Source organism: Megalobrama amblycephala, linkage group LG24 (assembly GCF_018812025.1).
Source record: "Megalobrama amblycephala isolate DHTTF-2021 linkage group LG24, ASM1881202v1, whole genome shotgun sequence".
NCBI classification, from domain to species: Eukaryota; Metazoa; Chordata; class Actinopteri; order Cypriniformes; family Xenocyprididae; genus Megalobrama; species Megalobrama amblycephala.
The window spans coordinates 33902545-34046723 of record NC_063067.1 but is presented as its reverse complement, the minus strand read 5'-3'; the positions used below and the strand labels follow the sequence as shown (position 1 = coordinate 34046723).

The following is a 144179-nucleotide window of genomic DNA, read 5'->3' as shown; positions in this document are numbered from 1 at the left end:
TTTGAAGGAATAATGTTTATGCGTGGTTACTGAAAAAACAAAAAACTTAAGTCACATGAAATAAAGCCAAAAAATATATATTAAATCTGTGTTCAATTCTGGGTATTGGAGGTTGTAGACTAGAGTTTTTGAAAAAACAAAAAACTTCAAAATTATGTAAAAATTATCATTCCTACTCCTTCATATAAAACAATAGAGAGATTTAAATTTTCTAAAACATCTTTGGTCAAGAAACACAGTATGCATGGAGGCGTGAATAATCTGAATAATGGATGATTCTCACCTGAGAAGACAAAAGAATCACTCCTTCATATAAAACAATAGATAAAGAGCTCTAATGACCTGCATAATAATGAGCTCTTTCAGTCAAGTAAGCTGTGAAAAAACCCTGTTGATCATGTCTCAAGCTCATCATAATGTAAATCAAACATACAGAAAAACAGCAATACTGTGAAATATTATTACAATTTAAAATAATGGTATTCTATTATTAAAATATAATGCATTTCTATGATACAAAGTGTCTGAACAGTTATGTTACCTCTATGGCATTTCATATAGGCTTTAGCTTAAAAGCATGCACATTTGGAACAGTATTGATGGATTCTCATGTTTATGTCAATTTTCTATACAGAGGAGTAATATTTATTGTTATCACTATGAACGCTGGATACTGTGTTTACAATTCATACATGCAGCCGGAGGGCGCTCTGTACACTTTTAGTCCACAAATGCCAATGCTAAAGAAGAAAAGGCAATCCAGGAAATAACAACTAACAGAGGCCAGAGATCGCTAACTATGGCTATTCAAAACACTTTTCAAGACAATAAATACACGATTGAGACGATGTATGCATGTATTGACTGAATTTGCGTCTGAATAGCGCTGGCTCCGTGGGCGTGGCCGCATTAGTGGATAATGAGCTGAATCACAGACTTCTGACATGGCTCTCTTTTCATACAGATTACATAAACACAGAAGGTTTGTTTTCGCTTTGACCTGACATTTCAACGTCTCTTTAGACACACGTATAATTTTTTTGTGATTAGTATTCACTAAGTTACAGTTCATTTTCTGAGAACTATCAGATTGGGGTTCGTTCAGAGGGAGACGAGAGATCACGCATCATGTTTGTTTTCTTTATTTTACAAAAAGCACAACATTTTGTTTTTACTCTGAGTGTACACAAATAAAAGAAAATATTCCACAGATTAAAATGGTGTATAACTCTTAATTGTATGTGCAACACTGACAGAGTATTTTGAGTCTCTTTCACACTGGTTAGAAAAAAAACGCGGTGATCACGCCGGTGTGACCGCCGACCCCAGAGTGTTAATCGTAGTTTTTGTCCTAACCAGCCACGACAGCGGCACGCAACGATTCTATTTTAGAATTTAGAGTTTATATTCTATTTTAATGTGCTGAGTAATGTCACTTTTCCCATCGTGTCCAATATTAAAATCAGTGCGACACAATCTGCAAAAGGCGTGGGCGTGATTGTCCATATGGCTTCGAGATTAAATTAAATTCTTCCATCCAGCTGTTTTACATGTATATTTTGTTTGTTTGTTTTTTCGCCGGAGCACCACCGACTCTTCTCCTCCCATTTCTACCAGTGATGCCAGAGATTGCTGAACAGTTGTGCTGCTTAATATTTTTTATTACCTGCTGTGATAATTTTTTTTTCAGGATTCTTTTAAAAAAAATTTAAAAAGTAAAAAAAAAAAACGTCTCGGGTTACTGATGTAACCCTTGTTCCCTGAGTAAGGGAACGAGACACTACGTCAATGACGTGATGGGAACCCTCTGCGTGATTGCGTCATGAAGCACTTCTGTATCCAACCAATGAGGAAATGAGACATCAGAGGCGGGTGATGTCACGGACCAGGAAACTATAAAGCATACCCAGAACAAAGAACGCTAGCTTCTGGAATATGTCTGAAGCAAGACGCTCACAGGTATGCCGGGGGTATGGCAACATGACGTAGCGTCTCATTCCCTTACTCAGGGAACAAGGGTTACATCAGTAACCCGAGATGTTCCCTTTCGTGGGAACTATCAATGCTACGTCAATGACGTGATGGGAACGCTATCCCAACTACACCGTATCACCAAGTACCTGTCTATTATCTTGTAGAACCGAGGAACCTGGAGTAGAAGTTATATCTAGGTTATAAAACCTAATGAATGTGTGCTGGGATGACAATCCAGCTGCATCACATATATCATTCAGTGACACTCCTGACATTAATGCTTTAGAAGCGGCCATACCCCTTGTAGAATGAGCACGGACAGCTAAAGGAAGTGAGATGGCCTCGACCACCCACTTGCTCATCCTCTGCTTAGATGCTGGGCCCCCCCTCTTGGGGGACCCATAACATACGAATAACTGGTCTGTTTTTTGCCACAGGGCAGCTCTGTGGACATAAGCATCCAAAGCCCTAACTGGGCAAAGCAGATTACGTTTCTCCTGATCCGGATTTTCAAAAGGAGGAGGACACGAAGGAAGCGTATGACTAGGGGGTCTCGACCCACCGAGGAACCACCCACAGGAACATTTTCTTGAAAACTGAAATTTTTTCTTGAAGGAACTGAAGCACAAAGCTGATAGGTGACTGGACAGGGTCCATATTATGTTGACTACACCATGTAGAGAACAGTTTCCATTTATACATATACAACTTCCTCATGGAGGGAGCTCTGGATTGAAGGATGGTCTCCACAACCTCGGTTGGGAGACCGGAATCTATGAGCCTTGCCCCCTCAGAGGCCAGGCCCACAGCTTCCATAGTTCTGAGCGGGGATGGAGAATCATGCCGTCCGCTTGCGACAGGAGGTCCTGTCTGAGAGGAAGCTCCATGGGAGAGCCGTGTAGTAACGATATTAGATCCGTAAACCATTTCCTGGTCGGCCAGTACGGGGCCACCAGTATCAGATTGACCCCTTCTTTCTCCAGAACTCCCGGGAGCAGTGAGAACGGGGGAAATACATACAGACGCAGCCTCGGCCATGTCTGCAGCATGACATCCAGCCCTAGAGGTGCTGGGTGCGTCAGAGAATACCACAGAGGGCACTGGGTTGACTCTTCTGTAGCAAACAGGTCGACTTGAGCTCAACCGAAATTTTTCCAAATAAGCTCCACCACCTCGGTGTGGAGTTTCCATTCCCCAGGCCTCAGACCCTGCCTCGACAGGGCGTCTGCCCCCACATTTATATGCCCTGGAATATAAGCTGCTTTTATTGAGAGGAGCTTTCCCTGGGCCCACAGGAGGATCTGACAGGCCAATTTGCAGAGTTGGTGAGACTGCAGACCCCCCTGATGGTTGATGTATGAGACCACTGTCATGTTGTCCATGCGGACCAACACGTGATGGCCCCTCAGGTCTGGGAGGAAGTGTTTCAGTGCAAGAAACACCGCCATCATCTCCAGACGATTTATGTGCCAGGAGAGCTCATGGTCCTCCCATAGATCCTGAGCCGAGCGACCACTCATGATCGCCCCCCAGCCCGTGGGGGAAGCATCTGTCGTAAACATTACGCGATGACGAGAAGTCCCCAACACAGGTCCCTGGGACAGGAACCAAGGCTTTTTCCACATGACCAGAGCACGAAGGCATTGCCGCGTGACTTTGATCATGCGAAAAGGATTTCCCCTCGGAGAAAACCCCTTGGTCCTGAGCCACCCCTGTAAGGGTCTCATGTGCAGAAGTCCAAAAAGTAATCACGTTGGACGCAGCTGCCATCAGACCCAACAGTTTCTGAAACTGTTTACAGTGAGTGACTGGCCTAACTTCACCCCATTCACGGCTCCCAGAATGGAACTCACACGAGCAGGAGACAGACGTGCCATAATCATAGTGGAATCCCAAACTACCCCTAGATAGTTGGCAATTTGACTCGGAACCAGCACACTCTTTTTGGCATTGAGCCTCAGCCCAAGCCTCTTCATGTGCGACAGAACAACATCTCAATGTTGAACTGCCAACTGTTCTGTTTGAGCTAGTATCAACCAGTCATCGATATAGTTCAGTACGCGGATTCCCTGGAGTCTCAGCGGAGCCAGAGCTGCATCCACGCACTTCGTGAACATGTGGGGTGATAGTGATAGGCCAAAAGGAAGAACCCTGTATTGGTAAGCTTCGCCCCCGAAAGCAAACCTGAGGAACTTCCTGTGAGAAGTTCCAAGATGTTGTTTTAAGAAGTTTGGTGGGCAATGTCGGGGTCTTGAGGGATGATGCAGACTCAGGCGAGAGATAGCTCGCAAGCGTCTCTTCGACCCGAGGCATCGCCCCATAGCCGTGGTGTTTCAGCCCCATTATGTTACTATATGTCGATGTTTGGGGGCTGAACACACGATATTGAACTAGTCTATTCCACACCGAGGTGTCGAGGTCGGGAAAGAACGGCAGACCCCGATGCTGGGGTAGTGACCGTGCGGGGAGGAAGTTCTCATCGAGTTTACTTTTAGCTTCATCTCACTCCTCTCCGTGGGCCAGTCTATTTTTAGCTTGTCGACTGCCCTAGTCACTACCTCCAGCAGCTCCTCATAGGCTGGGGACGAGGATGGCGGGTCCTCATCTCCAGTCTCAACACTCAGCATGTCAACCTCCTCGGAGGAAGATATGTTGAGCGCCGGTGTCTCTCTCCGGGGGGAAAAAACCACAGCGCGTGTTTCCGCCACCAGAGGAGAGACACTGGGTCTGGCAGGTAAGGAGAGAGATAAGGCTGGGCCCGTCTCTCCCCCCTCTGCCAGATCCATTTGTGATCCCCACGAATGCAGCTTCCGCTGTGCCTCGGCAGCAGCGGGACCCGATCCGCGGGGGAACACTCGCCACGGCGCCCTCCTCGAAGAGCGTGCGGCGCGACCTCAGCACTCTGAGAGTGAGCCGCTCACAGTGTGCACAGACAGCCCCCTCAAGAGTTGCCTGTGCATGCTCAACTCCCAGACACATCACACACATCTCGTGTGTGTCCCCACCCGAGATAAACTGAGTGCAAGGAGGCACACACTTTGTGAACTGGTGCTTAGTCTTATCCGCCAATATATATATTGTCTTTTAGTGCTTTGAAACTCTTGTCCTCAGATGAAGAGATCACTGTGTAATATATAACCAGGACAAATAACACCAAATAAGAAGAGATCATACAAGATGTGTAATATATAACAGGACAAATAACACCAAATAAGCTTGCTGAAGAGCGCTTGCTGAACAGAAGCTAGCGTTCTTTGTTCTGGGTATGCTTTATGCTTTAATTTCCTTGTCCGTGACGTCACCCGCCTCTGACGTCTCGTTTCCTCATTGGTTGGATACAGAAGTGCTTCATGAAGCAATCACGCAGAGGGTTCCCATCACGTCATTGACGTAGCGTCGATAGTTCCCACTAAAGGGAACAGCATTTATTCAAAATAGAAATCTTTTCTAACTATATAAATCTTTTTATTCATCAAAGGATCCTGAAAGAGTATCAGGGGTTATAAAAACTGTTTCCAACATTGATAATAAATCATCATATTAGGATCCTTTCTGAAGGATCATGTGACACAGAAGACTCTGAAAATTCAGCTTTGATCACAGAAATAAATTATACTTTGGAGTATATTCAAATAGAAAAGCATTATTTTAAATCGTAATAATATTTCACAATATTACGGTTTTTGTATTTTCTGTATGTTTGATCAAATAAATGCAGGCTTTATTTATTTATTTATTTATTTATTTATTTATTATTTATTTTTTACATTGCCCTTTTTACATTTGAGCCTCTGCCCCTGAGGAACTCTCTGCATCGTCCCTGGTGTGATTATTATTATAATGAGGTTTGGGCCATACATACAAAATACGGGAGTTTCCCCGGAGAAATGATTTCTGATGTGAAATACAGGGGACTGTGAGAAAAAACGGGTGGAGTAATGATGCAAAATTCAGCTTTGTTGTTTGTCACAGAAATAAATTATACTTTGGAGTATATTCAAATAGTCTGTTTAAAAGCATATATTTTAAATCGTAATAATATTTCACAATATTACGGTTTTTGTATTTTCTGTAAGACATTCATCCTTTGTTTGATCAAATAAATGCAAACTTACCACAATTAAAAAAAGGCTTAAAATCAAATGCCCTTTTTTACATTTGAGCCTCTGCCCCTGAGGAACTCTCTGCTCGTCCCTGGTGTGATTATTATTATAATGAGGTTTGGGCCATACATACAAAATACGGGAGTTTCCCCGGAGAAATGGGAGGGGGCAGGAGATAGATGTGAAATACAGGGGACTTTCAGAAAAAACGGGTGTTGACAGGTTGTTTGTCTCTGAAATCTTATCATATCTTGTCTGTTTAGGATACTATGTAAGGTTGAAAGGCATATGAAAAAATGACATTCATCCTTTGATGATGCAAACTTACCACAATTAAAAAAAAGTAATAAAATCAAATGTGAAAATAGCCCAAAAGAGTGGCCTTTTGCAACTAATTGCTTCAGGCTGATGTTTCATGCATGTTTGTTCCATTTACAAATCAAAGGAATGTCCCATTTCAACATCGAGCTCATACACGCACCCATATCTGTTGCCTTAAAAGCCTTGTCTCTGTCATTCTCTCTGAGTGGGTGTTCGGATCTCTCTCAAAATCCCACAGACATACTCACATTACCAGAGAGAGGAAGAACAGCGCTAATGCACAGTGACCGAGATGAAGCTCAACACTTTTGTGTTTATTTATGCATTTCATCTGTTTACTGCTGATATTTGTGAAACTATAACATCATGTTTTCATGAAATAAAAGCTATGGCACAGTATGTTGCAAAAATGCTCTGCACAGACCGCTTGTCTTTTATAAAAGTAAAAAAGCATTTAAGCTCACACAAAAGAGTCCAATTCTGCAGACTCTACAGATATAATCATGGGATTTCTAATATCAACAGACATGACCACGATCAGCACAACGAAGAACTTCAGTCACACGGAGCTGAATACAAACCTCTGTTCAATCCCCTGTGCTTCGGGCAGACAGACTGTGGCAGTACACAAAGCCATTAGACAAAAGATGAATCCAGTGAAGAAAATTAAAAGGCAGATTAAATGTCTGAGTCAGACCCCAGCGACCCTGTTAGACCCTAGTGAGTAAATAAACAAAAAGGAAAAGGAAAGAAGACTTTGCTTGGACATTTCTGAAGACCCATTTAGTTTAAATGTGAATGGTAAACAATTGAGCAAAGCTATTTAAATGGACTAGCCTCCAAAGATATTTGAACAGTGCTGCTATTAGAATATGAGTATGAATTGAAGCCTAGACTCTGGGGTCAAATACTGACTCCCAGCTCTCTGTATTATCATCTTATAATGAATGACTGAAGAGTGCTGAGCAGAACACTTCCATGCTGGAAGGAGATCAGGGTGTGAAATCCATATATAAATAATACAATTGAATAATAATAATAACAACAACAATAAAACAACTCCAAAATAAAATAGTTTTACAATGAGCGAGCTGACATTCAGTATGTCACTCACTTGTCCACGCATGTGAGGTACAGCAGAATGCCCTGAAAATTTAAGATATGGGGTAAAAATGCCCATCTTGTATTTGGGTCAAATAAAGTTCATGTGACTTTTTTGTCCAAAGGCCTTAATAATAATAATAATAATAATAATCAAAGATATAACATCCAAAGTTATGTAAGGTACAACTTGATCTCTTTTATTGAAAAAAGGTTTTAATTATATTTTGCTTCATATAAAGGTATTTTAAAGATTTTGAAGTGTCAAAAGGTCATTTGGTTTAACCGTTCAAAGGCCAGTACAGTCATTTCATTTGTGAAAAATATCATGATTAAATGATTAAAATATCTTAAAATGTAATAAATGTATATATTTTTTATTCTGGCATGATTTTATAACATCATCTATCAACACAGTGCAAAATGGTATTAAAATTATGTGTAGAAGTCAGTGCAGAAGAATGAATTTAATTGATGTCATTCAGAGCAACCAACATAAAGGGACCATTTTGGATCAAGTCATGTAGTCAGTATCATGTGACAGGATGTGGCATCATTCAGACACCTGCAAAGGACCACATGGTCAAAGAATATACACTAACAAGCAGGGTTGGGAAGGTTACTTTTAGAATGTATTTCACTACAGATTACAAAATACATGCTTTAAAAAGTAATCTGTAACGTATTTCGTTACATTACTCAAGTTTAGTAACTTAATCTAAATACTTTGGGATACTTTGAAATACTTAAAGGACCATATTAACTTGATGTTCTGTTTTAAGTTTACAACATGTAGATAAACCCACCAGGATTTGGTTTTCCACTAAATTGTATTTTTAACATCAGTTACAAAATATATATCTGCAGTTTATTAGACATAACCTATGTGTTGGTAAAGAATTTCAATATCTTGATAAACAAATTATGAAACTATTTGTTTGTTTTAACATCACATCCATATTACTAGTGATATATCATTCCTAAATTATATTTAAGATGTGCATCAGAGGGATAACAAAATATTAAATAACAACAATAAAATATTGTTAATAATATAGGTTGTTTTATAGGTGTATAGAGTCGAATTGACACAGTGGTTTAAATTGTTTTATTAACAAAGTTTGTTTGTTTATAAAGAAAATGTTGAAATGATCTACCCAATAATCTCGAGAGAAGGCTGATATTCAAAGCTGACTCACCTATGGTTTCTCAACAGTTTTTTGCATCTCTCCACCATCATTATTCTCTTTTTGTGTTTCACAAGAATGTAATACAGGTTTAGAAAAAATATGATCATTTTGTGTGAACTATCCCTAGTATGAATATGTTAATATTTAACCTTAGTGCACTGATAGCTGCATTAATATTAACCATATAAACAACAAACATTTATATATAGATTTTTTTAAATAATCCTATATTTTTATTATTATTATTATTAGTGATGCACCTATTTTGATTTTTCATGGTCAATAGAAGCAAACTGGCCGATTCTGATACTGGATACTGTTTTTTTTTTTTTTTAAAGCAAATTTATTTGTTTATTTGTTCAAAAAAATATGTGTAGCTCTTTGATATTAGAGGCAAACATTGCATTTTTATCACAATCCCAAAAAAAGATGTTATGAACATGAGCATGAGCAGTTGTTTTTCATTTAAATTATTGTATAATTTCAAGATTAACCGCAAAAACAGCATGGTCTGAATTTAGATTTGTGAAATTATGCTACATAAGACACCTGCACAAAACACAATCAGCAGACGGACTGAATAAAATGCAAATTCACTCTCTGACAGTAGGTGGCGCTTATGGAACAGCAGTGATATAGCGTTTCCATGGTTACCACTAAAACAGCACTGCGCTGGAGATAAGAGGAAAAGCCATCAAACGTTTTCTGAAGACAGTTCCCTTCAGAGATATATTCATATCAACCCCAATTTAATATTTATATCATTTTTCCTATATTTCGCGAACAGTGAGATTGTGCATGGTGCAGTATTTTCTCTGTGGAGTGTCTGTTTTCAGCGTATGCCTGTGTTAACGTCCTGCTGACAGGCTTAGTAAATATTTCCTGACATTTTGGGCAATTATTACAAGGCAGTTTGTTTGCAAGCCCGGAATAAAGATAGACCAAAATAAAACTAAAAAAACTTTGGATTTATGACCAGTGGACTAATGTATCTCTATTTTGATCAAGAACTCGCGCACGCGCCATATACCTAAACATTTGGAATTCATTATTAAAGATTTAAAGTTTGTCTGTAAAGTACTCCAAGAAATGACAGACTTTATAAAACATTATTTAACGTATGATTAAGTGTATGTTCATTCTATGAGGAATTTGTGTTATTTTTCAAAGACCTAATAAATTCTTATAAATATTAAACGTAGGCTAACGATAACCATACAAAGCTCAAAGTACGAGTAAATAGGAAAATAAGGAGTAAATAAGGAAAATAACATTTTCAAAGACCAAGAACAGCTTATAGATAGCCTGATGTGGTCATACTCAATTCTAGTTCGAATATGAGTCTGATACTGCTCCATTGGGCTTTGATTATGGGGGCGTATTTCAACCGATCAAGGAAATACCTCAATTGGATAGACCTACAACCAATCAGAGCTACAGAGTAAGTGATGTATGTTGAGCGACGCATAGTTGTCAACAGAACTCTTCTTAGCGACCATCGGGGCCAGCTGATAAATCAAACTTTTGCCGAATCCCGTAGGAAGGACGGCAAAGACATCTTTCCCATCGACAAATGCCTTGATCGCGGTCCTCTGTTCCTTTTTTAAAATTAATGCGCTGTCGATATCTTCTATAACGGACGCGATGGCGGAATCTACACATCTCAGTTCTTCAACAGCCATCATTGTTGTAAACTAATTGACCTTTCGCAAAGACCCGCCCCCCTTAGTTACTGTTGCTTTGTCCGACAAGCCGTGGCGCTTGAGTGGAAAATACATCGTGGAGCAAAGAGGGAACTGACAACACATCGACAGACGAGACAGAGCAGGTTACTTATGATATTAAACAAAGTCCCAGCTTTCAAACTGTGTAGTTATTAAAAAAATTCAAACAATAAAAACCGTTTTGTGGCTCTTTAATGGGTTGTGACCATGATCGTGACAGATTGCTGTAGCGCCTCAGCTCAAGAGGCTCGTGAACCGATCATCTCTTCCTACTAGTCCATTTATAGCATCAAATAAACATGAATGAACATGAGAATGAATGTTGTTTCAAACGCGGAAAGACGTCAATATGCAGAATTTTTCAAGTTTAACTCCACCGAGGTTAATCTTCTAACTCCTGACTGCTTTGTCGGACAAAATAGCGGATGCGGCGTTCTGATTGGTTAGATCGCTTGTCAATCAAACTCCCCAAGCGCTCTTTGATGACGTGGCTGATTACGTTTCTGGTGATAATCTGTCAATCATCGCCCTGACAATGTGATTGGTCTGAACAGTTTCTGTTCGGGCATAATTACTCCTCTATGGATCGAGTCCAGACCGAACTCCCCGACCTCAAAATGTTGTGGGCGGGGCTAAGTTCGGCTGGCATCCAGGCTAGCTTATAGGCCTACCTCAAGATGCTTTTTCAGAATAGATGTTGAATCCTTTGAAGCCGATAGACGTTTTGTTGCGTAGACATTGCGCTACTGTACGTCCTTTTTCATGTTTATAAGTAAAACTGTCTTTGAATTTCCACTATAGAAATGCGTTATGCCCTGTTTTCCCGTCCATTTTTTTTGCGTGTGATCTCATGTCTGCACTCTGCAGGTTGCTCATATCTGAACAGGCTGCGCGGGAGAATCATCAATTGGCTCGTTGGTTAAAAATCCTCAAACAGCTTACGTTAATAGCCTATTAAATGAAATAAATGACATTCAAATTCAGTAATCACTTTGGTAATCTAAAATACTTTTTGAATGTAACTGTATTTTGATTACCATCTATTTAAAATGTAACTGTAACGAAATACAGTTACTCAAATTTTGTATAGAGGGTATGCATCGACGTCACTTTCCCGCCGAAAACGCGCTCCCTCAGCTGGGCTGAGAGGCAAAAGAACCTGCTGCGTGACTGGATTTAACAGAGGAAACTGCGAAAACGCGAGTAAAACAAACGATTACACTAAAGGTTGGAATTGAATGTGTTCCTTACAACTTGTCAAATAAACCTAATCCATTGATATTGACATGCAGCCTGGAGTCGTGTTTCCTGACATTTATATGTGCCTGATTTCGACGGCGGGGAGACACATGAAGCAAATCTGCCTGTGAATATTTTATATAACTAAGATATAGGTAGGTTTAAATCCGCGTAATCACTTATATCAATGTTATATCGTCATATTGTCCAGCCCTAAAACATATATAGTTTTATAGTGTCGTTTTTGTCAGTGTTGTTTATTGAAAAACACCCAATTATGCAGAATATAAGATGGAAAATATTTAATTGATCAGTTAACTCACAATTGTCAAACTAATATATAACAATACAATATATACGGTATGATTTTACCTCAAAATACAACAATTTGACACCTGGAGTCCAGCTGTTTCTGTGAATTGCAGTGAGCCATTTGCTTTTTTCCCTGTTGCTTTCTGCATTTTTTTTAAATATATACCTCAGGGTTTGTGTCAAAGCTATTTGTACAGTCAATCACAAAGCTCTTTCCCGTTTTGGATGTGTTTTGTGTGTTTTTCACGACATTCACGCTGAAAACCAATGCTGCTGCTCAAGGGGCTCGCACACCGGACGCGAAGCGCAGCGCCGCGACACGTCTTTCAAATTCGAACGCATTGTTTATGGAGTCAAATTAATGCCTTAAAGTTTTGCACAAAAATAAAGTTTTGCAAAACAAAAAAAAGAATTGAGCAATAAAAAAATGTTTTGCAAACAAAAATAAAGAATTGAGCGGAAAAAAATAAGTTTTGCAAACAAAAATAATAAATTGCAAAATAAAATAAAGTAGTGCAAAAATAAAAATATAATCAATTACAAAAATCAATGACAGCTGTAATCCTATTTTATCTTTGCCACATATTTTTCATGCTCAAACCTACTAAATCATTTGCAACGCTCATTTTATTCTGCGTTTCAGTCAAGCGTGCGCTCACGATACCGGTTTTCTTTTGCGCTGCACTTTTCTGTGCGGTTCTCTTTATGGCACTGGTTTGACGTGGGGGTGGAGTCAAGAAACGGGGGCACGCCCCCGCGAAACACGTCATCGGCAGGAGATGCAGATCGGAACAGAACAGATCAAGCATAGAGACAGAGCGCATTTATTATAATCTGAAAACCACGCCCACCGGGGGAAAAACAATCCAACCGTCTCCAGGCTGACTTGTCTTTTCTGACTCATTACAAAAAAACAGAACAATGCCTAAAAGCTGCTGTGTGACAAGGTGTACAGCTGATCCGTGCAGAAAAGTGCAGCGCAAAGGAAAACCGGTATCGTGAGCGCACGCTTGACTGAAACGCAGAATAAAATGAGCGTTGCAAATGATTTAGTAGGTTTGAGCATGAAAAATATGTGGCAAAGATAAAATAGGATTACAGCTGTCATTGATTTTTGTAATTTGTAATTTTATTTTATTTTGCAATTTATTATTTTTGTTTGCAAAACTTATTTTTTTCCGCTCAATACTTTATTTTTCCGCTTTGCAATTCTTTATTTTTGTTTGCAAAACATTTTTTTATTGCTCAATTCTTTTTTGTGTTTTGCAAAACTTTATTTTTGTGCAAAACTTTAAGGCATTAATTTGACTCCATAATTGTTTTATATTTTTTCTGAGTCGTAGCTGGCCGCCGCTGACAGGCACCGAATGTCGCCGCCGGTGTGCGCAAGTCATAGAAAGCAATGCGTTCTAATTTTAAAGACGTGGCGAGGCATGAGCTTCGCGTCCGGTGTGCGAGCCCCTTCAGTCTTTTGCCACTCAGTGGCCGTGACCGCAGTTGTAACGGTCGACGGTGACTTCACGTGCATACCCTCTATTTTAAATACGTAACGTCGTTACATGTATTTCGTTACTCCCCAGCCCTGCTAACAAGAAGCGACAGTCAATAGAACGTTCTATTGAAACACCGGCGCCCAGCAGCTGCCCTGCGTTTCCGCCATTTTGCGGCAGCCCACTAGTAAAATAAAACATATGGTAAAATGAAACATATATAAGACAATACAACATTTACTGTAGGAGCCATGCAATTTACTGGTGACTTAATTTAAAAAACTGTTCTAATGCGCTTCTGATCTGCGATGGCACTGGACGCTCGGTGGACGGCCCGATCTTCGACCGCCTCCTGGCGGCCGGCGATGGCTCCTCCGACTGAGGGCAGCCGGCAGCGAGTCCCCCGTTCCCTGCTCCTCCTCTTCATGGTGGACGGCAGCAGGCTCCGGCCCACGGCGAACGGCGGCGACTCCTCCGCTCCCTCTTGGACGACAGCCACCCCACCTCGTCCCAGGGGCACGGCCTCGAGCTCTCCGTCCCACCAGTCACTAGGCTCCAGCACCACCGCCTCGGACAGCCTCTCGCGGTCTTCAAACTCCCGCGCTGCCCGAACTCCGCAGCACCGCGATCCCCCTCAGCAGCGAGGGCTCTCCGACAGCATGTCCCTCCTTCCTCCCGGGTTTCGGCACCAATGTAACGCAGTTTGTAAATAGGGGAAGAAGGAGGCGGTAACCGGCGAACATAACTTTGATTCCAAAATAAACAGATACAAAACGAAAGTAATGCCGGCAGATGTCTGCGAGGGTCTGCCGGCATTACTTTTGTTTTGTATCTGTTTATTTTGGAATCAAAGTTATGTTCGCCGGTTACCGCCACACAAACATAATAAAACATAAAATAATATCCAGGCCTGGTCCTCTCTCGGTCTTCACTGTCGTCGCTCCTCCTTTTATGCCTCCGGAGCTCCTCCGTGAGAGACTCAAGGCCGGATGCTCATCACTTGCGTCACCGGCCTCGCGCCGTTCCCTCACGGCTCTCGCCCGCCCTGCTCGTCACACCATTATTCCATTTTGTTTTTTTACACTTTTAAAACCTTTTTTGTCAATGACCCATTTATATCACATGATATAACTAATATCCCCACAAGAGTGCTGTTTTCCCGAATATCAGCACAATTGCATATTGCGATATTGATTTAACAGTTCAATGTATAAGAAGTTAAAATTGTGAGTAACATTTTAAACACAATAATGTTGGATATTGCTTTATTTCAACACCAAAAAGCCACCACTATCATTTTATCAATATCACACACCTCTATTAAAAACAACTAAAACAAAAGGAGAAACCGACATTGTATCTCTCCAGCACACAACAACCACAATGCTGTTGCAATGGCCAAAGTGAACAAATGAGTTTGATGTGGAGGATGTAATGGGTAATTAAAATGAGACAGAAAGGAGCAGTTGGTTCTGATCTGAGATGCCTGTGGCTGATGGAAGCCGACGACTTCAGAAAAATAACCAAGTGCCCTTCTGTGTAAACCTTTAAAACACATAACACTTTATATTGAATTCTGAATTGAACCGGTACCCAGAGAAGAGAGGTCGGGATAGGTGATATATGGACCCTGTTGGTATTTGTCACGAGCCTCGCAGCAGAATTCTGCATTAACAGAGACTTGGTTCAGAAACTATAGTTTTCTGGAAGCTGACCTGCATTTGGCTTACAGAAAAAAAAAATGCAAGGAATAACAAGCAGATTCTGGTGCCCCAAAGCACAGTATTTCTTCTGCAAATCATAGCGTTGAGTTGGTTTGGGCATGTAGCCCGGGCCCTGGAATTATATTACCGCTGACCTTCATAGAAGAATGAATATCTAGGTGCACAAAAACATAATATCTGCTCAGATACAAACACCTTCACACTCAATGTGCAATGCACCACTATGTCCAAACCTTTATAATGGATTGACAGCGAGTAGTCAGAATGAGCTGAATAATTTAATACTCTCTCCAGTTACTTTTTCCCTACAGTATGCAGCAGGTTACTGCAGTACGGACAAAGCAATCATGCTGCAAGTCCTGATTGCTGAGTAATTGATCAATACTTTCACCAGCCATCTGTCCTCAATTATCTGTCCCTCAGCTATATGTTAAAGAGCTGCCACTCATAAACCTATATACCAAAGATTTGTTGGCTCAGACACAGTAATTGATCCAATGAGTGTAAATAGATGCCCACGGATCAATTAAGCTAACTGAAGGGTCGAAGGATTCTTAATAGCATCCCATGTGCATTGTGTTTTATTTTCTTTGTTTTTAATTATTTATTTATAGTATTACTTTTACTATTTTCATAATTTTCCTTGCTTTCACCTAGTGTTTTTTTTTGTTATTGTTCTTTATTTTTAATATTGACAAGTTAGAGATGAGAGAATGTTTCCATTTTAAGGTTTTTAACATCACAGGACAATGTCGCAAAGCAGTCATTTTGCATTGCTTTGGTATAATAATAATTGTTGAATTGGTGCTGGTCAGACGAAGTCTAGTTCAGATGAAGTTGGGATGAAGCTCAGACAAAGTCAGAGCACTGAAACACGCAAGATTATTCATAAAAGTTAAACCCTGCTCATTTGTTATCATCATCTCTTGCTTTCTGCTATTTCATGCCTTCCTCTGTCAACCTCACAGGCTGATAGAAGACTCTTTTAGTTAATAAAATGCCAGAAAATAAAATGTAGTTTTTTTAACTGGTTTTGGGTATCAGACAAAACTCTGCTGACAGTTTTAGGCCAAATTGATGTCTACTGATGGAATCTGTTAAAGAGACTGGATCCAATCATTTTTGTGGGTAGGATGTTAGCACAGTTTGACGTAACACAAAAACAAAATGTAAAAAATTACTGTATTATTAAGAATATATATGTGCACACAATATATTGCATACATCTGATATTACAGACTTAAAAAAAAAAAAAAAAAAAAAACATTGATTGGATTGGATATTCAATTGTGCATGCTCTTTTTCCTCTATTTTTATACTCTGCTGTCATCTAACGTTCATTTAAAGTTCATCTTTAGCAAATCTGAACTGAAAAACCATTTTTCATTTTGTCCACTATGAAGATTGATCACTTGTAGCATTTAGATTGATTCCAGTTTTTAATGGTTTTCTTGCCAATTTAGCAGTTTTAGCAGCCATTAAATGATAAATAATTATCAGTTTATGTTATCAGCATTTTAATATCAATGCATCCCTAGTGCAAAGCACATAATTGCAGAACACAACTGTAATTGTAAACTCAGCTCACCCATTTTAACATGAGCTATGAACTAAACCACTACACTACAACCACACCACCAAAGCATGCCCATCATCTCTTCCATTTTCTTACTTTCTTATCCTTCTAAAAACTCATTTTCACTCTGTGCAGTACGGTTATGCCTCTGTAGACCCCTCTGTGTTAGGTTGAAAATGGAGGCAGCTAGCAAATTTAAATGTAAATATTTAAGCCAGTGCTCCCAAAACCACTGGAAACAACACCAGAGAAATATAATTATAGTTTAATACTCCAAGTCAAACTTGAAATGTTACTTTTCGGTTTGATATTACCAGCTGGGATGTCGATACATGATTTCGCAGTGTGTGGCTCTTTCCTAACTATTTAAATATCATGTTGGAGATTAACTAGATAAAAATCGATGAAAACTGCAGACTTGCTGTCTGCCAGGTTCTGCGGGCATCAGGGTACTATATCAATGTCAGCAGCTCCAGCATGAGAGTCTGGAAAATAAACTGCTTTATAAAATATACAATTTCATTTGATTCAGCTTTTAACCGCAAGAATGCATTTGAGGTACATACTGTACTAGTGTGGTCCACAACAAAATAATTTAATCATGTCAATGAATTCAGCACTATAGGTTACGAATTAAACACGTCCATTTGTGACACTGATCATGTGATTCTGTGTACAGACAGTAAGATTAATCATAATGTTGATTTCTGCCTGTCTCTCTTGATTAAGAATAATTATCTGTGATTTTGGCCAATTGGTTATTTATTCTCAAACCTCTTATTATTATTATTTGACATTTCCATTATCTTGCAACAAGTCTCCACAAGATTTCAAGCTTGCCAGATGTCAAGAGTTTAAATTCCCCAGTCAGAGCTTTTCTCTTAAATAGATACATTTTATGCCCAGTGTTTACCTCAATCTTTCCAATCTGGCAACCATGCACATTTGTTATCTCTGCACTAAAGAAAAAACAACAACAACAACAACAATCATACACAGTTAGTTGGAGTTTAGCAATCTCCATTGAGACACACAGACTCAAAAGAACTCAAATGAAAGTGTAATACAGCCAGTTCCTGCAGGAGGCTGCTTGTGCTTCTGTATTTGCTGCTACTAAATCTGAAAGCAAATCTTCTCAGAGGAACTGTAATAAATCCAAACATGAATCTCGACTATAATGTTTGCCATTGTGGTTACTGAGAAATGCATTACGCACCACATAAGCTATAGGAAAGTCTTTTTGTGTTGTTTTAATAGAAAAACACTAACAAAATTTGGAATTAATTTTAACAACTGAAATTATTATTAATTTCACTGTTTTAGCTTTTGAGAGAAGGTTCTTAAGGTTCATCAGTTTTCATGATGTATAGAGTGTTTTAACGTATAGTTCTCTCAATATGTTATAACATTTCTCAAATGAAATGAAATTAAATGAAAACAATTGTGATTAAAGGTGCCCTAGAACTTCTTTTTAAAAGATGCAATATAAGTCTAAGGTGTCCCCTGAATGTGTCTGTGAAGTTTCAGCTCAAAATACCCCATAGATTTTTTTTTTTTTTAAGTCATTTTTTTAACTGCCTATTTTGGGGCATCATTAACTATGCACCGATATATAGGTTGTGGCCCCTTTAATTCTCATGCTCCCCCTCCCCTGAAGCTCGTGCTTGCCTTGAACAGCATAAACACAGTTTACACAGCTACACTGTAAAAAATGACCGTGATTTTAACAGTAAAAGACTGTAAAAATGCTGCGGTGAAAAACTGTCAATTGGTTTACAGAACGTTTCCGTACTATATACGGTGAATAACTGTAATAGATCTAACGGTACATTTAATGTGATTTTACGGTAAAATACCGTTAAATTCACAGTTTTTGGAAGTGAAAAATAACAATTCATTGTAAAATTTACAGTGAAAACTGCGTGTCCCTGCGTGACACTTCAAATTTGATATATTTTCATTGAAATAAATCTGTTTCTTCTTAGTTTTTCTAATTTTTTTCTAATCAGTTATGTACATTAGGGTTTTATGTTACATCTAATGTTGTTAAATTAATGTTTATTGCATTTTTAAAATTTCAGTTTAGTGTGTGTGTGAATGACACTGTGTGCACCTTCTATATGTTAGTATTGTCATTCTCAGCTTGTGGAAAATCTGCTTGTGATGAACTTTGATTCATCATGTGACTCTTATCACCACTGTGTTTGGTGACTGTCAGTGTATTATAAAGGTACAAAACAGATATTAGTACTTCATTAGGTTGGTAAATTAACATTATATCAGTTAATGAAATACGTTATTTTACCGTAAATTTAACAGATTTTTTTTTACTTTGGTACTGTATTTTTTACGGTAAAGTTCTGGCAACCACAGCTGCCGGTTTTTTACCGTAAATTTTACTGGGATTTTTTTTACAGTGTAATATAACCCTCAAAATGGATCTTTACAAGATGTTCGTCATGCATGCTGCTTGCATACATCGGATCATGTGAGTTTAGTATTTATTTGGATGTTTACATTTGATTCTGAATGAATTTGAGGCTGTGCTGTGGCTAACGGCTAATGCTACACTGTTGGAGAGATTTATAAAGAATGAAGTTGTGTTTATGAATTATACAGACTGCAAGTGTTTAAAAATGAAAATAGCGACGGCTCTTGTCTCTGTGAATACTGTAAGAAACGATGGTAACTTTAACCACATTTAACAGTACATTAGCAACATGCTAACGAAACATTTAGAAAGACAATTTACAAATATCACTAAAAATATCATGTTATCGTGGATCATGTCAGTTATTATTGCTCCATCTGCCATTTTTCGCTATTGTTCTTGCTTGCTTACCTAGTCTGATGATTCAGCTGTGCACAGATCCAGACGTTAATACTGGCTGCCCTTGTGTAATGCCTTGAACATGGGCTGGCATATGCAAATATTGGGGGCGTACATATTAATGATCCCGACTGTTACGTAACAGTCAGTGTTATGTTGAGATTCGCCTGTTCTTCGGAGGTCTTTTAAACAAATGAGATTTACATAAGAAGGAGGAAACAATGGAGTTTGAGACTCACTGTATGTCATTTCCATGTACTGAACTCTTGTTATTCAACTATGCCAATATAAATTCAATATTTAATTCTAGGGCACCTTTAATAATCACGATTAGGTACTTTTTAGTAAAATAACTGTGATTATCAATTCAACATTTATAATAACTAAAAAATTATTGCTCTGTGGATCATCTCAAATCATTCTGGAGAACCTTACATGTTACACAGTTTCTGAAACCTGAAACCTGACACTCAAACACCAGAACCACACACCAAATCTGCAAAACCATACACTAATTCTTGATCTTCGACTCAGTTTTCAATTTCATAAAACACTTATTGCAAAACACAACACACAATTCTCTATGTAACACAACAATCTCTTGATTTCCTTTTTCAAACACAACTATTGTCCAATCATCCAACTACACGTGGTTGATGTATTTTCTTTCGTACTGCGTAATACTGTAATCACAACCACAAATGCTTACTGTAAAAAATAAATATCTTGCTTTCATGTTTACCGTGAATTTTTCAACATCTCTCTTCCAATTACTTTCAATCTTGTACAGAAATGCTCATGAAAGAAGAGCTTTAGGTTTTGAATAATTATATCCAAAAATACAATATTATGGCAAAGAAGTTTGCAACGTACGACAAATGTTTGTTTTTGATATGTGTTTGTGATATTTTGAATGCAGTGCTTCATTTTGCAAGAGATGTGAGGCATTTTTGCATTTTGCGTGTGCAATTCTTGGATTTGAGTGTAAAGAGGCAAAGTTTTGAAAATGTGTGTAAGCAGTTGAAAAATATCGTAATAGATTTTGCACTGTTAAGCTCTCATTCTGACCTTCTGTCTGAAATTGACATTATGGAATTGTTTACGGTTTGTGATGCAGCTGCTGTCAGATCCAATACAGTTATTGGCTGCTTCATCTTTCAACAAAAGTTTCTTTGCCAACTCTCCATTACACTGTGTCTCATTTACAAAACAATATGCAGTCAAAAGCTCTGAACAAACAGCTTAAAAATTATACAGGAGTTGAGAATCAGTATCAGTATTCCCTGACTACTGTTCATCAAATACCAGTTTGTAGTTCAGTAGATTAGTGTCCAGTTCAGATGGTTTACAACATCCCCATAGTCATTGTTCAGCTCAGTGATGACAATAACTGGCTTTCCATTACAGATTTGCACAAAACCTTTACGATATTTTCTAGATGTCGATAGAAAACTTTTGCGAAATGGCGTCGTTTCCATTAACTGATGTTATGCGACTAAAACGTCATTTTTTCCTTTCTCGAAAAGTCATTCCAAAAATCATTGCAACGGATGTTAGAATGTTTAAGTATATCACAGCCATTTCACTAGCCATTATTTTTAATTGAAGTGTTATTTAAGCATTAATGCCAAGGAAAGTCCCTTATACTTGCACGTATGAGGTGTTTCTGGGTGTTTCTCCCTCCTATCTGCTTCAAGGTCTTGATAAATTGTGGCATTTCTTTGTTGTTTAGAATCCAGCATTCCTGTAATTAATAAAGAACTCTGTCTCGTCTTCTGTCCAAACACACCGCCTTCTTTAAAGAATGTTCGACTTTTACCGATGATAGTTCACCTGTAAATGTGAAAAAACTGTTTCCATTGCAGTTTTGTGAAATATTCCTTTTTCAAATTGCCTGAAAACCACCTCATGTGAGCCTAAAAACTTTTTTATGATATATGGGAGTTGTTGTGAAATTGATGTTTCCATTCGGCATATTTTCAATTCAAAATTTCAATTTGCGCAATTTGAAGGGTAATGGAAACGCAGCTAATGTGATGTTCATTTTTATTGTATCATTTGCAAATGATCATGTCTGGAGGCGCCTTCCAGAAATTTGCATACCACGTCACAACACAAGTTTGTATATAAGGTTGATTCGAAGAACTCTCATTTAACTTACTCAGTATCCCTTGACACCTGGTCCTGAGCACAATTTACTGCTCTCCATGCCTGGACCATCACTTTGCATGCATCAGGTGAGTTCACAAACATTGCGTTTTATCCAGTGTAGTATAATCCACTGGCAGAATGTGTGGAGACATCTATGACAGCTCAGATGATGAACAGCCTGGACCTTCTCACCGTGCCAACAACAGTGAGATCAGATCTGGGAGATCCAGAACATGAGGTGAAACAGGCCAGGACAACTTCTGGCTGGTCAGAGAGCAAACAACAGTAAAGGAAAAGATCAAACAACTCTGATTCTTTGGTAACACTTTATAATAACTGCACACTATGAAGCATTAGTTAAGCATTAGTTAATAGTTATTTCATCACTTATGAAGCATTAATAGACATTAGTAAGTAGTTTATAAATACAGCTATAATTGCTTTATTCTTGATTTATAAGCATATCTATAATGTGCTTAATAATTGTATTTTCATACTTTATTAATAATCAATTTATCATTTCTAAATTAAGTATTACATTATTTACAAACCAGTTATTTAGGAGTTGTCAGTAGTTCATTTAGTAAGTGTAAGTAAATGATTAATAAACTATTTAAACATTAATTTATACATCTTATTATTTAGACACATAGTAATAGTTACTTAGTGTGTTAGTAAATGTTTTATTAACACATATTCCTACTGCAATTCATGATTAATTCAGGTAGTTATAAAACATTTAGAAGTAGTCAGTTAACTATTTTTGTGAGCTCATCTAAAGTGACGGACTATTTATGCTTTGTAAAGCTTTTATAAATGAGATTTAAAGGTTCATTGATCTTCTGCACTGCTGTTCTCTAATGTTTTAAAGTTAGTACCGAGGTAGTTTTGACACTAGGAATATGTTAATAAAGCATTTATTAACACAGTGAGTAACTAATACTATATGTCTAAATAATAAGATGCATAAATGTACATTTAAATATTTTATTAATCATTTACTTACACTTCCTAAATGATCTTATGAACCAGTGACAACTCCTAAATAACTGGTTTGTGAATAATGTAATACATAATTTAGAAATGATAAATTGATCATTAATAAAGTATGAAAATACAATTATTAAACTCATTATAGATATGCTTATAAATCAAGAACAAAGCATTTATAGCTGTATTTATAAATGGCTTACTAATGTCTATTAATGTTTTATAAATGATGAATTAACTATTTACTAATGCTTAACTAATGCTTCATAGCGTGAGTTATTCTAAAGTGTTACCGATTCTTCAAATGATTCCCTCAGCTCAGGCTTCTATCATCCAGCATCTATTGCGGTTAGACTCATGTGACGTTGTTGCGCTGCGGTGTCACAAAAGTGTATCATTTGATTGCATTTTTAAGCCTTGTGGTTTAAAAACAAGTGGTATTAACTGTTCAAGCACAATAAGCAGTGAAAGAGAATATTTTGGTATAAGTGCACAGTGTCTGAGAGATGGTTTCTGAGCGCGCACACCTGAAACGTGTGCACATAAAGATGCTGCAAGTGTGACAGTGTGAGTACTGAACTGAGTTACATTCTGTGTGAAAAGCCCATTGTCAAAATTACATTCTGTGTGAATAGCCCATTGTCGAAATGCCCATCTTTGCGTCATTCATGTCTTAAGTTGAATGTAAACAGTTGAGAAAGAAAACACATGTATATCAGCAAACACAAAAGCATTGAAATATAATTTTGCATGCCCTCTTTTCTTCATCATGTCCCCTTAGGGGCTCCGTATATGACAACAAATTACTGTGAAATAGTTTTTGTTCTACTGAAAGGCTGAAACTACGGAACGAACGCAGTGTCCAGTTCCATTCCATTAGAATAAGGAAGGCGTAAGCTTTTTGAAGAATATGAAAGTGCGAAAGTAAATGTAAACATTACCTGTTTAGATGTCAGCAAAGATCTGATATTAGAATATATCAATAATTAAGCAATACATGAATATAATATAAACTGATACCTATTGTGCATCCTATACAAAACTGGACATATTAATTTAGTCTATAGTGTTAAATTATTTTTGTTTCTGCCCATTTAAGGGTTTAAGTCTTAGTATTAGATGTGAAAATCACATTAAAGACATTACTCACTGCTCCCCCTCCAAAAAGACATCAGCAGGAGCGAATGACTCACTGACACATAGGCTCGGTGGTGTTCATTATATAACTGCATTAGTGCAAACCACAAACAAACAAAATGAATGCCCCACATCATTTAGGTGTGTAGATCTTATTAGTTTGTTACTAAGAAGACTAACAGTTTTGAACATACTTGTTTTGACCACATCTGGAGTCCTTACAACATGCTTAATAGGGCAAACTACTCTTTGTTTCCTCATGAGACTAACTCCTCCACCTCTGAAACAAGATAAATAAAGCTGTCCTCCCTCTACTGGATTACAATAGACATCATAGTGCAAAACAGCTCCCTCTGTGTCAGGTTAAACTCTTCAGATGGTCAAAAACATCCCCAGGGAAACGTTCTTAACAGTGATTACAAACAATTGGTTTGTTTCTCAGGGCGACTCTGGAGACCCATGGACAGGTTTTGTTTTCCCAGCCAACTAAATCTAATTGAGCCAAAGAAGAGCTTAATAAGTGCTTAAATCAGGTGTGCAAGCAGTAAACTCGAACTAAATAACATGTCTTGTGCCTGTAGGCCACAAACTGGCTACAAACTGACAAGAGAATGAGCTGCATTTGGGTAGTCACATGAACTAGCCTACATGTTTCCCCATATTTTTCACTATTACATGCATATTTCACTATAATATGCAATATAAAAAATAGATATTCACTTAGAGATATGCTAAAAATGACACTTAACAGTGTTATTAGCACTATTGGGTTGCAAAAATAAAGAGAAGGATCTAATCACAGCAGTCTAGCTTTCTTACCAGAACTCAGAATACTAGAACAACAGAGAATGGACAACTGAACAAAGTAAACGGAGGACTTAAATATACTGAGGTAAACGAGAGAACTAAATGAACAACAGGTGAACTTATTATAGTGGTTTACTGGCACACATGAGGAAACTAGGTCAACATATAGATGCAGGGAACACAGGCAAATGGGAACAGGGAAAACAGAACAATTATTAGTATTTTAAAAGAATAACTATGCCAGCATGGAATGATTGCAAAGGCAATCTAAATGTAAAATAAAGGAAAGAAGCATGCACAATTGAATATCCGATATCCACCAGAAAAAAAAAGAAAAAAAAAAAAAAACGAATAGCTATATACACATGTATATTTGAGAGTTATTGTGCTCAATATCAGAGCACACGAAACATATGTGAACACCAGAGTTGAGCGGAAGCTGAGGACAGTTAAACAAGTTGCCACCTGTTGTCTGAATACAAATAGAAAAGTGCACTCCTGTGAGAGCGAGATCTGCGCAGGACACTAGCTTCCTCTTCCCTTTCCCTCTGTCACTATGGTAATATTATACTTGAGCAGTATCTCTGTCTGACAGGTGCGGTATGGCCTGAGACTGAGAGATATTCTGGAGATGACTGATGGGGAGGGGGAAATAGAAGGACAGATGCCAAGGTGTGTCAGACCACACCATGAGATCCAATCTAACTCAATCACTCGGCTCAGCACCACAACCATCTGACTGGTAAAAACGAATACTCAGACAAACAACTTATGCATCCATTCCCACCTGAATTTTAAACCTGGTCCTTCTCATTTTCACTCTGGCCAATACACCAGAGGAAAACAGAAGAGCTTAGTTGGAGACGTAATATGGCTGATGTGATGTTTCTCCAGGCAAGACAGATGTTAAAAAAAAGGATATTCAATTTACTGTAGTGACAAACTAATTCTATTTGATTATGAAATAATCAGTGTAATGTTTACAAATGTAATAATTAGTGGTTAAGCTTTTTCGAAGAAAAAAATATGTGTTTTGAACATGTCCTTAAAATTGTCAGAACCCCTACTTTTTTATTTTATTTTTTAAAGCACAAATATTCCACCTTGGTAGTTATTGTAAAAAAATTAAATAAAAAAAAAAAGTTACACATAGATTAAGTATAATACATGATAACATACATGATAAATTTGTGGAAACCTACAAACCAACATTTGTCCCAAACAAGATAGCACCTACTAAATGACAGCTTAAACTATAAACCCGATTCCAAAAAAGTTGGGACACTGTACAAATTGTGAATAAAAACAGAATGCAATGATGTGGAAGTTTCAAATTTCAATACTTTATTCAGAATACAACATAGATGACATATCAAATGTTTAAACTGAGAAAATGTATCATTTTAAAGGGAAAAATAAGTTGATTTTAAATTTCATGGCATCAACACATCTCAAAAAAGTTGGGACAAGGCCATGTTTACCACTGTGTGGCATCCCCTCTTCTTTTTATAACAGTCTGCAAACGTCTGGGGACTGAGGAGACAAGTTGCTCAAGTTTAGGAATAGGAATGTTGTCCCATTCTTGTCTAATACAGGCTTCTAGTTGCTCAACTGTCTTAGGTCTTCTTTGTCGCATCTTCCTCTTTATGATGCAGCAAATGTTTTCTATGGGTGAAAGATCTGGACTGCAGGCTGGCCATTTCAGTACCCGGATCCTTCTTTTACGCAGCCATGATGTTGTAATTGATGCATATGTGGTCTGGCATTGTCATGTTGGAAAATGCAAGGTCTTCCCTGAAAGAGACGACGTCTGGATGGGAGCATATGTTGTTCTAGAACTTGGATATACCTTTCAGCATTGATGGTGCCTTTCCAGATGTGTAAGCTGCCCGTGCCACACGCACTCATGCAACCCCATACCATCAGAGATGCAGGCTTCTGAACTGAGCGCTGATAACAACTTGGGTTGTCCTTGTCCTCTTTAGTCCGGATGACATGGCGTCACAGTTTTCCAAAAAGAACTTCAAATTTTGATTCGTCTGACCACAGAACAGTTTTCCACTTTGCCACAGTCCATTTTAAATGAGCCTTGGCCCAGAGAAAACGCCTGTGCTTCTGGATCATGTTTAGATATGGCTTCTTTTTTGACCAATAGAGTTTTAGCCGGCAACGGTGGATTGTGTTCACCGACAATGTTTTCTGGAAGTATTCCTGAGCCCATGTTGTGATTTCCATTACAGTAGCATTCCTGTATGTGATGCAGTGCCGTCTAAGGGCCCGAAGATCACGGGCATCCAGTATGGTTTTCCGGCCTTGACCCTTACGCACAGAGATTGTTCCAGATTCTCTGAATCTTTGGATGATATTATGCACTGTAGATGATGATAACTTCAAACTCTTTGCAATTTTTCTCTGAGAAACTCCTTTCTGATATTGCTCCACTATTTTTGGCCGCAGCATTGGGGGAATTGGTGAACCTCTGCCCATCTTGACTTCTGAGAGACACTGCCACTCTGAGAGGCTCTTTTTATACCCAATCATGTTGCCAATTGACCTAATAAGTTGCAAATTGGTCCTCCAGCTGTTCCTTATATGTACATTTAACTTATCCGGCCTCTTATTGCTACCTGTCCCAACTTTTTTGGAATGTGTAGCTCTCATGAAATCCAAAATGAGCCAATATTTGGCATGACATTTCAAAATGTCTCACTTTCAACATTTGATATGTCTTCTATATTCTATTGTGAATAAAATATAAGTTTATGAGATTTGTAAATTATTGCATTCCTTTTTTTATTCACAATTTGTACAGTGTCACAACTTTTTGGCATTGCGTAAATTTGCAAACCTGTTAGCCATTTATCTTTTCTTTTTATTATTTTTTGTAACTTTTTTCTACAAAATTTTGATGTTAATTTATTGTTTATTGGTAGAAAATTACACAATCCTTCACAAATCAGGTATTAAAATGTATTTAGACATGTCTCACAACCTCGTCACAGACTTGCAAAAATTTAAACTTCATATAAAATGTATTAAAAATAAAAAAAAATATATTAATTATATATTAAAAATATATTTAATTTGACAACTAGACATACTGTAATATGACAATTTAAGACTTTTAGGCTTTGTTTTGTAATCTATTTGTGGAAGTGAAAATGTGCTGTTTCCATGTGACATAAATGACGGTTCTTAAATTGTGAACTATTCAGAAAACTAGGGATTCACGATATATCAGTGGACATATCAGTATTGGCTTCCTTTTGTGATGTTATCGGCCCGTTAAGAAAATTAGGTTTATTTACTTATGTCTCTATGACAAAAAATGACGGAGTATTTTAAGTCTGTTTTGCTGCAATGTGAAAAAAAACCCTGCAAAACGCGCCGCCGCGTTTTCTTCAGACCTCAGAGTGTTAAGGCCAATATATTAAGGGATTATTTCCTCTGTTTGAACCACTTCAGATACTGGAAGATGCTGGCCATGAGGGTTTTGATTAGTACCTTGCATGACATGACACATCAGCACACAAAAATGATTTTGGTAAAAGAAAAATGTTTTGGTTATCGTATTGGCCAAAATTACCATGTCATAAAATGTTCCTATTTCCTTGCTAAACAAACACTAGGGCATTGTGGTTGCTCAAAAGCCTTACCATAAGTCTATTCCGGTCTCTAGATATTCTTTGGCATATTTTCACCCATTTATTGTCCACTAGCCAAAACATTTTTTTTCTAAAAAAGTAAGAGCACACTTCTTCCCAAAAATCCACATAATTTGAGGTATCATTCCTGTCCATATGGGACACATTTACAACAAACCCTTAAGACAGCAATACCAGGTTCCAAATAATATCTGATAACAATGACCTTATTAAACACATCAATTCATGTCAACATTTCATTCATAATTCAGAATCAATATTAGTTGTGCAGCTGCACTACAAAAACACCATAAAACAGGCATTAAAAAGAGAATATATAGTGTCTTTTACCATGTCCTTGTTGGCCATGGCATGTAAAGTGCTTTTTGCAGAGCTGGACGTCAGAGGAAAAATAAAACGTTATGAGTATTTGTGAGGCAAGCCATAAATCACCAGCCTTGTAAGATGCTGCTGCACATGCACAGAGAGAGTGTACACCGACACACAAGAATGCACAAAAATGAAAAATGCAACAAATAAGCACGACCAGCACTGTCTTTTTGCACTGTAGTGGTTTTAATGCACTGAAGCCATTAGATTTATTTATAAGACACTATATAAAAGTAAGCACAGATGCAAGGTGAGTCACAAGGTCTGTTTATGAACGTTTTTACGTGTGTCGCAGGGGGTGCCAGAGGTTTGTCCTTTGCCTGAGCTTTTAGTAAATGTAAGGGACATTCGAAAATATTAAAGACATCCATCATCCGGACAAACACACAATGTTTGAGACCATCCAAAATGAAGAGTATGTAACAATCTACAAAGCAAACTATAGAAGAAGTCTTCAAGTGAAATCTGAAAAGCCACCATTTACTTCAGAAACACAAACACACACTATACAACTGAACTCTTTTTGTGAAAGAGCATTCGATGTTTTATGGCCAGCTCTCTTGGCAGTGTGTGATGTTATTGCATGTCACTTATCAAAACTAAACTGAGATAGACCAAAGGGCTCCAATAAATAGACTGTTTCCTAGCAACACCTTAACTGGTGACTTTCCTTCTCTCGCGGGTTCACCCTCAGTCAGACACGACTGGATGACGTTGGGATGGATATATGTGGGCACCTTCCTCCTCCTGTGGCCTTAATGCCACAAGAAACATTTCCGTTTACAATGAAATTGAAATGACATGACACAATTACAGCTATTCTGAACGTTTTTGAGGATTTTAGATCAATTACACCAATATTTAGACCAATAGAAATTAAGAATGCACTGATATTAAAATTCTGCTCGCTACAATAAGCCAATAATTCTTTTCATGTAATGCTGAAAATCGATAAATGGCTGATGGTAAAATATTTGACTCAATCGTGAAAAACTATGGATGACTCTATTGCAAATGGTAATATCGAAATAAGTAATCTTTATGATGGCCAAGAAGCTAAGGTTCAATTGGAATATAGAAACGCAAGCTGGTTTTCAGTTTGAGAAGGTGTACGACAGAGCCGTATCTCGTCACCAACATGTTCTCCAACCGATACGCCCATATAGGTCGTTTGTCACTTCCCTGAAATACGACCCATAGGAGCGTTTGCTAAAGTTGCGCCCCTATCGACAACAGGACACTTTCATTTTAATGCATTGTTCCCTTTTATCTACGTCATATTTCGGGTTTCTCGTAGCTCAATTGGCAGAGCATTGCAATATATAACAACATGCAATCATGCAATGCATGTGGAATGCATGTGCTCATAAAGTGTATATGCACTAAAAATCACTAAGGCTAGGTTTAGGGTTGGGGTAGGTGTAGTTGTTAATAAAAATGATTTTTGCTAAATGGAAATAGGACAAATAGCGGGTAAGGGACCGTGTAAAAAGTCCACACATTCCATTTAAATGAACACGCATTTTGATTGGTAACGACAGTCATACATCATTTCATGACGACAGACGTAACACGGCACCATCATTATTTTTACGCCAGCTAGAGGGCGCATGACTTTAAAACATAAATATAGGTCATAAAAAGGTGCTCGAAAAAACTACCCATAGGGTCATTTTTTGGAGGAGGACAGTCTCCCTGTCACCTTACCTGTTCAATCAGTACGCTGAAGCCATATTCCAAAAAGCTACTCTAGAGGAGGAAAACATTGGAATATGTGTAGGTGGAAGACTGATAAACAATCTGAGGTATGCCAAAAACACAACATGGCTGACTAAAGCAAAGGAAGATATGGAACATCTGCTGAGGAAAGTCAGAGAAGAAAGCCGAAGGATGGGACTAGAAGTACACATGAAGAAGACCAAGATCATGCAACTGATAACATTGATAAATTTGAGCTTGATGGAGAAGAAATTGAGATTGTTTAGAGTATGAACCTTTTAGGTGCCTTTGTAACCACTGATTCGACTAGTACTCAAGAGATATTAGCAAAATCCCTTTCAAGGAATGTCTGTTCATTTGCAATGCCTCTGGGCAGCTATTTCAGGCATCCAAGACCAAGTCCAATCTATCTATTTGAATGGGGAATCCTGAAATCTCAAAAACTGCTTGCCGAACTCACAATTAAATAACATATTTCAAATCAGCAACAAAATCTGACATGAACTGTCCCATAAATGTTGTTTCTTATGCTCAAAAAGCATTAAAAAAAGCTTATTTTCAGGCTAGACTAGCCAATATGCATGTGCAGTCCTAAACGCGAGTCTCAGGTTTAGTCGATATATCGTCTTATCGCACAATATATGGACATGACCTCGATCATTGTTGGTGACGCGATATGTTGCCCATTATGTTTACACAAAAATAAATGGCACCGACATTTTGCTGATCGTGCTGCCTCTGTCATGTCGTCAGCTCTCCGAGGCGAAAGTGGGGCTCAGGCAGCTCCCAATGGAGTCAAATTAATGCCTTAAAGTTTTGCAAAACAAAAAAAAGAATTGAGCAATAAAAAAATGTTTTGCAAACAAAAATAAAGAATTGAGCGGAAAAAAATAAGTTTTGCAAACAAAAATAATAAATTGCAAAATAAAATAAAGTAGTGCAAAAATAAAAATATAATCAATTACAAAAATCAATGACAGCTGTAATCCTATTTTATCTTTGCCACATATTTTTCATGCTCAAACCTACTAAATCATTTGCAACGCTCATTTTATTCTGCGTTTCAGTCAAGCGTGCGCTCACGATACCGGTTTTCCTTTGCGCTGCACTTTTCTGTGCGGTTCTCTTTATGGCACTGGTTTGACGTGGGGGTGGAGTCAAGAAACGGGGGCACGCCCCCGCGAAACACGTCATCGGCAGGAGATGCAGATCGGAACAGAACAGATCAAGCATAGAGACAGAGCGCATTTATTATAATCTGAAAACCACGCCCACCGGGGGAAAAACAATCCAACCGTCTCCAGGCTGCCTTCTTGTCTTTTCTGACTCATTACAAAAAACAGAACAATGCCTAAAAGCTGCTGTGTGACAAGGTGTACAGCTAACAAGCTAAAAAACCCAGAAATAAGTTTTTATAAGCTGTCGACCCCAAAAAACTAATGTTTAAGGACACAAAAGTGGATACAGGCAGTGAGACAGAGCGCAACGGGTCATATTACTATGAGAAATGCATTGGAGGGGGGCGTAATCGGCGACAACATATGAAAAACAAACCATTCATTATTTTTAACCACGTCAAAGAATTATTTCACCTGTCGCCGATTACGTTCCCCTCCAATGCACCCCCACGTCAAACCAGTGCCATAAAGAGATCCGCGCAGAAAAGTGCAGCGCAAAGGAAAACCGGTATCGTGAGCGCACGCTTGACTGAAACGCAGAATAAAATGAGCGTTGCAAATGATTTAGTAGGTTTGAGCATGAAAAATATGTGGCAAAGATAAAATAGGACTACAGCTGTCATTGATTTTTGTAATTTGTAATTTTATTTTATTTTGCAATTTATTATTTTTGTTTGCAAAACTTATTTTTTTCCGCTCAATACTTTATTTTTCCTTTGCAATTCTTTATTTTTGTTTGCAAAACATTTTTTTATTGCTCAATTCTTTTTTGTGTTTTGCAAAACTTTATTTTTGTGCAAAACTTTAAGGCATTAATTTGACTCCATACACAGGACGCGGCAGTCGCGAGTGTCTTGTTCGTTTTCATAGAGAACGCGTTTTTGCGTTCCACTGCGTTGTTTTTCAAAGGAAACGTGTTTGTTTGACTGTTGCACTCGCGTCTTTCGCAGCATCTCGTGCATGAATGAAGTGACGCTTATGGCGTGGCGCTAAAACATGGTGCTCAAATTAAAATACGTTTTTCAAACACGCCTCTAGAAAAACAGATAATTCAACAGGCCATATCTGATTGCTAAACCTGTGTCTTTGTTCATATGCACATCTGACAATAGCGTGCACCCTTACTTTACTGAGAAAATAAGGTCAGGGAAAAACCTGTAGATGCAAAATTTCCATATAAGTGCCTTTTGTGCATTTGCAAGTGTTTTTTTCTACTTGTTATTTTGCAGTTTTTGTTAGCAAAGGTTTATTTATTATTTATTCAACATTATTAATTTTTTTGACGCTTCAATTCCAGTATCTAAACATTGTCATTTGAAAGTGTGTAGGCCTACTGGCATTAATATGCTGTTATATTATGATTATATATTCAGTGGCATAAAATGGTCTTAAAATGACAATAATATCGCATATCGCAATTATTTCTGGGGCAATATATCTCACAACAAAAAGTGGTTATCCTGACAGGCCTACTCAGGTTTCTATGGGACCCGGAGCTTCTTCAGCTTCAGTGATTCAATGACTTGATCAATCAGCTATTGGCTCTTTTATTTAGAAGGTGGGACGTATTCCGCCATATTGCACGTTGCAGTTTCTCCCATTTATAACTAAAAGGAGTGAACCATCTTTCTATTTCTATAGTCTTTGATATTAGTCATTTGGCCATGGGTAAGACAGCTATGACGTCTCTAAAGAAAATATTCAAAGAAACGACATCAGACTGTAGACGTAGATAAGACTATTCAGACTCTCATATTCTTAGTTGTCAACTATGGTTGTGAAAGCTGGACGATCCAGAAACAAGACTAAAGGAAGATTGACTTGGTGCTGGAGAAGAATCCTGCAAGATGGATCAACAAGTCAATCACATTGGAAATCAAACCAGAAATGCTACTCCAAGCACAAATGATGAAATTGCATTTGCCGTCCTATGGTCACACGGTTCGTAGGGAAAGATCACTAAAAAAAGATTAAGGTCACAAAATGCAGAGGAAGACTGAAATTGAGATGGATCAACACGATTACAACAACGACAGGACAAACGCTGGAGGATCTCATCAGACGAACACAACATTTTTTAAATTTCTATCAAGTCACCAAGACTTGAATCCAAGCTAATGGGAAATAACAACAAGTTTATAATGTTGTTCAAGCTGGTTTAACCACCACACTTACCTATTATTACCGATATCGATAAGCCTCATTTTCCATTTACAGCTGATAACCAAATGGGCAATATATTTTGTCTAAAAAAATACAAAACATTTAAAAACTAAAATCAAAGGTTTTTAAATGCTTCAAGTGAATTCAGGCGTCACAACATTTGCTAAAGATTACAGTGTTATTAAATTTTTAGTGTCTTTAAAAATTAACTTGATGTGAGTGTTAGATGAAGGCAAACATAATCTAAATGAAAAGAATCATGAGAATGAGCGTGCACAATTAAATACTGTTTGAAATTGTATAATATCAACATATCAGGCACCCCTAAGAGAAACCAAGCAAAAGCGTGATGATTAACGTCAAGAGAAACAATAAATCACTGTGATCCTCTTAATTCTAAACCTCTCCATGATGCACATGAGGCTGTTCAATAATTACCACGTACATTACAACCATTGTTCCATATGAAATATAAAATTATTTTCATGCAGATTTGTGAGACATAAATAGTTTAAGAGAAAGAGATCGAGAAAAAAGCCCCAGTCTTGCCATGAAATCAAACATAGTGCAGGTGGAAAGGCTTGTCACTGATAATTAGCTTGTATTTACACTGCAAATCTGATGGATGGAAAGAATGAATTAAGACAAGATAGATGGAAGGAACGCTGCGAGGACGCTAAATAGTAACGGTAATGTAGGCAGATGGCTGATTGTCAGAATGAAAAGATGATTGGTGCCAATTGAAGCCAGCAGTGCTAAGCAATTTTGTTTTGACAAAGAAAACGCTTGGTGTTTATGGGGCGCCGTCTCATCTACAGTTGAAAAATTGCACCATATGCCAGTTCGTTTTATGATTGTGCGCTAGAACCGCACATTTCCATTGCTACAGTATACCAAAATACATCAAAAAGAGCCACATTTAATTGCTTGTGTGAAAATTGTAAACTGTCAAATGGCAGATTTGGCATCTATTTATTCTGTTTAGGTTTTTCCCAGCCATTGGCATCTCTCTCTGGCTGTAGTCTTTGCCTCCTGTGAACTCCACATGAGTCTTCTCTTTAAACACCCACTTGGCAGTGTTTCACTTCAGCTATTTTCATTTTTTTTTTTTCTCTCTAGTACACAGAATAACCCACACATCACACACAATTATCACTCACAATGCTAGATATCTGGCACAATGATTCCATCAGCAGTCTGATTGCTTGGCGTATCTCTTGTTTTAGACATTGTTTTGACGTTCCCTGAGCCTGGCCTCTTCTCATTGTGTTGATCCATGCCCAACTACACATTTTAAAGCATGTAATTTGCAAAAGTAATGGGGCTTATTCATGAAACAAGCAGAGGAAATTTTGGTGTAATTTTCCATTGAATTGAATGCAACAGTTTATCATTTTACAGGTTTTATGTGCAATTTTAGTCTTTTTTTTTTTTCACTTGCATTTCATGAACAATGCCTGTTTTCAAACAGGTTTCACAAACAGCCTTTGGTCAAGTTAAATTAAGATATTTTTGATGAAATCCAATGGTTCAGTGAGGCCTCCATTGACAGCAAGATCATTAACACTTTCAATGTCCAGAAAGCTGCTAAAGACATATTTAAAACAGTCATGTGACTACAGTGGTTCAACCTTAATGTTACGAAGCGCGAGAATACTTTTTATGCACCAAAAAAAACAAAATAACAACTTTATTCAACAATATCTAGTGATGGGTGTGGCGACCAGGGCGGGCGAGAGCCGCGAGGGAACGGCGCGAGGCCGGTGACGCAAGTGATAACAAGCATCACCTGGGAGGCGCACCGGCCTTGAGTCTCTCACGGAGGAGCTCCGGGAGCATAAAAGGAGGAGCGACGACCGTGGAGGACGAGAGAGGACCAGGCCTGGACTTTATTTTATGTTTTATTATGTTTGTGTGGCCGGCAGACCCTCGCGGACGTTACTTTCGTTTTGTTCTTTGTTTATTTTGAATTAAAGTTACGTTGAACGTTCGCCGGTTCCCGCCTCCTTCTTCCCACATCTACTGACCACGTTACATTGGTGCCGAAACCCGGGAGGAAGGAGGGACATGCTGTCGGAGAGCCCTCTCTGCTGAGGGGATCGCGGTGCTGCGGAGTTCGGGCAGCGCGGGAGTGTGAAGACCGCGAGAAGCTGCCCGAGGCGGTGGTGCTGGAGCCTAGTGACAGGTGGGACGGAGACCCGGATGCCGTGCTCCTGGGACGAGGTGGGGTGGCTGCCATCCTGGACCTGGAGGGAGCGGAGGAGTCGCCGCCGTCCGCCGTGGGCCGGAGCCTGCTGCCGTCCGCCATGAAGGGGAGGAGCAGGGGACGGGGGACTCGCTGCCGGCTGCCCTCAGTCGGAGGAGCCATCGCCAGCCGCCAGGAGGCGGTCGAGGATCGGGCCGTCCACCGTGCGTCCAGTGCCACCGCATGGCACCGCGAGGAAGCCTCCCGGCTGGCTGAGGACCGGGCGGCAGTGTGTCTGGGAACCGGACCAAGAATTTTTTTCTCTTTTTCCTCTCTCCCCTCTCTCGTCCTGTCGCTCCCCTTGCTTCCGTCTCCTTTCTCTCGTCTCGTCTGTCCTTACCCCCAGGTGCTGCGGCCGCCGAGACAGGCCCCGGGGGGGGGAGTAGAGCGCAGTCTCGGGAGTACCCCCCGGCCTGCGAGGGGCGATGGGGGTATGTGTTGTGACCAGGGCGGGCGAGAGCCGTGAGGGAACGGCGCGAGGCCGGTGACGCAAGTGATAACAAGCATCACCTGGGAGGCGCACCGGCCTTGAGTCTCTCACGGAGGAGCTCCGGGAGCATAAAAGGAGGAGCGACGACCGTGGAGGACGAGAGAGGACCAGGCCTGGACTTTATTTTATGTTTTATTATGTTTGTGTGGCCGGCAGACGTCCGCGAGGGTCTGCCGGCATTACTTTCATTTTGTTCTTTGTTTATTTTGGTATTAAAGTTTGGTTCAACGTTCGCCGGTTCCCGCCTCCTTCTTCCCACATCTACTGAACCACGTTACAATGGGCGATTTCAAAACACTGCTTCATGAAGCTTTACGAATCTTTTGTTTCGAATCAGTGGTTCAGAGCGTGCATCAAACTGCTAAAGTCACGTGAACCATTGAAACTTATGACGTAACGAAGCCTCGTTTACTGAAATCACGTGACTTTGGCAGTTTGATTCACGCTCTGAACCACTGATTCGAAACAGAAGATTCGTAAAGCTTCATGAAGCAGTGTTTTGATTTTTTTTTCATTGCTTCATAACATTAAGGTTGAACCACTGAACCACCGCTGAAAGTGACTTCTGTTTGAGCAGTGCCTCATGCATTTCATTAATGTGAACACACCTTTACTTATCATTATCCCAGCATATTTATCTAAAAAAGAAAAATAAATCCACTTAACACAATTTGTTCTTGGAGATCTAACTGCCTGCTTACTAGAGCTAATGGAGGTCTTTGGGTTTTCTTTAATAGAGACGGGTCAGCTCTGCGGGAGAGATCTTCAGAACCTGGGTTGAGCACCTTTGATCTAGATCATAAATTGGGTTGGATCACGGTGCTCAACCCCTGGGAACTCTAACGTTGTACAAACCAGACAAGCAAATCACCCCCGGATCAATACCTCGGACTGAAGCCTGGAGAAGGGCTTGGAGGTAATATAAATCATTAAAAGCAAACAACTAGCCACAAATGGTAAACACGTAGGAGAACCAGAGGCCAGCTCAGCAGTGATTCAGTGCTCAATGCATTGACCCTTGATCCTTAGAGTAAAATCATAAAACATAGAAAATCAAAAAAAAGCCTCAAAGACAACATGCTTCCTTCTCGGGTTGTTTACCTGTAGAAGAGTTTTATAGTAAGCTCTCTCTATCTATCCATAGTGATAGGCTGCACTGAAGGATTATAACCTTGAAATGTTCCCTAGTATTGAATCAGTAAGGGATGGTGTGGCGCGTGACATTTAAATCAGTCTATGGCCCACAGCAAGATATACACATCTGTCAACTAGAGAAGTCTTTAGTTCATCAAAAATGACAGTTCTGTTATTATTTAGCCTACTCACCATTGTGTCCATCCAAAGCCATGTGGTTTGGACATTTTTTTATTGTTGGACACAAAATTTTTTTTAAGAATGTCCTGGTCACTTTTCGATATAAAGAAAGTGAATGAGGAACGAGGCTGTCAAGCTCAAAAATGACTAAAACGCACCGTAAGCATTTTATTATGCACTATATTTCAAGCCATACAATATGCTTTGTGTTATGAAAAGGTTAAGATCTTTATTCTAGGAAAATGTTGACTTTCAGTCTAACTCTCTGAAAGAGTTGATGAGAGAAGCAATGTGCCATTCATTAACAACTTCTTTTTAATTAATCAAATGATCCATAAACTACCAGTTATAGTTATACCGTGTATACACAAACAATATTAATTTAAAATATCTGTATAATTGCTTTACTACATTGTGGGCCTGCATGATTAAAAAAAAAATACATAATGTAATTATTTTGACTTTAAAGGCAGGGTAGGTAAGAAATTTTGTTCCAAATTTGTTTAAACTTTCTATATATATACATGCATAATTAAAATGTAAGAACTCTGATAAAAAGAGTATAAAAATCGAGTGACTCTAGACCGTTTAATCTGTATTAAACACAGCTCATTATTTCCATCCGGGACGAAACATAGGATTGGCTTAGGCGGCTGTCACTCTCTCGCAACCATGGCAACCACCCTTTTGCCACACATGACCTGCCCACTTGCGCGCGGCACGTTTGATTTGGGGAATTCAAGAGGCATGGATCCTAGGAATACCAAAACAATGGCAGAGAAACAGCAAGCAAAATTCACAGTACCGCCTATGCAGTTAGTGAAGGCAAACCAGGCAAAAAAGGAAGACAGTAACAGTACAAGAAAAGGCAATGAACAAAAAGTCTTTGGATAAACAAAGAAATAAAACGCGAGTTAATATCGGCGTGGCTCTCCAGCGATGGCGAGAACTGAGGGAACTCAAGGGGCTGAAAAGTGACTCCTTGATGGCTTTATTTCTGCTGGACAGGTAAATCTTTCTTTTTGTATTTTGATCATACATATTTTTTTGTTTATTATGTTCATGAAGCATGTGTCATTAGCACACGTAGCTGCGTAATATAGCTAACATAACATTACTTAGCGAGCCGTAGTAGAGACGATAAATAATCTATAGGCCTAGCTCAAGATGATAGCTATAGTGTTGAATTGTGCATAATTTTGCTTTAGATAACTAAATACATGTTTAACAGATAGTAGGCCTAACGTTACTCCGCATCTAAGGAACTTTTCTTAGAACTATATTTACCCTCTGTCTAACTCTTTTACCATGTTCACCTGTAAGTTTACCTGCACGTTTTTTCGCCTTTGTTTTGTTTTTATATTCTCTAAGTTACCTATGTTTACTGATGTCTTTATCTTGTATCTGTGTGTGTCGTACACACTTTGTTGTATGTGTGTGTTATTATTTTGTGTCTGCAATGCAGTTGTGAGTTGATATTTGAGTGTATGTTACTCTGTTTATCTGTAGAACAACGTATATGTTATGAATCTTACACGAAATTCATCTTCATCACAGTGTAAATGATGGTAATGGAAAAACGTGTATCATGCAACCTGTTTTTAGCTTTGCCTTATAGATAACTAACTCGTTAGCGAATTAAATTATGTTTATCTTCATAATTATAAAGTTATTTTTATTACATGTGATTCTGACATGATGTCACTACATGCACTGTGCTCCTTCCTCTCCGCTCGTCTCAGGTAAATAATGCGTCTTCCAGCTCAGTGGTCGGAGTCGCACGTTCATTGCGTTTTGGGGGCGTGGCTTTGGAAGGAGCCCAGAAGGGAGGGGGTGGAGTGAATGGAAATAATGAGCTGTCTTTAAAACAGTCGTGAGAGGTCTACAGACACTCGATTTTTATACTTTCTTTTTCAGAGTACTTACATTTTAAATATGTATTGATATATAAATAAAGTTTAAACAAATTTTGAAAAAAAAGTTTTTTATACATTTTTTACCTACCCTGCCTTTAAGTTTTAATTTGTAATAATAATAACAACAACAAATAATCACTTCTATAAATGAAATATTTGGACATTTAATACTTAATTTAACACATAATTACTAGGGATGCACCGATATGAATATTTTGGCCGATACCGATAACCGATAATTCTGTATATTTGAAAGCCGATAACCGATATATTGGTAGATAAATTTAAATCTAAATAATGTTCTCATTATAATATTATGTTGACTATATGACAGACTTGCGCTGACCATTGTACTTAACTGCATTTTCCTTTTTGAAGTGATTTCAATCATATTTCAAGCAATTCAAACCCATAATAGCAGACAGTGCGCATCTGAAATGTCTCATCTGGAGGAAACCAATATGGTGGCCGATATATCATGCATGCCTAATAATTACACTAAAAGATTGTTGTGAAAGATTGTTGTACCAGGTTTGTTCAGCCAAAATGCTGGATAGTTGTTGTTCAATCGAATGCAATAACGATTCTCAGTACTCATCGGCAGTATCAAAAATAGGCTACATATTTTTTCCCATTTTTTTCTGAATTTAATTAATAAACCTTAGCGAATCAGCATTTTATATCTAATGTCTCCCTGTGCATTCTTATGCAGGGACCATGTAATCATTTGTTTAACGTCGGGAATTTTTATTAAAATGTTATTAAAAGTTACATTCATCATCAGTAGCTATGTTTACATGCACCCACATAATCTGTTTATAATCGGTTTGATACTGAAAAACATTAGTATATGCATTAGCATATGTTTTACATATTAGCATATGTTTTACGTCATATGAAGTTTATTTCATGTCTTACAAACTGGTCAGTGGATGAGACTGAATATTTACTAAACATGTGCCAAAAGACAAAAAGCTATGTCAACATGGCAACAACGATCACGGTGCCCTTAGAAAAAAAAAAAAGAAGTAAACTACAAGTTCATTATATGAAGTATATTTAAGTAATGTTCAAGTACATTTTTAAGTATACTTTATGAAGTATACTACTAATAGTGTACTAGTAGTAAACTTGTTAGTGTACTGTTGGCCCACTTTTTAAAAGTAGTCATTTAAGTGTACTGTAAATAGTAAGCTTTAAAGGATTAGTTCACTTTCAAATGAAAATGAAAAAGTATGTTCTACGCTACTCAATCAAAAGAGAAAACACAACTACAAGCCAAATACTTAGAATACTTGATTATACTATCTCGATCAAAAGATTGAGTACATTTATAGTCCAAAATTAATATACTTAGACCTTTCTGTCAGTATGTCAAGTTTATAAGTGCAATTTTAAGTATATTTCTGAGAAGTACATAAAAAGTAGACTGAAAGTATGCTTTCTTATTTTTAGTTTAAAAGAAGTATACTAATAGCACACTTAAATAAACTTCTTTTTCATAAGAATGGCTTTCTCCAGTTTATGAATAGCTACATAAACAACGGTTATACACTCAAAAAAATAACTCTTTGAACGATCATGGAAAGGATTTCCACATGATTAAGTTGCTTTATTTCAGCATTATGCAATTATGTTATTCCAATTTAATGTACTTACGTTGGGTCAACTTAATTTATTAAGGTTGATTCAACTTATTTACTATGGTTGGGCACAGCTTAATTTAATAGTGTCAGCCCAATTAATTTGCAATGTTTTGGACCAACTCATTTACTTAAGTTGATCCATTATATAGTTATTTTTACTCTATGCAAAATCCTTGAGTTGTGACAAAACAACTGACTAAGGAAGAATCTATGTAAAATAGTTATGTCCAACTTACTCAATTCAATCATGGACAGTGGTTCCACATGATTGAGACAAGTAAAATCCAATATAATCAACCATGTTAAATTAACTAAAATCAATTTAAATTGATTTTTATTTAAAATAAAATAAATAAAAAGCAATAAATAAATAAATAAATTGTTTTCATATACATTGATTTTTACAATTAATTCTTCTTGTTTAATTTTGTGATTTATATAACTTTTGTGATGTTCTGTGTTAGAAATCTAGATCTGATATTGGATTCATCCTAAATTGCCTTAACCAAAAACATTGCAAAGCCTAAATTGATCATAAGTCCAATGGTGGCAATGGTTTTACAATCAACATAGGCTTACAATGCTTTTGGGAAATGCAACCCAGAGCACTGCCACAGTGATTACTTTCTTATTAAAGTAATTTGAAAGTTTGTTAGCAGGTCCTCAAACCAAGCACAAGTGCAACAATTCTCCACAATGGTAACCCAAAAACTATTAATTAACAGAAACTTTTAAATACCAACATAACAGAACAGTAAACATTAAAAAGTCTTTCCATTTTCTCATCTTCCTAAAAACTGCTTAAAATAACACTTTATTTCAACATTTACACTCCTAGTTCAGCCCCTTTGCAAAGCATGATGGGAAGTGAAAATCCTGTTTGATTGAGTCCTGGTTGGGTTTACTTGATTGAAACATGTTATCTTAATATAAAAACATCAAGTTAAGTCAAAAGGTAATTGTTTCAAGTCAATTTAACATGAAGCAACTGAATTTGAACCAGAAACCTAATACAATGGTGTTGAATCAAAATAAGTTGGGGTCGGCGGTCACGTCGGCGTGATCACCGTGTTTTTTTTCTAACCAGTGTGAAAGAGACTCAAAATACTCTGTCAATGTTGCACATACAATTAAGAGTTATACACCATTTTAATCTGTGGAATATTTTCTTTTATTTGTGTACACTCAGAGTAAAAACACAATGTTGTGCTTTTTGTAAAATAAAGAAAACTAACATGATGCGTGATCTCTCCTCTCCCTCTGAACGAAGTCCAATCTGATAGTTCTCAGAAAATGAACTGTAACTTATGAATACTAATGACAAAAAAAAATGACACTTACGTCTAAAGAAACATTAAGATGTCAGGTTTTAAATCGTGCAAGTCAAATCGAAAACAAACATTCTGTGTTTATGTAATCTGTATGAAAAGAGAGCCATGTCAGAAGTCCGTGATTCAGCTCATTATCTGCTAATGTGGCCACGCCCACGGAGGGAGCGCTATTCAGAAGCAAATTCAGTCAATACATGCATACATCGTCTCAATCGTGTATTTATTGTCTTGAAAAGTGTTTGGAATAGCCATAGTTAGCGATCTCTGGCCTCTGTTAGTTTGGTTAGTTCCTGGATTGCCTATTCTTCTTTAGTGCTCAGGCATTTGTGGACAAAAGGGGCAGAGCGCCCTCCGGCTGCAAGTATGAATTGAAAACACAGTATCCAGCACTCATAGTAATGACAATAAATCCTGAATATTACTCCTCTGTATAGAAAATTGACAAACATATGAGAATCCATCAATATTTCTCCAAATGTGCATGCTTTTAAGCTAAAAGCCTGTATGAAATGCCATAGAGGGTACATAATTGTTCAGACACTTTGCATCACAGAAATACATGATATTTTAAAGTATATAATAGAATACCATTATTTTAAATTGTAATAATATTTCACAGTATTGCTGTTTTTTCTGTATGTTTGATATGCACCATGAGCTTGAGACATGATCAATGTCTCACAGGTTTTTTCACAGCCTACCTGACTGAAAGGCCTCATTATTATGCAAGTCTTTTCAGGTCATTATTATGTGATTCTTTTGTCTTCTCAGGTGAGAATCACCCATTATTCATGATTATTCACGCCTCCACGCATACTGTGTTTCTTGACCAAAGATGTTTTAGAAAATTTTAATCTCTCTATTGTTTTATATGAAGGAGTAGGCAGAATAATTGTACATCATTCTGAAGCAAAAACTCTAGTCTACAACCTCCAATGCCCAGAAGTCTTGTGAACACAGATTTAATATATTTTTTTTGGCTTTATTTCAGTGACTTAAGTTTTTTGTTTTTTCACTAACCACGCATAAACGTTATTCCTTCAAAAACACAAACATGTACATACATGTTCCTCACATATTATTGTAGCCTAGTTTGTGCTGAATACAGTGTAATGACACTTTTTCCATTAATATGTTTATGAACAACAGAAAAAAAGCACAAATGTCAGGGCATGTCAAAACTTCTCCAGGGCCCCAAAAATCCTCAGACCCCTGAGGGTTAAATAAAGTGAACAGCATCAAAAAATCATTTTTTTCAGTGTATAAACAGAACTTTTTTAGAAACTGAAATCGGATTGGTGTCATTGCGATTGACGAAAATGAAAGCACATACCAACAGTAAATGAAAGCACATAATATGCTATTAAAAAGCCAGAGAATTTGCACTGAAGTGGATGTTAGAGACATAAAACCATGCTTCACAACTTATTCTGAGAAATAGTAGTACACTAGACACCAATCTTAACGACATATGTCACATATGCTGTGCGAATTGACCATGAACATTACAGTTAACATCCACAGACATAGGCCTACATATCATGAAAACTTCCGACTGATACACTGCGCACCGGGTTATTTTAGGTACCAGCTGTCCATCAGTCACAGAGTGGAACCGTTTCCGTCCACTTTCTCAGCAGCCTTGGTATATAGTAAGTTATAAGCTCAAAAGTTAAAGCCTTAAAATACTATACCGAACAAAGTGTAACTGCATTTTAAGGCTTATATAACTTCCGAGCATTAAATTGGGAGACCAACAACATGGTTAGATGCTATGTTCAATGATACTCTAACAATAGAGCACAGTGAATCACCTCAGCAAAATTTGCACTTTGCTCATCCATGCGGGGTACAGCCAATTAATCACAGCGCATCCTGTCATTAGCCTGTTTTAGACAAATAACTACTATAATTACATGGCCTCTGTTTTATATTTGTCTGAGAGGTTGTAAACTTATCATCTGGTCTGGGATCACACCGATAACAGCACCAGAAACTAATTCTCAATGCTTCTAATCTTTGTCTAATAATCTCAATCTATTATTCACATCACTCTGACACACACACACACAAACACACACGTACAAGCAAACAAACAGACAGACAAGCAAGATACACAAGGAGCAGCTGGCAGATGGAAAGAGTTCTAAAGTCCAGGCAGTCCAGGGTGAAAGAGGACATAGCGTATCATATTTTCCAATTGAATTTCAATCTTTAAATACCTTTGTGTGCCACCGAGAAATCATGCAATCGCTGCCTTGTTTATTCTTTGAAATGCTCTCACTTCTCTGATCTATCCATCCACATAAATAGCTGCTCAAAAGGGCATTCGCAATTACAGTAAAGCCAAGTGTGATGCGGTGAGTGTAAGGCACGATGCCCGGGGCTCAGATGAGGGCCTGTTGACCTTCTTTACATGTTTAATAGTAAGCCAGCTATCAAGATGCTTTATGGATACAGAGCAAGGGAAAAAGAGATAGCAGCAAATAACTCATACTGCACCATGTGTGCTGCATGAATGATGCTTCAAATTAACTCACAAATCTGATGAAACCCCTTTTAATTTAGCTACTGGGTACACTTTTTTTATATATTACTCAGATATATATTTTAATGTTTTTGAAAGAAGTCTTTTACTCTTAAAAAGGCTGCATTTATTTGATCAAAAATACTAAGTTGGCATTCGGACGTAAACAAGGAAGCCTGCACTGAGTTCACTACATATGACAATGGTTCAAATTGTTGAGTAAAGTCATAATTTTTGTTTGGTTTTTGCTCACAAAAAGTATTCTCATCGCTTCATAACATTAATTTTGAACCACTGTAGTCATGCAGACTATTTTAACCATGTTTTCAACTACTATGTGTGGATCTGGTACCCTCGGATTTCATCAAATATATCTTAATTTGTGTTCTGAAGATGAATGAAGGTCTTACGGGTGTGGAACGACATGAGGGTGAGTAATTAATGACTGAATTTTCATTTTTGGGTGAACTAACCCTTTAAAATGACAGTAGTGAGGAAAAACTACAAAGATTCTTGAAAGTTTGTCATATTTTTTTTCACAAATCTGCTTAAAGCCTGTCAATAGAATAACATAATCATGATTAATTTTGCTGGCATTGTGCTGAAAACCACTCCGAAAACCACTGTCAACCATTCAAAACACACTAGAATCATGCTAGCAAGTGCAATGAACGTTTTCTTCAGAAAAAGATCTTGAAAGACATCCCATCTACTGAACACTTCAAGCATTACACAAGCTTGAGGAACTCACGTTACTTTGAGGGATTGATTAAGCCATTGTCTCTGTTAATTAAAGAAGTGGAGAGGATGAGCGAGCGAGAGAGAGACCCAAGGCTGACAGTTATTGTGTGTGGTGTGTCCGCACTCGCTCGAGTAACTGCAGACCTTGTCCGTCCTTATATTTATCATCACTTGCTTTCAGCAGCAAATGAAACATGAAAACTGGACACCTTCTAGCTTTTGACTGCCAAGGCCAAAAAGCTGTTGGCTATGGCTTTAATTGTGTGCTGTCCACTCCATTTTTCCACACTCCTCTTTTTCCATCTTTGGCAGGCTTGTCATTGGGAGTCCACAGCCTGCTGGAATAAGCCAGAGAACAGAGTTACTGTGGCAAAGCCACTCGTCGCTTCTCGTCTCTAAACGCTCAGGGGCAGGAACTCCTTTTCAGGGTCACATTTCACCCTGGGGGGACCATTTTACATTTACATTTGACATCGGTTTACTGGCATGCTGCTGCTTGAAGGTAAATGAATTAAGGGAATAGAAATGTAATGAGTCCTCATTATGAGTGAAATCTGCTCTAAAATATGATATGCAATTAAACAGACTTCAAGCTGAGCTTGAAATGGTTGTCTTCCTCCTCCACCATTTCTTATCACCTGTATATCATTATTCATCTAGAGGTCAATGGTCTTTTCTGAAGGAAGCCCATTAAAGGTCTTGTTCTCCTGCCATCATCTGATAAACTGACAAACTATATCTTCACTCCAAGAGGTCGTAAGGACACAAAGTGGCGATGTGTAATCGTCAATGCACATTACCAGGACCTGATTCCCCTTTCAGCTCTGTATTTCACATGCACATGTACACAAAAATATACTGATTAACTGTCAGATCACAGGTGGCTGAGTAAACTGCCTGAGTAATCTTCTGTTTTAAAGACCCCATTAAAACAAAATTGCCGTTTTGTGACATTTTTTATCCATGTTTAGGGTCCATGTGCACCTATTTTTATTGAGGAGGCTGTTCAGACTTATACGGTAAGACTTGTTAGTGTAGCAGGTCACTATATCCGATTAATGGTCAAGGATCATTGACGGACCCAGATTATTGTTGTTCAACATTCACTGCACTTTAAAACATTACACACTTTCTTGATCTGGACAAACTAAGTATCATTAGAAAGATTAAAGGATTAGTCCACTTTCAAATAAAATTTTCCTGATAATTTACTCACCCCATGTCATCCAAGATGTTCATGTCTTTCTTTCTTCAGTTGAAAAGAAATGAAGGTTTTTGATAAAAACATTCCAGGATTATTCTCCATATAGTGGACTTCACTGGACTCCAAACAGTTGAAGGTCAAAATTCAAGCTTCAAAGAGCTTTAAACGATACCAGACAAGGAATAAGAGTCTGATCTAGAGAAACGATCAGTAATTTTCTACAAAAATACAAATGTATATGTTTTATAAACACAAATAAACGCCTTGCATGTGCTTCCGCTTTTCGTATTCTTCAAAAAGCTTACGCCGTATGTCCTACACCTTCCCTATTCAACTTACAGAAAAAAATTTAGCTGCCGCTGCCTTCGTTCCGTAAGTTGAATGAGGAAGGTGTAGGACATACAGCGTAAACTTTTTGAAGAATACGGAAAGTGGAAGCACGTGCAAGGCGTTTATTTGTGTTTATAAACCATATACTTTTGTATTTATGTGTCGTAATTGCATGAGCAATATCTCGTGATCGGCTTATTGGATTATGCTGACGTTGGACTCGTTTTAATCATGAAAATCTGCTGCAAATAATGCTGTACAGTTTCCACAATTGGAGCATGTTTCATGAAGTTACAAGCCAAAACGTGACAAAGACGATGCATCGGTTTATTATTTACATATGGGTCTTGTGGAACTTCACGTACAAAAACTCGCTCAGGTTTAGTCAAAGCCCAAAACAATTATACTTGTTGTATTGTAATCTGTGAGACCTTTCAAATGACATATAACACATGATTATCTGAGGAGTATGATGCTTTTGATACATTGTACATAATACATATTTTTTTTCAGCAAATAACTCAGCAGTACTTAGGAGTTAATCAAAGTGGCTACATTCATTTTAAGTTCAGAATCTAAGCTCTCAAATGACACCTATTTTGTGATGATTATGGCAGGTGTTTTGAAAAATATGATTATTAATTTATCTGTAGCTAGGTGGCGCCCGCGGGCTTAGCACTCGTTCAAAGTTGAACAAAATGGTTGGATGCATTAAAAAGCTGATAGCTATTTTGTGTTATTCCTCTCAGTGGTTGCTTAGTAATTTGATTATGAATTATGAATCCCGCCAGCAGGACACTTCAGGCTTAAGGGGTTAAACAGTCTGGTTCAGTGTTTACTGTTAGCTAGTCCTGCAGTGCGATATCAAAATACCTCTGAACCCCTCCACCTCCCCAGCTCCACCTGTCTAGATCTGCATGGGATTTCTGCATGTCTATTTATGCAGCAGCAGCATATCTTATAGGCTCACACCAGCATGTCTGTGTAGCAGATATAGTCCACCAAGACCAAATACATTAACATTGCCATGTTATGCTAAAACTATTCACAAAGTTGTCATGAATGAATCATAAATACCACCTGCCATCAATATATGCAGCAACAGCACAGTATCTCACATACAAACCCGATTCCAAAAAAGTTGGGACACTGTACAAATTGTGAATAAAAACAAAATGCAATGATGTGGAAGTTTCAAATTTCAATATTTTATTCAGAATACAACATAGATGACATATCAAATGTTTAAACTGAGAAAATGTATCATTTTAAGGGAAAAATAAGTTGATTTTAAATTTCATGGCATCAACACATCTCAAAAAAGTTGGGACAAGGCCATGTTTACCACTGTGTGGCATCCCCTCTTCTTTTTACAACAGTCTGCAAACGTCTGGAGACTGAGGAGACAAGTTGCTCAAGTTTAGGAATGGGAATGTTGTCCCATTCTTGTCTAATACAGGCTTCTAGTTGCTCAACTGTCTTGGGTCTTCTTTGTTGCATCTTCCTCTTTATGATGCTCAAATGTTTTCTATGGGTGAAAGATCTGGACTGCAGGCTGGCCATTTCAGTACCCGGATCCTTCTTCTACGCAGCCATGATGTTGTAATTGATGCAGTATGTGGTCTGGCATTGTCATGTTGGAAAATGCAAGATCTTCCCTGAAAGAGACGACGTCTGGATGGGAGCATATGTTGTTCTAGAACTTGGATATACCTTTCAGCATTGATGGTGCCTTTCCAGATGTGTAAGCTGCCCATGCCACACGCACTCATGCAACCCCATACCATCAGAGATGCAGGCTTCTGAACTGAGCGCTGATAACAACTTGGGTTGTCCTTGTCCTCTTTAGTTTCTCTTTAGTTTTCCAAAAAAAACTTTAAATTTTGATTTGTCTGACCACAGAACAGTTTTCCACTTTGCCACAGTCCATTTTAAATGAGCCTTGGCCCAGAGAAAACGCCTGCGCTTCTGGATCATGTTTAGATATGGCTTCTTTTTTGACCTATAGAGTTTTAGCCGGCAACGGCGAATGGCACGGTGGATTGTGTTCACCGACAATGTTTTCTGGAAGTATTCCTGAGCCCATGTTGTGATTTCCATTACAGTAGCATTCCTGTATGTGATGCAGTGCCGTCTAAGGGCCCAAAGATCACGGGCATCCAGTATGGTTTTCCGGCCTTGACCCTTACGCACAGAGATTGTTCCAGATTCTCCGAATCTTTGGATGATATTATGCACTGTAGATGATGATAACTTCAAACTCTTTGCAATTTTTCTCTGAGAAACTCCTTTCTGATATTGCTCCACTATTTTTGGCCGCAGCATTGGGGGAATTGGTGATCCTCTGCCCATATTGACTTCTGAGAGACACTGCCACTCTGAGAGGCTCTTTTTATACCCAATCATGTTGCCAATTGACCTAATAAATTGCAAATCGGTCCTCCAGCTGTTCCTTATATGTACATTTAACTTTTCCGGCCTCTTATTGCTACCTGTCCCAACTTTTTTGGAATGTGTAGCTCTCATGAAATCCAAAATGAGCCAAAATTTGGCAAGACATTTCAAAATGTCTCACTTTCAACATTTGTTATGTTATCTATATTCTATTGTGAATAAAATATAAGTTTATGAGATTTGTAAATTATTGCATTCCTCTTTTATTCACAATTTGTACAGTGTCCCAACTTTTTTGGAATCGGGTTTGTATTTAAAATAAGGAAATAATTTGATCATCCTTCTATTGATGACCATGAACCTCTTCAACCACAAAAGGTTAACTTCTTTCTCCATCACTGTCTGAATCTGGCCAGTTGTGATGAGAACTATTCCACACCTGAATGTTAAATATATCCAGTGCTTTTACTGGGACAAACTTGCATGGCTGTGATGTTAAATAAAGGCTAATGCTGTTTTGTTGTTGTTGTTTTTGTTTGTAAGACAAAAACTTCAATATTTCCCATCACAAATTTCTGTTTGAATTGAATATGTCAATACAGGAAAGGAAACTGTTCATCAAACCAATTGATTGGCTTTTATTCACTAAGACATGCTCAGCAGGGCATAAATAACTGCTGCTAAAGAGAAATATATAGTTTTTACTCTCTCTACCTCTCTCTCTCTCTATACACACACAGTTCAGTAGATATACTAAAGTGCTAAGCAGCCTGCATTAGAATCAAAGAGTGAGTGTGTCAGATATTAGTGCTGGAACCCACACACACTCAAGCAACTACACATTTCAACAATTTTATTGAAAGTTCAACTTTTTTCTTTTCTAGCGTGGTATGGAGTTTCTAGAGATTTATAAAAACACCCTCAGAGAGACTGTGAATCATTTCTTCCAAGAGCTTTTAGAGCCTTTATGGGCTCAGAGCCAAACAGAGAGAGCTCTTAGAAACACATTTTTCAAATATGAACTTCTGGAGTAGATGGACAATTTCTTCTCACTCTACAAACAAAGGATGTAATGGTTTCATTGGGTTCAGAACTAGTTAAATTCAATTGCCAGTACTTATGATCAGTGTTGGGGTTACGCATTACAAGTAACTTGATTTATGTAATCAGATTACTTTTTCAAGTAACTAAAGTAATGCATTACTTTTTTCAATTTACAACATATCTAAGTTACTTTTTCAAATAAGTAATGCAAGTTACTTTTTCACCTTTATTGGCTGACAGCTCTTCTGTCTTCATGTTGAGAGAAATAAAGGTCAGAGGTGTTGTGTGCGCTGTGTGAACATGATGTTATTGTATTTTTAGACTAAAACATTCAGTATTCCTCAAAATGAACAGAATTGTATGCAAACCTGTAATAATTAACTATATTAAATTACAGAGATATTACTTTATGTATTTAATCTTACTTTATTAATCATTGTCTTTATTGCTGACATTCAATGATTAGATTTAGAAATAAGAGTGTTGAACTTCCTTCTTATAATCGTATTCTTCTTTAATCCAGAATGGCAGCACATCTGAAAGGTTTGTTTGAGCTGCGCCCTCTACTGTACAGGAGTAAATATGCATGTCCTTCAGTCTGAGGCTTATTCATTTCACTTTGAAAGGGCCTTAACATTTGCCAAAAATAGAACTGTTTTTGTTGTCATTAAAAAACAAACCCAAGCCCAGCCCAGGAGAGAAAAAGTAATGCAAAAGTAATTAACTTTCCATAAAAAGTAACTAAGCAATGCAATTAGTTACTTTTTTAGGGTGTAACGCAATATTGTAATGCATTACTTCTAAAAGTAACTTTCCCCAACACTGCTCAAATTGTAACTCCGTTTCTTTAGAAATGCAAAAATTGACGAGGCACACAATGGAAAATGAAGACATTTATTTTTATTTATTTATTTTTAAGTGAAATACAAGATCAGAAATGTGAAGCTTTTAATATTATATGCTACAAACATGACTTTTTTTTTTTCTGTATAAAATCTACACTCAAAAAATAATAAGCTTAATATGATGCATTTGTTAGTCATACATAAATGAAACGAGAATGACATTTATGTAATAATACTAATAAACAGAATGTTTTTAAACACAATAAACAGGTTTAAATATTTGTCATTAATAAATCCATTTTATTATATTCAAAACCAATCTCAGACATTTAACTAAATGAAGCTTGATTGTTGAACCATGTTTATATTTGTAATTGATTAAATGTAATTGTTTGTGCTTATTCCAAGGAATGTTAATAAATAGATTTTGAAAATATGATTAGGCTATTTAAATAACATCAAATAGGTGCAGATATTTAATAAACTATGCTATGATTTTTTTTTTCTTTTAGTATTTTAAATCTACCTTATTGTATTATTTTAGCTGAAAAGTTTTTATCGTCATTGTCAAGGAAACAAGTTGTAAAACAAGATGAAACTTTACATTCTTTCCACATTATATAGTTCACAGATCACAGCGGGAGCTCTGTGTGTTACTGTGGGATCCATAGTGATGGAGAACATTGAACTTTGCACAGCACTGTGAGATCAATGTTAACTGCATGGTGACATGAGCAGCCAGTTCAATTTCCCCCCAGCAGCGGCTGCAGTGCACCAATTATAACCCAACAGAGGGAGGTGAGAAGAAAGACATGCAGGTTTGTGTGCAGAAGTTCATTTTCAGGAAGTGCGTGTATGTTTGAATTCCTGTTCTCGTTTGTTTACTCATTGCAGAACAGGATGCGAACAGGCAGCACGTATCTCATCTCTCATCTTCTCAGCACCTGTCGTGAGGAGGAGCTGGGACTCGTGCCAATCGCCCGCTCCTCCCTTCGCAGAAACATATTAAGCAGCCAAGTATCTTACACACATGCAAAACTCTCTTTTGTAATGCTTTTTGATGCAGTTATTGTTCACGTCATCTGTTTCATAACTCTGTTTACCTCATAACTTCACTCAAAAGTGTATTGCTTTGGTACTGTGGTACCAAATGACAATAACATGGGACTTAGATATATAACACAATAGCCATATTCCTTTAGGCCTACTCCATTCTTCAAAGAATACAGATTACCATACATTCAGAATTTCTTTCATGTTGTGAGCTGTGGTTTTTATTCACTGAAGCGTGTTTCAGACTAACTGTAATACGAAACTGGGATACTGAACTGGGATACGAAACTACTGCAATGTCATTTCATCCATTAACACTTTCATGGTACACAGAACTGGTTCATTGCTTTTGTCTACAAGACAAAGATCAAGTCACCATGACGACTTTAGTAAACAGTGCATGTTCACTTCTTCAACGGCTGATGGGAGTAACTTGTTTGAGTTTTGTGAGGTAAAATGTTTCAAATTATAGATATGTTTAGCATATAGTTTAATGGTTGATAGACAGATCCGGGAGGGTTATAAATCTAGAAAAATGAGCATTATGTTTTACTTTGATGTTATGGAGTTCTTGATTTATCACAATAACTCGAATCATTTGAATTCAATCATTCCTTCACTGATCATTTTGGCATGTTACATTGTTACGCCAACAGGTGGTGACAAGAGTATCATTTGTGCATTATGAATGACTCAAATCACTCTCTCGTTCAACCAAAATATTATTTGTTTTTAATAATTAAACGTTAAAGCTGCAGTTTGTAACTTTTTTTGGTTAAAATTATCTCTTTATCTTAGCTCGATTCACAACGGTAAGCTTGTAATAATGTTTTATAATAAAATCGCTACTGGTGGGTTTCTGTGGGAAATTCGAGCATGCAGCCGTTCATCTTTGCGTCATTACGTCACGTCTGTAAACATGAAGAAGAAGGAGTCCCAGCTAGTAGGCTATAGGGTTCAAACGGGGCTAAAGGCGCCTTTGGTTTTATTTCCTTTTAACCACTAGATGGCACAAAAACCTGCCGCAGCACTTTCCTAAATATCTGCTTTTCATAATGCACATGCTAATTTGTCTGATCCTTGATGCGATCGCGGGCAGCAACGCAAAGTTGATTCTGAGGTAGTTTGATCTAATATTTGATGTTTTTTAAAAATGTTGTTGATTAAAGTAGCAAATGAGAGTCAATTAAATTAATGTTTGTATTTTCAGACAAAGGTCTTCTTAATGATTTTCAGTTTTGTTCAAGGTATTTGGGGTAAAAAGCGCCCCTGCTGTTGGGGCAAAAGGCACAATAATTAACATGATAATGAATAGCTGACTGACTTTTACATTTCTTGACATGACATGGTTAGATTCAGATGGTAAATATCATTTATCAAATTAGGTATCCATCTTGGAGATAATACCCATATTTATAATGAAACAATCATATTTAAAAAAATATTATATTAATCATATCATAATAACATCATTTATTGTTACTACTGTAAATCTATATTAAATATTATGGTATCTCCTTCAATGCTTTCAGAATCTTTACTTTTTAAAGTAATTTTGTTTCTGTATTTTTAAAATATATTTTTATATTAACATAGGCCTATTTTAATGACTATGGAAGAGGATTAGGGCCAAGCAATAATAAAAAAATAAAACCATCTCAAGATTAAAGTTGTTAAATTACGAGAAAAAGCTCGTTAAAATTTGAGAAAAAAGTCGAAATAAAATGTTGAGAATAAACTTGTTAAATTACGAGAAAAAACTCGTTAAAATTTAGAGAAAAAAGTCGAAATAAAATGTTGAGAATAAACTTGTTAAATTACGAGAAAAAACTCGTTAAATTTCGAGAAAAAAGTCGAAATAAAATGTTGAGAATAAACTCATTAAATTATGAGAAAAAAGTCATTAAATTATGACTTTGTTCTCATAATTTAACGACTTGTTTCTCGTAATTTAATGAGTTTATTCTCAACATTTTATCTCAACTTTTTTCTCGAAATTTAATGAGTTTTTTCTCGTAATTTAACAACTTTAATCCCGAGATGGTTTTATTTTTTTATTATTGCTTGGCCCTAATCCTTTTCCGTAAAATGACAGTATATTTATTTAACACAAATTATTGTATTTATCAAAATAGACAGAAAATAGTACAAATTTTACTAAAGTGATTCTTTTCAGCAAGTATTAACCTAGACATTATTAAAACATATTATTTTAGCTAAAGTATTTGTATGAACACTGTGTGCCTTTTACCCCATGTGAGGCTCCCCTCACCACCTCATACATTTATAAGATTTTAAACAAAATTAACAACTTTTATGATTTATTTTCACACAAAATCTGTTCCTCCATCAATGTTCAGTACAGAGATATATTTTTTCGGCAATCATACACTTTGAGAGTATAGTGAAAAGCTCATTTTCTCTTAAGGTGTGCCTTTAGCCCCGTTGTACCCTATCAGGTGAGGATGCTGCAGGTGACGGATCATTTATAGCCTTTTCTCAAAGCAGCTGCAATAATTAAACTTCATTTTGATGGCGGATTGTAATCCAGAAAGATCCAAATGACAATCATCAGTGACAACTGGAGATTCACCCGTAGTCAAAAGCAAAAGACTTCGGAAATTGAAATCTACAGGTAACGCTAATACACATAGTCACGCAATGCTGTTAACATTAACAATTTGAGAACAAAGTATAACAATAATAATAATTTGCATGGTTTGATGTGATCCGAGCTAAGAGATCGTTAGATTTAATCACCATTGACAACGCAATTTATTCTAATGCTTTTTTCTCAGTTAGTCAAAACAAAAGTGGCAGACATGTTACTTGTTCAGATGATATTTTCCAGTGAAAATTCTTACTTTGGTCATACTTCAAGACTACAGTCTGTGATTCTGAAGTTCAGTATCCACACCGGTGCGGTGACTGACAGCAAACATTAGATTCATCCTGTGCTGATGCACAACCCACGTAAAGATGATAATTCCACAAATAACTGCAGTTGCAGGTTTCAAACAGAGATGGCGACAGAGAGGCAAAACTTACAGATTGCAGCTTTAAAAACAATTCGTTACAGTCTTATTTTACTTAAAATATATATATTTTTTACAAATCTTTAAGAAATGGTGTTCAAAGTGTGAACAAATAATTTACCACTGGCAACATGGAAAATAAAAGTAGTGCAAGATAGTGTATCTGAAAAGTAGGCTATTGTTTTAGGATAACCTCATAGCCTATTCAAAGGTGCTTTTCTTCCCTACAATGTACAAACTCTTATTGTTTTGTATGAAACAAAAAGGATGCCATTGTGTTCTTGCCAACTTGAAAAGCTAATTTAACATAAATAAAATGTTGTTGTAGGCCTATAGCTTATAAGTGAAAGATGGCGGGGCGAAAATCACGGAACAGTATTTCAGTGAAGATGTGCCCTCAGCAGAGAGCCCGTCACGAAGCCTACAACGAGCCGTCTAAAGAAACACAGAGATGGATGGCAGAGGCAAGACAGCGCGTGTGCATGCATCTAAATCATCAAAAATCCCGTCAGGTCTGCAACCCCAACACTGCTGCCGAGCGTCAAAACCAACTCACAGCACAATTAAAAGCCGCCGAGGCGAGGAATCGTGTTAGACAACTGAGACGACACTATCAAGACCTAAAGGCAAGGTGTTTGTTTGTTTGGTTGGTTGGTTCCCTCAGTATATTCATCTAAAGTTACGTTGCCCTGGCCCATAGCAGTTTGTACTAAGCGGTGTGATTGTTATACAGCTGTAGCCTATTGGCAGTGACAGACATTTACTTGGGTAAAGTTGGTTTTATATTCGCACATTCGGACATCCGTATTCAATAGCCTTGTTAATCACACTACATTGGACATTCAGTGGACATTCACAAGTAAATATGCCATTAAAACAACACTTGCCTATTTTGATCGACTGTGAAAAATGTTGTAAGTTGACAATCGTTGGTTGTCAATATCATGTCGCTGCTTAAAATTCGCAAACATTAATTTATTGCACATTTATTGGAAAGTCTGAATTTATCAGAAGTCCGAATGTGCGAATATAAAACCAACTTTACCGAAGTAAGACATTTTGTGTTTCGCAAGGTTTGCTGCTTGAGTTGTTGTGGTGTTGATTCACATTGTTTCTAGATTATCAGATGCATTTTAAATAATTGGAAAAAGTTTAAAGGGATAGTTCACCCAAAAATGAAAATTATCCCATCATTTACTCACCCTCAGTCCATCCTAGGTGCAGGTGACTTTCTTCAGTGATTCTAGTTTATAAAGTTATAAATATGGATATTTTTCTTACAAAAATGCATCGCTTCACTTCAGAAGATATTTATTAACCCCCTGGAGCTGTATAGATTACTTTTATAATGGATGGATGGGTTTTTTTGGGATTCAAAATACCGGTTACTATTCACTCCCATTATAAAGCTTGGAAGAGTTTGTGTTTGACTGAAAACTGCTGGTCGTATACACCTAGGATGGCTTAAGGGTGAGTAAATTATGTGATATTCTTTTATTTTTGGGTGAACTATCCCTTTAATTGGCCAAAAGTTTGTTCTTGGGTTCTTGTGTTAGCAATGGTTACCTCTGAAGAAAGTGCAGCCATCATGGCTTTGGCCTCACATGCAAGGAAATTGCTGCAGAAAATATTACTTTTGAAAGAACCATTTATCAGATCATCAAGGAGCAAGGTTTAACTGCAGTGAAGAAGGCTTCAGGACGTCCCAGAGTGTCTCCTCCTGTGTCACCACCAGTGCAGAACTGCTCAGTATTGTCAGCAGGTGGGTGTGAGAGCATCTGCACGCACACTCAGGCCAAGACTTGTGGACAATGGCCTGGTGGACAATGGCATTTTTCTTGGAGAGAAGCCACTTCAGAAAAAGATCAAGGAAATTCTCTAGGAAGTACAAGAATTGGACTGCAGAAGACAAAGATATTTTCTTTTTTGAGGCCCCCATCAGACTGTTTGAGACATCTGGAAAATTGTTTGTCTGGAGAAGAAAAGGTAAACGCTTCCATCCTGTGTCCTGTGTCGTGCCAACAGTGAAGTATCCGGAGACCATCCATGTGTGGGGTTGCTTTTCATCCAAGGAAGTGACCTCTCTCAGAATTCTGCCCCAAAACAATAAAGAATGGTATCAAACTGTCCTGCAAGAGCAACTTCTTCCAAAGAACCAAAAGCAATTTAATTATGACGATCCATGCATTTTCCAGCATGATGATGATGTGGCTCGGAGATCGTTACATTGAAATTTCGAAATTCCCCGGATCTTAATGCCGTCGAGAACCGGTGGTCAGTCCTCAGAAGGCAAGCTGATAAGCAGAAGCCCACAAATTGTGATCAGCTCTGAGCATAATAAGGCAGGAATGAATCGCCATCAGTCAGGATTTGTCCCAGAAGCTGATGCCAGAGTGAATTGCAAAGATTATGAAGAAGAAGGGACTGTAAATATTGACTCTTTACATAAATTGAATGTTTTTGCAAATAAAGCATTTAAAACTTATGAAATGGTTATTGTTTTACAATATATACCATAAAAAAATAATCTACAATATACTGAAGCAGCAAACTTTGCAAAATACTGCCAATACTTTTGCCCATGGCTGTACATAGTTATCCATGATTGATTAATTTATTTTTTACATGTAAGAGCCATATTTAGCTGGTCACATTTTTAACATTTATACTGTCGTGCTTCCACATTCATGTAAAATAAAACTGCTTTATTGGGTTACTTACAGTATATGACTGGAGTCTTCATCTCATTTAAAGCTGGCATGAAATTAAATTTTACTAAATGCATGCTATTGATCTTACTGTACACAGTTTGTGCATGCATATGTTTTTTACCTCACTCATAATGTTTAATCAAAATGTCATAACTCGATCTTCTGGTGAAACAACAGACTTTTCTTGTAAAATGTACTCCAATCATCTTTGTTTGTTTTATTTACAACTTTAAGAAAATCTTTTTACAGTAATTTGATGTAATTTATTTGGGGTTTAAAAAAACTAAGTGCACCTTTAATCAAAAAACATTACAAGTGTTACAATGTTACTGTTATAAATCTCACCCAGGAAGGATACTCAGTAGAGCATTTGCCTCCTTGACGCTTGCCTAAAAGTCTAATCTCTCTCCTTTGCAAATTTTCAGGAGCAGGAAATTAACTTAATGATTTCATGCCAGTCTAACGCGCAGAGGGCTGTACGCCTGGAGCATTTACTCACTGTGAGAGAGAGGAAGATAAACCACACAGACTGCATGGACCAATTACAGGTGGATATTTTTACTTAAAAGGCATCAAATCTCATAGATACCCCATATTTTACTTTTATTATCAGTATAAATGTACTGTTGCTCCAGGAAATGTGCGAGTCAAGCCCCAAAATGTTCTACAACAGAAGTAGGAGCAGAGGGACTGTGATCTTTGCTTCATTTCCCCTTTCCCACTGCTGTAATGCCGTTAAGCAGCCCCCAGTTGACAATTTCTCATTGACCGTCACAGTCCTGATGCTATCTGCTAAATAAGCATGACCAGAGAGAGAGAGAGAGAGAGAAAGCTCCAGATCTCTCATATTCTAACAGGTGGAGGGACATGTTCAATTATCTCCCCTCAGCAGGCAGATATTTAAGTGACTGCTTCTGTTTTGTCTCAGCCTTTATTTTACCCTGAAGGGTTTATAAAAAAAAAATAAAAAAAACTTCATAAGAATCTTGACAACAGGGTTCCTAATCTGACTTTCCTTTCAAAGTCATGTTATCTTTAGAAGTAAAATGTCAATGCAGTGCCAAGTGTCATCTGTGTAACATCGGCAGACTTGGTCTGCTGCCATGCGAGACCCTACACTGATGGAACTGAAATTAAAAGGACTTAGATCGAGCTGTTAAAAAAAAGAGCACACTCAAACATGCATGATTTATTGATCTGTAGATCAATACTTGAGGTCTTCACCAAATATAACACTTAAAACAGTTCAAGAGATTGCATGTATTTTTAATGCTAAAGGCCTCTGTAAGTGTATACAGGTTCTTTTTTTTTTTTTTTTTTTTCTTCACTTAAAGGAATAATTTACCCAAAAAGAAAATTGTGTCATCATGCATTCATTCTCATTTTTACGGAAGAGGATTAGGTCCAAGCAATAATAAAAAAATAAAACCATCTCGAGATTAAAGTTGTTAAATTTTGAGAAAAAACTCGTTAATCACGCTAAATCACGAAATTTGTTGTCATAATTTAACAACTTTTTTCTCATAATTTAATGACTTTATTCTCATAATTTAATGAGTTTATTCTCAACATTTTATCTCGACTTTTTTCTCGAAATTTAACGACATTTTTCTCATAATTTAACGAATTTGTTCTCGTAATTTAACAATTTTTTTCTCGTAATTTAATGACTTTATTCTCAACATTTTATCTCGACTTTTTTCTCGAAATTTAACAACATTTTTCTCATAATTTAATGAATTTGTTCTCGTAATTTAACAACTTTTTTCTCGTAATTTAATGACTTAATTCTCAACATTTTATCTTGACTTTTTTCTTGAAATTTAACAACTTTAATCTCGAGATGGTTTTATTTTTTTTTATTATTGCTTGTGGCCCTAATCCTCTTCCGTACATTTTCCATGTTCCAAACCTGACTTTCTGTTTTTGTTTTTTGTTTTTCTGCGGAACACAAAAGTAGATATTTTAAAGAGTGGATTTTGTTGCCTAAATAATGAAAGCAGTTACTTTAATATTATTTATATACTATCAGTTTTTTAAATATTTTAAATTAGCTTGTATATTTTGAGTTTTTCATTTTAATTTTAGTTTAATTTTTAGTAATTTTGTTATGTGATTATTTTTATATTTTATATTTAGTTCAGTTTTAGTTTTTATTTCTAATTAGTTTTTCAATCGTGACAACTCTCTTAATAGTTTAAGCATGTTATTGAATATGGCAATGTTAATGCATTTGATCTTGGTGGACTGATCTGCTATGCTGCCACTGCTGCTGCAGAGCACGTATGGACTTGCTTCTGCTAATAGATACACAGACACACTGCTGTGAGCATGTAAGATATGCTGCTGCTGCTGCTGCATAAATAGACATATATAAACCCTGTAGCAGATCTAGTCAGGTGGAGCTGGGGAGGTGGAGGGGTTCAGAGGAAGGACTAGCTTACAATAAACACTGAACCAGACTATTTGAATGTTGAGCAAGCAATCTCATTGGCTACAAGATCAGCATTGGCCAATGTGGTAATGTTGTGATTGCTTGCAGACTACATGTAAAGGACCTATCAGCCTGTGCCATCTAGAGTTTCATGACTGAACTAGATATTAAAGGTGCCCTAGAACCAGTTTTTACAAGATGTAATATAAGTCTAAGGTGTCCCCTGAATGTGTCTGTGAAGTTTCAGCTGAAAATACCCCATAGATGTTTTTTAATTAATTTTTTTAACGGCCTATTTTGGGGCATCATTAACTATGCACCGATTCAGCGCGCGGCCCCTTTAAATCGTGCGCTCCCTGCCCCCCGAGCTCTCGACTATAATACAGTGCATAAACAAAGTTCACACAGCTAATATAACCCTCAAATGGATCTTTACAAGATGTTCGTCATGCATACTGCATGCATGCGTCAGATTATGTGAGTAAAGTATTTATTTGGATGTTTACATTTGATTCTGAATGAGTTGAGGCTGTGCTCCGTGGCTAACAGGCTAATGCTACACTGTTGGAGAGATTTATAAAGAATGAAGTTGTGTTTATGAATTATACAGACAGTAAACAGTGTTTAAAAATGAAAATAACGACGGCTCTTGTCTCTGTGAATACAGTAAGAAACGATGGTAACTTTAACCACATTTAACAGTACATTAGCAACATGCTAATGAAACATTTAGAAAGACAATTTACAAATATCACTAAAAATATCATGATATCATGGATCATGTCAGTTATTATTGCTCCATCTGCCATTTTTCACTATTGTTCTTGCTTGCTTACCTAGTCTGATGATTCAGCTGTGCACAGATCCAGACGTTAATACTGGCTGCCCTTGTCTAACGCCTTGAACATGAGCTGGCATATGCAAATATTGGGGGCGTACATATTAATGATCCCGACTGTTACGTAACAGTCAGTGTTATGTTGAGATTCGCCTGTTCTTCTGAGGTCTTTTAAACAAATGAGATTTACATAAGAAGGAGAAAACAATGGAGTTTGAAACTCAATGTATGTCATTTCCATGAACTGAACTCTTGTTATTCAACTATGCCGAGGTAAATTCAATTTTTGATTCTAGGGCACCTTTAAGTTAAGTTCTCCATCTAATATTTGTTTTGTTTCACTGACTTTCATTGTACATACAAAACCAGTTGAAACAGTCTTCAGTATCTTTTGTGTTCTGCAGAAGAAAGAGAGTCAAAGAGTTTGGAATGACACGAGGGCGATTAAATAAAGACAGAAGTTTCATTTTTGTCTGAACTATTGCCTTAATTCGACTGCTTATGAAACGTTTATGTTAGCGTTCCTCATTTGCAAGTCGCTTTGGATAAAAGTGTCTGCTACATGAATAGATGTACATATAAATAAACTTGGAAGTGCATTTTTAAGAACATGAACTTTTCAAAGAAATGTTTGACATATTCTGTTGCTTATCTTTTTTTGTGCTCTATTTAGAGACGAAGAGTTGAAGAGATCCTAGAGGATGAGAAAGGCCTGACCATCAACCGCAGATGACTGAAGACAAAAAGAAACAGATCTGAGACTGAAAATGCAGATTATATTGTAGCCCTGCGTGCCATTTTTTATGTTTGATTATACTTTAATGAACCTTGGTTTCTGAGCATAGAAGATATGAACAGTAAATGTGTTTCCATCATAGTTTATGCACGTTTTCTTATCTGATGAAAAAATGTATCCACTTCAATTGAGCGCATAAGATTTTTATGTGCATTTTTATAATTTATGCTCATCTTGGCGTTTCCATCCAGCTGCATTTTATGCCATATCCCAAAAAGCACATAGGTGGAAACATAGATGTTGGAAATTTCAAGAAATATATTACCTTACTACCACAGACCAATAAAGCATTCATGTTTAGGAATGTACTGGTTTCAAAATTCTGGCTGAGGCAATAAGCCGATAATTATTTTGTCATTAATGACCGATATTAAAGTTCTATGATATTTTGTAGAGGAAAAAAAAAAAGTACAAGTGAATCACAACATAATAATAATAATAATGCATTTTATTTAACGGCGCCTTTCAAAACACCCAAGGTCACCTTACAGGTAAACAAGCAATAACAATATACATTATATAACAACACAACTTAAAACACACATGCATCATAGAGACAGTAAAATAAGTAGTAAATCATAAAAAAGCCTGTGTAAAAAGGTAGGTCTTAAGACGGGATTTAAAAGTATGCAGACTGTCAATATTACGGATATCGAGAGGGAGAGAGTTCCATAGGCGAGGGGCCGCATGGCTAAAAGTTCTAGCTCCCATGGTAGTTAAGCGTATACGTGGTAAGACAAGAGAAAGTGTGAGTGAGGATCGTAAAGTGCGCGAAGGGGTGTAAATATGAATAAGATCAGTAAGATATGGGGGAGCGAGACTGTGCAATGCCTTGAATGTGAGAAGCAGGATTTTAAAGTCAATTCGATATTTCACTGGTAACCAGTGAAGTCGCTGGAGAGTTGGTGAGATGTGCATGGTAGAAGGGGTTCTAGTAAGAACACGAGCCGCAGAGTTCTGAACCAACTGAAGTTTATAGAGAAGTTTTGAAGGAAGACCAGTAAGAAGAGCATTGCAGTAATCAATACGTGAAGAAACCAGTGCATGAATGAGAATTGCAGTATTGTTCATTGGAAGGGAGAGACGAAGGCGATTAATATTACGTAGATGAAAGTATGCAGTACGTGTAATATTATTAATATGGGCTTCAAATGAAAGTGTGCTATCCAGAATAACACCCAAACTCTTAACCTGTGAGGAGGGATAAATGGGATGCTGATCGATATCCACAGAAATACTGTCAGATTTAGTCAAAGTGGATTTTGTCCCTACAAGTAGGACCTCGGTTTTATTATTATTAAGCTTAAGAAAGTTAGCTGAGAGCCAGTCTTTAATTTCAGCTAAACAACGGGACAAAGAAGGCGGTGGAAGAGAGTCAGAGGGTTTGGAAGACAGGTAGAGCTGGGTGTCATCAGCGTAGCAGTGAAAGTGAATACCATATTTCCTGAAAATGTGACCAAGTGGGAGTAGATAGATAATGAATAAGAGTGGGCCCAAAACAGAACCCTGAGGAACACCAGTAGTGACTGTAGATGATCTCAGTGAAAAAAAAAGTGAAAACAGTGAAAAAAAAAGTTTAATTATTAGTGCTTTTAAGTATTAACTTGAAGTCCAGTGTTATTTTTGTATTATTTATATACTAGTATAGTGTTAACTAATATTTTGAATTAACTTCTTTATAGACATTATGCGCCAGAGAAACAAGCGCGCCGCCATCTTTATAATATTGTCTTTGAACTTCCATTTTTGCGGTAGCTCTGTACATTTCTATGGCATTGCTGTCGCTTTTGCCATTTTTAATAGTTTTTATTTTGTGTAAAGTTAAATTTTTCATTTTGTGTACATTTTACTTGGTATAAAGAGTACCTGAAAACCATACTTGAGTAAATGTACAGATACCTTACATCGGAAATGACAAGTTACAAGACACCAATTCCAATACGACTTCAGTACAAGTATCTGATTTTAACAGTATTTTACTCATGCTGAATGTAAGGCTCAGAGATGCACTAGTCCAACCCGATCACATGAGAATGCGTATCAATAGTACGCGAGTGTTGGCCGTGCATATGATACGCAGTTTTTTGCATGCATATGATATGCACTTTACGGCGTGTATGTAATACGCTTGTTAGTCTTGGGTAGGATTAGTGGTGTGGGATCGTGCCAATTGTACGCCATAAAGTGCGTATCATATGCATGCGGAAAACTACGTATCATATGCACGCTAATCCGCATTGTCATGAGACTGGGTTCACTAGTCCTGAGAGACATGCTGGTGAAAATAAGAAACAATTGATTTGTAAGATGAGAAATAAAGTTTATTTTCAAAATCAGAATAAAACTGAACACCTCAATATTGCAATAAATCAAGGTCGACACAACAACCTTTTAAACGTCTACAAACTCTCAAGTCTCAGTTGAGCTCAAGTGCACAGAAAGGCCACGAGTAAACCGAATTAAACAGTCAAAGTCTACTGTATGTGCTGGTTTGAACCTCATCACCAGCTGCAATCATTTCCTCATCTAATAAATCAAACACCTGCGATCAGCAACTACCTGCTAATGCATTCACATTCACGTAAAATATCTTTGTTGACACGTTTTGGGTGAGTAAAGGCAAAATGCACAAGATATAGTACCTTCAATGCTCTTAGATGACGATATCGCTTCTTTATATCAGAAACAAACTGCTGCAGAAAAAGTTAGGTGTCATGAAAAATGTAATTTGTAATTGCATTACTCATCACAAATGTAGTGGAGTAAAAAGTACATTTACTTAGTCAAAAATGTAGTCAAATAGAGAGTAAAAGCTGCCAACATCTTTGATACTCAATACAACTACAACGTAGCCAAAAAGATACTTAAGTACATTTACTCAAATACTTTACACCTCTGAATTTTAGTAGTTTTATGTTCTTTTGCTATTTTTAATAGTTTTTATTTTAAATATTTAAAATATATATTTTGCCAAGGCAACATTTGTAATTTTATTTCAGCTTTGTTTCAATGAACACAAACAATTTGTAATACTTTTTTAGTTTTATAGTTAATAACAACACTGGTTAGATGACAGCAAAGCTAATCTAAATGTAAAATACATTGAATGTATTGTAAATTGACTGGTTTAGGAATGTAATTTTTATAGATATTAATTCATATTTGAGCAGTATCAGATTAGAGGACTAACTGTTGTATAAAATCCACTGTGCAGCACTTGCAATAACCAGAGGTCTGAACCTCTGATCTTATTGTCTTATATTTCATAGTTTCTGCTGCATCTCCAAACTGGGTTTTGGAAACCAACGGGGGATGCCAAAGTGGAGAGTGGATGTTCAGTAATACCATCTCAGCAGATTATGATCGAGAACAAAAACCCATCTAGACAAAATGAAAGTCTTGAGCTGAAGCACAGAGGATTTCAGGGTGAAAAAAAAGAAGAAAGAAAGGCCCAGACTGACATTACCGGCAAATAGATGTGAGAGTAAAGGCGAGGCAGCTTGCCATGTCAGTAGCAGTCAAACACAGGATTCTGGCAGCAAGGCTTTTTTGTGTGTGAAGTGTCTGTAAGCATCAGGGGGTGAATCTGGCAGCGGGGGGTCAGACTGAGCTGATGAAGTATAGTGTCCGAGTAATAGAGCTGCCCCCAAATCACCTTGATGTTATGACAGAAAGGGAGCTAATAATAGCTGCAGTGTGTCAAAGTGCTTTAAGTTGAGAATTACACTCTTATTTCTTCATGCTTCAGAGGGAGGTAAACAAAGTCAGAATTCAACCTAATTATGGCTTAAAGTCATTATGTCAGCATTGTAATTAGAGGGCAGGGAGGGTGAAAGATTGGTCAATTTCACGTCTCTTAGATTAAAGATGAAGATGACAGGAAGCAGATAACACAATTAGCTAAAGGTGGGGAGAGAAAATTGCCTGTAGCCTTAACAGCATAGACTATCATTAATTATACCTAAAGGAATGGCTTTTTAAAGGCTTTCTTATTGTGCTGTGCTTAACTAAATGCTCAGCCAAATAGGTGCTTTTAGGAGGGATATGCGTTTAATCGTATGATAAATCAAACTGCGGACTTCTTAATGGTGTATAGGAGAGGGAGTTCAGCCCTACAGTGAGGCAGAGACACCAAGTGGTCGAAACCCTCAGCCATTTCCTATATCACTGTTGAACAGTGGAGTCACTTCACAACAGTCTGCTGTATAGCAACTCTATTAGTAAAAGCACAGCAAATCTTGCAATAACACGAATCTAGATCATTTAAAGTGATAAAACTCGCATATTAACCCAGCTGAGTTGCATCTCTTTGATGTTTTTATATCTTCAGGAATTTTGCAGAAATGCTTTTGGGCGACTTGCTCTTCTTCTTAGTGTTTGGCGCCCCCTGCTGGATATTTGCAAGATTTCTGTGAAGGCGTGATGATTTCTATGAAATAATTATGATTAAATTAATAGAATTTATTTATGATTTAAATCATCATATGTGCTTTGTGGTCTATAAACTGTTATATGCATGTAAAAAAATCACATATTTGAGTTGGGTAGAAGTTATGTGAATGTTAGGGTTATTCACACACACACACACACACACACACACACACACATATATATATATATATATATATATATATATATATATATATATATATATATATATATATATATATATATATAAGAGAGACTCAGATCATGCAAGCGACTCTATGACTGAAGTCCCAAACATTTAGTGAAGATACAGTTTTATTTTGTCATTTTAATCAACACATTGCGTTTGCTACTATTTCAGCTACCCGATTATGGGCAGATCAACTTGAAAAGTTCCGCTGAAAATGACAATTACTGAGGAAGTCCTTCGTCAATCGACTGAGTAGAACTGTCTAAATCAGCGCATGCGCAATTCATCCTCAGCCTGCCTCCGTAAGGGTGTCGATTCTCAAGCTGGAACATTGGAGAAAAAAAAGATACTGTATTTTACACACAAAACAGGCAAAAACAAACGGATGTGCTTCAGAAAACGAAACGGCTACCGCCCTCCAGATCATTTTAATGCCAAAATTGTAAGTATTGTCATCGTTCGCGTTTTTCAACAGCATAAACGTTGAGTTTGCCAGTGGATGGTGGGTTCTTTTCCGTTTTTTTTCCCGAAGAATGGGTCGTCCTCCGTAAATCCCAATCTTCTGTCTCCACATTTGTTTTTGTTTTTCTGCACAGTCTTGTATAACTTACTTCTATGGCTTGGTGAAAACGAAGCTTTCTTAGAAATAGAGCGGTGAATGTCTTCGAGAGAGACTACAGTCGAGCAGAGGAATGCCGCTTTCATTCGCGTCTCCCGTTTCGCTTCATCAGGATGGGATAGATTGGATATGTGGCTACACTGAGTTGTCATCTGCTGGAAGATGTGTTTTGTGAGCCCCGTGCAGTAGTCGTGCGCCCGGTGTGTGTGTATCAGGGGCATTACGCGTTTGATTTTTCCTCACAAAAACAATATTTGCATAACACATCATGGTTTCACCACAGTCGATGTTTTAAATCTCTGCGCGTAAAGCAGCGCGAGCTGATACAATGTTGCTTTTGGGGCATTTCAGTTCACTAATGCACGGATTGTAGCGTTGTATGAGGGGGATATTTTCAATTCAAACATCTAGGAAGTGGGGGAGGATAACGCTCAGGTTATCATCTGTCACTGCCGTCTTTCTCTAGATTAACCGTGTATTTTACGCGACCAATAAGAATAAACTTTGCATTCGTTGTATTCGCGTGTCTTTTTTCGTCTCGAAAGATGTTCTTTTTCCATTTAGCTGGCTGTGTAGTAAAGCGCGTTCGCGATGCACGCGCGGGACCTTCGGGTGAATGAATTCTGTGCGCGCGTTCTCGTGGCTATCGGGGGGCGGGGCCCGCGGTGTCGCGTGGCGGCGTAGCTTTGAACGCGTTCGCGCGTGTCGCTGCAGAAATGGAGGGGAGACACAGCGCTCGTGCACCTCTGACGTCAGAGAGAGAATTCCCGAGGTTAGGAGATATTTATGTCCAATCAATGACTCTATGTGACCTTTTGGTAGTCAAGCCTGGATTTTTTTTTTTTTTTTTTTTTGACCACACCACAGGCATGTCTGTTATTTGACGGAATTCGGGTTGATTGGGACACATTTTTCCTAGTGATCCCAATTCACCCTAATCATCACAGTGTATGTAGCCTTCTTAGTTTGTGGTGACAACAGCAAGGTCTATATTTAGCAAAAAGAATGGCATGTTTTGAAACACCAAGTAAGCTTCCACGTGGGCATGCCAGTCAAAGCTCAGCTGCTTTGATATCTTCAGCATCTCTGCTGTACCAGGAATCTGATTTGTTCCACCAAGTTCACAGAGAATGTTTGCATTTTCTTTCTTTTAATGGTGCATTTGGCATTTATTAAACCATATATCTCCTTCAAATGTGAGAAGAGACCAATCTAGTCATGGAAAAAAGACCTTGAAAACTAGCGAAACCAAATTTAACTCATCATCCAAGAACTAGAGGTTATTATTATTGGTGTTTTAAGGACCCCTGTTCTTTCTTGTGTTGATGTATTTCTCATTGAAAAAGCAAGTTTGAGCAAAACAATTCTTTTTTTTTTTTTTTTTTTTTTAATTTAGTTATGTCACAGCCATGAACCATGATTTGCTGCATAGGCATTTGGAGGTGGTATAGGGGGCGGGGCATTCTCATTCTAGAAAGCATCTGATTGGACAAAAATCTGTAGTGCAGGATGAGTCATGTTCAATTTTTTTGTTTTGTTTTTTTTTGTCTGTTATGGCAAGAGGATGAAAAAAAGCATGTTTTAAATGCAAAGCAATGCAAATGCAAAGTTTTCTCTATAGAATTTGTTTTTTCAAGAGTGGAGACCCCATCCTCCCTTTAATATGTACATATATACTTTCATTATGACTTTAAAAGAATCTGTTCATAAAGCTTCTCCATCCACATCTCAAAATGTTTTACGTGTACGCTAGTGTACAGTCGAATGCACAGCCTTGCAAATTCACTCCCTGAAGTATATGGCGCTTGTGCTTACGGTAGTCAAACATTTTATGATATTAATAAAGTTAAAGAAGATAAAAATACAGATATAAAATGGCATATATATGACATATGAGAGATGGTAGTCAGAAATGGTAGTGCATACACAGGCGTTCAACGCGTTCGCAGTTTTGAACAATCTCTCGCCACGAGTTACAACCCATGTAAACATCTTTGTATTCTTTCATGCTAGAGTTAGGGTACTTTCTAACCTCTTCACACAATCTCTCGTCTATATAGGCCTCCATCGTCACTGTAGATTGCATCCGTTCAAGTCTGTTCTGTTTATGCAGTTTTTCTTTGATTACCTTTTGAATCGATGCCTCCAGGGCACGGTCGCCACTTTGTGGATAAACTGATTACTGCAAAAATAAATAAATAAATGCGCATGTGCAACCAGTACAGTACAGCCCTAAGTGAAAATGTCCAAATTGGGACCAAAGTGTCAATATTTTGTGTGGCCGCCATTATTTTCCAGCACTGCCTTAACCCTCTTGGGCATTTAGTTCACCATGCTTGCCACTGGAGTCCTCTTCCACTCCTCCATGAGGACATCACGGAGCTGGTGGATGTTAGAGACCTTGCGCTCCTCCACCTTCAGTTTGAGGATGCCCCACAGATGCTCAATAGGGTTTAAGTCTGGAGACATGCTTGGCCAGTCCATCACCTTCACCCTCAGCTTCTTTAGCAAGGCAGTGGTCGTCCTGGAGGTGTGTTTGGGGTGATTATCATGTTGGAATAATGCCCTGCGGCCCAGTCTCCGAAGGGAGGGGATCATGCTCTGCTCATTCAGTGAACTGTAGCTCCCCAGTGCCGGCAGCACTCATGCAACCCCGGACCATGACACTCCCACCACCATACTTGACTGTAGGCAAGACACACTTGTCTTTGTACTCCTCACCTGGACGCTTGACACCATCTGAACCAAATAAGTTTATCTTGGTCTCATCAGACCACAGGACATGGTTCCAGTAATCCATGTACTTAGTCTGCTTGTCTTCAGGAAACTGTTTGCAGGCTTTCTTGTGCAACATCTTTAGCTTCCTTCTGGGACGACAGCCATGCAGACCAATTTGATGCAGTGTGCAGCGTATGGTCTGAGCACTGACAGGCTGACCCCGCACCCCTTCAACCTCTGCAGCAATGCTGGCAGCACTCATACGTCTATTTCCCAAACACAACCTCTGGATATGATGCTGAGCACGTGCACTCGACTTCTTTGGTCGACCATGGCGAGGCCTGTTCTGAGTGGATCCTGTCCTGTTAAACTGCTGTATGGTCTTGGCCACCGTGCTGCAGCTCAGTTTCAGGCTCTTGGCAATCTTCTTATAGCCTACGCCATCTTTATGTAGAGCAACAATTCTTTTTTTCAGATCCTCAGGGGGTTCTTTGCCATGAGGTGCCATGTTGAACTTCCAGTGACCCGTATGAGAGAGTGAGAGCGATAACACCAAATTTAACACACCTGCTCCCCATTCACACCTGAGACCTTGTAACACTAACGAGTCACATGACACCGGGGAGAGAAAATGGCTAATTGGGCCCAATTTGGACATTTTCACTTAGGGGTGTACTCACTTTTGTGGCCAGCGGTTTAGACATTAATGGCTGTGTGTTGAGTTATTTTGAGGGGACAGCAAATTTACACTGTTATACAAGCTGCACACTCACGCCTTGTATTTACTTTCGCCTCAGATGTGTTTATAGTTGACACACTCGATGTTTTACTATTTTCTGAAATGATAGGGGGATGTTTGGAGAGAAAAAAAAAATCCTCTAATCCAACAAAGTAGTGGTGAGAAGTATTTTGGTGGAATAATGTCAGATCATATTGTCGAACTTCAAATGTAGTTTTTGTTTTTTATGTCAAGCATGTTCTGGAAGATTTAAAAGCTGTTTTGGAAGGATGTAGATACATTGATGCTGTTTGATAAAAATGTGTATATTTCATGTTTGTTTGTTTGTTTTTTACTTTAAAGATAGAAAAGTAATTAACGGAATAAAGACAGCCTATACAGATTAGCAATAAAGACATTAGGATTAAAGATGTATTATGTAAATATATTAAAGCATTAATAATATATAGTGCAGTTAATAATTTCTTGGGAACACACCATATGCACAAGAAAAAATGGGATCTTTATTAACCATATTTTTATGAGACGTCTATTCATGTTTATTTAATTTATTTTGCCCCATAAACTCAAAAAAAAAAAAAATGGCATAAGATAAAACAATATAACTCAATGCTAAATACATTGTAAGAAAGAAAAAAAAGAAAAAAAAAAAAGAAAAAAGGTCACATCGCCCACTCGTAAATGACAAGTTACTGATGTGATTGATAACATAATTTGCATACATACATAGCATGCATGATGAACTTCACTATTCATGGTTGTTTTCAGAAATGGTTTCAGGTGTTTAATTGTGTGGCCTGTGCTGCAAAACTTTCAACATCTGTAGCACCAGTGCTATATTCAAAAAAATTTTTATGTACAGCTCTTTATTTCACCACATTCAATTCAGACTGCAGCAGGCATAGAAAGTGGCACAGGAAACATGCTATTTTGTATTATTAACTTTTAGAAGTGCACAAATGGATGGTTTCAACCTTTATAGACATGGAGTAAAAGCAGCTAAAGTTTTGATTTTATGACATTGTTACGCTGTAATTTTTCAGCGGAAGTAGAGCTTCTGTCACTTTGTGTGTGTAAAGTAGACAGGAAATCATGCTCTGACAAGTTTTCTGTTTCTATTTCCTCACAAGTGCATATTTAGTACAGTTTCAGATTTAGATTAAAGGGTTAGTTCCCCCAAAAATTGAATTCCACACCCGTAAGACCTTCGTTCATCTTCAGAACACAAATTAAGATATTTTGATGAAATCCGAGATGTTTTTTTTTATCCTCCATTGAAAGCAAAGAAATGTTAAAATAGTCAACTATTTTGACTGCAGTGGTTCAACCTTAATGTTGTGACGAGAATACTTTTTGTGTGCAAAAACAAAACAAACATAACGACTTTATTCAACAATTCAATTTTTCCTCTTCCCTGTCAGTCTGTTAAGCAGTTGGCGCAGTGCTGTTTTCATGTTTACGTCCGAACGCCGGCTTATTATTGGCCGGCTCCTGTGTCAGCATCACACGCATGCATCAGTGTCGACCAATACTGAGCCGCCGTTTGGATGTAAAACCTGGAAGCTGCAACGAAAAAAGCATAGCAGGGGAGAGACGCGGAGAGACGAATTTGTTGAATAAAGTCGTTTTTGTTTTGTTTTTGCGCACAAAAAGTATTGTCGTCACTTCATAACATTAAGGTTGAACCACTGCAGTCAAAATAGTTGACTATTTCAACAATGTTTTTACTACTTTTCTGGACATTGAATGTGGTAATTTCTTTGCTTTCAATGGAGGATAAAAAAAAACATGTCGGATTTCATCAAAAATATCTTAGTTTTTGTTCTGAAGATGAACGAATTGTCTTACAGGTGTGGAACGACATGAGGGAGAGTAATTAATGACTGAATTTTAATTTTTTAGGGTGAACTAACCCATTAATGATCTAAAAATTTGCATTGCTTTTGCATTTTTACATATTTTTATAAAACAAGATGAGTTCCGTCTGTATGGTTTGCAGAGATGGATATCTTAAACCACATCCTATTGCAAGAAAAAAAAAAAAAAAACTCATTCTGTCTGCTGTATAGGCATTATTCAACAACAGTTCCTGAATGAACAAAACCAGTGAAAATAGAAAAGCAATGTGACCAGTCACTGGAGCAGAATCCTGAATAAATGATTCCCTTATTCAGGGCCTTCAGGGTTGTGCAGGGTTCATAAGGGGCTAGTCATCCTCTCTGAAGCACTAATTCAATCAGAACACCGCTTAGCAAACACAGCTCCTTTAAAAACAAAAGCGTTTCCCCATTTCAAATTGCAAAGGTGGCATTTTTACATTATATACAGTAAGCTAAAGTTTAACACTGGCTTTATGAGACAGTAGTTTCTGTGAGTTTTTGTTGCTATAGGGGATTCATTCATTATTTTGCAGGTGGTATTAGGGGGCAGGACAATCTCATTCTTTCTTGAGACATTTGTTTGTATGAAAATCTTTGTAGTTCAGTCATGACCTAAATGTTTTTTCTTTTTGCATTTCTCTGTTGTAACGACTTTGATACCAAGTCGGTGCTGAAATTTAAAAAATGTGGCGCTTTGAGCGCTGTTGAGCGGATTTGTAAACGCCTCTGATTGGCCATTGTGTTCACACACTCATATGTCTGTGATTGGCTACAATGATCAACGCATGTAAGTGTTTGAATTTGAAAGTAGGAGCAGGAGCGTTTGAAAGCAGGTGTCTATCAGTGGAATGGATAGATGCCTGCTTTCAAACACTCCCGTGTTTATCTGTGTAAGCGTCATTGGTGTCTATTTACAACATGTTTTTGAAGCGTTGATCATTGTAGCCAATCACAGACATATCTGTTGAGCACGTGAACACAATGGCCAAATATAGCTGCGAGCAGCGATGGCGGGCCCAAGCCCGGTGGCACCGCCACCCCGGTGGCTTCAGGGCAACTGTGCACAGCGGGCAATAGGCACTTAAAACGGTTAAACATCAAAGGACTATGTCAAATTCACTCCACATTTACTGCACTACAAGGTGCCACTATAGAGCCCCTCCTCCCTGCCCATTTTCAAAGGATTACATGTGCCAAGTTTTAACATTATTCTGATGAATTTTGAAGCAAATCAGGTAAAAATAAGAGGGTGATCTCAATGTATGCTGAAAGTGACACATTTTCTGCTTCCAGTTGGTGGCGCTATGACTTTGAATCACAATAGTCACATCCATGTGATCAGCCTTGTACAACGAAGACTAAGCCGAAGTTTCATCAAAATCAATTAATGTATGCAGAAGTTATAACACTTTGTTTCCCTTTTCTTGCCATAAATTCGTTGCCTCGCCACGGCCAAACCGTTTGAGATATCCAAAATCCGTTTGCAATTAAACAACTTCAATGTGTTAGCAACAAGTTAAAAAAAGCTTGGTGTAAATTGGATAAACCCTGTAGGAGTAGTAGTATAAAATTCATAGCCTGTTTTTTCAAAAAATTAACATTCAAACCAAAATAGCTGACTTCCTGTTGGTCGGAGCTAATGAATGTAAATTAGAAAATTGTCCGGCTTGATGAGAACAATATGTGTACCAAGTTTGGTGACTGTAGGAAAAACAAACCCCCCCACTTTTGTCAAAAGGTGGCGCTACTGAGCCCCTCCACCACGCCCATTTCTATGGCTTTGTCCATGTCTACTGGTTGACAATATTGATGTGTGTGTCGAGTTTCATGCAATTTGAAGCATGTTAAGAGCCTCAAAAACACTCAAGAATATTATTACAGTTTGACCTGTTGCCATGGCAACAATATTTCAAATATCAAAAATCCTGTCATAGGTCTACATCTGCTGTGTATTGACATTACACTGATGAAGTTTGAAGCAAATCAGGTAAAAATAAGAGGGTGATCTCAAAACATTTCAAAAGTGATACACTTCCTGCTGCCAGTTGGTGGCGCTATAACTTTGACTCACAATAGTCACATACATGTGATCAGACTCCTATAACGAACACACTTGTGAAGTTTCATAAAGATCAATATATGTATGCAGACGTTATAACACATTTCCTGTTTCCTTTTTCTCGCCATAAATTCGTTGCCTCGCCACGGACAAACCGTTCGAGATATCAAAAATCCCCTGGCAATTTTTAATCATCAGTGTCTTGACTTCATGCTGACCGAGTTTGGTGGCGATCGGATTAATCGTCTAGGAGGAGTATATCAAATTCCAGAGCATGCGTTTTTCAAACAACCCTTAATAGCTGACTTCCTGTTGGCGTGACGTTTAACTTAGAGCACGAAAGTTGTTCGGCCCGATGAGGTCTATATGTGTACCGAGTTTCAGACTAATACGTGCAAGCGTGTTTAATATATGGACCAAATTTTCAGACCTTTTTCAAGGGGGCGCTGTTGAGCCCCCCTGCCACGCCCGGGTACCAGCTTCTGCCCGGCCCTGTTGGCCGCGGATTCCAATGTGTGTGCCAATTTTCAAGAGTTTTTGAGCATGTTAAGGCCCCCAAAAAGCCCCGGAAGACGGAAAAAAAAAAAAAAAAAAAAAAAATATAGCTGCGAGCAGCGATGGCGGGCCCAAGCCCGGTGGCACCGCCACCCCGGTGGCTTCAGGGCAACTGTGCACAGCGGGCAATAGGCATTTAAAACGGTTAAACATCAAAGGACTATGTCAAATTCGCTCCACATTTACTGCACTACAAGGTGCTGCTATAGAGCCCCTCCTCCCTGCCCATTTTCAAAGTATTACATGTGCCAAGTTTTAACATTATTCTGATGAATTTTGAAGCAAATCAGGTAAAAATAAGAGGGTGATCTCAATGTATGCTAAAAGTGACACATTTTCTGCTTCCAGTTGGTGGCGCTATTACTTTGAATCACAATAGTCACATCCATGTGATCAGCCTTGTACAACGAAGACTAAGCCGAAGTTTCATCAAAATCAATTAATGTATGCAGAAGTTATAACACTTTGTTTCCCTTTTCTTGCCATAAATTCGTTGCCTCGCCACGGCCAAACCGTTTGAGATATCCAAAATCCGTTTGCAATTAAACAACTTCAATGTGTTAGCAACAAGTTAAAAAAAGTTTGGTGTAAATTGGATAAACCCTGTAGGAGCAGTAGTATAAAATTCATAGCCTGTTTTTTCAAAAAATTAACATTCAAACCAAAATAGCTGACTTCCTGTTGGTCGGAGCTAATGAATGTAAATTAGAAAATTGTCCGGCTTGATGAGAACAATATGTGTACCGAGTTTGGTGACTGTAGGAAAAACTAACCCCCCACTTTTGTCAAAAGGTGGCGCTACTGAGCCCCTCCACCACGCCCATTTCTATGGCTTTGTCCATGTCTACTGGTTGACAATATTGATGTGTGTGTCGAGTTTCATGCAATTTGAAGCATGTTAAGAGCCTCAAAAACACTCAAGAATATTATTACAGTTTGACCTGTTGCCATGGCAACAATATTTCAAATATCAAAAATCCTGTCATAGGTCTACATCTGCTGTGTATTGACATTACACTGATGAAGTTTGAAGCAAATCAGGTAAAAATAAGAGGGTGATCTCAAAACATTTCAAAAAGTGATACACTTCCTGCTGCCAGTTGGTGGCGCTATAACTTTGACTCACAATAGTCACATCCATGTGATCAGACTCCTATAACGAACACACTCGTGAAGTTTCATAAAGATCAATATATGTATGCAGACGTTATAACACATTTCCTGTTTCCTTTTTCTCGCCATAAATTCGTTGCCTCGCCACGGCCAAACCGTTCGAGATATCAAAAATCCCCTGGCAATTTTTAATCATCAGTGTCTTGACTTCATGCTGACCGAGTTTGGTGGCGATCGGATTAATCGTCTAGGAGGAGTATATCAAATTCCAGAGCATGCGTTTTTCAAACAACCCTTAATAGCTGACTTCCTGTTGGCGTGGTGTTTAACTTAGAGCACGAAAGTTGTTCGGCCCGATGAGGTCTATATGTGTACTGAGTTTCATACTAATACGTGCAAGCGTGTTTAATATATGGACCAAATTTTCAGACTTTTTTCAAGGGGGCGCTGTCGAGCCCCCCTGCCACGCCCGGGTACCAGCCTCTCCGGCGTCCTAATGGCCGCGGATTCCAATGTGTGTGCCAATTTTCAAGAGTTTTTGAGCATGTTAAGGCCCCCAAAAAGCCCCGGAAGACGGAAAAAAAAAAAAAAAAAAAAAAAAAAAAAAATAATAATAATCCTTAGAAGAACAAGAGGGCCCTGCGCGAATTTTCGCTTGGGCCCTAATAAGAGGTGTTTACGAATCCGCTCAACATTGCTCAAAGCGTCACATTTTTTAAATTTCAGTACTGAAGTGGTACATTCAGATGCGATAAAATGCATTGCTAAGAGTATTAACAAGATACAAAACAGACAGTAAACATATATTTCTATTGCATTATTTTTTGCAAAAACAAACATTCAGAACGACCAATGAATGACTCTTCTGATGTGTTGAACATTGTGAATGCCAAAGCGTCGCACACTAATCAGCAATGTGCTTCTGGTTTCTAGGAAGACTGTAGTTTCTTTGAATAAAAGTGTCAGTTAAATGATAAATTAGTTAGGTCTAGTAAAAGTGTTTTATTGGGATTATTGACACGCTTTACGTGTAAAACTGATTATTATTATCAATAAAATGGTTGAAAAGGGAAGGATTGGGTTGTTAAATTGTCAGAAAGTTGATTAAACGGAAAAAACCAAGCCTCGACTTGAACGCCTCGCTTGTCAAAATAATTCTGCATTGTTTTCACATCATATGCCAAAGTAGTAGTTTTACAGACTTTCAGTGAGGAGTTGAATCAGGACCCAAAGTAGTTCTGTTGATGGTTTTCAAGGATGAGATCATCATTTGACTAGCAAATGAAAGATGAATATGCGGCAAAATACATATATAACTATGCATGATTATGTTGAACTTTACTATGTTGCATTTAGCGTTGTTTATATCCCTGCTGTCCGTAACCCTGTCAGACCCCGAACAGAACTAATTTTGGGTCACGACCCAACAGTTGAGAGCTGAAGAATTCAAGTGTACACAACTTGAGTTCATTGCGCCATTGTTGTTTTGTGGTTTTTCATGTTTGGGTCTAATGGAAAAGGCTGGGGTGCAAGTCTCCAACAGATTAGCCTGGTATCGCTGTAAGGAAAAAAACAGATTTTAAGGAGGAAGCTTGAGTCATTTTGCAGCCATATTGCTCTCTTTCCTTCACTCTCTTATCTTTCATCACACTCCTCTTTCCTCCTCTTGTCTTCACTCTCTTTCACAATCAAATCCTTTCACATTCTTCTCTGTCTCTTTTCTTCTGTACTTCCTGTTTCTATTTCTCTCTTTACACTAATTTTACATGGATATGATTATCACGTTCTCCGTTCCAATCCATCATGTCCTGCAAAACATTTACTCACCCACCTCATGTCTTTCTAAAACTATGACTTCATACTGGTGGCTATTTTCCATGCAGCTTTCAAGCTTTAGGAAAAAGGTCAAAAACTCCATAAAATTCATACAAATATTCCAAGTGTTCTGAAGTCATATGATTCCTTTGTGTGAGAAACAGACTAAAATTTAAGTAATTTCAATAAAAATCCCACTATGTTCTGAAATGTAGTAACATCTGATTCATGAACCAGCCATTCATTTTAAACAGATCATTTCAATGAATCAGTTGATTTGATTCACAAAATTAATCTGAATGAATGTTCTGACTCAGTGATTCAGTTTACTTGGTTCTCAAGTGGGGAAAGATTATATTCTTAATTATCTCAAATAATGAGAATTTTAGTTTGTTCCTCTCACAAATCTTTCGTATGTAGAATTAGATTAATATGAACAACTGTGGTTTTGTGTTGTTTTTGCGTTCTCCATTCAATGTAATTGTATTGAAAAGAGCAACCAGCACAGTCTTCAAAATATCTTCTTTTATATTCCACAGAGGAACGAAAGTCATAGAGGTTTGGAACAACATGAGGGTGAGTAAATGATGACAGAATATTCATTTTGGGTCAAACTCTTTGCTATGGAAAACCAGATTAGTTACGGCATTTTTAAAGGTGTTTCAAATGCAATTTCATGAATGCATCACTAAAATATAACGTTGTGTTCGTAGAGAGGCCGGCTAACAGAGATCACTCCCTCTCTCTCACTCTGAGCACTTGTGTTTTTGTCTTCCATCTCTGCTTTTTCTTGCGCATGTCCTCGCCAATGTCTGCTTTTCTTCCCCGGTCTTCCGTTGAACGTTTCCTCTTTTCATGTGTAGCTCCCCTTCCTCCTCTCTCCTTCACAGAGTTAAAAGGGAAGTAGGAGATTTTGGTCATAGCAGACTCAGCAGTGCCTTTAGTTCCCTACGTAGTCACAAGCCCTTCTACAGAAGATATAGTAGAGGTTAGCTGACAGTCCAGAGATATTATCTACCCCCAAAACCTGAAACCATGTAAGTATCAGTCTACCTGATCTATAGTTCTATTAAAAGTTTATCGTTTTAATAATGATATCGAGGGCAGTAACGATATATATGTGTCCTTCTTATAATGGAATTAGCAGTAGTGTTTGTGGAAGTAATATTAGAAACATGATATTTATTATATTTGAGATCACATGCCAGTTTCTCACTGGGTTATGGACCGATTGACCTTTTCGCTCGCGTCTGTGTGTATCTGAGGGTGGCACGGGACCGTGGCAGCTGGCTTAACATCTGGGGCTGATTTGTAGGTGATTCTTGGCAGAACTTTTATTTAACGTGAGAAGGCAGGACACAAGTTTAGAGAAGTGATATATGGTGATTTAGTAAAGAGATCTCAAAGGGTATTAGACTTTGATGTTTTGAAGAATAGATTTGATTTCATGTCAATTGTGTGGATTTCTGTATCATATGAATATATAAATAAGCTTTCCATTGATGTATGGTTTGTTAGGATAGGACAATATTTGGTCGAGATAGCCTACAACTATTTGAAAATCTGGAATCTGAGGGTGCAAAAAATCAAAATATTGAGAAAATCGCCTTTAAAGTTGTCCAAATGAAGTCCTCAGCAATGCATATCCATTCACAAAAATACATTTTTGATATATTTACTGGTAGGAAATATACAAAATATCTTCATGGAACATGATCTTTACTGGTGTTGTCAAAAGTACCGGTACTTCGGTACCAAGTCGGTACTGACATTTTGAAAATGTGACGATACCAGCATTTCTGTAGTACCGGTAGTACCGAGAATCCGGGTATATTCGGTACCCACTGATAGGGCTGTGCCAGTATTTACTTGAATATGACACGAGTGAAGCACAAAGCTTTGTTTACATAAGAAATAATAGGTTAGCAATTAAATGTGACGTCGCAGCCATGGAAACATTTTGGTTAATGCCGAATAAGAGAGGTGCGTGAGTCCATACATTTAAGCTTCGTATTCTGTTTTCCGAATCGCGATCTGGTCACCTGATTAGCAGAGAATTTAACAATATTCCATTAGTTATTCCACTGAACATGGAATCTGTTTCTTTTCCCAAATCTTCACTCACGCAGGGGATTATAACGTTTCTTTCGTTCGCATTTAGGCCTATTATAGGCTATTCGCATTATTTACTGTGGTAAAGTAGAAAAAACACCGTAGGACAGAAACCTTTTTGCTTGCACGCCAGTTTCTATTTAACAGAGTTTGTGCTTGTTATTAGACTTTATAAGGCACGTCAAGTTTATTTGTATAGCGCGTTTCACACACCAGTGATTTTTACATTTCGTTTTCTCTGACAGCGCTAAATCAAACATAGCCTGAATGTCTTGCCCCTGCGGAGGATAAAACTCGCTCTTCAGACCTTTTACAACAAGTGTCAGTTGTTTGTAACATCAGGAGATAACGAAGATATTATTAAAGAGAAATGGTCTCTTTCCTGCTCGTGTCCCACATCCCTCTCAAAGCGCAAAGCGGCTATATCAAAGTAATAACGGGACTTTGGCTATATATGACGCGTCTTTGTGTGGAAATAAAAAACGAATGCTTTTTGAAATAATATTTAACTTTCTTATTATTTAGGTTACCATTATTTACCGATATTTATTTCATAGTTTTACAGGCTGTAGTGTGTTGTTTCTCTGACGGAATAGCTAAAATAAACACGCACGTCTTTTACCCCTGTTGAAAAAACGAGCATATGCTGGTAAAGTAGGTTTTGAAGCTGGTATGCTGGTTTGAGCTGGTTTATGCTGGTCCAGGACCAGCTCAGGACTAGTATGGACCAGCAGGACCAGTTTAGGACCAGCATTTGACCAGCATACAGCTTCAAAACCTGGAACCAGCATATGCTGGTTTTTTCAACAGTACACAATGGATGTTTGAGCATTTAATTATTTATTTATTTTTTTTATATTTCAAAATGTATTTCATTGAGGTAGCCTATATATACACACACAAACACACACACTCCAAATCATATTTAATGTTTTTAAAATAGGCTATATAAAATAGTAAAATAGTTCCAATAGATTTTACTGTGGTACCGAAATTGGTACCGAGAACCGTAAAATTTTCATGGTATCGGTACCGACTACTGGAATTTTGGTACCGTGACAACACTAATCTTTACTTAATATCCTAATGATTTTTGGCCTAAAAGAAAAATCGAACATTTTGACCCATACAATGTATTTTTGGCTATTGCTACAAATATACCCATGTGACTTATGACTGGTTTTGTGCTCCAGGGTCACATTTGATTCGATGTGGAAACAAGTCTGATGTGTAAATAGTTTAGCCAAAAAAACACATTTTACTAGTTCCAGTGGATGAGAAACTTGGTTGTGTAAAACTGACCTGACCTGTGACATTAAGATACAACCTATTGAACAGACTGTACTTCATACCCAGGCTTCACATTGGTCCTGGAAAACCTGGAAATACCAGATCATTTCAAAAGTGCCTGGAAAAGTCATGGAAATTGATTAAATCATAAAAATGTGATTGAAAAGTCACGGAAATGTCTTTAGTCAGTGCAATTATCGCTCATAAATGTAAAAGTAATGGAAATAATGGAAATTCACTGGTCAGAAAATGCAAGAACACTCAGAGCCCTTTGTCCATTCCTGTCAAATTAAGATAAATATGTAAGCTAAATGACTTGAGATGATGAGATGAACTGTCAGGTGTGGTTGAGGGATGAGGCAAGGACTTAAGCAACACATTTAACGACTAGCTAAGACTGAGCACAACACACAAAGACTGTTTCCTTCGACTGAAGCAGATTTATATACTTACACACGCAATTTGAACACCGACTGGCTCTGACTGGACGTGTTTGAGCGCGATCAGTCATAAGTATCAGTTTACATCCATAATCGGCCTTACAATCGTGTGCGCGGCTTTAGTTGCAGAGTTTAAAGGGCTTTTTATTAAAAACAAACAAGAAAACACTGTCCAACAGCAGGGCAAGGCTAGATACAATAGGGAACATATGATGACGATCTGACACAAGACAGAGCACACAGTGGGAATAATAGAGGGTACAGAGGGAGAGCAGGTGGGGAAAATGAAATTACAATTATCTCTCCTAATGTTTGCTCACTCAATGTATTTGTGGTTTTACAATGGGGTAATTTTGTTGCACAATCGCTTACACACAGCACAAAGGAGCTTGATTTCAAACTTTGAACTGAACTTACAAAAAAGACAAGTTGTCTTTTAAATAAATAAACGAGAAAAAAAAAAAAAACAGATCAAATGCATAATAACACTGGACAGTCTTCATTGTATCCTGTAAGGATTAATCTTTACAATTAAAGTTACTAAAGTTATTCAGTCATGAGTGGTTTTCTCTTTTTCTTTTGTTGTTTGAGTTACCACTAATAACACAGACTGCAGCAGGTATATTATTAGGCTGCTGAATCATTTTTTAAATTACATATCACAGAAAGTTTAAAGGATTAAATTACTCACTCAACCAACATGCTATAGTGCATAAATGTTTAAGTGAATTGCATGCATTAAAAGCGCAAAACCTGTGGGAATTATTCACAAAATTATACCCACAATCCCGCACCGAAAGAGGGCATTCATGTCCAATTTTCTACTAGGAAACTCATATTTATGATAATTCCAAGATGGCATGTGAAGGCAGCGTTAGACATGGCACATCGAAAAAAATATGTGCTGACACCAAACCTAACAATACAAGAACACCTGGCCATAATGGCCAATGAAAACTCACAAGCCAAGTGTAAAACAAAAACATACCAGACCAGACAAGAGCGCATGGTGAGGGAATGAACGCTCAACCTGTTTGCTCACAACAAAAGACAAAACATGGAGCATGACTGCCCGGACCTCGACACCGAACCAAACTGATCTAGACAGGTATCCAGACACCAGACTCCACATACACAACACATGACACACATGAGAGAGCACACAGCCCAAACACAACACACTTACACAGAGATAAGACGATACATGAGTGTCAGGCTTCTGTCACCGAACTAAGAGTAAGACCAACCAGGGGTGCGTTTCCCAAAGCGAACTATGGTCGCGAGTTCCTTCGTTAACAACTTACAACCATAGTTGACTAACGGGAAAAGCACTCCATAGTGACAAAACCCTGACATGAGCTTCCAGCAGCTAGTACTTTGTTTGTCCACAGTGAATATGAGGAAGCTGCTTGACAGGGTCACAACAAATCAGAACATATCTGAATTTAGTATTAAATTATTATACACTACCTTTTAGGGGTGTAACGGTACACGTAGTCGTACCGAACCGTTTCGGTACAGGGCGTGTGTGTACCGAAGCATTGCATTGCAACATTGTAGCCCAACCACCAATAATCGCATTAAGCTCTGTGTTTTGTTACTTTCAATAAGAAACAAAGTGTCATCTTCAAATTATGTCCACAAAATCATGAAATTCAAACAGAAAATGCCGTTTTGACGCTCTTTGATGCGGCGTCACAGGCAGCACGAGTGAACGCGATCATCTCTTCCTCTTTAATACTAGTTACGTAATGAATGAACATCTGAAGGTATGTTGAAAGATACATCTAGAGATATATCTCGTGTAATCGCTCAATCAGTGTTTCAGCGGCGGAAAGACATCAATGAAAGCTTGTAAACAATATGTCATGTAGCATTTACCTCCGAAAAGCCATTCAGTGTCCACAGCTTGTTAGTTCGCCAGAGAAATGAACTCTTTCGCTTAATATATCCTATATATTCATTATATTTTACTTAATCTGTTAGTGATGTTTTGATTAATTTAGGCTATGTTTAAATAAATCTGTCATGAAAATGACAGCCACTGTGTAGAAATGATTATATTTCAACAACGAATTGGAGTAGAAACATTTAGAAGTTAATGCAAAAACTGCCTTTGCAGCTTACATGTTTGCATGCAATTTGTTATTTGAGTGTTGATTATTATATCTAAAAATAAAAAGCAATTGAATTTAGGCTAATAGTTTGGTCTCAGTTGTTAACCTTTAATATTATAGTAACATAATGTTCAAGTAAGGGCTCCCTACAGAGTTTATAGCATTAGCAAAGATCATTTTTTATCCTTAAGAAACTTTTAGTTATAATTTAATTTAATATATTTAAAGAAAAAACACAATTTGTTCAGTAAACCACTGTTTAATTAATAAATAAATAAATAAAAAGCAATTTTATGTTTAGTTTTCTCCCCTCCTGTTGTACCGAAAACCGCATCGAACCGTGACTTCAAAACCGAGGTAGTGTTGCTACACCCCTACTACCTTTAAAAGTTTGTAAGATTTTTTAAATACTTTTATTCAGCAAGGATGCATTCAATTAAATGAAAAGTGATAGTAAAACCATTTCCAAATGTTACAAATGTTTCAATTTCAAATGAATGCTTTCTATTCATCAAAGAATCCTGAAAAAATGTATCACGGTTTCCACAAATATATTAAGCAACTGTTTTCGCCATTGCTAATAATCATAAGTGTTTCTTGAGCAGCAAATCATCATATCAGAATGATTTCTGAAGGATCATGTGACACTGAAGACTGGAGTAATGATGCTGAAAATTCAGCTTTGCCGTTCTGGGAAAAATTACATTTTATAATAACACATAATTTTTCTGTTTTTCTGTATTTGATCTAATAAATGCACCCTTGGTGAGCCTAAGAGACTTTCAAAAACATTGAAAAATCACTCCCAAACTTTTGAACTCTAGTGTAAATGTGGAGGAGGAATTAGGGTGTAGGAAATGGGCATTGGACAAGCAGTTTGGAAAATGAATGGATGTGTAAAATTCTCTGTTAAATCCCATACAATGGTGAATTTGTTTGCAGATGTTAATTTTAATCTCTGCCTTAACAATTATTTAAAAGCCGAATGTTTCTGCCACCATATGCTCATTTTAGTAGACGATTAAAATTAACATGCCTGTCTAAATTAGCTTAATTCCTAAAACACAAAGTCATAGATTTAATTGTGAGCATTTGCTTGATGTGACTAATATAAAGTCTTTCTCTCTTTTTCTCCCTCACCGTTCTCTCTCCATGTTTGTGTGTCTGTGTCTTACTGTTGCCCTGTTTGTGTGTTCCTGTGCATTCCGGCCCGTGCTGTGTGTGTTTGTGTGTGAAGGAGAGGTCCGCGGCCAGCGGGGGGATGACATGCATGTGTCCAGGCATTTAACATCATTGAGGATTTTAAGACTAGTAGGCTGCCCTCCGCCAAGCCATGATGGACATTCTGGTAACTGGCCTTTTCTCTCATTGCTGTTTGTGTTTGGGGTGTTTTGTGGTGGTTTGTTTGCGTGTTGATGGCACGAGGAGTGTAATGATGTGGTTTGTTCAATTTTGGTCATTTCAAGTGATGTCCTGATAGATACTTATAAACACTGTTTGTTGTATCCAGGTCCAGACGGAATTCGAATTGGAACCTCCATAATTCACAAAGTTCCAGTTTTATTAAAGGGTTAATTCACCCAAAAATGAAAAATCGCTAATGCTTTCGTATTGGGGAACAATTCTCACTTAGTTGCTTATTAGCTTGCATATTGACTAGGGGTGTAACGGTACATGTAGGTGTAGCGAACCGTTTCGTTACAGGGCTTTCGGTACGGTGCACGTGTGTACCGAAGCATTGAATTGCAACATTGTAGCCCAACCACCAATAATCGCAATAAGCTCTACGTTTTGTTACTTTCAATAAGAAACAAAGTGTCATCTTCAAATTATGTCCACGAAATTCAAACAGAAACAGAAAATGCCGTTCTCTTTGATGTGGCGTGACAGATCACTGTACAGGCGTGGAGTGCGATCATCTCTTCCTCTTTAATACTAGTTACATAATGAATGAACATCTGAAGGTATGTTGAAAGATACATCTAGAGATATATCTTGTGTAATTGCTCAATCAGTGTTTCAGCGGCGGAAAGACATCAATGAAAGCTTGTAAACAATATGTCATGTAGCATTTACCTCCGAAAAGCCATTCAGTGTCCACAGCTTGTTAGTTCGCCAGAGAAATTAACTCTTTCGCTTAATATATGCACTGTATTAGCCTATATAATCATTATATTTTACTTAACCTATTAGTGAAGTCCTGATTCGGCTATGTAATGTATGTTTAAAGGTGCCCTCGAATGAAAAATTGATTCAGTACATGGAAATGACATACAGTGAGTCTCAAACTCCATTGCTTCCTCCTTCTTATATAAATCTCATTTGTTTAAAAGACCTCCGAAGAACAGGCGAATCTCAACATAACACCGACTGTTACGTAACAGTCGGGATCATTAATATGTACGCCCCCAATATTTGCATATACCAGCCCATGTTCAAGGCATTAGACAAGGGCAGCCAGTATTAACGTCTGGATCTGTGCACAGCTGAATCATCAGACTAGGTAAGCAAGCAAGAACAATAGCGAAAAATGGCAGATGAAGCGATAATAACTGACATGATCCATGATAACATGATATTTTTAGTGATATTTGTGAATTGTCTTTCTAAATGTTTCGTTAGCATGTTGCTAATGTACTGTTAAATGTGGTTAAAGTTACCATCGGTTATTACTGTATTCATGGAGACAAGAGCCGTCGCTATTTTCATTTTTAAACACTTTCAGTCTGTATAATTCATAAACACATCTTCATTCTTTATAAATCTCTCCAACAGTGTAGCATTAGCCGTTAGCCACAAACTCATTCAGAATCAAATGTAAACAATAGAACAGTATACTATACTCACATAATCCGATGCATGCATGCCGCATGCATGACGAACACTTTGTAAAGATCCATTTTGAGGGTTATATTAGCTGTGTAAACTTTGTTTATGCTGTTTAAGGCAAGCGCGAGCTCCGTGGGCGGAGAGCACGAGATTTAAAGGGGCCGCACGGCATAAATCGGCTCATATTTAATGATGCCCCAAAATAGGCAGTTAAAAAAATGAATTAAAAAAAATCTATGGGGTATTTTGAGCTGAAACTTCACAGACACATTCAGGGGACACCTTAGACTTATATTACATCTTGTAAAAAAACGTTCGATGGCACCTTTAAATAACTCATGAAAATGACAGCCACAGTGTAGAAATGATTTTATTTCAACAACGAATTGGAGTAAAAACAAAAAGTTAATATTAATTATACAAATATTATTATACAAAAAAACAAAAGTTAATGCAAAAACTGCCTTAGGTGCAGCTTACATGTTTGCATACAATTTGTTATTTGAGTGTTGATTATTATATCTAAAAATAAAAAGCAATTGAATTTACGCTAATAGTTTGGGCTCAGTTGTTAACCTTTAATATTATAGTAGCATAATGTTCAAGTAAGGGCTCCCTACAGAGTTTATAGCATTAGCAAAGATCATTTTTTTATCCTTAAGAAACTTTTAGTTTTAATTTAATTTAATATATTTAAAGACAAAAACACAATTTGTTCAGTAAACCACTTTTTAACAAAAAAAAAAAAGCTATTTTATGTATAGTTTTCTCCCCTCCTGCTGTACCGAAAACCGCACCGAACCGTGACTTCAAAACCGAGGTACGGTGAGTTTTGTGTCGTTACACCCCTAATATTGACTGTTTATTAATACTTATAATAAAGCACATTATTCTGCATGACCATATTCTACATCCCTAATCCTACTCCATACCGAAACTTAAACGCTACAACAACTACCTTAATAAGCAGTAAATTAAGACTTTACTGAGGCAAAAGTCATAGTTAATAGTTTATATGTGTTCCCCATTTTAAAGTGTTCGACTAAAAATTCTATGACCATTTATTGTCACCATTTACCCTCATGTCGTTCCAAAACTTCTGTGGAGATTTTGAGAAAAAATAATACAATAGAAGTCAATGGTCACCAAAACAATTTGGTTATTCTTCAAACTATCTTCTTTTGTGTTCCGCAAAAGAAAAAGTCATAAAGGAAAGTCGTAAAAAGTTAATTTTTGGTCCCTGTTTTGGCTAATTTGATAATGCTACCAATAAGAGTGAAGCACTTCTAGCTCAGTCTACATTTTACCAAGTTTAAAACCATTAAAACCAGAGATTTTCCCTCCGAAATCAGTGCAGAAAATGTGAAACATGTCTGCAGACTCCATCTGGTCCTGGTTATACCCATATATCATGATGTTTAGCCTTATTTGTGTGTTTTCTTTTCTTCACTGACAATGCTTTTTGTGTTTAATACTTGAGAGAATAATTTGGTCCTTGCTGGAGATGTTTACAGCATATGAAGTTCTGCTCTCCTCTCCTTGAGTCTCCTCTTTTCTCCTCACATCACATCTGGTCTCCTCTGCTCTGTTCTTCTCCCGTCCTTTCCCTATTCCACACACACAAACACACACCAATTTATAAAAACCTCCGATAAACTTTTTTTTTTTAGATTAGCCCAAATTAAGCTTAATTATAATTACTACCTCCCACTTCTTTTTATTTTATTTTAGACAGCATCTGTCTTTATCATGTTTTTGAAGATGTTTTACTAAATTTCCGGCATTTTCAGAAAGGTGTCACTCCTGAAGCACACCTCCGTCCTGGCTAGTCTCGGTCCATCAAAGCTCACAGAACAGCAGAGATCCATAGATTATCATTAAGAGACAAAGACTGCTAGGAAGACAGCAAGAAAGACAGAAAGGAGAAGTCAGAAAAAGAGGGAGGGGGTGACAAGTCACATGATTCATGGCCAGTCCGCCATGGCATCTGGATAAAGTTAGAGGAAAGCAAGATTTAGATCTAAAAACAGACAAGCAGACAGACATTCATTCTGTTTGTGCGTGTGTGTGTGTGTGTGTGTAAGGGAGTTTTCCTCTCGTCTTTAATGGCACAGAGCAGCTTACTCATTCTGTATCTCCAGCAGTTTATTTAGTGGCATGTCTTTCTGCAGAGCTCCTCCCAGCTCCATAGACTAAAGTTTGACTCATACATTTAAATATAAAGCAAACATCAGTGCACATTCTCTCTCCCTCCCCCTCTCCTGGGTTAAGTTTCTTGCCCTCAGGAGATCTCTGAGTTTCTCACGCTTGATGCCAGGTTGGGGGTTCTCTCTGCTAGTGCTCTCAAGCCTGTTGGTTTTGATACTCCTTTTAGAAAACAAGCGGCTACGTCTTTTTAAAAAGGGATGGATGTGGCATAGCCTAGTGGATCTGGGCTGGTTTCCAGAAAGCTGCAGGTTCCATGCCAATAAGGATTGATTCATGGTCACCATAGTGGTGCTGTAGTGGTCATGCATGAATGTTGCAGAAACATGTGCTATGTTTGAAACAGAATGCCAGTGTACTGCATACTAGGGCATTATACACAGTATCCATTTTATTTTGCAATGCGGAAGTAAGCTATTTACTATAAATGTGTGAGATTTCTGATTCATTTTCTGCTATAGATAAATAATTTGAAGAATAACAAAATGCAGTACATGTGTTAAAATAATATGATAACAAATAAATAATTCAATTCAATGGAATCTGTATTAGCAGTGATGTGCATACTAGTAGCTAACAGCTGAAGATACTTATTAAATTTGGTCTCATTTTGCAAAGTGAACTGATGTCACCCAATTTGCCCAGTCGATTTTTGGGTGCGTTTGCAGTGTGAGTGTTTCTGCTCAGCCTCATGCTGTAACCTCCAAACAAACGTGATAGTTTAGTCATGTGACAGAGTGGAAGAGTGCAGCTCTGTATTGCTTTAAAGGGCTGCTATGTGTGTTTGCAGTGATTTAAGACCAAAGTGTATCCAGTTCCTGGTGGGCCGCTGCTCTGCTGCGGTTGCTTTTCAGTAAAACCACTTCCTTTTCTCATTGGTTCTTTGAGGCGGCTCCCTCTTATTTTGAACTCTTACTTTCATAGACCACTAATGCTTCTGTTTTTTTTTTTAATTCTCTGATGCCCTCAGAGTGTGTATGTGAAGTTTAGCTCAACACATATCTTTTTTTTTTTTATAGTATTTTTATAGCCACTTTTTGGGGGTGAGCAAAAACGTGCCATTTTTGTGTGTGTCCCTTTAAATGCAAATGAGCTGCTGCTCCTAGCCCCCTTTCAAGAGGGGCGGAGCTTCAAGAGCCCATGCTCTGCCATACCGACAACAACAAAACAGGACAATCTCATGCACTGAAAATGTAGAAACTGTCAGTAGCGGTGTTCAGTCAGAAAATGATTGCCTACAGAGCCAGAGAATATATGCTGCATGGAGATAGAACAGGTATAGGCCTATAGTTTAGTTCAGAGGTCTCCAAACTTGGTCCTGGGGGGCCGCTGTCCTGAAAAAGTTTAGCTCCAACCCCAATTAAACACACCTGAATCAGCTAATCTAGGTCTCACTATATGCATACTATATACAAGAAACTTTTAAGCAGGTGCATTGGAGCTGGTTGGAGCTAAACTCTGAGTTTGGAGACCTCTTGTTTAGTTTAATTACGGTTGTTGTCATATTGCTTTTATTCACTATTAGTACAAGCCTGTTGTAGTGGATCCCGTCCGAATGATGGCTAAAACTTCACTGATGAGTTTTATGAAGTTTATTGTACATCACACAAAAGATGAAGCATCCGTTTTCACTCCAGAAAATCACAGTAAGAGCTGAATAAAACACAGTACTACACTCTAAAAAATGCTGGGTTAAAAACAACCCAAGTTGGGTTGAAAATGGACAAACCCAGCGATTGTTTTAACCCGGCGGTTGGGTTAAATGTTTGCCCAACTTGCTGGTAGTTTTATTTAAACCAACTATTGTTTAAAAATTACTTTATTGCTGAATTAAAATTAACCCAAAGTATGTTGGGAAATGAACATTTATTAATGTTCAATGAATAATTATTAAACAATAAACATTTATTAAATTGCTTATTAATACATTTATATTAATAAACTATTAAATTTATATTAATAAAATGTATTAATAAGCTTATTAATAAACATTCACCTTTTGTCTATTATTGTTGCCTCTAATTGCATCTGGTTTTTAATTTCCAACATATTTTGGGTTCATTTTAAGCTAGCCAATATAAGCAATTTTTAAACAATAGTTGAGTTTAAATAAAACTACCCAGCAGGTTGGGCAAACATTTAACCCAACTGCTGGGTTAAAACAACCCAATTGCTGGGTTTGTCCATTTTCAACCCAACTTGGGTTGTTTTTAACCCAGCATTTTTTAGAGTGTAGAAGTGCACATTAAAGTCTTATCCATAAACTCTCTCTCCCCCTTGCATTATCATCAACATACACAGCAAATAACACAAAAACACTCGTTACAACCTTACGCCTTTTCAGGGGGGGGTTTAATAAACTAGTAAATGTTATATCTGTAAAACAACTCAGATGAACTGTAATAAAGTGCTTGTGATCAGTAAAGTAGCTCCAAAGACTATATGTAGTTCCAAACGTAGGTTCGGGAGGAGCCTAAACATTCAGTCCTGTCAATCATCATTACGAGCGTATATACGCAGCAGTCACTGCGTCATCCTAGCGACAATTCTTCCAGCATCCCTCCTCTTCCCCATCTCCCCCTCTATTTCTCTTATTCTCCCTATGCACAGTACTGTTATAGGGGGGTTTAACTCGGAGCCTCCTTCGAGGACAGCAAGCCAAGTTTGTTTACCATTAATAGTAAATGGGCAGGCAAACTCGTGAAAAGCTGGATCACAAACAGTTTGCACTGATCCATCTTTGAGTAACTGTGTTTTGTATTGTCCCTTTGTACAAAGCAGTCTGGTGTAAAATGATTTGCGCAGACATCAACAAATTTAAGGTATATGGGGGTGCATTCCCTTCAAAAATAAAACTATTTGTTGTTTACGAGACATTCTTGTCGCTATAGCTGCTCTGGCCTAAAAAAAAATGGCGACATTGTACAACTCGCTTAGGGTGGAAACTATGCTAATACAGCAGAGTCCGCCAGCAGTCGTGGGCGGGGCCTAGGCATTTTGTGACATCACAAAAGGTAGAATCTGCAAACGGCTTGTTCTGAGACCTTGCTTATGATTTATGGGGATTAAAAAAAGAGGAGTTGGTGGATTTTCGTCATTATATAGTGGTTGTGTACACACACTGCCAACACATGTTCATGTTCAAACTAGGGCTGTCAACGTTAATGCGTTAATGCATGTGATTAATTCAAAATAATTAACGCATATTTAACGCAAAAAATTACGGAAGCAGGTGAAATTGTGTCATAACGTAATTTGCGTCACGCAGTTAGATGATTTAAAGTCCATGCTGATTATATCAGAGATGGCAGAGAGAATTATTAATTCCAGTGTATGTTTCGCTTTAAAACACGAAGTCTCTGTCATATTCTATCATTGTATCTCCCGCATCACGCTGTTCATGTCTGAACGGACCATCGAAACATCCCACCGCTGTATAGCCAGATGATATGAAAACTATGTTTCTCGGATGGATAAAGCAAACCAGTGTCTTGCTATGAAAGTTTTGATGGAGGATGATTGCAATCAAAGTAAAGACGATTGCGGTGACGTACAGAAGCACGCGTTAGTCTGTTATATTGATGTGCAAACAAATCAAGTATGAGCGCTCTCGATGCACTGATCGCACATTGTGTTTATGCACAGACACATTTCAATACATTCACGTTGTTTTCACACATGGTCAAGGCGGCTGTATAGGATGTTTTTTTTTGGCATCTCCATGTGGTCCTGTTCAGCATTGCAACTTGACTTTCTAAAATGTAAACAAGCTCTTTGCTGTTGCACATACTATACACTGTGAATTCTCAAACGTTTTTTGCTGTGGTTTAAAAAAGGGGAAAAAAAATTATGATGTACATAAATGTATGAATTATATGAAAAATATTTGGTTATTTGGTGTCCTTTTTTTGGAAAGACATCTAAATTTACCTTGAAAAAAGTGAAAAAATATAGTTTTGTGAGAATCACACTTAAATCTGATGTTTTACTTTGCTGGATCTAGGCAATGATGGCAAAATGGATGTGTTAAGCAAGATAAATGGTGTATGCTTAATTTCACGATAAGTGCATGATTAATCGCCATTAAAAAAAAATAAAAAATCTATTGACAGCCCTAGTTCAAACACAATGTAAAAGTTAATTTTGAATAATATGCATTTAAGTCCTTGTTTTTGCTTTTTACCTGATAAACGTGGTGTGGTTACCACATTGCCATCGGCTAAATTGAATTTCAATTCTCTTCACATGTTGATCCTATATATAAGCACTGATGTAAGACACAGGACTAGTTCAGTTAATGATGACTAGAATCAAACAGTGTACTGATGATCATGGGATGGCATGTGAGGAGTTCATGCACTATTAATGGGAAAGGAGGCTGATGTGGCAACTGTTTCCCAAATCCCAGCAGGAAGTTGAAACACTGTCAGTCTTGTTCAAAATTGGTGGATCCGGGAAAGGTGCCTTTAGTCTTCCTAACCTAATAAAATAATTCTGACTTGTAACTGTAACGGTTGCAGTTCACATTTATCTCCAGACGTTCTGATACCCCATAAGCTGCAGGAGACGGGCTGTTGTATTGACTCACAGAGGAAGCTGCTACTTGATGCGGGCTGTAACCACGGGCACAGGATGCTTCTGCTTTTTAATGCCAGCTCTTTATGTAGCACACGTTAGCTCAGAAGTCACTCAAGTGTCATGTGTCAATGTTATTAGCAAACACTGGCAGAAACCTCAGGTTCTCATCATGCAAATTGTGGAAAGTTTCTTAAAAATCTTCTTTTTTTTTTTTTTCTTTTTTTCTTTTTTTCTTTTTTTCATATGTATATATAACCAGCAAGGACACATTAATTTGATCAAAAGTGAAAGTAAATACATTTATAATGTTACAAAAATTTCTATTTCAAATAAATGTTGATCTTAAGTTATGAACTCCTATTTATCAAAGAATCCTGAAAAAAAGTATTAATATAAAAAAAAAAAAAAAAAAAAAAAAAATATATATATATATATATATATATATATATATATATATATATATATATATATATATATATATATATATATTAAGCATTGATAATAATAATAATAAATGTTGAGCAGCAAATCAGCATATTAGAATGATTTCTGAAGGATCATGTGACACTGAAGACTGGAGTAATGATGCTGAAAATTCAGCTTTACCATCACAAGAACTAAATACATTTTAAAATGTATTAAAATAGAAAACTGCTATTTTAAATTGTAATATTATTTCAGAAAATGACTATCTTTGATCAAATGAATGCATCCTTGGTGAGCATAAATTATTTTTAAAAAAAATAATGATTTCTTACCAAACGTTTGAACGATACTGTAATATGATATATATTATATTATATTATATTATATTATATTATATTATATTATATTATATTATATTAATATACAGTACAAGTAAATTACACTATAAAATATTTTTTTCAAAGTTGCAAATATAACAAAGATTATTAGAGTACAATAGAAAATGCCATTTCAGTCTTTACCATCACAAGAACTAAATTACATTTTAAAATGTATTAAAATAGAAAACTGCTATTTTAAATTGTAATATTATTTCAGAAAATGACTATCTTTGATCAAATGAATGCATCCTTGGTGAGCATAAATTATTTTTAAAAAAAATAATGATTTCTTACCAAACGTTTGAACGATACTGTAATATGATATATATTATATTATATTATATTATATTATATTATATTATATTATATTATATTAATATACAGTACAAGTAAATTACACTATAAAAATATTTTTTTCAAAGTTGCAAATATAACAAAGATTATTAGAGTACAATAGAAAATGCTATTTCAGTCTTTACCATCACAAGAACTAAATTACATTTTAAAATGTATTAAAATAGAAAACTGTGATTTTAAATTGTAATATTATTTCAGAAAATGACTATTTTTGATCAAATGAATGCATCCTTGGTGAGCATAAAATACTTTTTAAAAAATAATGATTTCTTACCAAACGTTTGAACGATACTGTAATATGATATATATATTTATATTATATATATATTATATTATATTATATTATATTATATTAATTATATTATATTATATTATATTAATATACAGTACAAGTAAATTACACTATAAAAATATTTTTTTCAAAGTTGCAAATATAACAAAGATTATTAGAGTACAATAGAAAATGCTATTTCAGTCTTTACCATCACAAGAACTAAATTACATTTTAAAATTTATTCAAATAGAAAACTGTGATTTAAATTGTAATATTATTTCAGAAAATGACTATTTTTGATCAAATGAATGCATCCTTGGTGAGCATAAAATACTTTTTTAAAAAATAATGATTTCTTACCAAACGTTTGAACGATACTGTAATATGATATAAATTATATTATATTATATTATTTATATTATATTATATTATATTATATTATATTATATTATACAAGTAAATTACACTATAAAATATTTTTTTCAAAGTTGTAAATATAACAAAGATTATTAGAGTACAATAGAAAATGCCATTTCAGTCTTTACCATCACAAGAACTAAATTACATTTTAAAATGTATTAAAATAGAAAACTGTGATTTTAAATTGTAATATTATTTCAGAAAATGACTAAAAGACTTTTTATAAAAAAAACAACAACAATGATTTCTTACCAAATGTTTGAACGATACTGTAATATAATATAAATTGTAATATAATATAATATAATATACAGTACAAGTAAATAACATGTTGTAAATATAACAAAGATTATTAGAGTACAATAGAAAATGCTATTTCAGTCTTTCCACATCAAAACTTCACTTTTAATTCATTGTATTACTTGTCCTTTCTTTGTAATTATTTGTGAAATTTAGCCACTTCTGAGTAAAAATGGTTTCAAAGTAAATCGAACGCAATTTTTTTCAGTGTATTTGCTGAAATGACCAAATCTGCATCTCGAGGCTGCTGTGTAATAAATAGGTGTGTTAGATGAATAATTAGCTAACTCGTTGAGCCGTGTTGTGCAGAGATGTGTGCGTGCCTGTTATCTGATCAAAAAAAGTGTATGTGGAATGGTGCGCGGATGTTAGCTTTAATTGTGGTGTTGTGAACTCATTGTTTGTCAGGACATCTGGTTTGATCTGGTGAGAGGTGAGCGTCTAGAAAGAGGAAGAGGTTGCGGCTGACTCATTAGATTTCAAGCGCCGTGTGCCACTTACAACATCTGAAGAGTTACAACACTTCCTTTCCTCTCCTGTTCCTTTATCTGTACTCTTTACACTTGAAACTGTCAGCACAATGTCACTGTAAACTGTAAACGTAATGCTGGGTTGTACACTATTTCACGCTGCAAATGTGTGAACACTGGAATGGATTAATGTTTTCATTTGCATATTTATAAGGTCAATCACATTGATTGTGAACATTTACAATTACAATTAATGAAATGAATTAATAAACATTAATTACAAAATATTGTTAGTTAATATTTAATAGTTGAATCCATGGTCAAGCGGCGTGTACAAAGACTTATGGTGCTCATGATGGTTTTCATAGTTGAGGTCTTTGATTCCCGTGTGACTGTACGAAATGAGCCGAAATGTACAGTGGGATCTCCTTACAAGGACATCGAACTCCAGCGAATACTTACTGCGGCTCCTGGTATTAAAAATATCTATTGGCTCAATAAACTATTAGTGTGATAATACTATGTGGCTAGGTTTTTGGCTTTTCCAGGGTGAGTTGATGATTTAAGAGAGAATGCTAATGTACTCTTAGCTCACAAATCTTAATGCTGACGTATGTTAGTGTGTCCTGAAAACTCGTTCTCTTTGTTTCACTGGGAACTTGAGTTTCAGAGCCTGTTAGAACAAGATCAGAGTTAGCAAATGCTCTTCTCTTCTCATCTGTGAAATTTTCTGCAGTGTTTTGTTGTTTGTTTTTTCCCCCCGTGTGTGTAAAAAGTAACTCTGTATTATGACCCATTCTGATTTCAGACTCTTTTTAGAAGTCTGTGACAAGTTTGACTTCGCCAGAGCTCCAAGTTTGACCCCCAGGTCTCCACAGGGTGGTGTCGGGGCACTGAGCTGCTCTGTCTCGCTCTTGGCCCCATTTATCTGGAGCGTTGAGTGCTCGTTCTGCCTGGCGTCTTTTGTGAGCATTAAACATTGCACAACTGCTGGACAGAACCTATTTTTAGGCTTTTTCATACCAATGATAGACTGATATTGGCTTGATTTAATTACAAGGCAAATACATGGCAGTTTTTGTTTTGTCTTGTCTTGATGTTTTTCTGTTTTCTGTTTTGTCTAGTCATTTTGTTTTGTTTTGTCTTGTCTGTCTTGTTTTGCTTTAGTTGGAGCTTTGAATACTCATTCTGCCTGACGTTACTTTTTTAGAATTAAATGTTGCAGAAATGCTGGACAGAATTTATTTTTAGACTTATAAATGCTAGTAATTAACTGATATCAGCTTGACCAATGCTTGTGAAATATTTACTTTTTAAAAATGTTATTTTATTTTTTTATTTTATTTGGGAGAATTTTCTCTCCATTAAAGAACATTAACTAAGAGGAAATTCCTTGATTGCAATTAAATCCTAAGCAGTGTTAGGGCTTAGCATTTTGCACCAGTGGAATAGCTGTCCGACGTTTGCCCTCGTACCTTAAACCTTTGACACCAAATTCCCCCCTAAGGTGTGGCAGGGATGACTCAGACCAAAAGGGCCGGCACTAAGAGTTTCGCTTTTATGTCAAAATGTAATTCCAGTCTCAAATATCAGTGTGTGTTTTCACTTGTTTTATATGTAAACTACATGTCTCTGCCTGTCTGTGGAATCATGCCAGCATTGCACATTTTAGTGCTAAATGCACACTTTTTTAAGCAGCCTTGGTCCTGGACGTGCTGTATATTTCCTATTCATTTTCTCCATAAGCATTTAAAAAGGTTTTAAGCTTTAAACCATAACAGTATCAATTGAGAATATTCTAACAGAGATATATTAGAACTCTTTGGGACTCGATTGCTTAATTTGCAATGTTTTAGGCAGGGCTTTAGACTGTGACCAAAAATGCAACTGTGACCAAATATAAATATGTGCAACAATAACTTTAAATACCTATTATGCAAAATTCACTTTTGCATGGTGTATGGCTATAAATGTGTGTTGGCAGTGTGTGTACACAACCACCCTATAATGATAAAAATTCACCCACTCCTTTTTTTTTTTTTAATCCCCATAAATCATAAGCAGTGTCTCAAAACAAGCCATTTCCAGATCCCTGGCAGTGTGACATCACATTAGCCACAGGCCCCGCCCACGAATGTTGACAGACACTGCCGTTTAAACATAGAACCGCCCTGAGCGCGTTCACAGCGAGTTTACACAGTCCGCCATTGCTGCACTGACGAGAAAGTCTCCCAAGAGTTTTAGCTGTTCTGTAGCTGGATGGATTAATCCACATAGCTCTCTCCATTTACTCCCTAAATCTGAGCCGCTGAAGACGAGGTGGATTAATTCTGTTTTCGAAGAATGCTCCCTCAACTCTACCGAAATTCATTTATGTCACCGGACTGCTTAGTGAACGAATATCAATACAAAACATACAGGCTCCAGAGTGATACTGGATACGGCAGTAATGAAGGTGAGAGCACTTTATTACAGTTCATCGGAGTTGATTTACGGATATATAGTTTACCAGTTTATTAAGCACCACCTGAAAAGGCATAAGGTCTTTATATACTTTAGTTTACCAAGGGCGTGTTTGGTTTCAACATTGGGGGTGAACGTTGCTCTGTGTTTTATGTGTAGCTTTGGATAATCTGAAATGTATGTTAATCATTCATCAAATTCTAACATAACGGTGATTCTAAAAAGAAAGAAATTATGTTAAATATTGAAACCGCCAGTAGGCGGCAGCGATTCGCTTTTTTATTGAGTGAGTCACTTAAATCGTTCATTCAGCCAATTCGTTCAAAAGTGAGATTAATTTAGAAGAAAACAACAAAATGTGAATACTTTTGTCATTGATCATTACAGACACTATTGAAAAATGAACTAACAAAACACACGGCTGTTTTGGTAACTGGTTACAGTTACACTGATAGTTATAGCTACATTGCAATGGATTAGCTAGCTAAAATATGATTGTATTACACAACATTCTCATACCTTCTTCTCAGTACATGCTTTATTCTTTTTAACGGACCAGCGGTTTAATATAGTTGGCTGGGCAACGGTTCTCTTCATTTTTGGTGCTACCCGCACTCTCTCATTCAAACAGTACAGCACTACTCGCGTTGTTTTGGTGAAAGAGCGACGCGCATTGGTTGGGCGTTACCAATTGGTTCAATGGAGGGGGAGAATATTTTTGTCTAATTTATTATGACAAACTCATATTTGAATAGAAACAAAATTATTGTTACAAAATAAATGAATTCTACATATTTTTCATCTGATCTACTGTGATTTTCATGTTGAAATATTGGGGGGGTTGTAACTGAAGCATTTGAATATTGGGGGGGTGACCTCCCCCCCATCCCCCCCACAAACTACGCCCCTGGTTGTAACAAGTGTTTCTGTGCACTTCGCTGTGTATGTTGATGATAATGCAAGGGAGAGAGAGAGTTTATGGATAATATTTTGATGCACAATTGCACTGTGTTTTATTAAGCTCATAATTTTTTAGAGTGAAAACAGACGCTTCATATTTTGTGTGAAGTACAATAAACGTTATAAATCTCATCAGTAAACTGGCTTGTGCTAATATTGTGGATAAAAACAAGACAATATAACCGTAATTGAACTAAACTATACCTGTTCTATCTCCATGCAGCATATATTTGCAGTTTCTGACATTATAGTGCGTCCTGACTGAATCCTGACAGGGGAGAATCAGCTCTTGAAGCTCCGCCCTCTTAGGTTGAGCGCAGCAGCTCATTTGCATTTAAAGGGCTCACACTGAAATGGCATGTTTTTGTTCAACCCCAAAAAGTGGCAATTTTAACATGCTATAAAAAATTATCTGTGTGGTATTTTGAGTTAAAACTTCACATACACACTCTGGGGACATCAGAGACTTATTTTACATCTTGTAAAAGGGGGCATAATAGATCTCATACTTAAAGTCATCATGAAATAAAAAAATACAATTCTTATTTTTTATTTTATTTATTTTTTTAAACATTTATGAAATATTGCAGTATTTATTGTAAATGATTCATCCATGCATTTTTTTTTATTTTTTTTTTTAGAATTAAAATTTCCCTCATAATCTTTAATCAACAAATGTATCTTCCCCTCCCCCTTACAACAAGACATGAATGTAAACAAATGACTTTTATGAACTGGTTCCTCTTAATGAACGAAACAGCCTCTATCTAAATCAGACTCAATGTTTCGTTCAGAACCATTACAGAGTTTCTTACTTTAGGTTCATGTCTGGTTGCTCATATGGCAGTGTGTAATTAAAGAAAAAAAAAAAAAATCAATATTCTTTCAAAAATATTTTTGGTGGTTTGTTTAACATGAGATCTAGTTGTAACATTGAATCATCTGTTAAAAAAAACAAAACACAATCAACAATTTTCCTCCCAGTTATGGGAGAGCGATCACAGCTTTCTCTTTTACCGTTGTGTAATCATGTGATCTTACTGTATGTGTGATTTAGAGCCTGTTTTCATTTGTCTGCATTGGGCTTGAATTCCCTGCAGTGCCTGGCGTTATTTAAACAAGCCTCTCTCTCTGACTCGGTCCTCTAGCACTGATCTGTGTTTGATATTATGAGGGAATAATCACACAGATTAATTCTCAAATGAACTCTTAATTGCTTTAAGCCCGTGGGCATGAACAGCAGGGCTTTATTCAGCCCTTCAGCACCAGAGCAACACCACCCAGAGAGACACGTCCCAGCATGCCTCCATTCCGGTTCTCACTTTCTGAGTTTCACCCTCTGCCATGTGCTTCACAAGGGCCCTGGTGACACTGGAGCTCCCAGGAGCCTGTATCACTTTTACACCATATCCTGTCTCTCGCTCACACATTTAGCCTCTTCTCTAGTTCTCATCTGCAGAAATAGATTTCCCCTGGGTTGTATTTCTGTATTGTATTACTTCATTCAAGTATTTCCTGTTAAAACTTGACATTTATGGCAAATAATGATTATTCAACCTAGATTTCTAGATTTTTTACGAAGAAAATGTGAGTGGTTTTTGCCTGTGCAAAACTCACACCACAACTCTAGGGTGGAAGCTTGGGTATTCCTGATGCGGTTGTCGCTAGGATGTTCTGGGTGGTTGCCGACTGGCAAAGATCCCAGTAGGCAAATATTTTAGTTCCTAGCTATATGACATACAAGATTGTCCAATGATAAAGAAAAAAGAAAAATCTTAAATTGTTTAATCTTAAAATTAAATGGTTTCGTAAAGTTTTGAAAAAAAAAAACATTTACTGTTTTCAAGAAAAAATTTCAATCTAATGACTCTAAAGCATGTCATGTGGTGTGACCAAGTAAGGAAGCGGTAGCATATGAAGAGTTTGGTTCCAAAACGCGATAAACGATACAAAAATTAGTAGTGATCGACCGATGTATCTGTTTACTGATATTTTTCCCGATATTTAAGCATTTTTCCATAATCGGGTATCGGTTTTATAATATCGGATTCGCCGATTTACGGCGCTATCTTGTGGCCGTTTTGAGATTTCCGCCATTGCAGCCCAGGCGTCTGAGGAGATCAGTCAACAACAACTCAGTGCACAGGTAAAGTATATGTTCTACTTGGTTTGCTTTAATTAATCAACTTTATTTAACATAACAGACATGCACAAATGAGATCTGAGACATAAATTCCTGATATAGTTAATTTATGCAGCTTGTTTCTAAACAATTGAGACGAACTCATTGAGTCACGTAGTGTAATTCGTCATGTCCTGCCCCAATAAAGACGTAACTTTACATGAATTAAATAAAACAGACATGAATGAGTGCATGTTGAAAATAAAAGCGCTGAATTTAATTCTCTATCTGTTGTATTGCTCACCATTAGTCTAGAAGAAAAAGTTCGTTCATATTGCTTAGCAACTGACGGATGATCGGGAGGCTTAAGCACGGCCACTGAATGAAACTTTTGACAAGATTATCTTGTTTAAACACCCTAGATTATATTATCATTTACTACATAACAATTATTTCGCTAATACACATATAAATATAGCCTACCGCTTTGTGGAAATTAATTATTTATTATCTCCATGCGCGATCGCGGTTGATTAAGTTATAGTCAAACAGCACTTTGTCAGTTGGCATTTCATGATTTAACGTTAGATTAAATTTAGATCATAAAATGCCAACTGACAAGTGCTGTTTAACTTTATATAGTCTCGGAAAAAAAAGTTCGTTCATATTGCTCAGCACCTGAATGGGTTGATGATCAGGAAGCCTCAAGCACGGCCACTGCATGAAATTTTTGACAAGATTATCTCGTTTAAACACCCTAGATTATATAATCATTTGATTTACTACATAACTATTATTTAGTTAATAAATATAAAGTTTTTTTTTGTATGCAAGGAGGGAGTGATTGTTATAAATAAAATGGTTTGTTCAGCTCATTTGTGTTGTAATAATTGTCAAAAACAGAAGTATAACAGTAAATAAATATCGGTTCTGCATATCGGTTATCAGGTACATAAACATGCAAATAATCGGTATCGGTTATAAAAAATCAATATCGGTCGATCACTAAAAATTAGTTTCCACCAAAATCAGTATTGTATCTGGTCGGTATTGAAAAGTCATTTATTAATTTTGCACAAAATGTGATATCCGTCGTGTTATTCTGTCATGTTTTCTTCCTTTCTTTCCAAAACGCGACAAACTCCAGTCTCTGCAGAACGCGATATATCCGCTCAACCAATCACAGCGCTCCATTCCACGCACTGTAAACAGGCGGCGCTCTGAATACACCCAGCATCCTAGATTTCCTTATCTGCTTTGTACTTCGTGATCAACAAAAACTTAAAAATGAATGATTTTGACGGCATTGATGAACCTGTTCAATGAAACGTAAGTCATTGAAATGTTATCATTTACATGAGGAGATTCAGATGATGAGGCACTCGGTAAAGCTGTTGCTTGTTCCACGACAGCATCAAACTTCTGTCACGCTCCCCAAAACTGAATCATGGACAGTCTTTAAAAGCCGTTTTTAATACCAATGTACTCGGTAAATGTGTTTATTTTAACTGTGCGGTGGCGCCAGATACTCTTTAATCGGTAATGACAAATGGAGACATAATTAATTTATAACATTAACAAGATGACTTGTTGAATTCATTTTGGGAGCGACGACTGCATGTATTTTTAGTGAAATGCCTGAATATAAGATTAGTATTGACAAAGTTCAGAGGCTTTCATATACGTGAATCAACTTACTTTGTTGTGCATTTTCAATATGAAAAATGACTTTTATATTGATGGATTAATTGCATTTTGAAAAGAAAAAAAAAAAAGGTGGCATGGATTTATTGCATTTTGGGGAAAAAATAATCCGTTTTTATAATAAAACCTTTGAAAATCAAAATGTAGATTTGAATTTTTAATGTTTTTATGACCAAAATATTCTATGTGAAAGTTTGAAACAGAAAATAGTGGTTTTCATCTTGCTTGCTTTCTTGGTAAAGAAAACACATTTTTACTCAAATGAATGAAAATGGATTTATAGCATTTTGGAACCAAACTCTTCATATTTTCCTCACCTTGAATATGTGAGAGTACACATCTTAAAGGATTAGTTCATTTTCAAATTAAAATAACCCCAACTTTACTCACCCTCAAGCCATCCTCGGTGTATATGACTTTCTTCTTTCTGGTGAACACAATCTGAGAAATATTAATAAATATCTTGACGCATCCAAGCTTTATAATGGCAGTGAATGGGACCAACGAGTATGAGCTAACCCATGAAAAGGTAAGCATGAAAGTGTAAACTGCCGTTAACTTCAGAAGGACTTTATTAACCCCCCGGAGTCGTGTGAAGTACATATTTATAATGGCTAGATGTGGATGGAAGCACTTTCTTGAGCTTCATACTCATTGGATGCGTCAGGATATTTTTCCAATTATGTTCACCAGAAAGAAGAAAGTCATATACACCTAGGATGGCTTGAGGGTGAGTAAAGTTGGGGTAATTTTCATTTAAAAGTGAACTAATCCTTTAATCGTTATTTCCAAAAAAAAAAAAAAAAAAAAAAAAATCAAGATAAAAGTTTTTACAAATATTTCTGTGGAGTCGCACCACATGACATTTTACAGCCTGAATACATGTGAGTGTACACACCTTGATCATTATTTCCAAAAATGCGGTTTTTGCCAACAAACCGGTATTTCTGAATGGGCTGATGCTGGGATTTAGGGGATTTGAAGCGAAAGTATTTGATGAACGTACAATATGTGCGGAGAGCGTTCACTCAATATCATTATCTCATTTTTGATGGAGGTGGCATTTAGCGGCTTTTGTATCTGAACTCTTCATATCATTTCATGTTTTTGAATTTTGGTTGGAGCACATGACTGAACGCATTTGCACCCATGTGTATGCTTGTGTTTTATTAAAACTTGCTTTAGCACAGCCACCGACTAGGCATGGGCTGGTATGAGATTTTGACGGTATGATAACTTTAAGTTGCAGTCAAGTTGAGCCATGTGATCAGCTAAAGACAAAAAAGAAGATATTAATAGAGTATAAATGAATATATATATATATATATATATATATATATATATATATATATATATATACAGTACAGTCCAAAAGTTTGGAACCACTAAGATTTTTAATGTTTTTAAAAGAAGTTTCGTCTGCTCACCAAGGCTACATTTATTTAATTAAAAATACAGTAAAAACAGTAATATTGTGAAATATTATTACAATTTAAAATAACTGTTTTCTATTTGAATATATTTGACAAAGTAATTTATTCCTGTGATGCAAAGCTGAATTTTCAGCATCGTTACTCCAGTCTTCAGTGTCACATGATCCTTCAGAAATCATTCTAATATGCTGATCTGCTGCTCAAGAAACATTTAATGTGTACAATTGTACAAAATATTTGTGTACAATATTTTTTTTCAGGATTATTTGATGAATAGAAAGTTCAAAAGAACAGAGTTTATCTGAAATCTAATCATTTTGTAACATTATAAATGTCTTTACTGCCACTTTTGATTGATTTAATGCATCCTTGCTGAATAAAAGTATTCAATTTCTTTAATTTCTTTTAAAAAAATAAAAATAAAAATTCTTACTGACCCCAAACTTTTGAACGGTAGTGTATAATGCTACAGAAGCTTTGTATTTCAGATAAATGCTGTTCTTTTGAACTTTCTATTCATCAAGGAATCCTGAAAAAAAAAGTACACAACTGTTTTCAACATTGAAAATAATATAAATGTTTCTTGAGCAGCAGATAGCATATTAGATATTTCTGAAGGATCATGTGACACTGAAGACTGGAGTAACGATGCTGAAAATTCAGCTTTGCATCACAGGAATAAATTACTTTGTCAAATATATTTAAATGGTACACAGTTATTTTAAATTGTAATAATATTTCACAATATTACTGTTTTTTACTGTATTTTTAATTAAATAAATGTAGCCTTGGTGAGCAGACGAAACTTCTTTTAAAAACATTAAAAATCTTAGTGGTTCCAAACTTTTGGACTGTACTGTGTATGTATATATATATATATATATATAATAAAAACTATTATTATGATATGATATAAATCATTATTATTACTTTTTGGCCCGGTTTCACAGACAGGGCTTAGACTAAGCCAGGATTAGGCGTTAGTTCAATTACGGCATTTAAGAAGCTTTTATAAATGTTCTTCTTGAGACAAAACAATGTCTCTGACATATTTTAAGATCTGTCAGTACAAGTTGCTTTTAGTTAAAGCAGCTCAAACATGCATTTTAGTCTGGGACTAGCTTAAGCCTTGTCTGTGAAACCAGGGGGTTAACATTTATGAATGTCTTTATTTCTTGCTTTCAAACATTAAATCACTGAGCATTTATTCTGACGGAAACTACAGAGACATCCAGGAAGACGTTTCTCTTTGACAACAGATCCATAAATGATTGTCATTACAGATGGTTTTGTAGCACGCTGCGTTCACAAATGCAAATTATAAGTGACTCAAACACACAGCAATTGCAGAGCTGCATTTTCTGTGAATCGAAGCTGAAAGTTGCGTTTTACTCCATGCAGCGCATCATGATATTTATTAAATTACATCACAACCATTGCGATTTGATGATCGCACTAAGACAGATCACAATCTCACATCCATGCATTGTCAAAATGCATTAAAAAGTTACCGGGCAACTGGTGAATAACACCATTTCAGTACTCGCATTTGGCATTTTGAACCCTGGCAAACATGCTAATACTGTCCCACAAATGGCGCCGCGAGCTCATGCAGCGCTGTTTGAAGCAATCCGTCCATGTACTAAATGTATTAGAAAAGGTAACCTTTTGCAGTTATTAAGTGATTTAAGGCCATTTCGCGATTTCAATCATCATACCGTTACCAGCCACCCCCTTCGTATTTTTTTGAGGGGTTCACCTCCTTTGGCCGTCCTACACACAGATGACTGGCTGTCCATTTATTTCATGTTTTGTGATGTCTGCATTGAGATTTGTGTCTCAAGAGACACCTGGAAAACCACGGCATAAGTTCTTCTCTCACATCTAGTTACTGTCTCTCTCGCATTGTGCATTGCTCCCTCTCACTGTGGGTCAAATGAGATGGTATTTGTGGTTGCCAAGACTTGACCAAATCACTCCTAACAGGATTGGAGGGAGGGTTAACAAGCTAAGAAATGACTGAGCTTCCACTTTGCCTCAGGACTAGACCCACACACACATTTGTGTCTTCATATTTGGCAGAATCCTATATTAGACCCCTTTAAAGCAAGGTTTACATGCTGCTCATTCTGCAGTGCTTACATCTGTGTTATATCCCTGTGTAATCTTTCGAGCATTTGTGGATAAAAAAAGAAGAAGAAAAGAAAAAAGATGCAGACTAAACAAAAACACAAATGTTCACAGGACCTCATTTGAGACTGTCATTGTGCAACGGCAAAACAGGAGAGGCGTTTAATACAGACAGAATCTCTGGAGGGAAGTACAACGCCACACGCCGAGAGAATGAAGGGACGGGGGAGGATTCAGACCTTGTTTGCTTTCGACAGTATTTGTGAAGTGTGGAGCGTGTTGTCAAAATTTTTGGCCACCATTGACCCCGGTGCAGAAAATAGCTCTCCGGCAGAGAAAAAGAACGCTTGAGAGAGGAGGATGAATGGGGGTCTGCCAAAAGCTAAAAATACCTTGTAACCATTTTTACAGAAGAGAGAATTTCACGCACAAGGGGGAGTGAGGAGAGAAGTTGTGAAAACTTTGGGGAAAATAAAATGAAAGTCAGGAAAGGAAAACAGTGAGGGAGTAGGTGTTGAGGGGATGTCTCCTCCTGCCTCCTGTACAGCCTGTCAAAGGCTGAGAGAGAGACGAAAACAGAAGATGTAGTTCATTGTAGCTGCCTGGTGACCTGTTTTGCTTGGTGGACTGGTAAAAATAATGCTGACACATTTGACTAATATCTTAAATGTGCATACAATTTTTTTTTTCTTTAGGGGATACATGGTTGATATTAGAATTTTCTCTGTTTTTACATTTAGATTACCTTTGCCGTCCTCTGATGTTCACCTTAAGTTAATCTTTTTATTTATTTTTTTAAATACATTTAACAGTGTTATTAATCTTTAGCAGATCTCAAAATTAAGATGACTTTTTGTACTGCCTAAATTCACTTGCACGTCAAATAATTGATTTCTTAGTGTTTTATTTTTGTTTATTTAGGCAAAATAGTGTAGAATTGAAAAGTTGATTCGTCCTATTTTCTAAATGCATGTTATTGATTTTACAGGGGTTTTTTTATGTAAACTCGAGCTTCCCGTGAAACTTATCTCTGGTGTCGGACGTCTGCAAGCTTACATTCAGATCTGCCTCCATCCAGTCAACATCCGATGGACTGTACGAAGTCCTCGCCCTACATATTTTTTCTTTTTTAATACATTATACTCAAATGTACGTCATTAAACGGAAGAAAAGATTTGTAGCTACTACTGTTTCATCACAACCATTTATCAGTTATGTGCCAGAATCTTCAGATCCTCTGTCACTTATTTGTAACAGTGTGAATGAAGCATCACACACTCTTAAAATAAGTGTTCTATCGGAATCTGTGGTTCCGTGAAGAACCATTAACATCCATAGAAGCTTTTCATTGCACAAAAGGTTCTTTATAGTAGAAGAAGGTTGTGTAGAATATTATGATGTTCTTCACACTAAGAAAAAAATAGGGATGCATGATATATCAGCCACCATATCGGATTCAGGTGATATATGTTCATGGTCACACTTTAGTTTAGGGTCCAATTCTCACTATTAACTGACTTTTGTCTCAATAAACTCCTAATTACTGCTTATTAATAGTTAGTAAGGTAGTTGTTAAGTTATTGGGTAGGATTAAGGGATGTAGAATAAGGTCATGCAGGAATTCTTAATGAATTAATATGTGCTTTACAAGTACTAATAAACAGCAAATATCCTAATAATATGCATGCTAATAAGCACCTAGTTAATAGTGACCCTAAACTAAAGTGTTACCATGTTAATTTTTTACACTCTAAAAAATGCTGGGTTAAAAACAACCCAAGTTGGGTTGAAAATGGACAAACCCAGCAATTGGGTTGTTTTAACCCAGCGGTTGGGTTAAATGTTTGCCCAACCTGCTGGGTAGTTTTATTTAACTCAACTATTGTTTAAAAATGACTGTATTGCTTAATTAAAATTAACCCAAAGTATGTTGGAAATGAACATTTATTAATGTTCAATGAATAATTATTAAACAATAAACATTTATTAAATTGCTTATTAATAAATTTATATTAATAAACTATTAAACTATTACATTTATATTAATCAAATATTAAAGCTTATTAATAAACATTCACCTTTTGTCTATTATTGTTGCCTCTAATTGCATCTGGTTTTTAATTTCCCAACTATTTTGGGTTCATTTTAAGCTAGCCATATAGCAATTCTTAAACAATAGTTGGTTTAAATAAAACTACCCAGCAGGTTGGGCAAACATTTAACCCTACCGCTGGGTTAAAACAACCCAATCGCTGGGTTTGTCCATTTTAAACCCAACTTGGGTTGTTTTTAACCCAGCATTTTTTAGAGTGTAATGTTATCGTTGTTGGCCAATAAGAAAATTTGGGAAAATTATATTAAAGCCCATAAATAACTGATTATTTCCTATAGCTGAGACACAGATGTGCACTGTTTGTTATGATTGGAATCATTTCAAAACTTAAAATACAGATAAGTCCAACGTGCAGCACAAGTCAAATAGGCTACATAAAGTTATAATGGGAACACGACTGTAAAACAGCTCAAAAAGCAATGCACAACATTAATAACTATGATTGGAACTGTCACATAACATTATAAAGGCTTGTAATAAACACTATTTAAATAAAATGTTGGGTTTAGTTACCATGTTTCAGTGCGTTGTCACGGTGAAGGTTGCATCCATAACAGGAGTTACACATTCTGATTAGCAAGTAACTTAGTTCAAGTTCACTTGTGCATTTGTGTCATTTTGTGCAGATATATAAGTTGTAACATTATGTTTATGTTGCATAAATATCTGATTAATGTCATGTGGGATGCATTAATTAACCCTCTAATAAAGCACTTCCTGGTGTTCATTCAGCTCTTCAGCTTCAGCACACGCAGCTAAACATTCATTATTGTCAATGCGGAGGCTATTCCACTTTTTTTATCCATGGCACATGCATTTTGATTCTTTATACGTAAGTAATGTTGTCCAGTTTTTGATAAAGAATGTTGGCCATAAAAATTAACTTAAAACTTACACTGGTTCAGACTAGACTATGTTTGATTTATGTTGAAGTGCTTAGGACATGGCTTTTAATGGTGAGACTTTTTTTTTTTTTGTAATCAGGCTCTCAAAAATTATATAAAAATTTGGATTTAGATTTATGGGGCAACATGTCAGTTATCGGCTTTCAAATATATCTCTATAGTGCATGCCTTAAAAAATGGTCCTTTTGTTCACTGAAAGGTTCTTTGGGGAAGCCAAAATGATTTTTCCATGAAAACCCTTTGTAGAACCTTTATTTTTAAGAGTGAACCAAATGTTTTCGTTTACTAGATGCCATTTTAGAATAACTTATTCGCAGGTGTATTTGTGATTTATTTGTTAAATGAAAGTCTCTCATAATGGGACAGTTGCATCTCGACATGGTGGCCATCATGAGCGGACGACCTGCCTCAGAACTCCTCAAAACGCTCCTGGTTTCTTCATAAAGGCACTCACCAGGACAGGGACACAGTCTGCCACATTGTGCTGCCATTTTGGGTATGAAGTGCTACTTCCCCGTCACCCTCACGCACGCTTCCTCTTGCTGTTTTAACTTGCGTTTCCTCATTACAGCGAACAGCTTTTCCAGGCTGGCACTCGATCTTGTAGAGACACTCAGGGGTTTGTTGTTGGTTTTGCCAGAGGCTGTGGAAGTTTCTAAGACTGTGGAGCAGTTGTGTGTCTGTGTGTATGGAAGTTTGGATTTTAAAACGCTCTCCATGCATGTGAATATGACCGTGCTCTCTGAAGTTGTCATTAAACAACACAAAAGCCTTTTGTTTTAATGCTGTGTGGTTCTCTTTCCCTTCCTCAACACACACATACACATGTACAGTATGTTTGTGTGTCTATTGTGATGGCATTAGAGATATTCAGTATGCAGTGGGACAGGGCCTCTCTATTTAGGACAGCTGGCCCAAATGTAATTGGAAAAGAATTATGGCTTAGGCCTTTTAGAGAATTAAAAATAACCTCTGAATTGAGAAGGTCATATGGGGGAGGAGAGTTTAAACACACCACCCCACTCTCTGTTCCACTTTAAAGGAACGTTCCGGGTTCAATACTGGTTCATGCTGTCGATTACCGCAGAAAATCATTGACTTGTCTCTCAGTTTGTAAAAACAGAGAAATAAAATTTTTTTGTAATGCACATTTGTGCCATTTCCTGTCAAACTGTCGTTGTGTCAAGTGCTGAAAAGTGTGAGAAATATATATATATATACAGTACAGTCCAAAAGTTTGGAACCACTAAGATTTTTAATGTTTTTAAAAGAAGTTTCGTCTGCTCACCAAGGCTACATTTATTTAATTAAAAATACAGTAAAAACAGTAATATTGTGAAATATTATTACAATTTAAAATAACTGTTTTCTATTTGAATATATTTGACAAAGTAATTTATTCCTGTGATCAAAGCTGAATTTTCAGCATCATTACTCCAGTCTTCAGTGTCACATGATCCTTCAGAAATCATTCTAATATGCTGATCTGCTGCTCAAGAAACATTTAATGTGTACAATTGTACAAAATATTTGTGTACAATATTTTTTTTCAGGATTATTTGATGAATAGAAAGTTCAAAAGAACAGTGTTTATCTGAAATCTAATCTTTTGTAACATTATAAATGTCTTTACTGCCACTTTTGATTGATTTAATGCATCCTTGCTGAATAAAAGTATTTATTTCTTTAATTTCTTTTCAAAAAAAATAAAAATAAAAATTCTTACTGACCCCAAACTTTTGAACGGTAGTGTATAATGCTACAGAAGCTTTGTATTTCAGATAAATGCTGTTCTTTTGAACTTTCTATTCATCAAGGAATCCTGAAAAAAAAAGTACACAACTGTTTTCAACATTGAAAATAATCATAAATGTTTCTTGAGCAGCAAATCAGCATATTAGAATGATTTCTGAAGGATCATGTGACACTGAAGACTGGAGTAATGATGCTGAAAATTCAGCTTTGCATCACAGGAATAAATTACTTTGTGAAATATATTCAAATAGAACACAGTCATTTTAAATTGTAATAATATTTCACAATATTACTGTTTTTTTTACTGTATTTTTAATTAAATAAATGTAGCCTTGGTGAGCAGACAAAACTTCTTTTAAAAACATTAAAAATCTTAGTGGTTCCAAACTTTTGGACTGCATATATATATATATATATATATATATATATATATATATATATATATATATATATTAGTCTGACAAAGAAGTCATCTGTTTTAATCCCAAGTATATATATTTTATTTTTTTTTAGAACCAAGTTTATTGTACACAGAAGAGTTGATATAACCCAACATGTTAGGGATATATAGAAAAAACAACAAACAATTACAGAAAATCTTTGTACATGTTCAAGAGAATTTTAGATTAGGTTTAAAATAGGTTTTAATGTCAATTCCAATTCCAAAAATATGTTTAACATTTAAATTGTTCAAAACATAAACATTTTGTTCCCATTCCAATTGACTTTATGAATACAATAATGGGCGATCAAATCCAATAATTATTATAATTAATAATCAAATCCACTTTAAAAACTAGATTTTCACGATCTATTGAGACACATCTGAACACAACAGCTTCTTTATGTAAATAAATTTCAGTTTTCTCCAAAAGAAAAATGTACCTTAGGAAATTTCCAAAATAAGTTACTAATGGTCTCATTTTTACAAAAAAAAACACAATTCTTCCACATTAACTTTAAAGCGTTAACCCACAAGTGACTTTACTGGGTAAACCTAATGGAAAGTTTTACATGAAATCTTCATTTGTAATTTGTAATTTGTAAAACTGTAAAATGTCATTTGTGCCACAAACGCAGTTGAGATATGGTAGTCATTTTCATGAAAAAAGAGAGATTTCTCCTCTGATGTGTATCCAGTTGTACCTTGTTAGTGGACAGATTAAACTAATGAGAGTAAAAAGTGTGTTTTTTATGAGTTTATGAGTTCACAGGGCCAAAAGTGCCTATACAGTAATGGAAGAAGCACCCTTTAAATGTGGTTGGTTTATACATTTGTTTATTTGGGTTACTCTCAGGTTAATCTGGTCTCTATGTGTGCTTGTGGTGGCAGAAATTGAACTACTCCCATATTGTGTGATGTATCACAATGGCCTAACCAAGGGTGTAGTTCTGGTTTGAACATTGGGGGTGTTGAAGTGTGAACCGTTTAAGAGGGGTCCCAGGGCACGATCCCTTGTGAGATTTGTTTGTTTGTTTGTTTTTTTTTGAAAATGGTCTTTTGTGGTATCATCTACACATGCAAAGTTGGTTGTTCGCATAACTGCAATAAAGTAATAGCCTAGTTATCAATTCTCGTACTTGCTTGATTTAGTTATTGGGGGGTGGGGGGGGGGGGGAGGTGGGGATTGTTACCTACCCATAATCATCCCCCCACAAACTACGCCCCTGGGCCTTAAGGCCCCGATATACTTCAAACGAAATCCAAGAACGAACTGATGTGACGTAATTTCAAACAAAATCAGGCCAAAACGAAGTTCATTTTGTGTTTGTTTTGGGACTTTGAAACGGCTTGCCAACTTGCGAACTCTCAGGAAAAGTTCTCTTCAGCTGGTTATCACGTTCGTGCCACCATTGGTCCGTGAAGATAACGTAACAGGAGGTGTGCTCTGAGGCTCCGCCTTCTTTCACGAGGAACTCGTCTCTGACTCATTTCATCTGTTGAGTCCGTCGAGGTAAGATCTCCATGGGTGAAAACGTGAACACACTGGATAGCCGCTTTATAGTACAAAATGAAGTAGTTGTTCTGATGAAATGAGGCACTGACACTGTTTTTCATGCTTGCTTTAAGCAATCTATTGAATAAAATGCCATATAAATAAACGTGACATGACTTTACTGGAGTGTTAATTTGCTAACACACCCATGTTATTATGATCAGATGCTTTTCTTATGCTTTCTATAAAAATGCTGTTTTTGTTGTTTATTTTGTTACTGAGAGGAAAGCGTGCATATTGGCATATTCATCTAATCGCTGCTTTCAGCAATGTGAGCGTAGGGCTGGACGATATGGCCAAAATTTATATCACGATATAATTCTTAATTTCGGTCGATACGATATAATTCCGATATCGATATGAACTATATAATAGCCTCAGAAAAACTGCCAAGAATGGCCACGTCTGAAAAATGAATTTGCCAAATCTATGAAATCTCTTCCTATAAAACTATATAATATTTTAGAAATAAAAATAGTACAAATAAATTTATGTTCAGCTTTTATTTGTATTTAGCCTTCATACAAACATAAAAAATAAACATAAGACTCACTCACTTTTGTAATATTAATATCTTTAACATTAAACTATAACGTAGGCTGATTTTATTATCCTTAATATAGATTAAAACAAAAGTGCTTCAGCCAAGATAAAGATTGTGAACAGTAAAAACAGAAAAAAACAGTGAGAAACAACAAAAACACATTGCTGGGGCAGGGACATTGTTGAGTGTTGATGACACTAGGGGTGCAATGGTTCAAATTGCTCACGGTTCGGTTCGTATCACGGTTTAAGGGTCACGGTTTTGGTACAGTTCGGTATGTGCTATTAGCACATACCGAACCGTACGAAACCGTGACCCTAAAAATAAGACTACTGTCAAATAAAAATAAAGAAAATAAGAACAAACGATCAAACTACAAGCAAATAAGTACATCACAAATAAGTACAATAAAGCAAATATTCAAATAAAAATAAACAGTGCTTTTCAGGTTTTTCAGGTATCTAACAGTAGTTTTCAGGTACAGAAAATGGATAAAGTAATCAAATATAAAATATCACTGCATATTATCTTTACTGTATAAAATAAATAAAGATGAATCATTATTGAAGTTACAAAAACTATTCAGTCAAGAGCAGTGAGTGATTTCTTTGTTATTTGTTGTTTGATTTAACATTAAAAGCAGGCAGCAGGAATAGTTTTTTCCCTTTAAGACATGCACGATCCAGTAGCTACATATACTGTTACACATGCGATGTCTTTCTCGACTGTTATACGTTCACTTAAGACATAACCGACTATGTTTGCTAGGATACTCGCCAAGACGGGCATGTTGACTTAATTTGTGTATGAATTTGTCCGCCGAAGCGCAAGACTTGAAAGAGAAGTCAGTATTTGCGCGCTGACTGAAATAAGCGTGTGCGCTTCTTCTCACAGCGCGTGCGAGTTCTCTTTCGCGTCTTGTTCTGTTTAAATCAGCAAGGCTTAAATTAGTTTAGTTTAAACACAGATAGCATCGTGTGCTGTTCAGGTCTCACCTGCACTCGCGCGCTATCAACACCCGGGTGATGACGGCGTAAATGACTGGACATTAGAGCAGAGAGCACTAGCTGTTAACAGTTTACAAAGAGTGTCTGTTTTGTCCACGCTTTTTGATTATCGTTGTTATAACGTTTTGCGCATCCATCGACTGAAACATACATTATCTGAACTCTGTCTGTTTTCCATGTTGCTATTTCAAACAAACCATATTAACGCTGAGCACTGGCTGATGGCTGCGTGTCTCTGTGGTGTACGTCATCACGCCAATGGCCAATCGCGTTCTGCTCTTTCTACGGCTGCGCCTCAAGTCAGTGAGAAATGCTGTAATGTATATATCGAAATACCGGAAATGTGTTTAAAAATCATATCACCGTTATCGAAAAAAATTATATCGCGATATATATTGATATTGAATTATTGTCCAGCCCTATGTGAGCGGCGTCAGATGTTCGAAAACAGTATATCGCTGCTCACGTATTTCGAACTTTATTTTACCCCTAAACAAAGAACGAGAAGGAACTTTGTTTGAAGTATATCAGGGCTTTTACACTCTTCTTCTGTTCCCTGCATCTCATTTACCTGCTCTTTTACCTCATTACTGTTACTGTGCCAAGACATCTAAGCTCTGATTGGTGGGATCAGGGGCACGTTCAAGCTCAAACCGGCACGCAGCGTTTTGCTACGGTTTCCGGGTTGAACGACGTGTTTCTTGGAAACAGTGTGCAATGGGTTTGAAATGTGTTTTCTCTTGTTTGGTGGGTGTGTGAGAAATGTCAGCCCAATCAGAATCAGTATGCATATAAACCACGCGGTATTAAAGAAACAGCTCGCAAATGTAATTAACTTCAAAATAAATTCACAAGAGCAAGTATATTGTTTGCACATGTTTATTTACATTAACGGCAAAATAACTTAAATAATAAGAGCACAAGTATAGATCTGGAACTTCTTTAAGTGTGTCTAAATATCATTTAGTAATTGCAATGTCTTCTGGTCCATATCCTTTCCTTAGGAAGGTGTGCTAGACTATATATATATATACAGTACAGTCCAAAAGTTTGGAACCACTAAGATTTTTAATGTTTTTAAAAGAAGTTTCGTCTGCTCACCAAGGCTACATTTATTTAATTAAAAATACAGTAAAAAACAGTAATATTGTGAAATATTATTACAATTTAAAATAACTGTGTACTATTTCAATATATTTGACAAAGTAATTTATTCCTGTGATCAAAGCTGAATTTTCAGCATCGTTACTCCAGTCTTCAGTGTCACATGATCCTTCAGAAATCATTCTAATATGCTGATTTGCTGCTCAAGAAACATTTATGATTATTTTCAATGTTGAAAACAGTTGTGTACTTTTTTTTTCAGGATTCCTTGATGAATAGAAAGTTCAAAAGAACAGCATTTATCTGAAATACAAAGCTTCTGTAGCATTATACACTACCGTTCAAAAGTTTGGGGTCAGTAAGAATTTTTATTTTTATTTTTTTTGAAAAGAAATTAAAGAAATGAATACTTTTATTCAGCAAGGATGCATTAAATCAATCAAAAGTGGCAGTAAAGACATTTATAATGTTACAAAAGATTAGATTTCAGATAAACACTGTTCTTTTGAACTTTCTATTCATCAAATAATCCTGAAAAAAAATATTGTACACAAATATTTTGTACAATTGTACACATTAAATGTTTCTTGAGCAGCAAATCAGCATATTAGAATGATTTCTGAAGGATCATGTGACACTGAAGACTGGAGTAACGATGCTGAAAATTCAGCTTTGCATCACAGGAATAAATTACTTTGTGAAATATATTCAAATAGAAAACAGTTATTTTAAATTGTAATAATATTTCACAATATTACTGTTTTTTACTGTATTTTTAATTAAATAAATGTAGTCTTGGTGAGCAGACGAAATTTCTTTTAAAAACATAAAAAATCTTAGTGGTTCCAAACTTTTGGACTGTACTGTGTGTATATATATATATATATATATATATATATATATATATATATATATACACAGTAATTAAGAACCACAGTTTCCACAAATCACCCAATTGGGATGTTCTCTTTTATTCTGGACAGTGACTGTAACATTGAGTGTATTTTGCAGTATTAAACACATATTTATACCGATTTCATCAGGCTCCGAAAATTCTTCAAAAAGAACACAAAGAATGGCCTTCTCAGCTGCCATAGTTGCAACTCTTGCGTCATCAGAACAGGGTGTTCAACGCACCACCGTTTCAGTTTAAAAAACGTTTTGCAGTGTTTTGTTGGGGCTGAACGCAGCCCAGGTCTTATGCTCACTGATATCCTGTAGTCTTCATTCTGATTGGCTGCTTTAGGTGACAGGTTGAGTCTTGGCCTCTTGTAAAGGTGGATTGAGAGTGGAACAGAGGTTGCTAGAGTAGCCAAACTACTTCTAAAAATAACTACTCAAGTAACAGTGAAAGTAATAATGCTAATAATTACTTGAGGAAGCATAACAAAGTATCCAATGAGAAAACTACTCAAGTAGCAGTTACTTTGGATCTAATTAAGGAAAATTCCTGAATTTCAGACTACATGGAGAACTGTAAGTCAAACCTCTCCTTGAAAGTCTGTCTATGTAATGCAAACCTGGGTTCACATGAAGCAGCGTGTCCCAGTCCTCTCATGACCGATGGGTACAATGACACAGAAGCTGTTATTTTCAGTGCAAAATTACACACCTCAATTAAACACTTGACTGTCTTTATTCTCACAACATGTTCACAACACAAACATATCAGCATCTGCATTTAAACAGGACAACAAAAGAACAGACTATAGAACAGAAGAGAAAGTATGTGTAGAGAGAGAGAGAGTGTAAGTGTTTGTGTTTGCATGTTTGAGAGACAACTTTTTGACTTATGGAAAGGAATGTAACGTTTCCATACCTCACTCCTGCTTGTGAGAGTCCTGTCTTCATGGATGCAAATAAGTCATCTTCATCCAACTGGCTGCTGTTAGAGAGGGCATCATTTTCCATGTTGGTCTCCAACTGAGTTTTAATGTAGTCGAGTCCTGTGTCATTACTTTATTAAATGATTTAAACCTGCATATTCCTGTATTTTAAACTGTAATAACCAGTTCAGATTTTGTAACTTATTAAACTGCAACTACACTAGTAATAAAACAACAAAGAGAAAACAAATCTTAACTTTTGAATTGACACACAAAAGTATTACCAGCTGTCAAGATGCTCTGCTCTGTTGTCCAAGAGGTTCTGAATTTTGGAAGCAGTATAACCGCAGCAATCAGCTCAGGATTCCCTCTTTTAGGGCCTTAAGGAGGAGTTGACAGACTTTACAGGTTGACTCCAGCCTCTTGTTCAGCATTTGGAAAAGAGTTGGCAGCAGAAAACCCATATGGACAGATGATTCCCCTTGGAGTATTTTAGGGCCATTGCTTCATTACAGCAGTGTACTCTGCGAAAAATCCCATTTCAGCTAGATTCAACCTGCACCATAAATCACAAATAGTAAATAATAATAACGATAATAATAATAATAATAATGTAGTTTAGCTGTATGATAATAGGGTAGACACACTCACACCAACATTAAGAATATCTTTTAAATGCTAACATGTCTTGCAACTTACATTTTTATCTTTAATGCTGTGCATACCTTTCGGATTGCTTGTTCTCCTTGTTACTTCTGGATTCCCACCACCCTTTCTACAGCAAGGAACTTTGAGTTCCAGCTGGTCTAATTGGGTCGCAGGAACTGAAATTTACACTCATGTTCCACAGTTTCAGCCAAAGGCTGACTGTCACGATTGTGGTCTTCTATTTTGATATTCTTTTGATGTTCTTTTTCCTTAGTTCCTGTTATCCTGCTCTGTTTAGTTCTGGTTTCCTTGGTTACTGATAATCTCCTTGTTTGTTTCTATGGTCTAAACAAAGAATATTCTGAGTTCCCATTCGTGCGTGCTGCAGACCAGACCGTTACACTGACCTGCTTGTTTTAATAGACACAGTGCACTACATTTTGCAAATGCTGACCATTACAGTCTCTTGTTTGAATCATTTCAAGCCTGTTGGACCAACATTACTAAGAAGACTGAGAAGATGTCTGGGAAGTTGGTATTCCTGGTTGACCAGAAGTCTACTGTAGTAGAGACATAATCAACATCATTTAATTTCTTGACAAGTTCCCTTTTCATATTTTGGAACGCATCCTGTATTTTGAGACGTAATATTTTCCTTGTCATGACTGTGCACTGAGGTTTTCCTAAATTATGGTAATTCCATGACAGAAAATGGCTGGTTGCTTCACCGACAAAATTGACCAACAGTTTGTCAACTACTGCCTGCGTTACTCTTGTGACAGGGGTGGAAAAGGCACTCATTATTGGATTTTTCTTTGAATGAGGTTCATCAAACACAGCTGATCCTCACTTTCTGGATCCAAAAAAGATTGCATTCACCTTTAACTTGAAGTGAATCCTCCGATGAAATAACAATAAGTTGCAATTAATTACAAATAATATGCAATTAACAGTACATTAGGTTTTATCATAATTTATGGTTTGAATCATCTATTTAATAGTAATTATTCATATACAGGTACCTTCCACAAAGAGTAGTGAGAAAAAAAAAAAATGTTCATTTAATAAAAATATTATAAATATTATATTATATTATTAAATGGTTATAAATAGTGTGAATGAATAGTGTGTTAGGCTAAATGGAGCTCTACAGTTTACAATAGTTAAATATTTCCCTTTAGACTATATAAAAATACATACATTATGGTTATATCCAAAGCTACTTACACTACAATTGAGGTATACATTTGATCAGATACAGTTATGCACTCCTGAGAAATACTGTGGCATAATACATCATCAAGTTTTTATTCTGAAAGTGATTATTCTTGTGACACATAACCGGAGGGCAGTTCTAGGGCGCTGTGTATGAATGTAAGATGTCATAAATGCTGCTTAGTTTGCATAATTTAAATGGATATAAAATGTGCAGACATTTGGAATAAACATGGAGCCAGCCCACGGAGCCAGCGCTATTCAGACGCAAATTCAGAGGCAATACATGCATTCATCGTCTCAATCGTGTATTTATTGTCTTGTATTTATTTATCCGACTTCAAGGATGAATTGAAAACACCAGCGCTCATAGTAATGACAATGAATATTAAATAAATATAACTCCTCTGTATAGAAAATTGACATAAGCATATGAGAATCCAATATTTCTCCAAATGTGCATGCTTTTAAACTAAAAGCCTATATTCAGACTCTTTGCATCACAGAAATACATTATATTTTAAAGTATAATATAAAACCATTACTTTATATTGTAATAATATTTTTCTGTATGTTTCATATATCATGATGAGCTTGAGACATCACAGAAGGTTTTTTTCACAGCCTACCTGACTGAAATGCCTCATTAATATGCAAGTCATTTCAGCTCATTACTATGCAATTCTTTTGTCTTCTCAGGTGAGAATGGCCCATTATTCAGTGCTGATTCACGCCTCCACGCATACTGTGTTTCTTGGCAAAAAGTGTCTTATAAAAACTAAATCTCTCTATTGTTTTATATGAAGGAGTAGGCAGCATAATTTTTACATAATTTTGAAGCAAAAACTCTAGTCTACAACCTCCAATACCCTAAAGTATTGTAAACACAGATTTACTATACTTTTTTTGGCCTTATTTCAGTGACTTAAGTTTTTTGTGTTTTCAATAACCACGCATAAACGTTATTCCTTCAAAAACACAAACATGTACATACATGTTCCTCACATATTATTGTAGCCTAGTTTGTGCTGAATACAGTGTAATGACACTTTTTCCATTAATATGTTTATGAACAACTGAAAAAAGCACAAATGTCAGAGCATGTCAAAACTTCTCCAGGCACCAAATCAGCCTCAGACTCCAGAGGGTTAAATGCGTGTTGTTTCTAGAGTTGACATGTTTATATTTATCAAGTTGGAGCTGGAATTTGTAGATAGAGCAACTTGTTTTTGGCATTATATTTCACTGCTTGGAATGAAAGGATCGATTGGATATGGGGTCATGGATGTCCTGCATCCATCGATACGAACTCTTCATTCCACTCGGCCATATCGTCCAGAACTGAGCCCGCTTACGCATTCAGACCACACAGCGTAGCTTGTACGTATGCAACCTGTATTTAACAGATAACAGGTGGAACGTCACAGAATGTTGTGAAGTAAAATTAAAAATTTACTTGAGTGTGAGCATAAGTACAGCCAGTTAAACCTAAAAGTACATAAAAAAAGTTACTCAAGTGAATGTAACAAAGGAAATGTAGCACGTTACTACCCACCTCTGGAGTGAAAAGGCTAATATTTGTCTATTTGTCAGAGGATTATGACTATATGGGGTTGTTTAGATGGACCGATTATGACCTCATGACCACGTGCATGATAATTTCCAAACTCAAGTCACCAGATGTAGAGGATTTCCTGTGTGTGTGTTTCTGCACGGGGTTTGGTATTTACTCTAATATGTATCAGTACACAGGCCCTGTCCCGGCAGACCGCGAGTCTCCGATGACGCGGAGCGAGACGTCCCCCAGCCGCGCCCAGCATCCCTCCCCCACACAGAAACCCAACACCTGCTGCTTCTGCTGGTGCTGCTGCTGTAGCTGCTCATGGTACGACCCACTCACCTGTCTCTGTCTCCACATGGTACATTCCACTCATCACCGCTGCTAGTCTTACATTCCACGCCCATTCCTTCACAGGGATTATATTCACCTTCATATAGAGTGCTGCGGTGAGGACGTAATTTTGTAGGCCAACTGGAAAGTTGGATTCCCTCAACAAAAAACCAATAGGATATTTCCATTGGCTTTCGGATTATTGTAGAAAACAAGCTCTGTGACCAACAAAAGCTTATGATTCTTTCACATTTTGTTCAATGTACAACTTCTATACATTTTTAAATCACCAGAAGTTAAAAGCTAAACATAAGCTATAAACAAACAGTGTCATCACCATTAAGCTTCTGACAGCTCTTTTAGTCTTTATTAAAAAAAAAAATATATATATATATATATATATACAGTACAGTCCAAAAGTTTGGAACCACTAAGATTTTTAATGTTTTTAAAAGAAGTTTCGTCTGCTCACCAAGGCTACATTTATTTAATTAAAAATACAGTAAAAACAGTAATATTGTGAAATAATATTACAATTTAAAATAACTGTTTTCTATTTGAATATATTTCACAAAGTAATTTATTCCTGTGATGCAAAGCTGAATTTTCAGCATCGTTACTCCAGTCTTCAGTGTCACATGATCCTTCAGAAATCATTCTAATATGCTGATCTGCTGCTCAAGAAACATTTAATGTGTACAATTGTACAAAATATTTGTGTACAATATTTTTTTTCAGGATTATTTGATGAATAGAAAGTTCAAAAGAACAGTGTTTATCTGAAATCTAATCTTTTGTAACATTATAAATGTCTTTACTGCCACTTTTGATTGATTTAATGCATCCTTGCTGAATAAAAGTTCTTTTTTAATTTCTTTTCAAAAAAATAAAAATAAAAATTCTTACTGACCCCAAACTTTTGAACGGTAGTGTATAATGCTACAGAAGCTTTGTATTTCAGATAAATGCTGTTCTTCTGAACTTTCTATTCATCAAGGAATCCTGAAAAAAAAAAGTACACAACTGTTTTCAACATTGAAAATAATCATAAATGTTTATTGAGCAGCAGATCAGCATATTAGAATGATTTCTGAAGGATCATGTGACACTGAAGACTGGAGTAACGATGCTGAAAATTCAGCTTTGCATCACAGGAATAAATTACTTTGTCAAATATATTTAAATGGTACACAGTTATTTTAAATTGTAATAATATTTCACAATATTACTGTTTTTTACTGTATTTTTAATTAAATAAATGTAGCCTTGGTGAGCAGACGAAACCTCTTTTAAAAACATTAAAAATCTTAGTGGTTCCAAACTTTTGGACTGTACTGTATATATATATTCTCTGAAAGTTTGAGTTAGAATAGTTTGCAAGAGGATGATTATGAACACAGCAATGCTTTGTAAACAGACTAGTGTGTAGATGAGTTTACCTTTTCAGTGTGATTGTTTAAAGTTAACCTCTGTAGACCCATTTAGCCACGTGTTAGCAACTGCCTTTTTAAAACAAGTAAAGCTTTAAATCACTAGGTGGTATTACTGAAGCATTTTATGTTGTAGGATATAACGTGGAAATGTCTTGAGCTTGTGTTAACCACAGACCTTATTTCAAGCTTTTAATCAAAAAACACATTGATTTCAGGACGATGGAACCGGAAGTGCTACTATGTTAACTTAATTCCAGGTTTTGGACTAGAAAAATATGTCATCTGTGCAGCACTCTGTTAGTTTGTTGTATAGATCATCTCAGTTGACATTAAAGAGAAATGTATATATGAAGTCAACATGAACTCAAAAAAGATCCTGTTCACTTTCTTCAAGGGTTAGTTCACCCAAAAATGAAAATTCTGTCATTACTCACCCTCATGTCGTTCCACACCTGTAATTCATCTTCAGAACACAAATTAAGATATTTTTGATGAAATCCGATGACTTAGTGAGGCCTGCATTGACAGCAAGATCATTAACACTTTCAATGCCCAGAAAGTTACTAAAGACATATTTAAATCAGATCATGTGACTACAGTGGTTCAACCTTAATGTTATGAAGTGACGAGAATACTTTTTGTGTGCAAAAAAAAAACTAAATAATGACTTTATTTAACAATATCTAGTGATGGGCCATTTCAAAACACTGCTTCATGAAGTTTTACGAATCTTTTGTTTCGAATCAGTGGTTTAAAGTGTGCATCAAAATGCCAAAGTCATGTGAACCATTGAAATTTCGAAATGTTTCGAAACGCTTATGACGTATCGAAGCCTTGTTTACTGAAATCACGTGATTTTGGCAGTTTGATGCACACTCCGGATTGTTGAATAAAGTATTGAATAAAGTGTTGAAAGTATTCTCGTCTCTTAATAACATTAAGGTTGAACCACTGTAGTCACATGATCTGTTTTAAATATGTCTTTAGCAGCTTTCTGGGCATTGAAAGTGTTAATGATCTTGCTGTCAATGCAGGCCTCACTAAGTCATCGGATTTCATCAAAAATATCTTAATTTGTGTTCTGAAGATGAACGAAGGTCTTACAGGTGTGGAACGACTTGAGGGTGAGTAATGACAGAATTTTCATTTTTGGGTGAACTAACTCTTTAATACATGTTCCTGGTTTTATTGTGCACAGTTCATCAGTGCACGTTATCCTTAAGAAATAAAATTTTTGTTTTCGTAATATTTCCTCAAACTTTAATAACATTTACTTACTTACTGCTGTTTGGGGGGGAAATAACATTAACCAGTACTATCACAGTCTACTTTTTACAATGCAATCAAATCCCTGTGCAAAATCAGTCCTGTGTTATTTCCGACCAAATATTCAGTTCCACTTGGAAACATGCCACATTCAGTTGAATTTGTTATGAAGCTCTCCCTCCTTCTGTCCTATCAAGATCCCTCATCATCACTATATTCAGTTATTTTATACTTGTGTGAATGAGATGTGATATGTATTTGAGTATGATAAATGATATGTGTTTGTGAGTACAGGTGAATACATGCTTCTGTGATATACACATATCGTTAGCCTCATTGCATAATTGCCTAAGTCATTTTTTGGCCAAATTGTGATATCTGCCTTTGAAATACCATCTGGGCAATTATGCTATGAGGCTAAAGATATGATCATTCATTTCTGTGTGTATGTTTGTTTGAGTGAAATGAGTGAAATTCAAGTGTACTGTTAGTCATTAGAGTAAATGTGGTTAAGATTGCTCTCGTTTCATCAGAATCCCTGGAGGAAATGGGAGCCATGTTCACACCCACACATCTTTCACACACTTATTCACTCGCACTCATTCTTCAAGCACACCTGCTGCACATAGCCATTAGTAGGGATCGTTGAGGTCCAAACTCTGGTGTCCTCTTAATGACAGAGCTTCATTAGAGCTGCTTCTGCAGAAACCAATTCTTTTTAGTGATTCAAAAAGTCTTGCAGCACAATCAGTGTGGTCTAAACGATTCCCAAATGAATGACTCTTCTGAACAGGTTCTTTTCAAAGCCGTACAGTGCGGCCAGTGTAGTCCAACGATTTCTGAACAAATTATTGTTATGTTCCAGTTATTTTTAGTGATTCAAAACCACAGTGCAACCAGTATGGTCCAATTGATTCATTAAAATATTACTCTTCTGAACAGGTTCTTTTTAGTGATTCGATGCCATACAGTGTGACCAGTGTAGCCCAATTGATTCCCAAACAAATGACTCTAATGAACAGGTTCTTTTTAGTGATTTACAACCATACAGTGTGACCAGTGTAGCCCAATTGATTCCCAAACTAATGACTCTAATGAACAGGTTCTTTTTAGTGATTCACATCCATACAGTGCGACCAGTGTAGTTCAAAAGATTCCCAAACAAAAGACTCTAATGAACAGGTTCTTTTTAGTGATTTACAACCATACAGTGTGACCAGTGTAGCCCAATTGATTCCCAAACTAATGACTCTAATGAACAGGTTCTTTTTAGTGATTCACAGCCATACAGTGTGACCAGTGTAGCCCAATTGATTCCCAAACTAATGACTCTAACGAACAGGTTCTCTTTAGTGATTCACAGCCATACAGTGCGACCAGTGTAGTCCAAGAGATTCCCAAACAAATGACTCACATGAACTAGTTCTTTTTAGTGATTCAAAAGAATACAGTATGACTAATGTAGTCCAAATAATTCCCAAATTAATTACTCATATGAACTGGTGACTTTTAGTGATTCAAAATACAGTATAACCAGTGAAGTCCAACCAATTACAAAATGAATGACTCTTATGAATGAGCTCAAACCGGCGTGCAACGTTTTGCTACGGTTTCCGGGTTGAACAACACGTTTCCTGGAAACGGTGTGCAGCGGGGTTTGAGATGTGTTTTCTCTTGTTTGGTGGGTGTGTCAGAAATGTTAGCCCTATCAGCGGCAAGATGTATATAAACCACACGGTATTAAAGAGACAGCTCGCACAACGGGTATTAATGTAACATTGTGGGTATTAATGTAACGGGTAACGGGTATTAATATAACATTGTGTAACATTGTGAAGTGACATTTTAATAAACTTTTCTATTCTCTTCTGATTATATAATGGTAAATATTACAATATCATAGCACAACAATAGTAATCATCAATAATGATAAGCCTAATGCAATAAAAAATAATAAGGTCATATAGATTATAACACAGAGGTAAGAAGTGGATTATCCTTCATCTGAAATGTTTGTCTTTTCATCCTGAAATGCGAGGCAAATGTTGGACCACAATAATTAGAAGTTTCCACAAATCCCTTCACTCGATTGGGATGTTCTCTTTTATTCTGGACAGCAAGGGCAGTGACTGTAACATATTTTGCAGTATTAAACACATATTTATACCGATTTCATCAGGCTCTGAAAATTCTTCAAAAAGAACACAAAGAATGGCCTTCTCAGCTGCCATAGTTGCAACTCATGCATCATCAGAACAGGGTGTTCAACGCACCTCCGTTTCCGTTTAAAAAAACGTTTTGCAGCATTTTGTTGGGGCTGAACGCAGCCCTGTTCTTTTTAGTGATCATAACCAATCAGCATGATCAGTGTAGTCCAACCAATTCATGAACAAATGGCTCTTATTAACAGGTTCTTTTCAGTGATTCAAAGCCATACAGCCAGTGTAGTCCAACCGATTACCAAATTAATTACTGTTATGAACCTTTTTTGTTTATGTTTTTGTGATCCAAAACTGTACAGAGAGTCTCTGGACTCAAACTGATTCCCAAACTAATGGCATTAACCTGGTTCCTTTTAGTGATTCAAAACCATAAAGAATGACCAATGTTGTCCAACTGAGTCCCAAATGAACGATTCTCATGAACAGATTCTTTTTAGTAATTTTAAAGGTGCCCTAGAATTAAATATTGAATTTACCTCGGCATAGTTGAATAACAAGAGTTCAGTACATGGAAATGACATACAGTGAGTCTCAAACTCCATTGTTTCCTCCTTCTTATGTGAATCTCATTTGTTTAAAAGACCTCCGAAGAACAGGCGAATCTCAACATAACACCGACTGTTACGTAACAGTCGGGATCATTAATATGTACGCCCCCAATATTTGCATATGCCAGCCCATGTTCAAGGCGTTAGACAAGGGCAGCCAGTATTAACGTCTGGATCTGTGCACAGCTGAATCATCAGACTAGGTAAGCAAGCAAGAACAATAGTGAAAAATGGCAGATGGAGCGAATAATAACTGACATGATCCACGATATCATGATATTTTTAGTGATATTTGTAAATTGTCTTTCTAAATGTTTCGTTAGCATGTTGCTAATGTACTGTTAAATGTGGTTAAAATTACCATCGTTTCTTACTGTATTCACAGAGACAAGAGAGCCGTCGCTATTTTCATTTTTAAATACTTGCAGTCTGTATAATTCATAAACACAACTTCATTCTTTATAAATCTCTCCAACAGTGTGTAATGTTAGCTTTAGCCACGGAGCACTATCAAACTCATTCAGAATCAAATGTAAACATCCAAATAAATACTATACTTACATGATCCGACGCATACATGCAGTATGCATGACGAACATCTTGTAAAGATGAATTTGAGGGTTATATTAGCTGTGTGAACTTTGTAAATGCACTGTATTATAGTTGGGGGGGGGGCAGGGAGCGCACGATTTATCGGTGCATAGTTAATGATGCCCCAAAATATTCAAAGCCATAATTCAAAGCCATATGGTGTGACTAGAGAAGCATGAGACAAACTTCATAATTATATCAGAAATTTAAAAAAATCCTCTAGGCTGACATGAATTTACCTGAACATGAAGTTGAAGGGCCTTGCATGTTATATGTGAGTGTGTTGTCTGCCTGTAGGTTGTGTTGTTTCGTTCAGGCACTGCTGTTATTTCTCAATGCCGTTTTACCACCTTCTAGTCTCACTGTTAGGAGTGAAGATGACAAGCGTGGGCGGAGGAAAGCCCAGGAGACAAAGCTGGAGCCCTTTCCATGTGAAACTTGGTGAGAACACACACTTTCGCACAGTTACACATTGCCATACACATACAATCCCATATACTTATCATGAGGGTTGAGCTGTTCGTCTTAACCAAATCATCATGGATTATTATGTTTATTAGGGATGTGAATGTGCCTGATGTCTCCTTCTCTGTCTCTCAGCCCCAAACCGACGATGGAGGAGATTAAACAGTGGGCGCAGTCTTTCGATAAGCTGATGAAGAACCCGGCGGGGCGGAACAAGTTCCGTGAGTTCCTGCGGACGGAGTACAGCGAGGAGAACATGCTCTTCTGGCTGGCCTGCGAAGACCTGAAGAAGGAGATCAACAAGAGTGCCATCGAGGAGAAGACGCGATTGATCTATGAAGACTACATCTCGATCCTCTCGCCCAAAGAGGTACACACACACACACGTTTTTCACCCATCTCTAAGGAACATATATTGAGTAGTGATTCTCTGAGGCCCACTATGGGGGCTGCAGGATGCAGGATGTTTTTTATTAAAGGGGGGGTGTAATGCTGTTTTATGCATTCTGACTTATTTACACTGTTGAAGAGTTGGATTCTCATGCTAAACATGGCCAAAGTTTCAAAACACGAGTTGGGCGTATGATGGAGTATTTCTGTGCCAAATGACTACTTCGGTTTCGGTACAGACTTCGGGAAGTTTTTTTTTTTTGGAGTATAGCCTGTATGACGTCAAAAGAGAGCTTAATTTCTTGTATAGGCACTTCTCCCTGATAAGCGTGCGCACACTCATCACCCAGAGCAAGATCACGCCCATCAACGCGATTCGTTCGGGATACAAAAGCCGAGAGATTTTTCAACAATGGCTGTGTCCCAATTCAGGGGCTGCACCCTTTGAAGGCTGCATACATCATCGAGGCAGTCTCAATTAAGAAAAATAAACGTTAGATTTCAACGTAATAAAGAAATTACAGTATTTTACACCTCACAATGAATATCGATCAATTTTATTATAGTTACTTTTCTTAAATATGACATCCTTGATGAAGTATTCAGCCTTCAAATGCGACCTCCGAAGGACGCAGCCTCTGAAATGAGACGCAGCTCCTGTAAATAGAGGAGTGTGTTTTTGGTTGTGAGGGAAAGATTACCTTTTTCAGCTTCACAAAGAACCCAGCTTTAAGGGAACAGAGGATGAAGTTTGTTTTTCCGGGGCAGCAACAGGAGTTGCACACGTATGTTTGTTTGCTCCCGGGATTTCGGTGATGAATACTTTTTAAACAAGTCCCAGTTCGGCGCTGGATTTGCAGATCGCGGGTGGTGAGTAAAGCTGCATCAGATGTCTGTGTTTTGTTGGCAATCAGTGCGCAAGTGCATATAATGTAAACATCACGAATGGTTTTGTTCCCTTTATATTTATAATGATGTCGCAGCTAGCAGACATCGCAGAAGCTGCGCGCGCACTTTAGCTCCACCCACAGCAATGACGGCAGACACGCCTCCAGGATCTCGGCTTTTTCCGGAAAGACTCAGTTTAGCTTATCTATCTTTTATAAATATGACAAAACTAACTTTTCGGAGATATGAAGGATGCATTGTTACTCTATATGTACTCAAGATTAACATGAGATTGGCAGAAACTGTGTGTGATACCCCCCCTTTAGCGTTTTATGTATGGAAATAAAGTACCTGAATTAAAATGCTAAAACATAATGATAAATTGATAAACTGCAAGGGTATTTCTTCTTTTGTTTTTATTAAAAAAACATGCAGGTCTTGAAAAGAGTTTGAAACAAGCAACTTTTGGGGGGTGGGGACTTCAATAATTATTTTGACAATATGGGGGACTTCAAGTTAAACAGGATGAGAACCACTGATATAAAGAGAGAGGGGCAGTTCTGCAGGTTGTGTCCTCTAGGTTTAATACAGACAGGTATCTGTATTCTCTCCTACTAATCTAGTAGGCTAATATGTTTGCTTGCTACAATCAAAGTAATTTAAAAGACACTAACATATTTTCATGATTACATATAAATAAGTATGTACATCCTTTCTAATCAGCCACCGAATACAATGTCCATAAAAAGTCCAGTCTGCAGTAACTGCAATGGAAACACTGGTGGCTGTTCTTTATCACCTCTGTCTTGTCTCTCCTTTGTGGAATGCAGATTTCAGCCTCGCTGCAAGTCTATGATTGGCTGCGTTCTGACCAATGAGAAGTGACTAGGGCCTTATCTAAACAAAAAAACTAAACTTATTTTGAAGCTTGACTTGAACTTCACACCATTAAACGTTTAAGAGATCATGTGTACAAAGAAACAAGGCATGAAGGAATTTTGCCAGATGTATGATTGAAGCTTAATGTTTTAAAGGCTCATTTCCTGAAATACAGTCCTCTAGCACCATATGTGGCGGTCGATCCTGCTTTCTATTATGAGCTGTTTATGTTTTGTCTCCTGTCGGTGTGAGACGGCGGGGTGTGCATGTATTGTACACACTTGTTGCATTCTCAGTGCACACGTGTGCTCCTGGTATGTGGTTTAATTCATTGTGTTGACATGTTAAATGTGATTTTTTTTTTTTTTTTTTTTTTTCCCTTTTTCATTATCGCCGTTTTTCATGAACTCACACCTTTCAACTCCGCCACTTTCTAGAGGCAGCTGAGGAAAGCGTACTTTCTAGAAGTAAATTAAGGAGCAAAGGTTGAACAAAGGAAGCTATAAATTGATCCCGGCTGGACGCTCTACTGTAAAGCGGTTAATAAATAGGCTGTAGAGTGCAAGAGGGAGTGAGTGAGTTCGGATAGATGAGCTTTGTTTTGCCCTGAGCTCCCAGTTTCAGTTCTTGTACACTCGAGTGTCTAGTATGAAATGAATCAAAGAAAAGGAATCATTAAATAGAGTCCTGGAAGAAAATAAACTAGAGAGCTCCGTGTAGTAATAATCTCAGCCCATGGACTTACTGTATGGTGTACAGGTTTGAGAGGTTTATGGGATTGAATTTTTAAAAGATTTTTCAAGATATTTTGAGGCACACTACCATTCAAAAGTTTGGGGTTGGTAAGATTTATTAATGTTTTTGAAAGAAGTCTTTTATGCTCACCAAGGCTGATTTTGATGATTGAAATGATTTTATTCATTTGATGTCAAAAGTTATTACAATTTAAAATAACTGTTTTATATTCAGTTTTCAGTGTCACATACTGCAGAAATCATTCTAATATGCTGATTTAGTGCACAAAAAACATTTAATTATTATTGATGTTGAAAACAGTTGTGCTGCATCATAGTTTTGTGGAAACATTTGTTCAATTGTAGAGTAGTTAGTAACATTTTGTATTATTATTGTTTTTTGTACATATTTGTGAAGACTGATTTCATGTCAGACTGTTTCATTTTTTCACTGAGCAACCATTATACTAATCTATCTGATGGCAGTAGCAGCCAACGCATTACCTTTTGGCCTGTTGTACACGAGACCCCTGCAGTGGTAGCTCAAGACCAGGGGGTTTTCCCTGTGGGGCAATCCGTTCCGCATGATCAAAGTTACAAGCAGATGTCTTTGTACTCTGACGATGTACTGTAGAAGAAACCCTGGTTCTTGTCCCAAGGCCCAGTGTTGGGAGCTCCTTGTCATCGCATGATGCTTACAATGGATGCTTCTCTCACGGGTTGGGGAGCAGTCCTGGAGGGCCACTCGACTCAGGGTCTGTGGAAGTGCCATCATCTATCATGACATATAAATTGCCTGGAGATGATGGCTGTTTTTCTGACATTGAAAAATTTTCTCGCAGATCTAACGGACCATCATGATCTTGTCCAGTCCACCAATACATCGATGGTCACTAACCTTAACCATTTGGGGGGCCTGTACTCGTGGCTGCTTTACAAACTGCTGCACCAGATCCTCCTGTGGGCCCAGGGGAAGTTACTGTCTCTGATGACAGCTTATATTCCTGGACGCCTAAATCAGGGGGTGGAGGTCCTGTCGAGACAGGGGCTGAGGCCTGGGGAGTGGTGACTTCACCCCAAGGTGGTGGGTCTCATATGGAAGAGGTACGGCCAAGTGGAAGTGGATATTTTTCCATCTCAGGAAATGACACACTGTCCACTGTGGTTCAATCTAGTGCATGGCCGAGGCTACGTCTGTACGATTTCCCGATCGCTCTGCTCCCGGGAGTTCTGGAGATAGTACTCCAGGAGGGTGCCCACCTGTTGTTAGTGGCTCCTCTTTTGCCAACTCAAGTGTGGTTCTCGGACCTGATTTCTCAACGGCTCCCCTTGGGAGAATCCCATCAGGAGGGACCTTCTATCTCAGGTGCAGGGCTCAATATTTCACCCCCCACCTAGAGTTATGGAAGCTCATAGAGGCTGGTCTCTCAACTAAGGTTGTTGAGACCATTCTTCACTCCAGAGCTCCCTTCATGAGAAAACTTTATGCTTTTAAATGGAGATTGTTCTCTTCATGGTGTGAGAGTTGTCATTTAGACCCATTTAACTGCCTGGTTGGTACAGTACTGGAGTTTCTGCAAGACTGTTTCTCTGCAGGGTTATCGCCTTCTACGCTAAAGGTGTACGTGGTGGCCATAGCTGTTTACCACACTCCTTTGGGTGGTTTATCTTTGGGGAGGGACCCATTAGTATCTAATTTCCTCCATGGCACTTTAAAGCTCAGGGCCTGCAGCTCACACAAGGGTTCTGGCATGGGATTTGGCCTTAGTATTGGAGGGCCTTTTGGCTGCTCCCTTTGAGCCTATCGAGGAGGTTTCAGAAAAGTTTCTGACCTTGAAGGCTTTATTTCTGTTGGCCATTACATATTTCAAGAGATTTACAAGCCCTTTCGGTTTCCCCTTTGTGTTTGGAGTTTGCACCTGGCACGGTGAAGGCTTTTCTTCACCCTAGGCCGGGTGTTACATGTGCCCTGGGTCCATGTTCTATTTTCTTCAAATGGACTCCATTTCCCACAATCCTCCACCTAGGAACCAATCATGCACTCACACCTGTTTCTCATCAGTGACCCTTTATAAGCTGCACTCAAACACACACGGATGGCTGAGTATTGTTTATCCTTGTATCCGACCTTGTCTATGTGTTCCTTGTTCCTTGCCTTGCCTGTGTTTTGACCTGTGTTTTTAATTAAAATTTGTCCCGTACGGGACGGGACAACAGAGTTGGAGATCCACAAGCAGGCTTTAATTACAGGAGAGCATAGTCGTACAGGCAGTAGGTCATACACCAGCAAACAGATACAGGAAAGGCAAGGCAAAAGAGTAATCCAAACACAGGCTATGGTCAAGGCAGGCAGCAAACAATCATCAAACAAGGAAACAGTCCAGGGTCAAAAACACAGGCTAGGCAAGGATAGATCTAAAGTGTTGCAGGCATTTGTCCTCCGCCCCTTCGGACATCAGACAAGGAGAAATTAAATCTGTTTTGCCTTGTTAGGGTGCTTATGCCATGTGGCGTAAGTCTGCTCAACTTTTTGTGCTTTGGGTCACCCAGGAAGGGGTACCCAGCATCTAATCAGAGAATGAGCAAGTGGGTAGTCAAGGCTATCTCTCTTACTTATGAATCGGCCAGTCAGCCTTCTCCTTTGGCTGTTCGGGCCCATTCTACCAGGAGTTTTGCAGCTTCTAAAGCCTTGCTTTCGGGACTTCTCTTCATGACAGTTGTGCTGCGGCAGGCTGGTCCTCTCTGCACAATTTTGTCAGATTTTATGACGTTGACCTGGGCTCCACTCCAGGGTCCCAGGTGCTGCAGTCCTAGTTGTGCTCCAAGCAGGATTCACACTGGACAGCAATGCATAGAGGGTATTAACATTCCCATAGTGTCGTAAACTTAAGATGCAGCATGAGTTCTCTTGAAAAGGAATGCCTTGGTTACAACTGTAACCTCGGTTCCCTGAAGGGGGAACGAGATGCTGCGTCGCCCTGCCAATACTTCCGGCATGCCTGTGACCGACTTCCTTCAGCATATCAGAAGCTGACATTGCTTGGTTCGGGGGTGCTTTAAACCTCCCTGTTCGTGACGTCACCCGCACTATGACGTTCTGTCACACCATTGGACTGATTTTTCACATGCTAGTGTGGTAAACTTATGACGCAGCGTCTCTTTCCCCCTTTTCAGGGAACCGAGGTTACAGTCGTAATCAATGCGTTTTTTTTTCAATAGGTTATCTTTTTTCTGTATGGGTTATCTTGATTAATGTTCTTATTTGCATATTTATGAAGTTAATGAGACAAGTACAACAAAACCTGTATCTCTATAAAATGATTGTAGGAATACTTATGCAGTGATCATGAATGACAGGAAAAGTAACATTGTTTAACCCAGGCTTAAAAAGGCATTAACCCAAATCCTAAACTCTATTAGCGTATAAACGACTAAAAAAAAGCTATTTATTTAAATATTATTCTGACTATGTCGCTCAACATTCACAGTGTTGTTTTTCTGTCTTGAAGGTGAGTCTGGACTCTCGCGTCAGGGAAGTGATCAACAGGAGGATGCAGGATCCCACCCCTCACATATTTGAGGATGCACAGCTGCAGATCTACACCCTCATGCACAGAGACTCCTACCCACGATTCCTCAACTCCTCCGTCTACAGATCACTGGTGCAGGGGGGGTCGCGCTCCTCGTCTGAGTCATAGAACCCCGACCCCCTCATCTTTCTCTCGTTCTCTCCATCCCATTTCTCTCCATCTCACTCATTGCACAACCACTCGAGGAGAAAGTACTCCTTTTTTGTGTCGTCACGATTGGATTATCGTTTTTGTTTTTGCTTAGTCCATGTTCCTCTCTCATTTTTGAGGGAATCCCTCATTTCTTCTGAACCTGCACAGACTGAAACTGGAAGACACAGGGTTGAAAATGCAGTTTTCATTTGTCCAATCCTTTTTTTTGCCCTCGTTCCAGCATCAACTACTGATTTTCGCAGCCATTTTTTTTCACGCAAACATGCTTCGCTACTTGTATCTCCTGACGTCTCTAGTTGAAGAGAGCTGAGAGGGCCTCTGCAATAACATACACTGGAGTGGCCTGACCAATCTGATCCTCTCTCCTCACCCCGACCTGTCCACTGTCTCTGTGCTCTGATTGGCTCTTTGAGGCGAGAAGTCGAGAGGTGATTGGCGGCATTGTAAAAGAGAGGGACAGCACTTTTTTGGTGCTAAACAAATAGGTACCACACACTATTTTGAATGCAAATCAATTTTCAGGCCCAGGCGGAATCTGCGGACCTTTCCGGATTTTCTGCACTGATTTTAAGGGAAAATCTATGGAATGAATTTAAATAAAAAAAATAAAATAAAACGTGTACTGAACTCATACTGGTAGCTGAAAAGCTTTATCAACTCAGCCAAAATATTTAATAAACATAAAATTGGGGTGCATAGAATTTTGTAAATGTTAAGTTTTAGATTTCTGTGTATACAGATTTCGTTTGGGCCTGTTGATTCCAAACAACAGATATCAACAACATAGGAGAGAGAGGAGGACCACCAATTTTAGAGATATTAAATAAAACAAACATGAGAGAGTTGAGAGAATGCCATGGTCTTAATTAGACTGGTCACTCACATTTTAAAAATTAGTTTTGTAATGTTATTTATTTTTTATTTTGTTAAACTGTGACCTGATTTGTTTTTCTTGTACAAATATTAAAGAAAATCTGGAACATATGCGACATAAAGAGCAAACTGTTAGTCCTGAGTGCTCAATCGCGCTGTATCTCTCTCTCTCTCTCTCTCTCTCTCTCTGTCCTGGCTGTGTGTTTGAGCGCATGAATGTTTCTGAGGTTGTATGGTGTGAAAATCACAAGTCTCTCTGGCGCCTCCTGTAGGCTGTTTCAGGTACTGCAGTTATGCGAGCTGTTTCTCAATGTTCATGCTTTTTCTTTAGTCAGAAAGGCAAAAGCAAATGCTCTTAGTCAACATAAAATCAAAAATAACTATATTTAACTACTTTGATCAGTGCACGTCATTCTTTGTAAAATGTAAAAACTTCTAAAAGCCTCTGAAACAACTTTCTAAAATTGTCTAAATGGCAAAATTAAATGTATTAATTTAATCCCCAATTTATGTTGTTGTACTAAACGTTACAGCAATAATAGCCAATAACCACACATTTGAATTTATGCGTTACCACTGAAAATCATTTTAACATCTTGCTTTTTGCCTTGTCACGTCATCACAATGTTTTTCTGTTTTTCACACAATGTACGTGTTAAGGAGAATATCTCTTATTTGTCAGAATAAGAAAAAGTATTTTATAGTATTGTACAGGAACCTTTAAAAAAAAAAAAAAAAGAAGCCATTAGCTGCTGTAAAATCCATTTTAAAGTCCTCTCGAGCACACATTGATTTCACCGGTCCAGTACACTTCATTTATTCACGTATAATGCTCAGTGTTACGTCTGCACTCGTGCTAAAACTCATTTCCTTTACAGATGCCTTCAACAGCCTCTGAACCCACTTGATATTAAGAAAATAGTAGGAATATCGGAGAGTAACCGGTTTGATTGATGTTAACACTGTGAGCTGTGATACCACTCCATATTTATGGATCACTAAATATTTCATAATGTGAATCTGAAACCAACCAGTACTGTGTGAATGGGTCCACAATAAGAGTTTTGTTTTTTATATCAGCACTGATCTGGAAATCTGGTGTTCATATTTCCCCTAAACATTCTTCTTCCTTAAGCAGTCCTTCCTTAAGTCTTAATATCAGATCTTTCATTTCACATTGAAATGAGGTAAATCATCCACATCCGCCTGGTACTTTCAGGATTTGCTTCTTTGTAAATATATACGTATAGCAAATAAATGTATATTGAATTAAGGACTCTAATGGTGATATTTCAAGAGTCATGTGTCAATTTAGAGGAACTTCATGTACTGTAGAACCAAAAAAAAAAAAAAAAAAAAAAAAAAAAAATATATATATATATATATATATATATATATATATATATATATATATATATATATATATATATTTTTTTTTTTTTTTTTTTTTTTCCCATCAGTTGTGCATGAAGATGTACATTTTGGAAAATGTGTGTAAAATATGTGTGTATATGGTTATATATGTACATGAACATATATTTAGTATTGCTCTTTTATTGTCCGACATGATGTGACCAGTCTAACTTAAGCCAGATAGAGTGAGTGAGTGTGTGTGTGTGTGTGTGTGTGTGTGTGTGTGTGTGTGTGTGTGTGTGTGTGTGTGTGTGTGTGTGCATGCGTGTGTGTTTTAAAAGTTAAGTGAACTTTCTTAATACAATAGGAGAGAGATGTCAATGTCTTTGCGGCCTTTGACAGCAAACACTCAATTACACAGGGATATGCACAGTTACTCTTTAAAGACACGGTCAATGAGGGAAGCTTGCTGGTGAACCTCTTAACATTTCACATCACTTGCACTTTGCGTTCACACTGAAAACGATTTAGAGGTCACTGTATTGTACTGTATCAGCAGATCAAATGAGCACCACTGTTCACTCCTATTGGTTATCACTGTTCATTTGCATAATGTTAAAATGTCTCTCATGTCTCTCAAATTGCTAAATCACATTGAACTTTACTTCAGATTGCTTTGCAAATCGCTGTCAGTGTGAACACTTTGTAACCAATGCGATTCAACAGATTTAAACGTTCCCAAAACCGATAAACTGATGATTTTCATATTATGGCTGATATTAAAATTCAATACTATTTTGTCTAAATAAATTAAAATATAAAACACTAAACACTAAAATCAGTTGGTTAAATGCTGAAATTGAAGTTAGGCATCACAACATTATAATGCAGATTATGAAAAATGGATATTCTTTTATGTATATCATTTGATGCCAAAGATTCCATTAATCAGTGATACTAAATTATTAGTATTTTTAAAGATTAATCTACAGACAAATAGGCATAAATTTATGATTTGTGTCCATTGAATTGCATCTAAAATGTTCATCTATTTGGATTACACAGCTTTAATAATAATAATAATAATAATAAAAAAATCAACTTAATGTGATACATATTTGTTAGTTATACATAAATGAAACAGGAAAAATTTCTGCACTCAAAAACTCGTTTCATAATTTATTGCATCTATTTGATTGTATTTAAATAATAATATTTTCAAAATGCATTTATTCAAATGGCTTAGAATCTGCATAATCTGTTAATTGTGAAAACAATTACTTTTATTCCATTAAAAAATATGAACATTTTTAATTCAAATGTTTCAGATTGAAACAAACTGGATTTATTGATCTGTAAACCTGGATTAATGTGTATTTAAAGCACACTGGAGTTTATTAGTACTATTAGAGAAGTCTTACCTGTTTAATTTATGACTGACAAATATCACATTTAATAGGATAGTTCACCCAATAATGAACATTTTGTCATCACTTATGCAGCCTCAAGTTGTTCCAAACTGGCATTGAACACAAAAAAAAATGTTGGTAACAGTTGACGGCACCCATTGATTTCCATAGTAGGAAAAAAAAAATACTATGAAAGTCAATGGCTTTCATCAGCTGTCAAATTTAAATTCTCTAATATCGGCCAATAACCAGTATGGTACCAAAATATCATTCATATAGAAAGAACACAAAATGAATGCATCGCAACACATGCTTTGTTGATCATAAGAGATGTTTGAATTTGTTGTATCGCTCACTAGCAACTGTCCTCTTTCAACAGCTGCACAGAACAGACAGACTTTCACTTGTATTTGAGACAGGGACTGTGACCTAGAGCTGCTTATGTTTACATAAATTTCTTTAAGGTGCCAAAATTAATCTAGCCTTCTAACAGTCTCAAACAAAGGACATTTGCACGGAGGAGTGAGTCTGTCAATAAGTGATGTGTTTCCGTCATCTGCATTATGCCATCATCAAATGGTCACGCCGGTCTTTGTTACAAGATGTTTTGGTTTTGTTGTCAGCTCACATGCTAGCCTCAAGGTCTCGCCATCTCATTGGCCTTTCCTCACTCTTTCTTATGTTCTCTCCGGTCACTCTGTGAGATTTTCTCTGAGATTTGCAGTGCCATGACATACAGCAGTGAGATCGGTCCCTGACTCATGGACTTCTATGGACACTTATTTATTGACATTAGCATTATATTTTGTATTAAAATAAATCAAGTTATGTTTTAAAGAGTATGTTTATGGATTTCTGGACCAATGTTTTTTTTTCTTTTTCCCAAAGTCTGTGACCATTACTGTGTAACCTCCCCTCGCCCTTGGGTGCCATAGCAGGACGCCCTCTTCAGGTTGTGGTTGGGGCCGACTTGAGGTCCCTTTTAACCCAGGCCAGCTCATTGCCAGAGATGATTTAATCAAGAACCCGTCTGTAATATTCCATAACTTTTGACTTGGTTGAAGATTTTTTTTTGAATGTTTTTTTAAAAGAGAAGATATGACTATAATGATAATAATAAAGATGTTTGTGTTATTATTCATTTACAGCTTGCCAAGAGATTTAATTTTACTGGCTTTTCACACTGTACTCAACCCTTAACTGCTTAGGGTTAGGATTAGTCAAAAATGACTATTCCTATTTTTATTGCTGTATTTATTATAAATTATATATATGATGTGCACAGATAAAAAAAAAATATATATATATATATATATATATATACAGTACAGTCCAAAAGTTTGGAACCACTAAGATTTTTAATGTTTTTAAAAGAAGTTTCGTCTGCTCACCAAGGCTACATTTATTTAATTAAAAATACAGTAAAAAAACAGTAATATTGTGAAATATTATTACAATTTAAAATAACTGTTTTCTATTTGAATATATTTCACAAAGTAATTTATTCCTGTGATCAAAGCTGAATTTTCAGCATCATTACTCCAGTCTTCAGTGTCACATGATCCTTCAGAAATCATTCTAATATGCTGATCTGCTGCTCAAGAAACATTTAATGTGTACAATTGTACAACAATATTTGTGTACAATATTTATTTTCAGGATTATTTGATGAATAGAAAGTTCAAAAGAACAGTGTTTATCTGAAATCTAATCTTTTGTAACATTATAAATGTCTTTACTGCCACTTTTGATTGATTTAATGCATCCTTGCTGAATAAAAGTATTCATTTTAGGGCTGGGCGCAGAGATGGGCGTAAATACATGGAAATGTATTTAAAATACAAATACAAAATACTGTGTGGAAAAATGTATTTAAATACAAATACAAAATACTGTGTGGGAAAATGTATTTAAATACAAATACAGTATTTTGTATTTTGAAAATACACAAAATACATGTGAAATTGAAGATTCAGTGCAGGTATCCCTATTAGGCTGAAATCTATCTGGGCCTATTCTGAATGCCAAAAAGCATTTAGATGTGTGCAACTACTTAGAAACTTACCTCATTTCTGCTCTCTCTGTCATTCTCTCTCTCTCTCTCTCTCTCTCTCTCTCTCTCTCTCTTTCTGAAGTGCTTGCTTCCTTGCTGGTAATTACAAATAAACGTATGTAGTGCAAAATAGCAGCCATTTACTGTATATACTTACTTCTGACAAGGTTACAATGTAGTCTATTACTTATGGTGAACACTACTAAAAAAAACTGTAAAACTGTGGGAACCTTTTCTGCTATATAGCAAAGAATAGGGATGGGTGATATGACCAAAATCTTAATTTTACTTCACAGTAACAATATATGGCATGGTTTCACAATTATCAATATCAGTTTTGATACCACAGCAAAAACTGAATTTCAAACTCTTTTGATGCTTTTTTTTACGCAAGTAGTATAGTAACTTTTATATTTATTTAATGTAAAGTTTATTTGTTTCTATATACATAATTAGAAAATATAAAGTTTATCTAAAATAAAAACTTTTTTAATTAGAAATCATTTGGCACTTTTTTTTTGGTGAACAATAAAACTAAAAGTGTAGTGTATCTTTCATCATTTTCATCACAAATGCACACAATCACTACACTAAACTGATGGAGACAGACAATGATTAACCTAATTATTTAGTTTCTACATAAACAAACATTTGCATAGATGGGTAAACACGATCACAATTTGGAAATGTGTCCAGTTACATTTTCATAAAGCACCATGTTTGTAAAATATAAATGATTACATTTACAAAATAAGCCTGCATAGCAGAAATAATGAATAAAGTAATGGTTGTGTTTAATACAATCGTTAATTGAAATAAAATAATTAATGAATTAAAAACATATATAACACAGTATTGTTCAATTTAGTGTTATACATATGTTATCATATTAATATGTTTTGTTCTAATGTCACAAGTCACAATTTCAAGTTTACTGGTCATGAAACCCCCCTGTTTTACCCTGGTCATTCACACCTCTGAGTTTCAAAAAGTCTGTGAAAATGGGCATGTAAAGCTCTGAAGAAGTGGGAGTGTAGAGGGGAGAGAACAACCAATGAAACAGAGACATACAACACACTCATTATACAGAATAATGAATATTAATATATGAGCACGGAGAAAATGTCAACAAACTCCCAAGCCCAAGGGAGAAATGCGAAAGAATATTTAATAGGGCTAATAATAGGTTACTTTGATTACGTTTACGAGCACTGCAGTCTCAAAATCAGTCTATTAGAATAATCGTGTCGTCACGTTCAGATAGGCTACACCACTGTATCAGTGTCCAGTTTGCACATATAATTCATTTGAAGAAGACTTGATGAAATATGTGTGCATAACTACACCGTGCTGGTTAATGTTTGGTGCAGGAGAATGTGTGAAATAAAAACTTTAAACACGGATACTTTATTCTGTATGAGCTATGTGTCACGTGGCTAGTGTTATTAAACTCATCGCGGAGCTCCGCGCTGAAACCGATCATATGTGCGCTCCGCGTCTATATCATAATAACAATCGTATTTTTCATGTGTTTGTATTCAAACTCCAGTTCTGACCGCATCGTGAGCAAAATACAAACAACACATGTGCTGCTGTGCTGAGGGAAACAGCCTACGGCTCGCGTGTTTGAACGCAGGCAGAGGTGAATGAGCAGCACTTTTGTGACATTTGAATTCTCTGCAGTAATGCGATCTCTAATGCGAACATATTTTCCATTTGTGCTGGTACAGCTACAGCGCAGTGATTGGATTGAATGAGCTTTATGTCATGAATATATGTTGAGAATCGCTCGAAACGGTCTACATCAGCATGTTCGAAAGTACACGATGACGTCAGATTTTGTGACGTTGCTCCGACTCGGCTTTTCAAACAGGAAGACAGAAATCGCTCTGAAAAATGCAAAAATAACTATTTTTCACTTATGAATAACATTAATGAGTACCTTTAGTGTTTTCAATGATGTGCAGCCTATACATATCTGTTTACATCTCAAAAAATGTGTTTTGGGGTTTCATGACCCTTTAACTTGATTATTTGGTTAGGGTTTAAGAAGTGTACTAAAAAACTTTTTCACATGTGTCGTCAAAATGACCCACAACCTAATCGGTTTACATGTAAAGAAATCCATTTATTCACAAATTTCTCATGAGACGAGTGTTTGACATAGTATAAGAGGTGTTTGACAAATTATTCGGCAAACTACTTCCTCTCATCGCTGCTTTTTGGTGGTCTGGAGAACAATTACTCAGTCGCCCTCTGTCGTTTCACAGAATTATACAACGGAGAGCACGTCAAGCATAAAAGCCTCGTAGGTTTACTGAGGAGCACGCGCAGTAAGCAGGTTCATGGCGTACAGCCATGCGAATTGCGAAAGAATAAAAAGGCTTCAACTGCACAAAGCTAAAGAGAAAGCGGAAAGTCCTATCTATGTAAATGATTTAGAAAAAGTTCCATCGATTCACAATTTATATCATCGCTACGAATCTACGATATTGTCATATGATATCACCCATCCCTAACATGCAGTAAGGTTAATGCTTCAAA

The 144179-nt window shown here is 37.0% G+C and overlaps 2 protein-coding genes across 10 annotated transcripts; both read left to right on the top strand.

The window, feature by feature from the left end:
• The first annotated feature begins 53189 nt into the window (after positions 1–53189).
• LOC125260153 (protein LKAAEAR1-like) lies at positions 53190–63086 on the top strand. 2 transcript variants are annotated; one of them, XM_048178366.1, is made up of 4 exons: positions 53190–53294; positions 56207–56504; positions 59015–59137; positions 62535–63086. In XM_048178366.1, exons 2-4 carry the CDS (start codon positions 56229–56231, stop codon positions 62592–62594), a joined length of 459 nt encoding a protein of 152 aa, XP_048034323.1. In that variant the 5' UTR covers positions 53190–53294; positions 56207–56228; the 3' UTR covers positions 62595–63086. The 2 variants fall into 2 exon arrangements, with proteins under 2 accessions (XP_048034323.1, XP_048034324.1); XM_048178367.1 differs by lacking the exon at positions 56207–56504 and having other exon boundaries at positions 53229–53294.
• Positions 63087–67526: 4440 nt separating this feature from the next.
• On the top strand, positions 67527–138102 carry rgs19 (regulator of G protein signaling 19). Of its 8 annotated transcripts, none has more exons than XM_048177208.1 (8): positions 67530–67717; positions 79313–79349; positions 79664–79810; positions 85970–86080; positions 122643–122782; positions 129206–129289; positions 129449–129683; positions 135714–138102. In XM_048177208.1, the coding sequence occupies exons 4-8, from the start codon at positions 86066–86068 to the stop codon at positions 135900–135902; spliced, it is 663 nt and encodes a 220-aa protein (XP_048033165.1). In that variant the 5' UTR covers positions 67530–67717; positions 79313–79349; positions 79664–79810; positions 85970–86065; the 3' UTR covers positions 135903–138102. The 8 variants fall into 8 exon arrangements, with proteins under 8 accessions (XP_048033162.1, XP_048033160.1, XP_048033167.1 ...); XM_048177206.1 differs by having other exon boundaries at positions 79637–79810; XM_048177210.1 differs by lacking the exon at positions 85970–86080 and having other exon boundaries at positions 67529–67717; positions 79637–79810.
• The last annotated feature ends 6077 nt before the right edge of the window (positions 138103–144179 follow it).

Excerpts from the sequence above, each read along its gene's own strand:
- rgs19 (XM_048177203.1), top strand. The coding sequence starts at position 67,550 with ATGCGCAATTCATCCTCAGCCTGCCTCCGTAAGGGTGTCGATTCTCAA. Across the intron at positions 122,783-129,205 it reads TGCTGCTGTAGCTGCTCATG|TCTCACTGTTAGGAGTGAAG; the intron begins GTACGACCCACT and ends ACCACCTTCTAG. Across the intron at positions 129,684-135,713 it reads CGATCCTCTCGCCCAAAGAG|GTGAGTCTGGACTCTCGCGT; the intron begins GTACACACACAC and ends TCTGTCTTGAAG.
- LOC125260153 (XM_048178366.1), top strand. The coding sequence starts at position 56,229 with ATGGCGGGGCGAAAATCACGGAACAGTATTTCAGTGAAGATGTGCCCT. Across the intron at positions 56,505-59,014 it reads GACACTATCAAGACCTAAAG|GAGCAGGAAATTAACTTAAT; the intron begins GCAAGGTGTTTG and ends GCAAATTTTCAG. Across the intron at positions 59,138-62,534 it reads ACTGCATGGACCAATTACAG|AGACGAAGAGTTGAAGAGAT; the intron begins GTGGATATTTTT and ends TGCTCTATTTAG.